This window comes from Leuresthes tenuis, unplaced genomic scaffold (genome assembly GCF_036924035.1).
Source record: "Leuresthes tenuis unplaced genomic scaffold, fLeuTen1.0.hap1 SCAF_6, whole genome shotgun sequence".
Lineage (NCBI taxonomy): Eukaryota > Metazoa > Chordata > Actinopteri > Atheriniformes > Atherinopsidae > Leuresthes > Leuresthes tenuis.
The window spans coordinates 1199056-1321229 of record NW_027325360.1 but is presented as its reverse complement, the minus strand read 5'-3'; the positions used below and the strand labels follow the sequence as shown (position 1 = coordinate 1321229).

At 47.4% G+C, this 122174-nt stretch overlaps 9 protein-coding genes and 1 non-coding gene across 14 annotated transcripts; 4 read left to right on the top strand and 6 right to left on the bottom strand.

The window, feature by feature from the left end:
- Positions 1-6482: 6482 nt before the first annotated feature.
- On the top strand, positions 6483-6868 carry LOC140309042 (histone H4). The gene has a single exon (XM_072386877.1). It carries the CDS (start codon positions 6511-6513, stop codon positions 6820-6822), a length of 312 nt encoding a protein of 103 aa, XP_072242978.1. The 5' UTR covers positions 6483-6510; the 3' UTR covers positions 6823-6868.
- A 765-nt stretch (positions 6869-7633) lies between these two features.
- trnag-ucc (transfer RNA glycine (anticodon UCC)) lies at positions 7634-7705 on the bottom strand. The gene has a single exon. It is a non-coding gene; the product is annotated as a tRNA-Gly (tRNA).
- A 910-nt stretch (positions 7706-8615) lies between these two features.
- On the bottom strand, positions 8616-9396 carry LOC140309041 (histone H1-like). Its single transcript, XM_072386876.1, has one exon. The coding sequence runs from the start codon at positions 9343-9345 to the stop codon at positions 8725-8727; it is 621 nt and encodes a 206-aa protein (XP_072242977.1). The 5' UTR covers positions 9346-9396; the 3' UTR covers positions 8616-8724.
- Positions 9397-11806: 2410 nt separating this feature from the next.
- On the bottom strand, positions 11807-12388 carry LOC140309329 (histone H2B 1/2). Its single transcript, XM_072387157.1, has one exon. The coding sequence runs from the start codon at positions 12322-12324 to the stop codon at positions 11950-11952; it is 375 nt and encodes a 124-aa protein (XP_072243258.1). The 5' UTR covers positions 12325-12388; the 3' UTR covers positions 11807-11949.
- Positions 12389-13616: 1228 nt separating this feature from the next.
- On the bottom strand, positions 13617-14039 carry LOC140309328 (histone H3). Its single transcript, XM_072387156.1, has one exon. The coding sequence runs from the start codon at positions 14029-14031 to the stop codon at positions 13621-13623; it is 411 nt and encodes a 136-aa protein (XP_072243257.1). The 5' UTR covers positions 14032-14039; the 3' UTR covers positions 13617-13620.
- Positions 14040-15941: 1902 nt separating this feature from the next.
- On the bottom strand, positions 15942-16410 carry LOC140309040 (histone H2B 1/2). The gene has a single exon (XM_072386875.1). It carries the CDS (start codon positions 16378-16380, stop codon positions 16006-16008), a length of 375 nt encoding a protein of 124 aa, XP_072242976.1. The 5' UTR covers positions 16381-16410; the 3' UTR covers positions 15942-16005.
- Positions 16411-17488: 1078 nt separating this feature from the next.
- Positions 17489-17892, bottom strand: LOC140309039 (histone H4). Its single transcript, XM_072386874.1, has one exon. The coding sequence runs from the start codon at positions 17862-17864 to the stop codon at positions 17553-17555; it is 312 nt and encodes a 103-aa protein (XP_072242975.1). The 5' UTR covers positions 17865-17892; the 3' UTR covers positions 17489-17552.
- A 4107-nt stretch (positions 17893-21999) lies between these two features.
- On the top strand, positions 22000-64264 carry adam9a (ADAM metallopeptidase domain 9a). 2 transcript variants are annotated; one of them, XM_072387136.1, is made up of 25 exons: positions 22000-22438; positions 27302-27402; positions 34725-34783; positions 39060-39138; positions 40926-41002; positions 42365-42557; positions 42741-42806; positions 45703-45774; positions 45941-46110; positions 48450-48531; positions 48640-48773; positions 48848-49019; positions 49369-49461; positions 49573-49677; positions 49752-49842; positions 50907-51012; positions 51823-52006; positions 52078-52158; positions 52233-52338; positions 52422-52569; positions 53545-53635; positions 55125-55154; positions 58680-58738; positions 58820-61243; positions 61338-64264. In XM_072387136.1, the coding sequence occupies exons 1-24, from the start codon at positions 22342-22344 to the stop codon at positions 58887-58889; spliced, it is 2466 nt and encodes an 821-aa protein (XP_072243237.1). In that variant the 5' UTR covers positions 22000-22341; the 3' UTR covers positions 58890-61243; positions 61338-64264. The 2 variants fall into 2 exon arrangements, with proteins under 2 accessions (XP_072243237.1, XP_072243238.1); XM_072387137.1 differs by lacking the exon at positions 55125-55154.
- A 1050-nt stretch (positions 64265-65314) lies between these two features.
- Positions 65315-99363, top strand: ogdha (oxoglutarate dehydrogenase a). Of its 2 annotated transcripts, none has more exons than XM_072387131.1 (23): positions 65315-65416; positions 68230-68605; positions 76731-76922; positions 78397-78499; positions 84997-85112; positions 85883-86037; positions 86115-86261; positions 88805-88895; positions 90201-90380; positions 90698-90826; positions 90904-91083; positions 93042-93194; positions 93387-93489; positions 93569-93697; positions 93786-93936; positions 94622-94749; positions 94832-95010; positions 96698-96769; positions 96844-96969; positions 97146-97218; positions 97296-97459; positions 97634-97788; positions 97873-99363. In XM_072387131.1, the coding sequence occupies exons 2-23, from the start codon at positions 68366-68368 to the stop codon at positions 97991-97993; spliced, it is 3087 nt and encodes a 1028-aa protein (XP_072243232.1). In that variant the 5' UTR covers positions 65315-65416; positions 68230-68365; the 3' UTR covers positions 97994-99363. The 2 variants fall into 2 exon arrangements, with proteins under 2 accessions (XP_072243232.1, XP_072243233.1); XM_072387132.1 differs by lacking the exon at positions 78397-78499 and adding an exon at positions 77987-78080.
- A 2844-nt stretch (positions 99364-102207) lies between these two features.
- LOC140309308 (zinc finger MIZ domain-containing protein 2-like) lies at positions 102208-121931 on the top strand. Of its 3 annotated transcripts, none has more exons than XM_072387134.1 (21): positions 102208-102511; positions 107394-107488; positions 108436-108550; positions 108638-108846; positions 109034-109193; positions 109512-109754; positions 109834-109987; positions 110976-111094; positions 111207-111296; positions 112031-112217; positions 112297-112438; positions 113237-113315; positions 113681-113812; positions 115559-115664; positions 115819-115976; positions 116054-116121; positions 118001-118069; positions 118318-118577; positions 119341-119513; positions 119599-119766; positions 120955-121931. In XM_072387134.1, the coding sequence occupies exons 2-21, from the start codon at positions 107427-107429 to the stop codon at positions 121060-121062; spliced, it is 2802 nt and encodes a 933-aa protein (XP_072243235.1). In that variant the 5' UTR covers positions 102208-102511; positions 107394-107426; the 3' UTR covers positions 121063-121931. The 3 variants fall into 3 exon arrangements, with proteins under 3 accessions (XP_072243235.1, XP_072243234.1, XP_072243236.1); XM_072387133.1 differs by having other exon boundaries at positions 111204-111296; XM_072387135.1 differs by having other exon boundaries at positions 102209-102511; positions 107394-107476; positions 111204-111296.
- Positions 121932-122174: the final 243 nt, after the last annotated feature.

The following is a 122174-nucleotide window of genomic DNA, read 5'->3' as shown; positions in this document are numbered from 1 at the left end:
TGAAGAACAAGACAGTAATGAGAATGTGTTGGACCAGTCTGGTTCTGAAGACAATGAGATCCAGGAGAACCTGTTGGACCAGTCTGGTTCTGGAGAGAATGTGAGCCAGGAGAACCTGTTGGACCAGTCTGGTTCTGAAGAAAATGTGAGCCATCAACATCTAATGGACCAGTCTGGTTCTGAAGACAATAACATCCAAAAGAACCTATTGGACCAGTCTGGTTCTGAAGAAAAGGGTAACCATCAACTACTAATGGAACTTTCTGGTTCTGAAGAAACTAGGATTGAGAAGAACCTGTTGGACCAGTCTGGTTCTGAAGACAATAACATCCTGGAGAACCTGTTGGACCAGTCTGGTTCTGGAGAAAAGGATAACCATCAAGCTCTAATGGACAAGCCTGGTTCTGAAGACACAAAGATCCAGGAGAACCTGTTGGACCAGTCTGGTTCTGAAGACAATGAGATCCAGGAGAACCTGTCGGACCAGTCTGGTTCTGAAGACAATAGGATTGAGAAGAACCTGTTGGACCAGTCTGGTTCTGGAGAGAATGTGAGCCAGGAGAACCTGTTGGACCAGTCTGGTTCTGAAGACAATAAGATCCTGGAGAACCTGTTGGACCAGTCTGGTTCTGAAGACAATAAGATCCTGGAGAACCTGTTGGACCAGTCTGGTTCTGGAGACAATAAGATCCAGGAGAACCTGTTGGACCAGTCTGGTTCTGAAGACAATAGGATTGAGAAGAACCTGTTGGACCAGTCTGGTTCTGAAGACAATAAGATCCTGGAGAACCTGTTGGACCAGTCTGGTTCTGGAGACAATAAGATCCAGGAGAACCTGTTGGACCAGTCTGGTTCTGGAGACAATAAGATCCAGGAGAACCTGTTGGACCAGTCTGGTTCTGAAGACAATAAGATCCTGGAGAACCTATTGGACCAGTCTGGTTCTGGAGACAATAAGATCCAGGAGAACCTGTTGGACCAGTCTGGTTCTGAAGACAATAAGATCCAGGAGAACCTGTTGGACCAGTCTGGTTCTGGAGAGGAGGACAGACTAAATAGAACCTACCACTCAGAGGTGGACTCGAACCTCAACCCTCCGCTTCAGTCCAACTCGAGCTTCAGAGCAGAAACCTCCAGAATCAGCGCCGATCCGTGTGATGGAAACTGTGGCTTAGAGCTGGAGGACAGCGGGGACGAGGTTCTGGAGGTTCTGAAGCAGCAGCTGCTGTCTCAGCTCCAGATGAGCGGCAGCTTCAACGTCTACAAGTCTCTGTCTGAGAGTCACAACATCAGCAGATGCCAGGCATCAGGCATGGAGGACTCCACAAAGAAATCCACGAAGAAGAGGAGACCAGCAGCAATTCATGAGGTAGAAGAAGAAGAGCTGCAGCTGAATAGGAAGCTTCACTTCCTGCTCCAGGTGCCCCAAACCTCCACTCCTAAATCTGCGCCCTCTGGTTCTTCCCATCACCGGTTATGGATAAGTGCCAGAGGAAACTCGCACTGGTCCCACCTCCAGTCCATCGTCAAGGATGACCTTCAGGATTTGGTGGAGCACGAAGATGAGGCCGAACCTTTATTCAGGGAGGAAGAAAACACTCCGGAGCTGCAGGTGGGTCAGAGATTAGTCAGCCGATTAAATCTGTGGAAGTGATTTTACAGACATGTTGGGTGAACTTTACATCGCAGCTCGGTAAAAAGATGGTAATAGTGTGGTAATAATATAGAAATAAACAGGTAATAACCAGGTAATACCATGTTATTACTAAAGTAACAAGGTGAAATGAAAAGGTTTAGCACGTGGTGGCTACGCTAGCTAGCTTCACGTTGCGTATGATGAAAGCATGTTGGGGCGAGTCCTCCCCGAACCCATACTGATTGCATTGTAAAAACTGACTTTACATTAGAGTCAATGGGAGCAGTCGGGCGATTTTCAACCTGACTGAAATCGCCACAAAGGGGCGGAACCTCATGGAACACGGCCTTGCTCTGATTGGACAGTGACATACAGAGTATGTAAATGTAAATAAAACCAGAACAGAACTTTAATTTGCAAATCCATTTCAACCTGAAGTCAATTGAATGCACAACAAAGACGATATCTAATGTTCAAACCTGTAAACTTTATTGTTCTTTGCAAATATTCCCTCATTTTGAATGTGACAGGTTCCATAAAAGCTGGGACAGGAGCAACAAAAGACTGAGGAATGCTCAAAAAAAAATCCCTGTTTGGAGAATTTCACGACTGAACAGGTACGAACAGGTTTTGGAGCAATGCTGCCATCCAAGCAGCGTCTTTTTCAGGGCCGTCCCTACTTATTTCAGCAAGACAATGCCAGGCTACTCTGCGTGGCTTCGTAGTAAAGAGTGTCGGTACGAGACTGTTGTGCCTGCAGTTCAGGCCTGTCTTCTTCTGAATGTGCACACAAGGGAACAGTTTATCAGTTTGAGCATTAAATATCTTGTCTTTGTCGCATATTCAACTGAAAACAGGTTGAAAAGGATTTGCAAATGATTGTATTCTGTTTTTATTTACATTTAACACAATATCCAACTTCATTGGAATCAGGATTGTTTCCATGTAACAACAATGAATCGGGACTGTAAAGACTTTCTGTTTTACTTCATGGCAGCTTTTGTTGTTTGAGTTGTAACTAACTGCTGAGTGAACTCTTTGCAATCTAAAGACAGGTGCTGGAAGGTTTTTTAAGTCCAGTAATTTAAATTTAAACCTGTTTTGTTTTATCAGGTGAGACACAACAGGCAAAAACACCACATGGGCTTGTCTTTTTGAGTTTGAAAACATGTTCTGGTGTTTCCTGCAGATGCAGCTGGCAGAAAGCACAGAACCAACCGACCTGAAACAACCGCCTGACACTAACAGCAGAGAGATGTCACATGAGAAGACTCCAGAACCGAGTCCTTCACATCCACGGTCGGACAACCTGTCACCTGTTGTGGTGGGTTTGGACCAGTCTGGTTCTGGAGAGGACACCCAGCAGAATCTGAGTAGCAGGGTTGCTGATCTGGCTGCAGATGTGTCTCCTCAGCAGGACTCAGAGTCTGCAGATGTTACCGCAGCTGACGGAGCAGGCATCTCTTTTAGAGAGTTAGTGGATGAAACCTCTCCAGCTGACATGTCCTCCATATATGACCGAAGCCTGCTGTATGTCACAGCTGATGACAGCAGCCATCTACGAAATGGAACCTCCCACTCTGAGATGGACCTGGATTTCATGCCACACCTGGAGAGCAAAAGACTTTCTGTCGTGCAACAGTCCAACTCAAGCATCAAAGCAGAAGCCTCCAGCGAGAGTGCTGAGCTCGAACTGTTTGATGGAAACTTTAACGGTAGCAGGCACGATGTTCTGGAGGATGCTGAGACTGAAGAAGAGGAGCAGGAGCTGCTGTTTCAGCTTCAGATGAGCGGCAGCTTTGACGTCTACAAGTCTCTGTCTGAGAGTCTGCACAGACACAACATCAGCAGCTGCCGGGCATCAGGCATGGAGGAGTCCATGGAGGAATCCAGGAATGGGTCCAGGAATGAGTCCATGGAGGAGTCCAGGAATGGGTCCAGGAATGAGTCCATGGAGGAGTCCAGGAATGGGTTCAGGAATGGGTCCAGGAATGGGTCCAGGAATGGGTCCATGAATGAGTCCAGGAATGGGTCCAGGAATGGGTCTAGGAATGGGTCCAGGAATGAGTCCAGGAATGAGTCCATGAATGAGTCCAGGAATGGGTCCAGTAATGAGTCCAGGAATGAGTCCAGGAATGAGTCCAGGAATGAGTCCAGGAATGGGTCCAGGAATGGGTCCAGGAATGAGTCCAGGAATGAGTCCAGGAATGAGTCCAGGAATGAGTCCACAAGGGAGAGGAGATCAGCAGTGATTCATGACAGTGAACAAGAAGAGGAAGAGCAGTTGAATAAGACACTTGACAGCTTGCTCCAGGTGTTTGGAGCCTCTACATCCAACTTTGCACCCTCTGGTTCTTCACCTCACTGGTCCAGGATAAGTGTTGGAGGAAACACCTCTTTGGTCTCACGCCAGTCCCTCCTCCAGTGCATCACCGGCGATGTAGAGGAGGAAAATGATGACAAAGACAACTTTTCAGAGATGAACTTTGAGGCAGAGAAGGAAGAAAAGGGGAAGAAAGGGGAGGAGCACCCAGAAGATGTCTGGGATAACTCAGTAGAGGACAAGAGGAGGAAGACGAGGGGGAAGACAAGAAGGAGAACGACAAAGGTGATTGGACTGCAGTGGAAGAGGAAGGTGGGGAGACAACTGAGGCGGAGCAGCAGGAGGATCACTCAGAATCAGATTCATCATATTCAGAATAACTCAGCTCAGGACTTCAGCCTTGGATCGACAGCCAAGCCTGAGCTGGCCTCTGGTGAAACAGTGGAAGAGTGCAGCGCCGGAGTCGGGTTGAGCGTCCAGTCTGAGAACTACGACTCGCTGGTCAGAAGAGGGAAGGAGTGCTACAGCCAGGCCAAGCTGCGTGACGCCCTGGACTTCTTCCTGAGAGCCATCGACATCAAACCAGGAGATCCTGAAATCCAGTTCATGACCATCCAGCTGTACCGGCAGCTGAGTCAGCAGGGAAGCCTCTAGGGTCAGAGCTCACGGGGGGCTGTGCCCCTACTGAGATGGCCAACATGAAATATTAACATCCCTACTAAATTACATATTTCACTACATTGTATTTACAGTTTTTATTCTAGTTATGTTGATGTTGTGGTTTTAAATTTGTTATTGTTTCCATTTTGTAAGATTTTATGTTAACAATTTTTCGAAAAAAATGATTAAGTCATTATTTTCCACACCTGCCGTTTGCTACTGAGATTCATAGGGGAGCTGAAGCCTTTTCCAAATACCATCAGGCATCGCAGAGCAAATAGATGAGTAAATAAAACCCACATCTGAAAGGTTAGACGTATATGATGATGTCACAACTTATATTCAGGTTTTCTCCTCTGACTTCCTGCTGTGGCCTCACTCTTACATCACTCATTTACAGCTCTCCTTTCTGTTTTTGTTGTGCTGTTGGAGCGTTGCTGCATAGTTCTACTCGTCTGTAACTGTCCTAATGCATTGGTTGGATGTGGTATTTCTGCCTGTGTTTGGAGAAGAAAATAACTCAATGTCTGTAACTTCTGCCAGAGCATGAATCCACAGAGGGATGCGTGCCCCACTGTTTACAGACTGGCTATTATTTTTCATTCATTAATGAAATAGTTAATTAATCAAAATAAAGCAGAATAATGAGGTCTTAGCTAATTGAAGCAGGTAAACATGAAAGCAGAAATTAGGCTTGTTGGATATTGTCTTTGTTTGTATTTTTTAAAACTTTATTTTACTTATTCCTTTTTTTTTTTGTTTGGACTGATGTAAATGTAAATGTACTTTATTTATATAGCCCTTTACAACAATCCATTTCGGTGTACCAAGCAATAAAATACAGCAAAAAAGGATAAGATAAGATAAAAGTGTTACCATACTACTGGGTATTAAAAGCCATCTGAAATAAGTAGGATTTTAGCCCTGATTTAAAGTGGCCCAGGTCAGAAATAAGACACATCTCGGGGGGGAGCTTATTCCAGAGCCTGGGGGCAGCAGCAGAAAAGGCTCAGTCACCCTAGGGCTTGTATTTGGACCTGAACACTTCCAGAAAAAGTTGATTTGTTGACCTCAGAGCTCTGCCAGGGTTACAGTTAAAAGCTCAGATAAATACGATGGGGTGAGGCTGTTAAGAGCTTTAAAAACAAACTTTAAAAGTTTAAAATCAATGCATCTGCATCATTTAACATTTCAATAAACAGTCACATTTCATGCTTTTTATTAATTTTCCGTTATTCATTCATGCTGTTATTCTTTATGAAATTTAAGTGTATCTAACTTTTAAAAGGGCTTTTTTTTATTATCAAAGTGTCATGAAAATAAAGAGAATGGTACAATCCCATCTTTTGGCTCATATTCTGTACGCCTTTAATCGTTTTCATCTGTGAGTTCATCTGATTATTTTTGTGTGCTGCTTTGATGATGTTGATAAACATTTAGATGATTTATGAAATGCAAGACATATGGAGGCCTTAGTAGGATTAAGCCAATAAAGAAACTGGGCGGAGGACATGAGTCATGCAGGAGGAGCTTCCGCCCACCGAATCTGGCGCAAATTGCCCTCCTTTACGTCCGCAGATCAGATCTAACTACTGAGTGAATACTAAATTCCTGTTTGTTTACATCGGTTATTGTTTCCAGTCAGAAATAAAATAACTAATATATAATAACTATATAAAACAACTCATCTAAAGTATATTAAAGTAATTTATAAAGTCACAAACTTGGACAGTTACAGTCAGATTAAACTGTTGGAGGAGCCGTTGAGTTTGGCCCCGCCCACCGAATCTGGCGCCAACTGTCCTCCTTTACGTCCGCAGCTCGGATCTAAATACTGAGTGTCTGTAACTCAGACTCATGTTGAACTTTGAGATCAGCAGAATCAGTCACAATGAGCGGCAGAGGAAAGGGAGGAAAAGGACTCGGTAAAGGAGGCGCAAAGCGGCACCGGAAGGTTCTCCGTGATAACATCCAGGGAATCACCAAACCCGCCATCCGCCGCCTGGCCCGCCGCGGCGGAGTCAAGCGTATCTCTGGCCTCATCTACGAGGAGACTCGCGGGGTGCTCAAGGTCTTCCTGGAGAACGTTATCCGTGACGCAGTAACCTACACCGAGCACGCCAAGAGGAAGACGGTCACCGCCATGGACGTGGTGTACGCGCTCAAGAGGCAGGGCCGCACTCTGTACGGCTTCGGAGGTTAAACTGCTGCTGGGACACATCACCTCAGACACAACGGCTCTTTTCAGAGCCCCCCCACCTCATCTGAAGAGCTCTGATTCAATGTTGCTTCTTACATGTGCTCAATATGAACCAAAAATAATGACTGTAAATATCCCACCAAACCCACAGTTTACCGACCACATCAAGATAAGCTGCAAGTCAGAATTATCTGAATGGAAGGTGATGGTACAGATGGCTTCGAATCTGTATTTCCATGCCGTGTCATTGAACCGTGGGTTAGAAGTATGTTTGAATATGAAACGAGTTTGAATATGAGCGAGTTTGCTCAAATGTGTGGCGAGCACATTTTTCACTGCCTGTGAAAGTGTCGGGTATGCAACAATTAGCTGGATGCATTTATGCATTCTGTCTGTCCACAGTACGGTAATGCATCACCGCAGGAGTCGGGAACCTTTTTGGCTGAGAGAGCCATGAAAGCCACATTTTTTGAAAAATTTCCGCGGGAGCCATATATTTCTTTTATATATTTATATATTTCTTATATATATTCATATATTTCCACCAACGAGATGGTAAATCTCCAAGAACGTCCTGGGCCTGTTCATGTTCATAAAAACAACGCTAGAAGCTAACCGGCTACATGTTTTAACATGGAAATAAACATCTAATTTACTTTAATATTGTTAGCTCAGGCAACCATAAAGTTGACCACCCGAATGACATCACTTCATCAAGATGCTCGCCACACATTTGAGCAAAAAAGCGCCTGATATAGAATGAAATGACTTAAGCATGAAAACGTTTCGTATTTTCTGCAGGGAAAATAAATGCTGCGTTGGCCGGGAATCGAACCCGGGTCAACTGCTTGGAAGGCAGCTATGCTCACCACTATACCACCAACGCTGTGGATCAAAACATCTGGCCCATCTGCAGTGAGACCGACAGGTAAGTGCATAGTTTCATCACCAGAGTCTGATTATTCGATCACGCTGAATCGATCTAACGCGTCAGTGGACACTCCTGCTGTCTTTTTGCACTGATTCCTGTTTAATGTGAGCAGTTTTCAGCAGGGGGGGGGGGATGCTGCAGCAGCTGTATGAAAACTCAGAGGTGGATCATGAAGTTACTAAACTTAAAACTCTTGTAAAAAGCATCATATGGATGGATGTGTATAAATGAAAGAATAAAGCAGAGGATGGTGCTCAGTCCTGTAACTATTACACCCCCCCATATTAAAGGAAATGAAGAGGAAATAAAGAGGAAATAAAGCCACAGATATTTCTGTAGGACACCAACTTAAAATGGCGTCAGGGAGCTTTTACTGGTGTTTGGGTGTTAAAATGTGTTTAGTGTCAGACAGCGCCCCCTGCTGGAGGGAAGCATGAACTCGCAGAAGAAGAATTGGAAGTCATCTGATGCGTTCACGGTAACCAAGAAAAAAAATAAAAAATAAAAATAAACCAAAACAATCTAATTCTTTCTCCTGAAAGCAGATACATTATTTAATGAAGTCGTTTTAATTTTTAACCGTTTCCTGTAGTTTATTTAAAGGTTATTATTTTAAAGCTAATTTTCTGCTTCTCAATGAACACTGAGCCTGTGAGGCAGCTGCTGCTTGTTTCTTCTTCGTATTCTGTGTTTCATGGATAAATGTGTTTATTTTAGTCTTTAATGTGTGTGTGAACCATCCAGGGAGTGAAAGTGAGGCTAATGATGAATAATATAGTTTGTGGATCAGATTTAGAGTTTAAGAGTATGAAAGCAGCAGTAATAATATGTGAAGTGAAAGAAGCTGTGAGGGGATGAGATGTTAGTTTGAGGTGAATGTTGGTTGTTGGGGGGTAAAGGAGGAGTGAGCTCTTTATGGGAGGCTGTGGGGGCTCTTAGAAGAGCCTTTGTTCGGTGTGGGATGAAGGAGCCGTTTACTTCTTGGCCTTCTTGGCTGCGGGCTTCTTGGCGGCAGGTTTCTTGGCTGCGGGCTTCTTGGCCGGAGCCGCTTTGGGCTTCTTAGCGGCGGGCTTCTTGGGGCTCTTCTTGGCTGCTGCGGGCTTTTTGGCGGCGGCGGCTTTCTTGGCCGGAGCCTTCTTGGGGGACTTCTTGGCTGCTGCGGGTTTCTTGGCGGCGGGCTTCTTGGCCGCGGTGGTCTTCTTGGCGGCGGCGGGCTTCTTGGCTTTAACGGGAGCCTTCTTCTTCGCCACCACCGCCTTCTTGGCTGGTTTGGCGGCTTTGGGCTCCTTCTTGGCCAGCTTGAAGGAGCCGGAGGCCCCCGTGCCCTTGGTCTGGCTCAGGGTTCCTATGGTGACCAGCTTGGTGACGGCGGTGTTGATCCGTTTGTTGGACTTGGTGACGTCGACGCCGTTCCCGGCCAGCGCCTTCTTGAGCGCCGCCAGAGACATGCCCTTGCGCTCCTTGGACTCGGCCACGGCGGCCACGATGAGCTTGGGGAGGCTGGGTCCGTCCTTGGTGGCCCGGGGAGCGGGCTTCTTCTTCGGGGCTTTGGCCGGGGCTTTAGCCGGCGCGGCTGCTGGAGCTTCCTCTGCCATGTTTGTGTGTCGCTGTTCGTCTGAACGTCTCGAGCTCAAAGCAGGAGGCGGGACTTATAACGCGCATGAGAACCGTGGAGAGGCAACGCGCTCCGCCGCTCTGCCGCCGCCTCTAATGGGGACACACTTGTGTTTTCTCCGCAGCCTTTTCCACACTAAATCCCCCCAAAGCCAACGTTTTCCAACACAAGTGTGGCCGCAGCAGGAAGGAAACCCTCGGCCCTCCACACTGAGCTCATGTTCGGCTTCCAGGACTTTTTCTCTCGGTTCCAGGAGGCTTCAAACCGCTCCGATACTCGGTCACTTGGAGCGGCTCGCAGCGAGTTTTCTCCACATTTCGGCTCCTAGAATATCTCAAACCTCTTTGTATGGAACATAAGAGCTTTGTTCCCGTCAGCAGAGACATCTGTGGACAGAGTTGAGATGAAACGGTGGATCTGTTGTGGTTTGTTGGCTTGTAACGGAGGAAGTTTTAGCTGGAAGTAAACACACGGACGCTGCCGCTGCTCGGGCGGATATTCCTGTCACAGATGATCCTCAGGAACAGACTTCCTGTCTCCTCTAAACACAGATTAATCAACAACTGCAGCTTAAACACAGCAGTTAGTCACCATCAGGCTGAAGATGGCAAATAAAAGTGTATTTCTTTGTGATAAAGTGAAATGAAAGAACAAATTCATTACTTAATGCAGTTACATAAACATAAATGGGATCTATCAAATAATGGTATTATTTTAACATATGTGATTGTATTTATATGTAACTGTAACTGTGTGTTGAGTTCACAGTTGGGGTTAATGTAAATGAGGGCAATCATCCCTTTAATTAAAGGAACATGTGATGATGACCTTATAAAAGGTGGCTGCCTTCGCTCTGTTGTTAAAATCGGAGATCAGACTGAGATGGATGCTTTGAAATGTAAAATATCTCGATGTAAAAAGGCATCGACGTCCACGTTAAGAGAGGAGTTAAGTTCCTCGGTGTCTGGATGGAAAGAAAAGAGCTAAACAAGTGTGAGAAATGGGAATTCATTGATTATAAATCTGACTAAAAGCTAAACGGTTCCTCAGCTCTTGACTCCAGTCGCTGTATTCGCTCAACAGAAAACTATATTGATCTAAAATAAATTATGATCCAAACATCTTGGATCGGTGGTAATAAATCTGTAAATGCAGAAGATGATAAAGAATATTAATGAAGACGTAATCAGTGAAAAGCTGTGAGACACAGTGTGGCTGATCTCTGTGAACAGGGCTGTGACTCAGTGGATTAAATAAGTTTAACTGGAACAAGAACCAGAATCTCCTGCTGGAACCGTAGAGATGAAGGAACAAATTGATTCAATTATACAGCAGTAATATGTAGAATTACACAAAATCTGTTTAAATAGTTATTAGAAAAATTCTCTCAAAATTAGGCTCAGAGTCGCTGGATTAACACAAAACATTTATTTCTTGCAAGAAAGAGACAAGTCGGCACAACCTGTCAGGAAGCTGCTCAGAGTTGCCAACAAAATGGTGCTCCAGCTATTTATGTTATTTATGTTTGCTGACCACACAATGTTATGTTATGTTACTCGCCATTTAATGTCATGGGAAGACGAGTTCAGACAGTCAAAACACTTTTGCTTGGTACATAGTATTATGAGAACAAAAAGACAGGAGGACCCCCCCCCCCCTCAGTTTCTGTACCAACGCTCACTTTTGAGGGTTCCTCCTATATGTGTCTCAACCTTTTGCTGCTCTTTGGGAGAGGAAAGCAACACCGTGTTTTAGCCTGTTAACTTGCTAGCTTAAACTTATTGTGTAGCACGCTAACATATTTCTGTGATTTAATTTGTGGAGGAGCTCAAGTTAAACACGAAAGACTGGATGTTTTTTTACACCTTTTGTCAGAATGAACAGAAAGATATCCTGGTCTGGGCCTGTTCATGTTCATAAAAACAACGCTAGAAGCTAACCGGCTACATGTTTTAACATGGAAATAAACTAATTTAATTTGGTTTAATATTGTTACTGATCTCAGGAGAAAAACTAGAATTAAAGAACTTCAGTTTAAATGTGTACACATTTAAACTGAAGTTTATTTTGTATCTTGCTAAATAACTGAAGGAATAAGAAACCTGGGTAATATGAGTTTTAGTGCAGAAACAAATAACAAATGTTAGTTTTTGTTGGTCATCGACACTGAAACATAATTTTTGATCAAAAACATTGTTCCTGAACCTAGAAGGAAAATAAGTATAAATAAAGGGTCTAAATGAGGGGACCGTGTGATTTATGGTAGAGAGTAAGTGTAAAAAGCAGCTTGTGACGTTGCTTCAGCAGAAATGTCAGTTTGGCGGAAACATGGCGGCACAGAGAACAGTTTTACTGGCAGAAGTAGGATCTTATAATGAGATGAGTAACTGCAGCTACACTGTTAATGATTTCTAAATGAATGAATGTAGTTATTGTTCCAGTTAAATGAACAGGATGCAGCCAGTTTCGGCTTCCTAACCCCTGAGATAATGATGTGTAATCAGAGCAGGACGCTGAGCTCTCAGGGCCGGGTGGTGGCTCTTAGAAGAGCCGTTGGGTTGTTGCTTTAGCAGCTGGGAGCTGTTTACTTGGAGCTGGTGTACTTGGTGACGGCCTTGGTGCCCTCGGACACGGCGTGCTTGGCCAGCTCACCGGGCAGCAGGAGGCGCACGGCGGTCTGGATCTCCCTGGAGGTGATAGTGGAGCGCTTGTTGTAGTGAGCCAGGCGGGAAGCCTCGGCGGCGATGCGCTCAAAGATGTCGTTGACGAAGGAGTTCATGATGCTCATGGCCTTGGAGGAGATGCCGGTGTCGGGGTGGACCTGCTTCAGCACCTTGTAGACGTAGATGGCGTAGCTCTCCTTCCTGGTCTTTCTCCTCTTCTTGCCGCCCTTGCCGGCGGTCTTGGTCACGGCTTTCTTGGAGCCCTTCTTGGGGGCAGACTTGGCGGGTTCAGGCATCTTTCTTCTCCGGTTGTTTCCAGCAAAGAATGAGCTGCTGCCGGCAGAGAGACTCTTCTTATCCAGACTGTATGGAAATCTCACTGCGCTGTCCCCCGGCTGTGATTGGCTGAGCCAGAGCTGAGGGGAGGGGCGCGTTTCCATGGTAACTGCCTTTGTTCTGCTGCGGTCTGGAAACAGTTTGAGTTCAGAGGGAAGAAACCGAGAAGCAGAGGAAGAGAAAGAGGAGAAATCCCTCAGATGTGGCTCAACAATATCAACAAAACTGACACTAACGATAAATAAGAGTAAAATTAACCGTCACATCTAGTGAAAACATCATTTTATCGTAGTTTAAAACAAATATTTGCGCAGAGGAAGATTAATAAAACTGATTTCTGAGTATATTTTATCTTCACATGTGACCTTTTCTTTTATATTGCTAAGCTGGAAAAGCTTTTGACTCAGTTTAGTCTACACTGATATCATCTCAGTAGTTACTACAAAAACTACAAAGTTTACTGATCCAATTGGCCTATTACTCACCTGTAATAATAATGCAATATCAATGATAATTTGCTTTATTGTTCCAACAAGGAGAAATAACCGACTCTCCAAGTTTCACAATGTGGGACAGAAAGAGGAGAAGTTGGTGTGGAAACTCATCTTAAATTAACTAAACTTCTTATAAACCTTTTTTATAAGGTCTATAACATGTTGATCACCAGATTGTTGAGGTGTTTATGGATTAAAGCTGTTTTTATCCAGCAGATCATCAGTAAAATCAGACATGTTGAGCTCCACCTGCATCATATCATCTTTATTAATATAAATAATCATAAGAAAGCTCATTATTTCATCACCCAAACCTCTAACAATTTGAATAACTTTACACCCATGTCTATTATTCAGGGACTTAAAGCCTTCGCTCACTCATTTACTCCCAGAAGAAGGAACTGAGATGAAAAAAGGATTCATGTTCACTGATATTTTATCCTGAAACTAACTGAAAAACACTCCGATTGGAGGCTTTTTTTTAAAAAAATAAAAAAAGGTTGGATGATTTGATCAGTCAGTTTGGTGGAAAAGCCTCATAAATACCTAATTGATGAGAATTATTGATTAAAGCCACATTATGTATTCAAAGACAATGAATGGTGCAACATTGATAGTATTCAAACAGAACTGCAGCTACTTTATAGTAACTGACAGAAATGTGTTATTAATATTCAGTTTAACGGAGGATGAAGCTCTCAGGGGGGGTTGTGGGGCCCTTAAAAGAGCCGTTGTGTTGCTATAACCCGGTGGGGGGGCAGCCTAAGCCCTCTCCCCGCGGATGCGGCGGGCCAGCTGGATGTCTTTGGGCATGATGGTGACCCTCTTGGCGTGGATGGCGCACAGGTTGGTGTCCTCGAACAGGCCGACCAGGTAGGCCTCGCTGGCCTCCTGCAGAGCCATGACGGCGGAGCTCTGGAAGCGCAGGTCGGTCTTGAAGTCCTGAGCGATCTCTCGGACCAGCCGCTGGAAGGGCAGCTTGCGGATCAGCAGCTCGGTGGACTTCTGGTAGCGGCGGATCTCCCTCAGAGCCACGGTACCGGGCCTGTAGCGGTGAGGCTTCTTCACGCCGCCGGTGGCCGGGGCGCTCTTGCGGGCAGCCTTGGTGGCCAGCTGCTTCCTGGGAGCTTTGCCTCCGGTGGATTTACGGGCTGTCTGCTTGGTTCTTGCCATCGTTTCTGTGTCAACACGCACAAGAAAGCCTGAGAGAGAGCGAACAGTGTGAGGGTGAGAGGAGAGCCGCTGCTCTTAAACTGTGGCCCCGGCGGGGAACCGGTGACGCTGCTGCGGACCTCCGGCTCCTGATTGGAGAGCGGCTCCTCCTGGAGCTCAGCCCCGCCTCGAGGAGCCAGCTCCCGCCTGAAAGCGCGCTGCTTATTGGCGCAAAGCGCTTTGAAAAAGTCCCTGAAAGGGAGCGCGGCCCGCCCTCTGCGGCTCTGCTGGAGGCCTCTTCCCTGGTTGGTGGGCAGGAAGCGGCCCGCCCTCTGCGGCTCTGCAGAACAAAGAGACTCAAACAACCGAGTTTATGGATCATTTATAAACATCTAAACAGACCAATACTGTGTGATGGGTAATCAATTGATCTGATTAGTGGAAACAGACACATTAGCTGATGTTGGATGGATGTGAATAATACAAACCTCAGATGGTTTTATGGTGGAAACTTGTTTAATCATCATGTTTAGGTTTATTCATGTTGATCATGAAAATGTAACTTCAATTTAAAGCAGAACTTTATCAGGAAATACTCATGAATAAAAAAATAAACTAAACTTGACTGAACTTTGTTGAATTTAATAAAGCTAAATCATCCATCCATCCATTTTCTATATAAACTTAAAGGGTAGTTTATGCTTCTCCGTCATTTCGACGTAGCTCCGCCACCAGGTTGATCCGAGCCCAACTCTTTTATCCGAAGCTTTTCCAAAGTTCTCTCAAATTAGTCTTGAAGGAGAGATCTTACGGAGTTATGACTCGGGTTTATCACATTTGATAAGATTATTCCGGCCGCTGCTGTTGGAACGGCTCATTGATGTGGCACCCAGTAATTATTTTAATTAACTTACTTTAATGTGACTAAACCCTTATATCCCAGTATTGCTGTATACAGAACAATTATCCAATATTGTAAATTATAACTTTCATTCAGGCAGTATATTGTTAGAACACCATAGACAGGATACTAAACTCACTTTATGACACGTTTAATGCTGAGAATTCAGTAAAAAAAAAAAACCAAAACACTAAAGATATAAATCCACAGGTCCAGCAATAAACCAAACTCAAGTTATGTTTATATTTATTTAAGCTTAAAACATCAAAAAGACATCGGTGAATTGTAGAAATAAGTTTAAAATGCAGGTAAAGTTGATGCTGATGTCAGTAAAGTTCATTTTGGCTGATTCACTTTAAATCTTTAAAAGCTTTTCACATCCAGCCAACATACATTCAGGCTTTATAATCCCTCAGATAATGATGTCCTGGTCTGGGCCTGATTATGTTCATAAAAACAACGCTAGAAGCTAACCGGCTACATGTTTTAACATGGAAGTAAACAAAATCATTTAATTTACTTAAATATGGTTACTGATCTCGGAAGAAAAACTAGAATTAAAAACCAAGAATTGTAAACATTTGAACTGAAGTTTATTTTGTATCTCGGTAAATAACTGAAGGAATAAGAAACATGGATAATGTGAGTTTAGTGCAGAAACAAATAAGAAATGTTAGCTTTTGTTGGTCAGCGACACTGAAACTAAAGTCACTTTTGATGAAAAACATTGTTCCTGAGCTCAGAAGGAAAATAAGTATAAATAAAGGGTCTAAATTAGAGGAATGTTTGATTTACGGTGTAAAAAGCAGCTTGTGACGTTGCTTCAGCAGAAATGTCAGTTTGAGGGAAACATGGCAGCACAGAGAATAGTTTTACTGGCAGAAGTAGGATATTATAATGTAGCTACCCTGTTAATGATTTCTAAATGAATGAAATTAGTTATTGTTCCAGTTAAATGAACAGTATGCAGTCAGTTTCGGCTTCCTAACCCCTGAGGTAATGATGTGTAATCAGAGCAGGACGCTGAGCTCTCAGGGCCGGGTGGTGGCTCTTAGAAGAGCCGTTGGGTTGTTGCTTTAGCAGCTGGGAGCTGTTTACTTGGAGCTGGTGTACTTGGTGACGGCCTTGGTGCCCTCGGACACGGCGTGCTTGGCCAGCTCACCGGGCAGCAGGAGGCGCACGGCGGTCTGGATCTCCCTGGAGGTGATGGTGGAGCGCTTGTTGTAGTGAGCCAGGCGGGAAGCCTCGGCGGCGATGCGCTCAAAGATGTCGTTGACGAAGGAGTTCATGATGCTCATGGCCTTGGAGGAGATGCCGGTGTCGGGGTGGACCTGCTTCAGCACCTTGTAGACGTAGATGGCGTAGCTCTCCTTCCTGGTCTTTCTCCTCTTCTTGCCGCCCTTGCCGGCGGTCTTGGTCACGGCTTTCTTGGAGCCCTTCTTGGGGGCAGACTTGGCGGGTTCAGGCATCTTTCTTCTCCGGTTGTTTCCAGCAAAGAATGATCTGCTGCCGGCAGAGAGACTCTTCTTATCCAGACTGTATGGAAATCCCACTGCGCTGTCCCCCGGCTGTGATTGGCTGAGCCTGTTAGGGGCGGAGCTTTAATAACGGTCTGTTTGACGTAACATGAAATAGAAACAACTCAGATTCTCTTTCAAATCTGAGCTATATTGGATTAAAACTACTTTTTATGCCAAGTGAAATAATGAGATCATAACACAGCTTTTTAGCTTAAGATGTTCACTTTGATTCATGTTCAGGCTCATTGGTAATTTTAAATATGACGGCCGTTATAGTAACATAATTTTGTTGTATTGATCAGTTCCCCAAATCAGCCCCATTTACTTAGCTGGAACTTTGCCACATATCAATCAATCAACATTTATTTATATAGCACCTTACAACAACCAGAGATTTACTAAAGTGCTTCACATTTCCAGAAATACATTTAAAGTATTACATATAACACAAGACAACAACAACAAAAAGGTGAGCCACAGCTTCAGTGAAAAGCCTGTTTAAATAAATACGTTTTTAATCTGGCTTTGATCAGTCGTACGTAGATCAGTATTCAGTAAGATCTGTCACCCCACTGCTGACACCTGGACTAGCAGAGCTCTGCCAGGTTGGTAAAGCCGGGGTTTCACTTATGTGGGGGGGGTGCAAGGCCATTAACCGCGTGGAAAACAAAGTTTTAAATTGGATCCTAAATGTTGCAGGTAGCCAGCAGAGGGAGTAAAGTACAGGTGTTGGTTAGGAGCCCGGCAGCAGCATTTTGTACCAGTTGTTAGACAGATGTTTGGCTGAGTCTGATGTACAGAGTCCTGCAGTAACCTTGAGCTGACAAAGGTGTGGACGGCTGTTTCCAGGTCACAAATCTAGATATTGGTTCTGGGTGAATGAATCATGGCTGCAATTGTTTGTGATCTTTAAGCGCTTTGAGATGAATTCTGGGTCATTTAGGTTGTTATATTTTATATTCATGTTTAATGCTAGAATTTCAGCTGTTGGAAACAGTGATTTTCTAGCACATCCCAGGTTACTTCGGCAGAACTAAAAATTTAAGTTCAGAGCTCTTCAGATGAGGTGGGGGGCTCTGAAAAGAGCCGTTGTGTCTGAGGTGATGTGTCCCAGCAGCAGTTTAACCTCCGAAGCCGTACAGAGTGCGGCCCTGCCTCTTGAGCGCGTACACCACGTCCATGGCGGTGACCGTCTTCCTCTTGGCGTGCTCGGTGTAGGTCACTGCGTCACGGATGACGTTCTCCAGGAAGACCTTGAGCACCCCGCGGGTCTCCTCGTAGATGAGGCCGGAGATACGCTTGACTCCGCCGCGGCGGGCCAGGCGGCGGATGGCGGGTTTGGTGATTCCCTGGATGTTATCACGGAGAACTTTCCGGTGCCGCTTTGCGCCTCCTTTACCGAGTCCTTTTCCTCCCTTTCCTCTGCCGCTCATTGTAACTGATTCTGCTGATCTCAAAGTTCAACATGAGTCTGAGTTACAGACACTCAGTATTTAGATCCGAGCTGCGGACGTAAAGGAGGACAGTTGGCGCCAGATTCGGTGGGCGGGGCCAATCTCAACGGCTCCTCCAACAATTTAATCTGACTGTAACTGTTTGTGACTTTATAAATGACTTTAATATACTTTAGATGAGTGCAGTTATTTTATTTCTGACTCTAGGAACAATAATCGATGTAAACAAACATAAATATGTATTTTTTTTGTTCTGTGGAACAAACCCTGATGTAACAGAAGACAATTAATCAAAGTCTCCATGACTGAACTGCATCTTTATGCCGTAAATGTTTGATTATTTGTCTCTTTTGAAAGTAAACTATATTATTCTCCCCCCAAACCGTCTGAAACACTCCGGGTGTTACCGAGACTGAATAAAGATAAAGAAAACTAAAGATAATTAATTTTCCTGTTCATCTAAATCTTTGACTGTAGTTGTGACTAATTATCCGAGTCCAATTTAAAAACAGAACTAATTAATTCACATTTTAAACAGGTTTTTGGTTAAACTTTAAATAGGAGATGCTCAGAAATATAATTTAGTTTGTTTCTGCTCCTGGATTCCAGTTTTTTCTCTGATCGCTGAGATCCATTTGTCCCGTTTCTCTTTAACTTTGCGGAGTTTATTCAAAGATAAACCGGAATTGTTTCTGAATCTGTTCAGTCCACAGCTCCGCAGATCTTTGCCATTTCCGACGAGTTTGAAGTGGTTTCACTTCTTCTTTGAGGGATATTTCGGTAGTTAGCATCTGTGGAGCTGCATTACCGCCCCCTGCTGGAATGAAACTGACCTACACCCAGAATAACGCACATTGCTGTTGTTCAGGTTACAATCGCCTGTTTTTTACTCTTTTATTATTTCTCCTGCTCTTTATTCTGTTGACTTTCTTTAAGTCTAAATCTTTTGAAATATTATCCAAAGTCAAAGACTTCTTCCGCCAAAGTCTTCCCTTTGACTGTGTAGAGGTTTATTCTATTTACCAGAAACAACTAATTCATGAATTGTTCAGTTTAATACACGGAAATTAAAACTTTTAGTACAACGTACAACTTAATGTCCAGAAGCTGTTTAAAATGAGGGATAATAAATACTAAAACTGTTTTATATGAACTGATTTCTTTTTCTTCTTCTGTGGTGATTTTATATTTAAATCAGAGGTTAAAGATGTAGTGGATTTCTTTTTGCTGGAGCAGGTTTAGGTGTGATATGAGCTGTAACTCCAACCTGAGGTAACAATAAGATATTTAAAAGCTGTCTGATCATCTATCAGCAAGCTGTAAAAGCTCTAAGAGACAATTAGTTTCCCTCCATTACAGCCAAAAACTGACACAATCTTTCAAACTATGAACTCTTTCTTTGTCTCAAGCTTCAACTTGTTCTCTTCCAAAATTGACCATATGGTCTAATATCCTCCTTTTCCAGTCACTTTTTTTTAAGGATTTTGAGTTTGTGTCTTCGGCCCAAATCATTGATTTTCTCCCACACGAGGAAAACGAACGATTCCAACCTTAATTTTTATTTTTATTTCCTGTCAGTCAGTCTGAACTCATCATGTTTCCTGTTCAGCTTCATTTAGTCTGTGAACAAACATCATTTCTACACCTCAGACCTGCAGCAGCCCATAAAGTCAGTGAACCTTTTCCCACTTTGTTTCCTTCTGCCAACACTTAAAGCCGTTCTGACTCTGAGGAAACCAGGTGATGCAGAGTTCCAGCTGTTATTTTGTCCCATTCCTCCTTAAACAGGTCTTAAGGTGTGCAGCAGTGCGGGGGGGTGGTTGTTTCTCTGCTGGGGACAGGTCAGGACTGCAGGCAGCCAGTCCAGCACCCGTACCTCTTCTTCCTCAGCCAGGCCTTTGGAATGTGGCAGAATGTGGTTTTCCATGGTCTGCTTGAACAATGCTGGGACGTCCCAGGAAAAGATGTGGCCTTGAAGGCAGCATATGTTGCTGTAAAATCTCAGGGAACTTTTCTGCATTAATGCTGCCGTCACAGAAGTGGAAATGAGCTTTGCCGTTTTAAACACATTTGAGGACAAACCGGAACAATCAGAGAGAGAATAAATTATCCAAAGTAAAATTAAGTGAATGAAAAATTTTAAGATTTAAAAAAAAAAACTGAAATCATAATTTAAAGTAACTGGTTTAAAAATCTAAAAGTAAAAAGAAAGAAAGAAATCATCCTTCTTTTCCAGAGGAGCGTTTGATTAGGCCGTCAGAACCTCCCGAACCTCAAAGGGAGGCGTTAGGTTTGCTTCCCAGGAGCGTGCTGGAAGCTGCGCCTGCGCAGTTGCAGTTTGCTCCCCAGTTTTGGATTAGTTTCGTCATGTGAACAGAAACAAACTGACTTCCGGTGTAGCTGATCTGACTTCTAAATAAGAGCTCAGATTTAATTATTTAGTTCGTTATCTGTTTTAAACATAATTTGCATAGTAGTTTTTTTTTAATTATGATTTACATGAAATAATAATAATTATTTATCATGTTTTCTTTCTGTTTGGTGACAACGTTTTGTTTAAATTTTCTGATATTTTGGCATAAAACGTTTTTCAAATGAATTCAGATGCTTTTTTTGTAAATTCAATCAGTTTTCAAAATCTTTTCTGACTTTGTTTCTTAGACAAAACATTTTTATTATAAACCAAGTTCATTCTTAATGCAAAGGATGGATAGCTTTAATAAACTGAACTACTTTGTTCCAGTTTCTGTGAGTAAAGCAACACAAACACATCTTTTACAAAGTGATGCTTCTTATATTCGCTCTTTTCAATCATTACTAACAAACTTTTACTCATTCATGTTGTTAACTATGATTTTGTGCTTCTTGCACTTTATCCTCAAACATTTAATTTAAAAACTGATTTTCCTTTTATGTTTTCATCTCATTGGGTGAAATTCGTTTGGTTGGCTGATCCGACACCACCAAACACACGTTTAACAGCGTTTAATAGACGTTCGGCGGCCTTCTGGACCCCGCAGACGGTGAATTTTGTCCTTTGTCTATGCATTTATTATAATTATTATGTATTTATATATTGTTATTTATATGTGTACAAACATAGGTGTACAATTTTTGATGCTCTTTTATTTTAACGGCTCTTTTCTTGAGTGGAAAGGAGTAACTTGTGCCCTAACCCTCGAGTCACGCCTGTTATCTTGAAAACCATAGAAGAAGTCATGTGACCACATATTTTTGAAGCGGCATCCATTTCACTCATCCTGGCTTGAGAGGCGAGAACATTTGAGTTCAAAAAGCAATTTTTTGCCCTCAAAAGTAACATTTCTATGATCAAGGTTTTTGATTGCTCAGTTTGAACAATTTTAGACGACTTTGAAAACAGTTCAAACATGTTGTTGTGCTTTAGTAAGCTACAACATGAGTCGATACAGTTAGCATGAGTCGATACAGTTAGCATGAGTCGATACAGTTAGCATGAGTCGAAACAGTTAGCATGAGTCGAAACAGTTAGCATGAGTCGAAACAGTTAGCATGAGTCTATACAATGAGCATGAATCTATACAATGAGCATGAGTCGATACAGTTAGCATGAGTCGATACAGTTAGCATGAGTCGAAACAGTTAGCATGAGTCGAAACAGTTAGCATGAGTCGATAAAGTTAGCATGAGTCGAAACAGTTAGCATGAGTCGAAACAGTTAGCATGAGTCTATACAATGAGCATGAATCTATACAGTTAGCATGAGTCGATACAGTTAGCATGAGTCGATACAGTTAGCATGAGTCGAAACAGTTAGCATGAGTCGAAACAGTTAGCATGAGTCGATACAGTTAGCATGAGTCGAAACAGTTAGCATGAGTCGAAACAGTTAGCATGAGTCGAAACAGTTAGCATGAGTCAGCTCAAAACAGCTGGGGGGGGGGGTTTCCAAAATGATGGGTCTGATATATATATATTACTTTATTGTATTTTATTGTTGGAAATTGTATTCTTACATTTGATCACTAAAAGTATTTTTTTCATGCTGCAGAAAAAGCTTGTTGTTGATTCTCTTTATGTTTCTGCTCTTATTTTGAAGGAATACACCGGAAGTATAAGTTATTCCTGCGCCTTGACGAGTTCAGATCCAAGGAGAGAAAGATCTGCCGCTGACGGAGAGGACAGACTTTACTTCAGTGGGACTCAGTCCAACAAACATCCGCCGTGACTTCGTGTCGGAACCGACGTGAAACAGCCGCGGGAGACATTTTGGATCCGGCAGGTCGCTGCTGTCGGTGGATCATCAGCTGGGACGGGCAGGAATGGCTCGGCCGAAGAAGAAAAGCTCCTCTGGGTGTTTAGCGTGAGGCTCAGAGGGGGGAGAGGGCTGGACGGAACATTACAAACTGCAGAGAAGAGGAAGAAACGGAGGAAGAGGAGGACAGAGCTGACATTTAATAAAACAAAGAAGAAGAAGATGGGCCGGAGAGTGGATCTGCTGGAGGTCTGCGGGCTGCTGCTGCTGCTGCTGCTGCTGCTGCTGAGCGGAAACTGTGACTGCAGAGGTGAGGAAGGTGAGGAGGAGGAGGAGGGGGGAGGCTGCTGGGTCAGAAACACGAACAGAGCCGGTTCGGCTCATTTAATGCTAATAAAATAAAAACAGTTAACTAAGTTAACAGTTAACTAAGCAAAGAAACCAACAGAGTAACTGAAACTTCTCTCTGATCCTGAGCTGTACGAGGCGACTGTGGAGAGAAAAAACTCCCTTTAACAGGAAGAAACCTCCATCAGAACCAGAACCAGGAAGAAACCTCCATCAGAACCAGGAAGAAACCTCCATCAGAACCAGGAAGAAACCTCCATCAGAACCAGAACCAGGAAGAAACCTCCATCAGAACCAGAACCAGGAAGAAACCTCCATCAGAACCAGAACCAGGAAGAAACCTCCATCAGAACCAGAACCAGGAAGAAACCTCCATCAGAACCAGAACCAGGAAGGGTCCATCTGCCTGGACCAGCTGGGGCTGAGAGGACAGGAAAGAGGGGACAACAAGCAGCGTAACACCAGGCCAGAGACACCTGCTGAGAGAGAGAAACACAAGTTAATGACAGCAATGATGTCATCTGTACATGGAGGGAGGAGAGGTGCATCATGGGAGCTCCCCCAGCAGGCTGGGCCTATAGCAGCAGAACATGGAGGGAGGAGAGGTGCATCATGGGAGCTCCCCCAGCAGGCTGGGCCTATAGCAGCAGAACTATGGGATGTTTCAGGCTCACCTGAGCCATCAATTCATTATGTTCTGCTCTGAGATTCAAGCCCTGGTGCTGTCTGTTGGTGCTGTGGCAGCTGTTCATGTTGTTGTTTGTTTGTTTGTTTGTTTGTTTGTGTTTATGGTGAAATGAGCCTGAACAGTAATCAATGCAGCCATTGATCAGCTGTGTTTCCTCCTCTGATTTCCTCTCCGTGGGTCAGGAACTCTGAAATGTCCTTCTTGAGCGCAGTTTTAATCTGTTTCAGTATGAATGAGGTTTACAGATTTAACAGGTCAAATTCCACCTTAAATCTTTGTGCTGTTTGCAGCTAAAACTCACAGAAGAAGAACGACTCACTTTGATTCTGTCAAACACCGAGAGTCCGGTTTGATTTCAGGTTCCTGCTCCATCTTTGTTCCACCTGAGCTCACAGATCTGGGTTCTGACCCAAAGAAGGAGGTCGTGGATACAAGCGGCTGAAATGAGTTTCCTTCAGAGGGGGGCGGGGCTCAGCCTTAGAGAAAGGGGGAGGAGCTTCATAATCCAGGGGAGGGGCTCCACCGTCTGGGGGGAGGAGCTCCACCATATAGGGAGGAGCTCCATCGTCCAGGGGGAGGAGCTCCACCATATGGGGAGGGGCTCTACCATCCGGGGGGGAGGAGCTTCACCATATAGGGAGGAGCTCCACCATATGGGGAGGGGCTCTACCATCTGGGGGGGAGGAGCTCCACCGTCCGGGTGGAGCTCGGAGTCGAGCCGCTGCTCCTCCACATAGGAAGGTCTCAGCTGAGGTGGTTCCTCTGTTAGGATGCCTCCTGGGAGGAGGCCCCGGGTCAGAACCAGAACCAGATTATATATCCCATCTGACCTGGGGGCGCCTCAGGACCCCCCAGAAGGAGCTGGAGGGGGGTGTCTGTTTAACTCGTGGAGCTGTTGGTTCTGACCCGACCTCAGATCAGACTGATGGTTTCAGTCAGACGAACATATTTCCATGTTTGATAAAAGTCTGGTTTTGACCCAGAACCTGTTGGCTTTCAGCCGAACGTTTCAGCTCAGAGGAAGTTGACTCGGACAGAACCTCCCACCCCTCCAGAGTCTGAGCACATTTACAGGAAGCAGCAGCTGGATCAGAACGCCCTGAAGCATGACTCACCCAGTGGAGAACAGAAACTTTCTGCTTTTCCTCCAGCTGGATCCTTCCTGTGTTTAACTTTCACACAGCTGTGAGGCGGGATCCAGCTGGCCTGTTTTAATTCATTTATTCAGAGCTTCGTTTATTCAGAGCTTCATTTATTCAGAGCTTCATTTATTCAGAGCTTCATTTATTCAGAGCTTCTTTCCTTCAGAGCTTCCTTCCTTCCTTCCTTCCTTCAGAGCTTCCTTCCTTCCTTCCTTCCTTCAGAGCTTCTTTCCTTCAGAGCTTCCTTCCTTCCTTCCTTCAGAGCTTCTTTCCTTCAGAGCTTCCTTCCTTCCTTCCTTCCTTCAGAGCTTCCTTCCTTCCTTCCTTCCTTCAGAGCTTCTTTCCTTCAGAGCTTCCTTCCTTCCTTCCTTCAGAGCTTCTTTCCTTCAGAGCTTGCTTCCTTCCTTCCTTCCTTCCTTCAGAGCTTCCTTCAGAGCTTCCTTCAGAGCTTCCTTCCTTCAGAGCTTCCTTCAGAGCTTCCTTCCTTCCTTCCTTCAGAGCTTCCTTCCTTCCTTCCTTCAGAGCTTCCTTCCTTCATTCCTTCCTTCCTTCAGAGCTTCCTTCCTTCCTTCCTTCAGAGCTTCCTCCCTTCAGAGTTTCCTTCCTTCAGAGCTTCCTTCCTTCAGAGCTTCCTTCCTTCCTTCAGAGCTTCCTCCCTTCAGAGTTTCGTTCCTTCCTTCCTTCCTTCCTTCAGAGCTTCCTTCCTTCAGAGTTTCCTTCCTTCAGAGCTTCCTTCCTTCAGAGCTTCCTTCCTTCCTTCAGAGCTTCCTTCCTTCCTTCCTTCAGAGCTTCCTTCCTTCAGAGCTTCTTTCCTTCAGAGCTTCCTTCCTTCCTTCCTTCAGAACTTCCTTCCTTCAGAGCTTCGTCTTCAAACCCACAGGATTCAGGAGTTCTGTGCGTTCTTCTTCTCTTCTTCTCATGAAGTAGAGGTAACGATAGCAGAAGCTGTGCTGCCTTGTTGTTTCAGAGAGACGAGGCTTTCTCCTGCACCTTCCACAGCAGCCTTCCTCCTTCAGTCTGGTTCTGTCTCAGTGAACGAATCAGAGGGTCTCTGGATGTTTTCCACCCACTGCTTCTGGGTTTTGTTCAATAAATAATGAGTCTGTGAGATAACCTGAGGAGGGAGGACATTTCCACGGTTTGTGTCCTTTCTTTTTCACCCATTATGTCTGAGAGTCTCAAAGATTTGCTGAAGACCTGTTGGCTCTAATCTTTGGGGAAGTCTCTGCTTCCCAAACTCTGGACTGAAACCGACAGAAATCTGAGATGTTTGGCTGATGAGGAATCAAACCGCCGACCTTTCAGCAGCTAAACCGGCAGGAATGTGAACACAAAGACGTTACGTAACGGCTGAGCGAGTTCACGGAGGAGCGGCCCGTCGTTATCTGTCGAGCCAAAGTTTAAACCTTTAATGAGCTGAATGTGGGGCTCGAAGTGTCTCTTTCTCCTGAAACAACAGCAGGTCGAGGGCGAGAGGCGGTCATGCGGCTGTTTGGCTGCAGGCGGGATGGCAGGCCGGAGAGGTCGTTAAGCGTCGCCATGGTTACAGATTAACACGCCCACGCACTCGGGTTGGTGACCACGTTGTCTGTTGTGAGCAGATGGAGCCCAACGATGTGCTCTCAGGCGTCATTTGTTGTCTTTTCTCTTTAAACAGTTTTATTCTTTCATGTTTCATTCATCTAAAAGGATTTCTTTATTCACGGGTTTAACGTCCCGGGAGGAGATTAAGGAGCTCTGCAGTTCCTTTAACTTATGACTGAAATAAAAGGATCTGCTCTTCAGGATGAGGGGAAAAACCCATTCAGAACCTGCCTGAGAATATTCACATTTTTAAGTTTCTTGTATTTTTACAATAATCTCTGAGAGTTGTTTTGTAAATTAATGATAAACTGCAAAGAGGAGCTGCCCACAGACAGTTCTGCTGCTTTAAAGGCACCAGTTTGACCCACAAACAGAAAACTGAAGGTTATGAAGGTTTCTGTCATGCAGTAGATCTGAAATACAAACGTTTTATTTAGAAAACTGAACCAAAAGTAGAACCTGAAGCAGCATCACTCAGTAAAAGCTGTTCTGGAGCCAGAGAAAGACAGAAAGTTTATAGAATCTACAGCAACAGCTTCTGGAGCTTCTCCAAGCAGCAGGTTACCTGCTGACAGGTGAGGGTGTCAGGATTGGGTATAAAAGCAGCTTCCACCAAAGGTTCAGCCTCTCCAACAAGGATGGGTCGTGGCTCACCGCTTTGGGCCAAACTCCATCAGAGAATCATCAATAAGTTCAGGAAATATTCCTCAGAGTCAGACTGTAAAGAGCTTTGGTCTTTCAGCATCTACAGAGCAGGATATTGGGAACAGATTCAGGGAGTCTGGGGAAGTCTCAGTGTGGAAAGGCCAAGGACAGAAAGCCCTGCTGGATGAGCTCGGAGCCCTCAGGCAGCACTGCAGGAGAAACCGTCAGGCCACCATGATCCATACAGCCACATGGGCTCAGGAGGAGCTGGGAAAAGCATTTCCACTCAACACAGTCCACGGCTGCATCCAGAAATGTGAGCTGAAGCTGCATCACACCAGGAGGAAGCCATATATCAGCTCTGAGCAGAACCACGGCCCAGTTCTCTGGACTCCAGCTCATCTCAGAGGGACAGAAAGACAGTGGACACGTGTTCTGTGGGCAGATGAGTCCACGTTTCAGCTGCTTCTGGGAAAAACTGCTGAGAAAGAGCATCCAGCTGTTCTCAGCTGCCTGCCTGCAGTCCACATCTGTCTCCTGCTGCAGATGTTGGAGCAACAGCAGCCAGGGACTGCTGAGCAGCTGGAATCTGGGATTCCTGTGAAAAACTCAGTTCCCAAAGCAACTTAAATGTGTTTCTCCTTGTTTTTATCGGCACCTTTTATTTATTTACTGAGATAATCAAGTTTGAGAATTTATTAAACTCAAAAGTAGCAGCCGTGAAGCCGCTGAATTTTCTTCTATCGGTTTGACTGATGATTGTTTTCTCCTGCAGACTCTCAGCAGACCGAGCACCTCTCCTCATACCAGCTGACCGTCCCCCAGCCAATAGGAGGCAGGCTGAGGAGGGACACGGATGGAAGGCCGCCCAATCAGGTACTGAGACGCTACAGCTGTGTGTGTTTGCCTGTTTCTGCAGGTAACACAAAAAGAGTTCTGATCGGGTCAGATTGTTGTGATCGGGAAGCTTTCAGAGTTCTAAACGGGTCAGATTGTTGTGATCGGGTCAGATTGTTGTGATCGGGAAGCTTTCAGAGTTCTAAACGGGTCAGATTGTTGTGATCGGGAAGCTTTCAGAGTTCTAAACGGGTCAGATTGTTGTGATCGGGAAGCTTTCAGAGTTCTAATCGGGTCAGATTGTTGTGATCGGGAAGCTTTCAGAGTTCTAATCGGGTCAGATTGTTGTGATCAGGAAGCTTTCAGAGTTCTAAACGGGTCAGATTGTTGTGATCGGGAAGCTTTCAGAGTTCTAAACGGGTCAGATTGTTGTGATCGGGAAGCTTTCAGAGTTCTAATCGGGTCAGATTGATGTGATCGGGAAGCTTTCAGAGTTCTAAACGGGTCAGATTGTTGTGATCGGGAAGCTTTCAGAGTTCTAAACGGGTCAGATTGTTGTGATCGGGAAGCTTTCAGAGTTCTAACCGGGTCAGATTGTTGTGATCGGGTCAGATTGTTGTGATCGGGAAGCTTTCAGAGTTCTAAACGGGTCAGATTGTTGTGATCGGGAAGCTTTCAGAGTTCTAATCGGGTCAGATTGTTGTGATCGGGAAGCTTTCAGAGTTCTAAACGGGTGAGATTGTTGTGATCGGGAAGCTTTCAGAGTTCTAAACGGGTCAGATTGTTGTGATCGGGAAGCTTTCAGAGTTCTAAACGGGTCAGATTGTTGTGATCGGGAAGCTTTCAGAGTTCTAAACGGGTCAGATTGTTGTGATCGGGTCAGATTGTTGTGATCGGGTCAGATTGTTGTGATCGGGAAGCTTTCAGAGTTCTAAACGGGTCAGATTGTTGTGATCGGGTCAGATTGTTGTGATCGGGTCAGATTGTTGTGATCGGGAAGCTTTCAGAGTTCTAAACGGGTCAGATTGTTGTGATCGGGAAGCTTTCAGAGTTCTAATCGGGTCAGATTGTTGTGATCGGGTCAGATTGTTGTGATCGGGAAGCTTTCAGAGTTCTAACCGGGTCAGATTGTTGTGATCGGGTCAGATTGTTGTGATCGGGAAGCTTTCAGAGTTCTAAACGGGTGAGATTGTTGTGATCGGGAAGCTTTCAGAGTTCTAAACGGGTCAGATTGTTGTGATCGGGAAGCTTTCAGAGTTCTAATCGGGTCAGATTGTTGTGATCGGGTCAGATTGTTGTGATCGGGAAGCTTTCAGAGTTCTAAACGGGTCAGATTGATGTGATCGGGAAGCTTTCAGAGTTCTAAACGGGTCAGATTGTTGTGATCGGGAAGCTTTCAGAGTTCTAAACGGGTCAGATTGTTGTGATCGGGAAGCTTTCAGAGTTCTAACCGGGTCAGATTGTTGTGATCGGGTCAGATTGTTGTGATCGGGAAGCTTTCAGAGTTCTAAACGGGTCAGATTGTTGTGATCAGGAAGCTTTCAGAGTTCTGATCGGGTCAGATTGTTGTGATCGGGAAGCTTTCAGAGTTCTAAACGGGTCAGATTGATGTGATCGGGAAGCTTTCAGAGTTCTAAACGGGTCAGATTGATGTGATCGGGTCAGATTGTTGTGATCGGGAAGCTTTCAGAGTTCTAAACGGGTCAGAAGTTTGTGATCGGGAAGCTTTCAGAGTTCTAAACGGGTCAGATTGTTGTGATCGGGAAGCTTTCAGAGTTCTAAACGGGTCAGATTGTTGTGATCGGGAAGCTTTCAGAGTTCTAAACGGGTCAGATTGTTGTGATCGGGAAGCTTTCAGAGTTCTAAACGGGTCAAATTGATGTGATCGGGACGCTTTCAGAGTTCTAAACGGGTCAGATTGATGTGATCGGGAAGCTTTCAGAGTTCTAATCGGGTCAGATTGATGTGATCGGGAAGCTTTCAGAGTTCTAATCGGGTCAGATTGTTGTGATCGGGAAGCTTTCAGAGTTCTAATCGGGTCAGATTGTTGTGATCGGGAAGCTTTCAGAGTTCTAATCGGGTCAGATTGTTGTGATCGGGAAGCTTTCAGAGTTCTAAACGGGTCAGATTGTTGTGATCGGGAAGCTTTCAGAGTTCTAATCGGGTCAGATTGATGTGATCGGGAAGCTTTCAGAGTTCTAACCGGGTCAGATTGTTGTGATCGGGAAGCTTTCAGAGTTCTAATCGGGTCAGATTGTTGTGATCGGGAAGCTTTCAGAGTTCTAATCGGGTCAGATTGATGTGATCGGGAAGCTTTCAGAGTTCTAAACGGGTCAGATTGATGTGATCGGGAAGCTTTCAGAGTTCTAATCGGGTCAGATTGATGTGATCGGGAAGCTTTCAGAGTTCTAAACGGGTCAGATTGTTGTGATCGGGAAGCTTTCAGAGTTCTAATCGGGTCAGATTGATGTGATCGGGAAGCTTTCAGAGTTCTAATCGGGTCAGATTGATGTGATCGGGAAGCTTTCAGAGTTCTAAACGGGTCAGATTGATGTGATCGGGAAGCTTTCAGAGTTCTAAACGGGTCAGATTGTTGTGATCCGGAAGCTTTCAGAGTTCTAAACGGGTCAGATTGATGTGATTGGGAAGCTTTCAGAGTTCTAAACGGGTCAGATTGTTGTGATCGGGAAGCTTTCAGAGTTCTAAATGGGTCAGATTGATGTGATCGGGAAGCTTTCAGAGTTCTAATCGGGTCAGATTGTTGTGATCCGGAAGCTTTCAGAGTTCTAAATGGGTCAGATTGTTGTGATCCGGAAGCTTTCAGAGTTCTAACCGGGTCAGATTGTTGTGATCCGGAAGCTTTCAGAGTTCTAAATGGGTCAGATTGATGTGATCGGGAAGCTTTCAGAGTTCTGATCGGGTCAGATTGTTGAGATCGGGACGCTTTCAGAGTTCTAAACGGGTCAGATTGATGTGATCGGGAAGCTTTCAGAGTTCTAATCGGGTCAGATTGATGTGATCGGGAAGCTTTCAGAGTTCTAATCGGGTCAGATTGTTGTGATCGGGAAGCTTTCAGAGTTCTAATCGGGTCAGATTGATGTGATCGGGAAGCTTTCAGAGTTCTAAATGGGTCAGATTGATGTGATGGGGAAGCTTTCAGAGTTCTAACCGGGTCAGATTGTTGTGATCGGGAAGCTTTCAGAGTTCTAAACGGGTCAGATTGTTGTGATCGGGAAGCTTTCAGAGTTCTAAACGGGTCAGAAGTTTGTGATCGGGAAGCTTTCAGAGTTCTAAACGGGTCAGAAGTTTGTGATCGGGAAGCTTTCAGAGTTCTAATCGGGTCAGATTGTTGTGATCGGGACGCTTTCAGAGCTCTAACCGGGTCAGATTGTTGTGATCGGGAAGCTTTCAGAGTTCTAATCGGGTCAGATTGATGTGATCGGGAAGCTTTCAGAGTTCTGATCGGGTCAGATTGTTGAGATCGGGAAGCTTTCAGAGTTCTAAACGGGTCAGATTGATGTGATCGGGACGCTTTCAGAGCTCTAACCGGGTCAGATTGATGTGATCGGGAAGCTTTCAGAGTTCTAAACGGGTCAGATTGATGTGATCGGGAAGCTTTCAGAGTTCTAAACGGGTCAGATTGATGTGATCGGGAAGCTTTCAGAGTTCTAATCGGGTCAGATTGTTGTGATCGGGACGCTTTCAGAGCTCTAACCGGGTCAGATTGATGTGATCGGGAAGCTTTCAGAGTTCTAAACGGGTCAGATTGATGTGATCGGGAAGCTTTCAGAGTTCTAATCGGGTCAGATTGTTGTGATGGGGAAGCTTTCAGAGTTCTAAACGGGTCAGATTGTTGTGATGGGGAAGCTTTCAGAGTTCTAATCGGGTCAGATTGTTGTGATCGGGAAGCTTTCAGAGTTCTAAATGGGTCAGATTGATGTGATCGGGAAGCTTTCAGAGTTCTAAACGGGTCAGATTGATGTGATCGGGACGCTTTCAGAGCTCTAACCGGGTCAGATTGATGTGATCGGGAAGCTTTCAGAGTTCTAAACGGGTCAGATTGTTGTGATCGGGAAGCTTTCAGAGTTCTAAACGGGTCAGATTGATGTGATCGGGAAGCTTTCAGAGTTCTAATCGGGTCAGATTGTTGTGATCGGGACGCTTTCAGAGCTCTAACCGGGTCAGATTGATGTGATCGGGAAGCTTTCAGAGTTCTAAACGGGTCAGATTGATGTGATCGGGAAGCTTTCAGAGTTCTAATCGGGTCAGATTGTTGTGATGGGGAAGCTTTCAGAGTTCTAAACGGGTCAGATTGTTGTGATGGGGAAGCTTTCAGAGTTCTAATCGGGTCAGATTGTTGTGATCGGGAAGCTTTCAGAGTTCTAAATGGGTCAGATTGATGTGATCGGGAAGCTTTCAGAGTTCTAAATGGGTCAGATTGATGTGATCGGGAAGCTTTCAGAGTTCTGAACGGGTCAGAAGTTTGTGATCAGGAAGCTTTCAGAGTTCTAAACGGGTCAGATTGTTGTGATCGGGAAGCTTTCAGAGTTCTAAATGGGTCAGATTGATGTGATCGGGAAGCTTTCAGAGTTCTAAATGGGTCAGATTGATGTGATGGGGAAGCTTTCAGAGTTCTAAATGGGTCAGATTGATGTGATCGGGAAGCTTTCAGAGTTCTAATCGGGTCAGATTGTTGTGATCGGGAAGCTTTCAGAGTTCTAATCGGGTCAGATTGTTGTGATCGGGAAGCTTTCAGAGTTCTAACCGGGTCAGATTGTTGTGATCGGGAAGCTTTCAGAGTTCTAAACGGGTCAGATTGTTGTGATCGGGACGCTTTCAGAGCTCTAACCGGGTCAGATTGTTGAGATCGGGAAGCTTTCAGAGTTCTAAACGGGTCAGATTGATGTGATCGGGACGCTTTCAGAGCTCTAACCGGGTCAGATTGATGTGATCGGGAAGCTTTCAGAGTTCTAAACGGGTCAGATTGATGTGATTGGGAAGCTTTCAGAGTTCTAAACGGGTCAGATTGATGTGATCGGGACGCTTTCAGAGCTCTAACCGGGTCAGATTGATGTGATCGGGAAGCTTTCAGAGTTCTAAACGGGTCAGATTGATGTGAACAGAAGAAGTTTTACTTCTTTGATGCCGGAGTTAAGCTTGAGTTCAGGGGCTACAGTTGATTTCAGAACCCTGAGATCGCCTCAGTTTCCTTGGTAACACAGGAGTCTGAACCAGGTCCCCCAAACGGGTCAGAACCGGGCAGGACAGATGGGCCTCTGAGTCCTGCAGAGTTAGAGGAGAGAGGAGCTGGTGCTGGTGATGAGGAAGATGATGAAGGCCTGTGCTGACTCACCTGCAGCACACACACCGCAGCTGTCTGCATGTGTGTGTTAATTACAAACCTGCTGAGAGCTGCAGATCACACGCAGAGGTGGAAAATCTGCCAGGTGAGTCAGGTGACCTTCAGTTCTTGGCTCATTCTTCCTCCCTGCCAGCAGCAGATCAGTCGGTTCCGCCTCAGAAGTCAAACTTTTAGGCATTTTAAATGGATCAGAGCTGCAGATTGGATCGTCCTGCACCTCCAGGTGAAGAGGAGCTGCCGAAGGAGTCCCTGTTGAAGGAGTCCCTGTTGAAGGAGTCCCTACCGAAGGAGTCCCTGCCGAAGGAGTCCCTGCCGAAGGAGTCCCTACCGAAGGAGTCTCTACCGAAGGAGTCTCTACCGAAGGAGTCCCTGCCGAAGGAGTCTCTACCGAAGGAGTCTCTACCGAAGGAGTCCCTGCCGAAGGAGTCCCTGCCGAAGGAGTCCCTACCGAAGGAGTCCCTACCGAAGGAGTCTCTACCGAAGGAGTCTCTACCGAAGGAGTCCCTGCCGAAGGAGTCTCTACCGAAGGAGTCTCTACCGAAGGAGTCCCTGCCGAAGGAGTCCCTGCCGAAGGAGTCCCTACCGAAGGAGTCCCTACCGAAGGAGTCCCTGCCGAAGGAGTCCCTGCCGAAGGAGTCCCTACCGAAGGAGTCCCTGCCGAAGGAGTCCCTGCCGAAGGAGTCCCTACCGAAGGAGTCCCTGCCGAAGGAGTCCCTACCGAAGGAGTCCCTGCCGAAGGAGTCCCTGCCGAAGGAGTCCCTGCCGAAGGAGTCCCTGCCGAAGGAGTCCCTACCGAAGGAGCTGCTGAGGGAGCCTACTGAAGGAGTCCCTGCCGAAGGAGTCCCTGCCGAAGGAGTCCCTACCGAAGGAGTCCCTGCCGAAGGAGTCCCTGCCGAAGGAGTCCCTACCGAAGGAGTCCCTACCGAAGGAGTCCCTGCCGAAGGAGTCCCTGCCGAAGGAGTCCCTACCGAAGGAGTCCCTACCGAAGGAGTCCCTACCGAAGGAGTCCCTGCCGAAGGAGTCCCTGCCGAAGGAGTCCCTGCCGAAGGAGTCCCTGCCGAGGGAGTCCCTACTGAAGGAGTCCCTACTGAAGGAGCTCCTGAAGGAGTCCCTACTGAAGGAGTCCCTACCGAAGGAGCTGCTGAAGGAGTCCCTGCAGAGCTCCAAGTGCACCAAAGGGTTCCAGTTGGAAGCTGCTGATTCCAGCTGCAGAGGGGAGGGAGGGCGGGAAGATTAATGTATTGAATAAATTTAAGCCACTGTGATTGGTTAATGATTATGGATGTCACCTTGTGTCAGTCCAATGAATGAGTTGTGAACTTTAAACTCTGCCGAAGTGGAACTTGTCAGTAAAGGAAAATGTCGGGAAAGAAACCAGAAAGTGGAGCTCAAACACGAAAAACTACACAGTCTGTGCGTAACAGCCTACGTGGATGTTCTTTATTTTTCTACATTTGCTCCCTGTGGCCCTTCAGACCGTTCTGTGCATTAAAGGTGCTGCATTGGGGTCACGCCGGGTCAAATGTCGCGGGAGTCGGCGGCTAAAAAATACACTGCGTGATCGGGATGTATCCTAGCAACAGGATGTTAATAAATGATGTGGAAAGAAGCTCAAAGAAGGTCTTTACAGCACAAAGCAATGAAAGTGTGACATTTGGTTTCTCAGTTGTCCATAAATCTCTTTATTAACAGCCTTTAAAGTGACTGTACAGAGATATGTCGAGCTGTGAAAGTTTCTTTGACATTTAAAGTATGTTTTGTTACAGTCAAAGTTCTGCTGCAGGGATTCCTGAAGCATTATTTTATGTTTTATAAGAATATATCCCCGGTGGCGTGGTTAGAAAGTGGTTATTAGCCCCGGGGCCACGGTGCTTTAATGCTCCCAGGAGCAGGAAGAAGGGATTTTACACAATAAAGAAGCTTTGAAGTTGTCCCAGGCAGCATTTCAGAGACGTGAATCATCGTTTTCTGCTTTTCTTTAATCCAACTGTGCCTGCAGGTGTCTTACATCATCAGGGTGGATGGAGACGATCGCCTCGTTCACCTGGAGAGAAACGAGTGAGTTCTGTGATGTCATCATTTGCACATTCCTGTAAATTTCTTTAAATGAAACACGTAAACTGGATGGTTTCATTCAACTGTTTTACACTTTAGTTCTGATTATTCAGTCTGTATCTCAGATATTATTATAATAATAGAATAATTATAATAATATCTGAGATACAGAGAAACAGAATATATGTTTATTTCTCTGCTAATCTGTAGAGATTAAAGCTTCCTTCCATATCTCACTCACTTGTCTGAACGGCACGATCCAGGACATCCTATCCTTACCAGGCGGTAACGATCAGCTTTTCCATGGTGGGAACGCTCAGTTTGAGGCGGATCGGAGCGTTTTGCTTTAGATGCAGCCGAGGCGGGACTCTGTCTGAGCTCATAGAGACAAAACGGGTCAAATAAACACATTGGGTCCAGTGTTTTCAGATTGTTGTATCTGCGCTCTGCCTGTTTACGTCACCATCTCTGATAGGAAGAAGGAAGGCTGAGGAACACTCATCAGGAGGCCTGAAACTCTTCTTTAGGTCATACAAATATAAAAGTTCCTCCTTTCTGCTGGAGGTCGTTTCTTCTTTTAAATGATCCAGATTTATGAGTCTTATCGATGATCTGCTGGAGAGTTCTGATCGTGTCTCTGTTCGCGGGTTTATTTCTGGGAGTCTGTGGAGAGAAAAAACTCCCTTTTAACAGGAAGAAACCTCCATCAGAACCAGAACCAGGAAGGGTCCATCTGCCTGGACCAGCTGGGGCTGAGAGGACAGGAAAGAGGGGACAACAAGCAGCGTAACACCAGGCCAGAGACACCTGCTGAGAGAGAGAAACACAAGTTAATGACAGCAATGATGTCATCTGTACATGGAGGGAGGAGAGGTGCATCATGGGAGCTCCCCCAGCAGGCTGGGCCTATAGCAGCAGAACTATGGGATGTTTCAGGCTCACCTGAGCCATCCCTAACTATAAGCTTTATCAGAAAGGAAAGTTTCAGCCTGATCTTAAAGGTAGAGAGGGTGTCTGCTTCCTGAAGCCAAACTGGCAGCTGGTTCCACAGAGAGGGGCCTGATAACTGAAGGCTCTGCCTCCCATTCTGCTTTTAGGGGCCTGATAACTGAAGGCTCTGCCTCCCATTCTGCTTTTAGGGGCCTGATAACTGAAGGCTCTGCCTCCCATTCTGCTTTTAGGGGCCTGATAACTGAAGGCTCTGCCTCCCATTCTGCTTTTAGGGGCCTGATAACTGAAGGCTCTGCCTCCCATTCTGCTTTTAGGGGCCTGATAACTGAAGGCTCTGCCTCCCATTCAGCTTTTAGGGGCCTGATAACTGAAGGCTCTGCCTCCCATTCAGCTTTTAGGGGCCTGATAACTGAAGGCTCTGCCTCCCATTCTGCTTTTAGGGGCCTGATAACTGAAGGCTCTGCCTCCCATTCAGCTTTTAGGGGCCTGATAACTGAAGGCTCTGCCTCCCATTCAGCTTTTAGGGGTCTGATAACTGAAGGCTCTGCCTCCCATTCTGCTTTTAGGGGCCTGATAACTGAAGGCTCTGCCTCCCATTCTGCTTTTAGGGGCCTGATAACTGAAGGCTCTGCCTCCCATTCTGCTTTTAGGGGCCTGATAACTGAAGGCTCTGCCTCCCATTCTGCTTTTAGGGGCCTGATAACTGAAGGCTCTGCCTCCCATTCTGCTTTTAGGGGCCTGATAACTGAAGGCTCTGCCTCCCATTCTGCTTTTAGAAACTCTGGGAACCACAAGGAAACCTGCAGCCTGAGAGCAAAGTGCTCTGTTGGGGAAATATCCAACTGTGAGATCTTTAAGATGTGATGGAGCTCGGTCATTAAGAGCTTTATATGTGAGGAGAAGAAGCTTAAATTCTATTCTGAATCTAACAGGGAGCCAATGAAGAGAAGCTACTCGGTTAGCTTCTGTGCAGTGGTGAGATCTGCTCCCAGCCTGCGCTGTGGTCCCTTACCTCGGTTCTTTGTGCATCCAGAGTAAGAGTTTAGTTCTCCAAAAGAAACGCAGAGAGCAGCCTCATTAGCAGGTGAGCCGCTCCTGGATGAAGGCGGCCATCTTGTAGCTTCTCAGTTGCTAATGTTAGCTCATCGTTATCAAAGGTGTTAGTGAAAATCTCCTGCATTAAAAGAGCTGAATTCATGACGTTCTGCTCTGAAATTCAAGCCCTGGTGCTGTCTGTTGGTGCTGTGGCAGCTGTTCATGTGGCTGATGTTGTTTGTTTGTTTGTTTGTTTCTGTTTGTGGTGAAATGAGCCTGAACAGTAATCAATGCAGCCATTGATCAGCTGTGTTTCCTCCTCTGATTTCCTCTCCGTGGGTCAGGAACTCTGAAATGTCCTTCTTGAGCGCAGTTTTAATCTGTTTCAGTATGAATGAGGTTTACAGATTTAACAGGTCAAATTCCACCTTAAATCTTTGTGCTGTTTGCAGCTAAAACTCACAGAAGAAGAACGACTCACTTTGATTCTGTCAAACACCGAGAAAACCCTGAAAAGTTTTTCTTCATCAATAACATCTTTAGCGTTTCTTTGGTGTAAAACACTTGTTTGCTTTGTGTTTAACTAACTGATTTATCCTGGATCAGATGCAGCAAACGGGCCCAAACTATGAAACTACCGCCGCCGTGCTTCAGAGTTGCGTTTAAAGTTCTTATTTCAGTCTGACTTGTTGTTCTGTCTCTTCGTTTTAGATGTTTGGAAACTCTGTGGTTTCAGGTTTTGCCATATTTCCGTGATCTGACTGATTTGATGTTCTCAGGCGGTTTGTTTCCACTTCCTGTCTGCAGACAGATCTGAGCTACTTTCTGCAGCTCTGTGCGTTAAACTCCAACCTAAACTCTAACCTTCCAGTTAGTCATTTCATCTCTTGCGATATGAATGAACCAAATAAAGATAAAGATTTTGTAAGTCTCACATATTTCCTGCTCGCTTAGCGGATCATTTCTCCTACATGTTCTATAACTGGCTCCTCTAAAGCCTTTAGAGCCTCTGATTAAACATCTCCACCAACTTTATACAAACACTCACCCAACTTCAATGACTTCAGTCCAAACTGTGAAGATATTCTGAGCTTTTTGGCTCCTGCAAGAGCAAGAAAACCTGGATCCAGAGCTCAGTTCATCAGAACTCTGGCTGCAGCATTTTGGATCAGCTGGAGGCTTTTCAGAGAATATGTGGGACAGAACAATAATAAGGAATTACAGTAGTTCAGTCCTGAAGGAACAGATGCATGGAGCAGCTTCTCTGCATCACCCTGAGACAGGATGGTCCTGATTTTAATGATATTACGAAGGTGAAAGAAGGCAGAAACCTGTTTTATATGTGAGTCAAAGTCAAATAACTCCAAGGTTCCTCACTGTAGGACCAGAAGCCAAGGAAATACCATCCAGAGTAACTATATAACTAGACAATTTCTCCCTGAAGCGCTCAGGTCCAAAGAGAACAACTTCAGTTTTGTCTGAATTTAAAAGCAGACAGTTCTGAGTCATCCAGGTCTTTATGTCTTTAAGACAGGCTTGTAGTCTGACCAACCTGTAGGTTTCATCTGGTTTCATAGATAAGTACAGCTGAGTATCATCAGCATAACAATGGAACTTTATGCCATGCTGTCTGATAATGTTACCTAATGGAAGCATGTATAAAGTAAAAAGAATCGGTCCAAGCACAGAACCCTGAGGAACTCCATGACTTACTCTGGTGTGTGAGGAAGATTCTTCATTTACAAGAACAAACTGGAATCTATCAGATAAATATGACTTAAACCAGCCTAATGCAGTTCCTTTTAATCCCAAAAACATGTTCAAGTCTCTGTAACAAGGCTCTTTTTTCCTCTTTGGTTCCCCCTGCAGGGACCAAACACCATGTTATAAGAACTAAGCTCCTTGTTTGTACGGCCAGACGCATGAATGTGTTGCAGAGGCCACGCAAAGCAACAATAAAGTCAAACAGTTTGGTGCAGGGCAGGAAACCAAAGAACTGGTGTCAGTTTCAGGCTGATGGGCCTCAAAACAAGTCCGAAGCAGAGAGTTCACAAACTTCTCCAGGGTTAGTGAAGTCATTTCACAGCTTTGTGCTTCTGTTATTTCCTCAGGTACAGAATTGCCGAACAAAGAATAACCATGGAACTTCATGCCATGCTGTCTGATAATGTTACCTAATGGAAGCATGTACAAAGTAAAAAGAATCGGTCCAAGCACAGAACCCTGAGGAACTCCATGACTTGTTTCTGTGTTGGTGATTTTTGACCCTTTACCGACCTGCTGCTGTTTTCAGGCTGCTGCTGCCTGCAGACTTCACCGTGTTCACCTACAGTCGGAACGGATCCCTGGTCTCATCCCGACCACCTGTCCAGGTAAAACACACTCTGAGTTTTACGAGCCTCAAACTTTATGGACTTTTGATTTGAAGATGCTTTCAGGGGCGGGTCTCGACCCATTAACTCCCCTTTATGAGGCATCAGAGGGTTTAAAATCACAGATTTAAAGACATATGAGCTAAAATCCTTCTTTAACTGTTAACTGAACTGATGTTCTAACTGAACGATGAACCCTCGTACCCCTGAAGGTAAACTCAGGACAGATGGGTGGATTGTTTTTACACATTTTAGTCTTTTTAAAACCTTTAAGATGAACAAAACATTCACGATGACTTTGACTCTGGGTTTGGTCGCCTGAATTCTCTGTTCTGGTTCTCTTCTCCGCTGTCAGACAGCTTTGTTTCCTGATCCGTTTTGTCCTGTGGTGGGCCTCAGGGTTCTGTTCTGGGCCCGGTTCTGTTTTTACCACATGGACACATTTCGTTGGACGGTTGCTGATTATTCTGGCTTATTATTCTGGATTGTTCTGGCTCTTCATCTTTGGCTCAGTCAAAGTCAGAGATGAGTCGTGTCTTTGGACCGCTTACAGAAGGTCCAAAATGCTTCCGACTCGCTCCTCTGAGTGGCCTCGTGTGGCCGCTGGTTCCCCATAAAGTTCAGACTTCAGTTTAAGGTCATTTACATGATTAAAATGAATTATATTAACAAGGAGAAATGGACGATGAGCTCAGAAAATTTAAATGACTTTATTTCTTCCTGTTTTTTCTACCTTTTGCTTTGAACCAATCAGGTTTGAGCATGAGCCGCTTCTTCTTTTAGGGAAACTATTTAATCGACTAAACTTTCCACTAAAATCACAACAAATGAGAAACAACGTAAGTAACTGAAGGTCTGAAGTGAAACTGTTTATCAGGTCGTCGTTCGTCTCGGCTGTAAAATGTTGGAAGAAGTCGGTTAACAGAAGAGTGAAACCGTTTGGTTTATTAAAACAAGCTTTTTCCCAGCCAGTGAGGCATGATGGGAGTTCCCTCAGAGTCTGTTTGGTCGATACTTCCTGTCTGCTGACCTGCTGCCCCCCCCCTCCTCTGTGAGTTCATCTGGAATGTGAAGAATAATTAAAGGTGGAGACTCAGCTGTTTTACAGTAATCCTTTCAGGGTGAGCAGAATAGTGTGTGAACCCTGCAGCTGGTGCAGAAACTAAATGTTTGCTCATAAAACAGCTCAGAGTTTTATCTGTCAGGACGTTTAGGAATAAGCAGGTGACAGAACTCAGTCTCCTTTGGTGTTCGGCTCAGTTTCTGACAGATAAACGGCCTCTTCCTGAGGATCTGAAGCTCGTCTGGTGATAAAAGCTCCGAAAAGCAACTTGAAGGAAGGTCATGACCTGCTTTAAAATGGTCCGACTTCCTGGTTCTCGGATGTTGAACAGTTAAAAGTACGAGTTCGGCTTCTGTCCGGGGTCGAGTGTCTCCCCCCGGGACCCTTTTCAGCCCTCGGGCCTCTGGTTTCCCACCAGTGTTTGAGCTGCATGAACATGGAAACTGGAGAGGAGGAAATGACTCTGAGTCATGGGAGAAAAATGATGAGTCGAAGTTCTTCTGAAGCCTTCTTTCCACACACAGACGTAGAGGAAGTGTGTTTCCAGTCAGCTGATTGCTTCCAGGCACTGCAGAGCGCTCTCAATCAGGTCCTCAGACAGAGAGGCGGGGCTCAGAGGGTAAACTGAGCCTTTGTTTGAGTTTGTGTTTAATATCAGAGCTTCACGGCTTCAGGGGGAGCTCCCCCTGCTGGTGTCACCAGGTATCACCTCTCTGTGTTACAGAACCACTGTCACTATCAGGGCTTCGTTCAGGACATGGAGGGCTCCGCGGTGGCAATGAGCATCTGCAACGGTCTCAGGTAAGAAACACACACATTTCAGAGGGACTCAGAGTCCTGATCAATAGTTCTGCAGCTTTCTGGAACCTTTAAAGTGTCCTGATCAACAGTTCTGCAGCTTTCTGAGACCTTTAAAGTGTCCTGATCAATAGTTCTGCAGCTTTCTGAAACCTTTAAAGTGTCCTGATCAACAGTTCTGCAGCTTTCTGGAACCTTTAAAGTGTCCTGATCAATAGTTCTGCAGCTTTCTGAAACCTTTAAAGTGTCCTGATCAACAGTTCTGCAGCTTTCTGAAACCTTTAAAGTGTCCTGATCAACAGTTCTGCAGCTTTCTGAAACCTTTAAAGTGTCCTGATCAACAGTTCTGCAGCTTTCTGAAACCTTTAAAGTGTCCTGATCAACAGTTCTGCAGCTTTCTGGAACCTTTAAAGTGTCCTGATCAATAGTTCTGCAGCTTTCTGAAACCTTTAAAGTGTCCTGATCAATAGTTCTGCAGCTTTCTGAAACCTTTAAAGTGTCCTGATCAATAGTTCTGCAGCTTTCTGAAACCTTTAAAGTGTCCTGATCAACAGTTCTGCAGCTTTCTGAAACCTTTAAAGTGTCCTGATCAACAGTTCTGCAGCTTTCTGAAACCTTTAAAGTGTCCTGATCAACAGTTCTGCAGCTTTCTGAAACCTTTAAAGTGTCCTGATCAACAGTTCTGCAGCTTTCTGAAACCTTTAAAGTGTCCTGATCAACAGTTCTGCAGCTTTCTGAAACCTTTAAAGTGTCCTGATCAACAGTTCTGCAGCTTTCTGTAACCTTTAAAGTGTCCTGATCAACAGTTCTGCAGCTTTCTGAAACCTTTAAAGTGTCCTGATCAACAGTTCTGCAGCTTTCTGAAACCTTTAAAGTGTCCTTGACTTTTGTCAAGGACGTTCCTGTTTATATTCCCATCACAGATGGTCTCTGTGTGTCCGCCCTGCATGAAGCCTCAGTAATTAATGTGATGTGCACACAAACAGGATTAATTAAAGTTTATTTCATCCCTGCTGAATCTCTCACCTGAAGCTGCCCTTTCAAGGGTAATTTTACCCAAATTAATGGAATAATAAAGTCTGACGGATGAGCTGGGACACGTTTCAGTTCAGATTAACTGCCAAAAACATCATGTTGAGTATCTCTGAGGGAGGTTTGGGTCTCCTAAATATCTGAGAGAGTTAAATATCTGAGAGTTAAATATCTGAGAGAATTAAATATCTGAGAGTTAAATATCTGTTTTATTTAAATATCTGTGAGTTAAATATATGTGAGTTAAATATCTGAGAGTTAAATATCCGGGATGTCTCACTCTGACTGAAAAACAGCAGCTCATTTCATCTTTTTCTGTCTTTGTTTTCTCAGAGGAGTGTTACATCTCACTCACGACAGCTATGGGATCGAGCCGTTGGACTCCGATCCCGATCAGCACCTGGTGTACCGCCTACAGGATGTGACATCACAGCCCAGAGGCTGCGGAACGCCTCACGAGCACAGCAACGCCACGGAGCATGCTCAGTACAGGCCGGAGGAAATCCACCACAGACAGCACAGCAGGGTGCGTTTACTACACTTGTTTAGTGATGTCACAGTGACTCACAGCCAGGTTTGAATACCAACCCGATGCCATTTCACAGCTGTTGTCTGAGCTGTGCATGTGCAGGGTTTTTACAGCAGTGCTGTTACACCCCACATCTGCAGGGGGAGCCAAAGAGCTCAGTCGCTTGTTTCTGTGTTCCAGATGAAGCGGGCGGTCCTCCATAAGACTCACTACGTGGAGCTGCTGCTGGTGGTCGACAACGAGAGGGTGAGACGCGCCCCGATGGACGCTCTGACGGGCGCTCTGACGGACGCTCTGACGGGCGCTCTGACGGACGCTCTGACGGACGCTCTGACGGACGCTCTGACGGACGCTCTGACAAACGCTCTGACGGACGGTCTGACGGACGGTCTGACGGGCGCTCTGACGGGCGCTCTGACGGGCGCTCTGACGGACGCTCTGACAAACGCTCTGACGGACGCTCTGACGGACGCTCTGACGGACGCTCTGACGGACGCTCTGACAAACGCTCTGACGGACGCTCTGACGGACGCTCTGACAGACGCTCCGACGGACGCTCTGACGGACGCTCTGACGGGCGCTCTGACGGACGCTCTGACGGACGCTCTGACGGACGCTCTGACAAACGCTCTGACGGACGCTCTGACAGACGCTCTGACGGACGCTCTGACGGACGCTCTGACGGACGCTCTGACGGGCGCTCTGACGGACGCTCTGACGGACGCTCTGACGGGCGCTCTGACGGGCGCTCTGACGGACGCTCTGACGGACGCTCTGACAAACGCTCTGACGGACGCTCTGACGGACGCTCTGACGGGCGCTCTGACGGACGCTCTGACGGACGCTCTGACGGACGCTCTGACGGACGCTCTGACGGGCGCTCTGACGGACGCTCTGACGGGCGCTCTGACGGACGCTCTGACGGGCGCTCTGACGGACGCTCTGACGGACGCTCTGACAAACGCTCTGACGGACGCTCTGACGGACGCTCTGACGGACGCTCTGACGGGCGCTCTGACGGACGCTCTGACGGACGCTCTGACGGACGCTCTGACGGACGCTCTGACGGACGCTCTGACGGACGCTCTGACGGACGCTCTGACGGGCGCTCTGACGGACGCTCTGACGGACGCTCTGACAAACGCTCTGACGGACGCTCTGACAGACGCTCTGACGGGCGCTCTGACAGACGCTCTGACGGACGCTCTGACGGGCGCTCTGACGGACGCTCTGACAAACGCTCTGACGGACGCTCTGACGGACGCTCTGACGGACGCTCTGACGGGCGCTCTGACGGACGCTCTGACAAACGCTCTGACGGACGCTCTGACGGACGCTCTGACAAACGCTCTGACGGACGCTCTGACAAACGCTCTGACGGACGCTCTGACGGACGCTCTGACGGACGCTCTGACGGACGCTCTGACAAACGCTCTGACGGACGCTCTGACGGACGCTCTGACAAACGCTCTGACGGACGCTCTGACGGACGCTCTGACAAACGCTCTGACGGACGCTCTGACGGACGCTCTGACGGACGCTCTGACGGACGCTCTGACAAACGCTCTGACGGACGCTCTGACGGACGCTCTGACGGACGCTCTGACGGGCGCTCTGACGGACGCTCTGACGGACGCTCTGACGGGCGCTCTGACAAACGCTCTGACGGACGCTCTGACGGACGCTCTGACAAACGCTCTGACAAACGCTCTGACGGACGCTCTGACGGACGCTCTGACGGGCGCTCTGACGGACGCTCTGACAAACGCTCTGACGGACGCTCTGACAAACGCTCTGACGGACGCTCTGACGGGCGCTCTGACGGACGCTCTGACAAACGCTCTGACGGACGCTCTGACGGACGCTCTGACAAACGCTCTGACGGGCGCTCTGACGGGCGCTTTGACGGGCGCTCTGACAGACGCTCTGACGGACGCTCTGACGGACGCTCTGACGGGCGCTCTGACAAACGCTCTGACGGACGCTCTGACAAACGCTCTGACGGACGCTCTGACGGACGCTCTGACGGACGCTCTGACAAACGCTCTGACGGACGCTCTGACAAACGCTCTGACGGGCGCTCTGACGGGCGCTCTGACGGGCGCTCTGACGGACGCTCTGACGGACGCTCTGACGGGCGCTCTGACGGACGCTCTGACGGACGCTCTGACAAACGCTCTGACGGACGCTCTGACAGACGCTCTGACGGGCGCTCTGACAGACGCTCTGACGGACGCTCTGACAAACGCTCTGACGGACGCTCTGACGGACGCTCTGACAAACGCTCTGACGGACGCTCTGACAAACGCTCTGACGGGCGCTCTGACGGGCGCTCTGACGGGCGCTCTGACGGACGCTCTGACGGACGCTCTGACGGGCGCTCTGACGGACGCTCTGACGGACGCTCTGACAAACGCTCTGACGGACGCTCCGACGGACGCTCCGACGGGCGCTCTGACGGGCGCTCTGACGGACGCTCTGACGGGCGCTCTGACGGACGCTCTGACAAACGCTCTGACGGACGCTCTGACAAACGCTCTGACGGACGCTCTGACGGGCGCTCTGACGGGCGCTCTGACGGACGCTCTGACAAACGCTCTGACGGACGCTCTGACGGACGCTCTGACGGACGCTCTGACGGACGCTCTGACGGACGCTCTGACGGACGCTCTGACGGACGCTCTGACAAACGCTCTGACGGACGCTCTGACGGACGCTCTGACGGACGCTCTGACGGACGCTCTGACGGACGCTCTGACGGACGCTCTGACGGGCGCTCTGACGGACGCTCTGACGGACGCTCTGACAAACGCTCTGACAAACGCTCTGACGGACGCTCTGACGGGCGCTCTGACGGGCGCTCTGACGGACGCTCTGACAAACGCTCTGACGGACGCTCTGACGGACGCTCTGACGGACGCTCTGACGGACGCTCTGACGGACGCTCTGACGGACGCTCTGACAAACGCTCTGACGGACGCTCTGACGGACGCTCTGACGGACGCTCTGACGGACGCTCTGACGGGCGCTCTGACGGGCGCTCCGACGGACGCTCTGACGGACGCTCTGACGGACGCTCTGACTGTGTTTGTGGTTCCTGCTCAGAGGAAAACTCTGACATCATGTTTCTTTCTGCCTTCAGTATAATTACATGAACAGGAATGAGACCGCAGTGCGGGAGGAGATGGTTCATCTGGCCAACTTCATAGACAGTGTGAGCACACGCACTCACGTGCACGCACTCACGTGCACGCACTCACGTGCACGCACTCACGTGCACGCACACGTGCACACACGTGCACACCACTGTTGATCCTCCGCCCTGAGGGGAAACCGTCTGAAGCTGTTCGGCTGATTTTATCACCCTGGTGTTTGTGCAGATCTACATGCAGCTGAACGTTCGGGTGGTTCTGGTCGGTCTGGAGATCTGGACCCACCAGAACCCGATCAGCACCGACGGAGGAGCGGGAGAAGTGCTGAGTCGCTTCACGCAGTGGAGGGAGAAAGACCTCGTTTCCCGCCGCCGCCATGACTCGGCACAACTCGTCCTGTGAGAACGCAAACAAACGCACTCAGTGGGTTTCAGGCTCAGTGAAGAGATTCAGGTTCATATCAGACTGCTGTATCCAACGGATTTAGTTTGTCTTAGGAACTGAGTCACAAAGAGGATCAGTTCCAGCTCTCAGGGCCTGAACTTCAGAGCAGGGAAATGGAAGCATCTGAGAAATAACTCCTCATGGTTTATTTACTGATTTATTTCTTCCTTTAGCAGCAGCTAACGCTAACAGCTTAGCTAATGAAGATGACATACACCAACTTCTAAGGAGTTATTGCTGTTCCTTTCTGAAAGATGAACATTATTGTTCCCACATTACTTTGTTAACTGAAGCTAACGCTAACAGCTTAGCTAATGAAGATGACGTACACCAACTTCTAAGGAGTTATTGCTGTTCCTTTCTGAAAGATGAACATTATTGTTCCCACATTACTTTGCTAACTGAAGCTAACGCTAATAGCTTACCTAATGAAGATGACGTACACCAACTTCTAAGGAGTTACTGCTGTTCCTTTCTGAAAGATGAACATTATTGTTCCCACATTACTTTGTTAGCTGAAGCTAACGCTAACAGCTAAGCTAATGAAGATGACGTACACCAACTTCTAAGGAGTTACTGCTGCTCCTTCCTGAAAGATGAACATTATTGTTCCCACATTACTTTGTTAGCTGAAGCTTTCTAGCTGAACGGTTCCGTTCTGTAACTCAGACAACCTGCAGCTGTGTTTAAGGTGTGTTTCCAACACAACACCGGTCCTCTCCTCACTCTCGCTGTGTTAACGTTACATTATCGGCATGTTTCTGATAAAGATGGAGGTCTCCAGGTACAATTGTTTAATGAGGTTAATATATCCAAAATGTTTAAACGCAGTAATTAACGGTTCACATGCATTACTACGAGTTTCCAGCTAACTTACAGCTAACTGCTTACTTACAGCTAGCTGCTAACTTACTGCTAACTGCTAGCTTACAGCTAACTGCTGACTTACAGCCAACTGCTAGCTTACAGCTAACTGCTAACTTACAGCTAACTGCTGACTTACAGCTAACTGCTAACTTACAGCTAACTGCTAACTTACAGCTAACTGCTGACTTACAGCTAACTGCTAACTTACAGCTAACTTACAGCTAGCTGCTAACTTACAGCTAACTTACAGCTAGCTGCTAACTTACAGCTAGCTGCTAACTTACAGCTAACTGCTAACTTACAGCTAGCTGCTAACTTACAGCTAGCTGCTAACTTACAGCTAACTGCTAACTTACAGCTAACTTACAGCTAGCTGCTAACTTACAGCTAACTGCTAACTTACAGCTAACTGCTGACTTACAGCTAACTGCTAACTTACAGCTAACTTACAGCTAGCTGCTAACTTACAGCTAGCTGCTAACTTACAGCTAGCTGCTAACTTACAGCTAACTGCTAACTTACAGCTAACTTACAGCTAGCTGCTAACTTACAGCTAACTGCTAACTTACAGCTAACTGCTAGCTTACAGCTAACTGCTAACTTACAGCTAACTGCTGACTTACAGCTAACTGCTAACTTACAACTAGCTGCTAACTTACAGCTAACTGCTAACTTACAGCTAACTGCTGACTTACAGCTAACTGCTAACTTACAGCTAACTGCTAACTTACAGCTAACTGCTAACTTACAGCTAACTGCTGACTTACAGCTAACTTACAGCTAGCTGCTAACTTACAGCTAACTTACAGCTAGCTGCTAACTTACAGCTAGCTGCTAACTTACAGCTAACTGCTAACTTACAGCTAGCTGCTAACTTACAGCTAGCTGCTAACTTACAGCTAACTGCTAACTTACAGCTAACTTACAGCTAGCTGCTAACTTACAGCTAACTGCTAACTTACAGCTAACTGCTAACTTACAGCTAACTGCTGACTTACAGCTAACTGCTAACTTACAGCTAACTTACAGCTAGCTGCTAACTTACAGCTAGCTGCTAACTTACAGCTAACTGCTAACTTACAGCTAACTTACAGCTAGCTGCTAACTTACAGCTAACTGCTAACTTACAGCTAACTGCTAGCTTACAGCTAACTGCTAACTTACAGCTAACTGCTGACTTACAGCTAACTGCTAACTTACAACTAGCTGCTAACTTACAGCTAACTGCTAACTTACAGCTAACTGCTGACTTACAGCTAACTGCTAACTTACAACTAGCTGCTAACTTACAGCTAACTGCTAACTTACAGCTAACTGCTAACTTACAGCTAACTGCTAGCTTACAGCTAACTGCTAACTTCCAATGTTCCTCATTAATGATGCAATGACAGTCATAATGATGATGATGATGATGGGGTCCTTGCAGGAAGAAGAGTTTTGGGGGAACAGCAGGGATGGCGTTCGTGTCCACAGTCTGCTCCAGAAGTCACGGAGGAGGCATCAACGCGGTACGCTGCTCACCTGTTGTACCTGACATATGTAAACAATCATGATAAAAAACAAAGAAGAAGAAGAATCGACTTCATTCCTTTCATGAACTCTTCTTCTTCTCTCAGTTCACCAACAACAACATCCCGTCGTTCGCCTCCATCGTGGCTCATGAGCTCGGGCACAACCTCGGGATGAACCACGACGACGGGCGCTCTTGCACATGCCCCGCCCCCGCCTGCATCATGAACTCCGGCGCCACGTAAGACCCGCCCGTCACACCGTGCACCTGCAGCATGTTGACGCCCACTCATGCGTCCATCCTTTCCTCTGCAGAGGATCCAGAAACTTCAGCAGCTGCAGCGCCGACGACTTTGAGAAGATGATCCTGTCGACGGGAGGGACGTGTCTCCTGAACGTCCCCCGGCCCGATGAGGCCTACAGCGCCCCCTACTGTGGAAACAGGCTGGTGGACGTCGGGGAGGAGTGCGACTGCGGGTCAGAGAAGGTTCGAGCCTGCATTTACTGTAACATGCTGCTTTAAAAACAGGAGGTTCGATACCTCTGAGTCACTGTTATTTAGCTAAAAAGTCTTAAAAAAAGCCAGATTCTCAGCAGGTTCTGCATTAATGTGGATCTTATGTAAGCTGCAGTGGGTTTCCTGCGGGTTTACAGGGGTCCTTAGTTCCTCTTAAACATTTCAGTATCTGAGGGTTTTTATTTTGATCGTGTAACATGTTTAAATGACTTCCTGTGAGTGTCAGAAGGCGTAATGTGATAAATCACCACCAAAGCCTCTTGTTTTGATGTGTTTCTCGTGTATATTTCATCAAACTGAGGCTCTTTGTGCTGTTTAGGAGTGCGAGGAGGACCCGTGCTGTGAGTTTCAGACCTGCAAGCTGAAGTCTGGAGCCCAGTGTGCGTACGGCGAGTGCTGCTACAACTGTCAGGTGAACACAACCCGCTGCTAACTTACAGCTACCTGCTAACTGCTGCGTTACGGGACGAAACTCAGAGGCTCAGAGACACAAAAAGCTGATTTCTGTTGTTTGTGTGTTCAGTACCTGCCAGGAGGAACAGTGTGCCGGTCCAGTACAGACGAGTGTGACCTGGCAGAGTTCTGTAATGGCTCCTCGTCCCTCTGCCAGAGTGACGTCTTCATCCAGGTGAGACCTGGGATATGGTACCTGAAGCACACCTGTCTGTCTGCACTTGAACCTGACGGCTGTCTGTGTTTCAGAACGGGCAGCCGTGCCGGAACCAGCAGGCCTACTGTTATAATGGGAAGTGTCGGCACCACGACAGCCAGTGTCAGACCATATTCGGATCCAGTATGTACCACCACCTGCTCTTATATTCCGAGTCCATTCCTTTAAGCCCCGCCCCCTGAATAAAACGGGCTGAAAGCCCCACATTAACACCAGATAGTTTTATCTGAATTATTCCTGAATTAAAGTGTCTTCATGTTCCAAATGTTCCAGTAAACTGAAGAATGAAATAAAACGCTGTATCAGTGATGCCGTTAGCTCACAGCTAACAGGAAGTGTTTGGTTGTCAGCTCATGCAGCTAACAGGAAGTGTTTGGCCGTTAGCTCGTGCAGCTAACAGGAAGTGTTTGGCCGTTAGCTCGTGCAGCTAACAGGAAGTGTTTGGCCTTTAGCTCGTGCAGCTAACAGGAAGTGTTTGGCCGTTAGCTCATGCAGCTAACAGGAAGTGTTTGGCCGTTAGCTCGTGCAGCTAACAGGAAGTGTTTGGCCTTTAGCTCGTGCAGCTAACAGGAAGTGTTTGGCCGTTAGCTCATGCAGCTAACAGGAAGTGTTTGGCCTTTAGCTCATGCAGCTAACAGGAAGTGTTTGGCCATTAGCTCGTGCAGCTAACAGGAAGTGTTTGGCCGTTAGCTCGTGCAGCTAACAGGAAGTGTTTGGCCGTTAGCTCGTGCAGCTAACAGGAAGTGTTTGGCCATTAGCTCGTGCAGCTAACAGGAACAGTGTTTTTTTATGTGGATAAAATGACAGAAAAACATGAAAAAGATCAGAAGTTGGAACAGCTTTGTTCATTGTTGGGTTCATGAGTTCAGAAAAGGAAAGGAAAGGAAAAAATTAAATAAAAACGGGGAAATGTGTTCAGAATCCAATGTGATGTCATCAGTGATGTCACCACATGTAAATTAGGTGATTGAATTTACTATTTTCATTAACTTTGGGTCCTGAGTGTGACCAGTATTTCCAGTATTTCCAGTTTCATTTTATCTTTAACTGTTTAACTGCAGCGTGTTAAATCTGGATGTTAAATTGTGAAGTTTTCTTTTTAAAAACCTGTGTTTAAACGGTTTAATTTCTCATTCTCCATCTACTTCTGCTCCTTTTCTTCATGATCTCCTCTTCACCCTCTTCAGAGGCGAAGGCAGCTCCTGAAATCTGTTTCAAAGACGTCAACAGTAAAGGAGATCGCTTCGGCAACTGTGGCTATCAGAACTGGGGCTACAAGAAGTGTGAGAGCAGGTAGCTGAATATTTATGCTTTTCTTCAGGTGGTGTGTTCAGACAAAACCGAAGTAAACATTCGCCTGCTGTCGCTCCCGCAGGTTCAGCCGTTTGAGTATTTTAGCAGCATTTTATAACAAGGGACTGGAAGGCATGGGCGGGGCTCTGAAACAAGCTAATAAGTGAGGCGCTAACCTCCATTAAACAGCTCCTAGTGCTGGCCCACCTACAGGCCAACATAATGTTATTAATTATCATTTCTACAGGTAATCTTATGTAGACACAGATCTCAAGAGATACCCGTTTCAAACCTACAATTTACCAAATTTGTTCACATCAGCATAGTCTTCCATACAGTTCATTCAGTGTTTAAAGGTGACATATTACACCCTTTTTAGAGGGATGATTCGGAGGTAATGAATAGAAAAAAGGGAGATAAAGGGAAATAATGCAGGAATAACAGTCCTCCATAGCTCCTCAGGCTGTTTTAGAGGCACCAGTTAGCCTAGCATGCATGTTGTTGGACGTTGGAGGAAGCTGGAGAACCGATACGTGCACGGAGGGAACATGAAGAACCCAGCTTAGAGGCGACGGTGCGAGCATTGATTTAAACTGGTCGACATGAGCAACTGATGAATAAATAAACATTTTTTAGACTTTTTATGATGAAAGAATATTTATTTTGTGACCGTTTTGTCCTGCAGTTGCAGCTCTGTGCCAGCAGGGGGTGCTGCAGCGCTCCCTGAGCACTCTGAGTCCGTTTTTAAATCACATTGATGAGTGTTTGCATCCTCCTGAGTTTAATGATGAGTGGCGGCTGTCTCCATAGAAACGCTCTGTGCGGGAAGCTGCAGTGCTCCAACGTTCAGACGGTGACCGTCTTCGGCATCGAGCCGTCCATCATCAGCACGCCGATCGGCGGCGCCAAATGTTATGGCGTGGACTTCATGCTGGGCTCAGACGTCCCCGACCCGGGAATGGTGAACGAAGGGACCAAGTGTGGCGACAACAAGGTGAGGAGGAGGACAGGTGAGGAGGGGGAGGGACTGATGATGGAGCCTGATTCTTCCTCTGTGGTGTTCAGGTGTGCATGAACTTTGAGTGCCGCAGCGCTGATGTTTTGACCTACGACTGTGACGTGGATAAGAAATGCCACGGACACGGGGTAAGACCCGCCTCCCGCCACCTGTTTCTCAGGTGTGTCACATGACCCCTGACTGAGCCGTCTGTCTCTCCCAGGTGTGCAACAGTAACAGGAACTGCCACTGTAAGGACGGCTGGGCGCCGCCGTTCTGCGAGCTCTCGGGTTACGGAGGCAGCGTGGACAGCGGACCCACCTGGAACGGTACGTCACCTGGCGCCCTCAGAGCCACCTGAGGTGCATCGAGTATCCAGTGTGAGGTTGATGACTCTGCCTGTCGTCCTCAGATAAGGACACGTCTCTCAGGGACGGCCTGCTCGTCTTCTTCTTCCTCGTCCTTCCTCTGCTCGCCCTGGGTGCCTTCGTCTTCCTGCGCAGGAACGAGCTGCTGCGCCGTCTCGGGATGAGCCGCAGGAAGAGGTCGCAAGGATACCAGTGAGTGTGAACACGCCCAAACACGGCGACATGCAACGCAAACGCACCTTCATCACCGCACCTGTGTTGCCCCGCCCCCTCAATAAGTTAATTTGTTCATAACGGAGGAACATCTTATCGAACAATTTAAATCCATTCAGTTTAATTCAATAAAACTTTATTAATCCCTGAAGGTAAATTACATCTTAAATATTATTAAAGATCAGCTGCTGTTACAGATAACAAAATAAAATATAAATCAGCTGAAGTGTAGCAGAGAGGAAGGTAGGAACCTTCAGAGGTCTCCATCAGTGGGTTGGGCTGTTGTTTCTGTAGCTTAGCAACAACTCAGCTGATGATGTCACACACAGCGTCTGCAGGTAACTCAGGTGAACTCTCAGCAGACAACATGGACAGAAACTCACAGCCAGCAGTTCAACATCTGGGCTGCAGAGACGCTCCAGGATTCCACCATCTGTTGTTAACCAGCTCTGTGATCCTCCTCCTTTACTGTTAGCGCTCTGTCTGCAGTCTCTGTCTGCCCGGATAGTCTTAAAGCTGAGCAGAGAGCTGTTAGAGTTGTTCCTGCAGCCAGGTCCAGGATTCCTCCATCTGTTGTTAACCAGCTCTGTGATCCTCCTCCTTTACTGTTAGCGCTCTGTCTGCAGTCTCTGTCTGCCCGGATAGTCTTAAAGCTGAGCAGAGAGCTGTTAGAGTTGTTCCTGCAGCCAGGATTCCACCATCTGTTGTTAACCAGCTCTGTGATCCTCCTCCTTTACTGTTAGCGCTCTGTCTGCAGTCTCTGTCTGCCCGGATAGTCTTAAAGCTGAGCAGAGAGCTGTTAGAGTTGTTCCTGCAGCCAGGTCCAGGATTCCTCCATCTGTTGTTAACCAGCTCTGTGATCCTCCTCCTTTACTGTTAGCGCTCTGTCTGCAGTCTCTGTCTGCCCGGATAGTGTTGGTGGGGGGTTCACTTTCTTTATCTGAATGTCTTCAGGGCTGACGGCGCAGCTTCAGCCAATCCTAGCAGAGAACCGCCTCCTAAAGCACAGCCTCCAGCCGTTGGCCGCGGCATCATCGGTGACGGGGTGAGTACCTCCTGCCTTTGTTTTAGGATGAGTTTTTTTTAAAAAAAGCTCTTTTCTCTCCTGACGCACCAACCAGCAAACTCCATGATTCAGCTGTTTTACTTTAGCTGAAAATGGCTTTTCTGGAATGTTCTGATTTTGCCAACTTTATGTGATCAGTGCAGCTGCCTGAACCAGAAAATTAAGGATTGCTTGCATTACCTCTGAAAAAGGTTCTCATCTTGTTATGGTCCTGAATCTCCAGAACCTGAGTAGTTTCTCACCAAATCAATGACTCGTTCGTTTTCACATGTTTGGCATCAACTGGGAACAAAGTTCTGATTCTGGTGATGATGGAGCTGCTCAAAACATAAGTCTGATGAAACTCTGCAGCTGGAAGATCAATCAACTGTGTCCCCCCCAGTTCAAGAAGGTTCTCCCAGTTCAAGAAGGTTCTCCCAGTTCAAGAAGGTTCTCCCAGTTCCAGAAGGTTCTCCCAGTTCAAGAATGTTCTCCCAGTTCAAGAATGTTCTCCCAGTTCAAGAAGGTTCGCTCAGTTCCAGAAGGTTCGCCCAGTTCCAGAAGGTTCTCCCAGTTCAAGAAGGTTCTCCCAGTTCAAGAAGGTTCTCCCAGTTCCAGAACGTTCTCCCAGTTCCAGAACGTTCTCACAATTCAAGAAGGTTCTCCCAGTTCAAGAAGGTTCTCCCAGTTCCAGAACGTTCTCACAATTCAAGAACGTTCTCCCAGTTCCAGAACGTTCTCACAATTCAAGAACGTTCTCCCAGTTCAAGAACGTTCTCCCAGTTCAAGAACGTTCTCCCAGTTCCAGAACGTTCTCCCAGTTCCAGAACGTTCTCACAGTTCCAAAACGTTCTCACAGTTCCAGAACGTTCTCCCAGTTCCAGAACGTTCTCCCAGTTCCAAAACGTTCTCCCAGTTCCAGAACGTTCTCCCAGTTCCAGAACGTTCTAACAATTCAAGTATACCATTATAATTTAAGAATATTTTCTCCATTAAATGTGTGCTTACAGTAAATCCAGCGGTTTGCAGGTGAGTTCGATAACTCCTGCGGCACCTGAAGGGAACACGGTGCTGTTAAGACAAATGGAAAACAAAGTGTTAAACCTGTGATCCTGCTGATGAAGCTCTCCCAGTTAGCTACACCATAGATTAACTTTAGTCTTTTTATTGATCCCCTAACAAGCTCACAGATTCTTCTTTAGTTGACCTGAGACGCCTCAGAGTGATTTATTGATTAACAGCCTCATCTGAACTAATCAGCTGATTAGTTGATCTGCAGATCAGCTGATCGGGTAACAGATTACTGCCCACCTGTCCTCATTCAATCGGCTCCTCGGGGAATCCAGCAGCTGAACAGCAAACTGATTGATTGGCTGATTAAGTTGAGTGGAGACTGATGAGCTCATCAATAGGTTTGTGTCAGTGTTGAAGCTTTTCAGTTGGAACCATTGAAATGAATTAACAGGCTGTGCTTTCTCCACATGTGAAGCGTCACGCTCAGCTGCTGCCGCCACAGGAGGTAAAGCACCTCCAGCGCCACCTGCTGTCAGCTCTGCTGCTGCCTTTAACTTTCACTCTGCTGCCTTTAACTTCCACTCTGCTGCCTTTAACTTCCACTCTGCTGCCTTTAACTTTCACTCTGCTGCCTTTAACTTTCACTCTGCTGCCTTTAACTTTCACTCTGCTGCCGCCTTTAACTTTCACTCTGCTGCCTTTAACTTTCACTCTGCTGCCGCCTTTAACTTTCACTCTGCTGCTGCCTTTAACTTCCACTCTGCTGCCGCCTTTAACTTTCACTCTGCTGCTGCCTTTAACTTCCACTCTGCCGCCTTTAACTTTCACTCTGCTGCCGCCTTTAACTTTCACTCTGCTGCCGCCTTTAACTTCCACTCTGCTGCCGCCTTTAACTTTCACTCTGCTGCCGCCTTTAACTTCCACTCTGCTGCCGCCTTTAACTTTCACTCTGCTGCCTTTAACTTTCACTCTGCTGCCGCCTTTAACTTCCACTCTGCTGCCGCCTTTAACTTTCACTCTGCTGCCGCCTTTAACTTTCACTCTGCTGCCTTTAACTTCCACTCTGCTGCCGCCTTTAACTTCCACTCTGCTGCCGCCTTTAACTTCCACTCTGCTGCCGCCTTTAACTTTCACTCTGCTGCTGCCTTTAACTTTCACTCTGCTGCCGCCTTTAACTTTCACTCTGCTGCCGCCTTTAACTTTCACTCTGCTGCCGCCTTTAACTTTCACTCTGCTGCCGCCTTTAACTTTCACTCTGCTGCCTTTAACTTCCACTCTGCTGCCGCCTTTAACTTCCACTCTGCTGCCGCCTTTAACTTTCACTCTGCTGCCTTTAACTTCCACTCTGCTGCCGCCTTTAACTTCCACTCTGCTGCCGCCTTTAACTTCCACTCTGCTGCCGCCTTTAACTTTCACTCTGCTGCCGCCTTTAACTTTCACTCTGCTGCCGCCTTTAACTTTCACTCTGCTGCCGCCTTTAACTTTCACTCTGCTGCCTTTAACTTTCACTCTGCTGCCTTTAACTTCCACTCTGCTGCCGCCTTTAACTTCCACTCTGCTGCCGCCTTTAACTTTCACTCTGCTGCCTTTAACTTCCACTCTGCTGCCGCCTTTAACTTCCACTCTGCTGCCGCCTTTAACTTCCACTCTGCTGCCGCCTTTAACTTCCACTCTGCTGCCGCCTTTAACTTTCACTATGCTGCCGCCTTTAACTTTCACTCTGCTGCCTTTAACTTTCACTCTGCTGCCGCCTTTAACTTCCACTCTGCTGCCGCCTTTAACTTTCACTCTGCTGCCGCCTTTAACTTTCACTCTGCTGCCTTTAACTTTCACTCTGCTGCCGCCTTTAACTTCCACTCTGCTGCCGCCTTTAACTTTCACTCTGCTGCCGCCTTTAACTTTCACTCTGCTGCCGCCTTTAACTTTCACTCTGCTGCCGCCTTTAACTTTCACTATGCTGCCGCCTTTAACTTTCACTCTGCCGCCTTTAACTTCCACTCTGCTGCCGCCTTTAACTTCCACTCTGCTGCCGCCTTTAACTTCCACTCTGCTGCCGCCTTTAACTTTCACTCTGCTGCCGCCTTTAACTTTCACTCTGCTGCCGCCTTTAACTTCCACTCTGCTGCCGCCTTTAACTTTCACTCTGCTGCCGCCTTTAACTTTCACTCTGCTGCCGCCTTTAACTTCCACTCTGCCGCCTTTAACTTCCACTCTGCTGCCGCCTTTAACTTTCACTCTGCTGCCGCCTTTAACTTTCACTCTGCTGCCGCCTTTAACTTTCACTCTGCTGCCGCCTTTAACTTTCACTCTGCTGCCGCCTTTAACTTTCACTCTGCTGCCGCCTTTAACTTTCACTCTGCTGCCTTTAACTTTCACTCTGCTGCCGCCTTTAACTTTCACTCTGCTGCCGCCTTTAACTTTCACTCTGCTGCCTTTAACTTTCACTCTGCCGCCTTTAACTTTCACTCTGCTGCCTTTAACTTTCACTCTGCCGCCTTTAACTTCCACTCTGCTGCCGCCTTTAACTTCCACTCTGCTGCCGCCTTTAACTTCCACTCTGCTGCCGCCTTTAACTTTCACTCTGCTGCCGCCTTTAACTTTCACTCTGCTGCCGCCTTTAACTTTCACTCTGCTGCCGCCTTTAACTTCCACTCTGCTGCCGCCTTTAACTTTCACTCTGCCGCCTTTAACTTTCACTCTGCCGCCTTTAACTTCCACTCTGCTGCCGCCTTTAACTTCCACTCTGCTGCTGCCTTTAACTTCCACTCTGCTGCTGCCTTTAACTTTCACTCTGCTGCTGCCTTTAACTTTCACTCTGCCGCCTTTAACTTCCACTCTGCTGCCGCCTTTAACTTTCACTCTGCTGCTGCCTTTAACTTTCACTCTGCCGCCTTTAACTTTCACTCTGCCGCCTTTAACTTCCACTCTGCTGCCGCCTTTAACTTCCACTCTGCTGCCGCCTTTAACTTTCACTCTGCTGCTGCCTTTAACTTTCACTCTGCCGCCTTTAACTTTCACTCTGCTGCCGCCTTTAACTTTCACTCTGCTGCCGCCTTTAACTTCCACTCTGCCGCCTTTAACTTCCACTCTGCTGCCTTTAACTTTCACTCTGCTGCCGCCTTTAACTTTCACTCTGCTGCCGCCTTTAACTTTCACTCTGCTGCCGCCTTTAACTTTCACTCTGCTGCCGCCTTTAACTTTCACTCTGCTGCCGCCTTTAACTTTCACTCTGCTGCCGCCTTTAACTTTCACTCTGCTGCCTTTAACTTCCACTCTGCTGCTGCCTTTAACTTCCACTCTGCTGCTGCCTTTAACTTTCACTCTGCTGCTGCCTTTAACTTTCACTCTGCCGCCTTTAACTTCCACTCTGCCGCTGCCTTTAACTTTCACTCTGCTGCTGCCTTTAACTTTCACTCTGCCGCTGCCTTTAACTTCCACTCTGCTGCCTTTAACTTTCACTCTGCTGCCTTTAACTTTCACTCTGCTGCCTTTAACTTTCACTCGGCTGCTTTCTCAATCACAAACACTTGTGTCGTCCCACGATGGTGGAATGACCTACCGAGCGCTACCAGAACAGGGGCGTCCCTGTCTATCTTCAAGAAGCTCCTGAAAACCCAGCTCTTCAGAGAGCATCTCCTATCCCAGCACTTACCTTGTACTTCCCTCCCCCCTCTATCTCTGCACTTTATCTTTCTGCACTTCCTTCTATGCCTGCACCCTATCTCTACTCTGTCCCCTCTGACAGAGTCGGACTCCTGGGTTCCTTCTATGGAGCTTATTGTTAGCTTATTGTTAGCTTATTGTTAGCTTTTTATATAGCTGTTATATCTTCATTTGTAAGTCGCTTTGGATAAAAGCGTCTGATACATACATAAATATGAACATAAATGGAATGAATGAATGGATAAATGAATGGATGGATGGGTGAATGGGATGAATAGATGGATAAATGATTTTACTGAACAGCTGAAATGAGTGAATAAAACCGAAGCCGCTTCAATCGGACCCATTTAACTTCCTGTGTTTTCAGGTGGTGGAGACCAGCAGGACGGCCCCCTCCTTCGCTGCCAGGCCTCCTCCTCCTCCTCTGTAAGAATATCAACTTTAAAAACCGCTTACTTTACTTTACTGAACTTTCACTGGAGAACAAACGCTTTTTGTCTTCTTCAGAAAACCGAAACCTTCTGCTGCGTCACAGCCTCTGGTGCCTCAAAGACCCGCCCCTCCTCCACCTGTTTAACCAGCTCCACCTGGACGACACCCTCCTCCTCGTTCTTCTGCCTCTCAGTGGAACTGGACTCAGAGGATAACAGGAACACAGCAGAAGTGAACTGAAGCAGCTGCTCTGCTTTCTGTCTCCAAAGGTTTAGTCTGAAGACTGAACTGAACTCTCAGGTGATCTCACCTGTAACCAAACCAGCCAATCAGATCAGAGAAATCAGTTATCATTAACCCGCCCGTCACTTACTTAAAACTTCGTGTTAGCTGTTTAGCTAACAAACGTTTTTACAAACTCTGAGCAGAGCAAACATGAGCAAATATAATAATAATAAATCTGAAAAGAAGCTAAGGAAAGAAAAGGGTCGAATCTGCTCGTGTTCTGCTTTACTTTAGAGGAAATTTGCTTTTTTAAGCTCTGAATACGAGTCTTTTCAGCAGCTTTAGGTTCATCCCGTCTGAAACAAGCCGCTCCTGTCTCTTTAAGAGCCCCCCCTCCCTGAAAGGCCACTGTCTTCTGATTGGCTAACTTCTGGAAGCCAGATAAACATGGGGCTGAGTATCGTTTATTCTCTGGAGACATGATCAGAACTGAGCTAAACGAGCATCGTGATTTCTTTCTTAGATTTTCCTACAGAAACGTATGAGGTCTGAGGAGGTGTTGATTGCCAATATTTTTAGGTACTTATTAGACTTACAGGGACCATAAACCGAAAACTCAAAAACATCCGTCTTTGTGATCAAAGTCTTATTTCATCAACTGAAAACTATGAAAAATTGTATATAGTATAATTGTATTTTTTTGTACCTCACAAAGGCACAATTCGTACTGTTAACTCCAAATTTTCCTGTTTTTCACAAGCTGTTCAGGCTTCCAAACGCTGACCAATCAGAGGACAGAGGGCTTTTTTTGGGGGGGGGGGGTCTTAGAGAGACAGCAGCCTCTGTTTCAGACTAAATGAACTAAGGAGTTGCATTAAAGACCAGTTTGAGACTAATCAGAATATTTTGAAGTTAATCTTGTGGTTTCCCAGAATGGAAATATGCAGCTGACTCCTGATTGGTTGATCCAACTTCCTGTTTGAAACAGAGAGGAACGGGGAGTAGTGATAGGCTGAACTGTAACAAGCGTAAAGGCAGCATAGCCTCGTTCTGATTGGCTGGTTAACTCTCACAGGGGGCGGAGTTTGCACCCGGTCACTTCTTTCTTTCTGTCCCTGAATAAAAGGGCCGTCTGGTTGCACCCCCGCTCTGCTCTGCACTGTCATAGGAATGTAACGCACCCAGCAGCTGTGTGGGGTGCGTTTGGTGCGCCCCACCCGGCTCTCCAGCTTTCCCAGAACTGTAGAATCCAGTATGCAACAGCACCGAAGTGCAGGGCTTCTCCGGGTTTAGGTTTCTGTACTCAGACGTCAGCCGCTCCGTCTCATGGAAACGCTCTGGGATCGGGTCGGACTCTCAGCGGGTCTCATGGAGACGCTCTGGAATCGGGTCGGACTCTCAGCAGGTCTCATGGAGACGCTCTGGGATCGGGTCGGACTCTCAGGGGGTCGGACGCTCTGGGATCGGGTCGGACTCTCAGCGGGTCGGACTCTCAGCAGGTCTCATGGAGACGCTCTGGGATCGGGTCGGACTCTCAGCGGGTCTCATGGAGACGCTCTGGAATCGGGTCGGACTCTCAGCAGGTCTCATGGAGACGCTCTGGGATCGGGTCGGACTCTCAGGGGGTCGGACGCTCTGGGATCGGGTCGGACTCTCAGCGGGTCGGACTCTCAGCAGGTCTCATGGAGACGCTCTGGGATCGGGTCGGACTCTCAGCGGGTCTCATGGAAACGCTCTGGGATCGGGTCGGACTCTCAGCGGGTCTCATGGAGACGCTCTGGAATCGGGTCGGACTCTCAGCGGGTCTCATGGAGACGCTCTGGGATCGGGTCGGACTCTCAGCAGGTCTCATGGAGACACTCTGGGATCGGGTCGGACTCTCAGGGGGTCGGACGCTCTGGGATCGGGTCGGACTCTCAGCAGGTCTCATGGAGACGCTCTGGGATCGGGTCGGACTCTCAGCAGGTCTCATGGAGACGCTCTGGGATCGGGTCGGACTCTCAGCAGGTCTCATGGAGACGCTCTGGGATCGGGTCGGACTCTCAGCGGGTCTCATGGAAACGCTCTGGGATCGGGTCGGACTCTCAGCGGGTCGGACTCTCAGCGGGTCGGACTCTCAGCGGGTCTCAGGGAGACGCTCTGGGATCGGGTCGGACTCTCAGCGGGTCGGACGCTCTGGGATCGGGTCGGACTCTCAGCGGGTCTCATGGAGACGCTCTGGGATCGGGTCGGACTCTCAGCGGGTCTCATGGAGACGTTCTGCTCTGGGATCGGGTCGGACTCTCAGCGGGTCGGACGCTCTGGGATCGGGTCGGACTCTCAGCGGGTCTCATGGAGACGCTCTGGGATCGGGTCGGACTCTCAGCAGGTCGGACTCTCAGCGGGTCTCATTCAAACCAGGGATTTTTACTTCAGCAGGAACCCAAAGAGCTGCACTGCGATGAAGCGGGATCTGCACTGTGTTCCTCCTGCTTTACCTTCTTTTATTCGCTCTTTGGGGTGTTTCTTCGCACAGAAGCATGAGGAATCTTCTCTGAGGGATAACTTTGTGCCATTGTTTGTGCCAATGAATCCGTGTTTGGTCCTGAATGATGTTCCTGTGGAGCCGACTGACTCGGACTGACTCAGACTGGGTCAGACTGACTCGGACTGGGTCAGACTGACTCGGACTGACTCGGGCTGACTCGGGCTGACCCGGGCTGACTCGGACTGGGTCAGACTGACTCGGACTGACTCGGACTGGGTCAGACTGACTCGGACTGACTCGGGCTGACTCGGACTGACTCGGGCTGACCCGGGCTGACTCGGACTGGGTCAGACTGACTCGGACTGACTCGTACTGACTCGGACTGGGTCAGACTGACTCGGGCTGACTCGGGCTGACCCGGACTGACTCGGACTGACTCGGACTGGGTCAGACTGACTCGGGCTGACTCGGACTGACTCGGGCTGACTCGGACTGACTCGGACTGGGTCAGACTGACTCGGGCTGACTCGGACTGACTCGGGCTGACTCGGACTGACTCGGGCTGACTCGGGCTGACCCGGACTGACCCGGGCTGACTCGGACTGACCCGGACTGACCCGGACTGACTCGGACTGGCTCGGACTGACTCGGGCTGACTCGGACAGACTCGGACTGACCCGGACTGACCCGGACTGACCCGGACTGACCCGGACTGACTCGGACTGGGTCGGGCTGACTCGGACTGACTCGGGCTGACTCGGACTGACTCGGGCTGACTCGGGCTGACCCGGACTGACCCGGGCTGACTCGGACTGACCCGGACTGACCCGGACTGACTCGGACTGGCTCGGACTGACTCGGGCTGACTCGGACTGACTCGGACAGACTCGGACTGACCCGGACTGACTCGGACTGGGTCAGACTGACTCGGACTGGCTCGGGCTGACTCGGACTGACTCGGGCTGACTCGGACTGACTCGGGCTGACTCGGACTGACTCGGACTGACTCGGGCTGACCCGGGCTGGCTCGGACTGACTCGGACAGACTCGGACTGACTCGGACAGGGTCAGACTGACTCGGACTGGGTCAGACTGACCCGGACTGACTCGGACTGACTCGGGCTGACTCGGACTGACTCGGGCTGGGTCAGACTGACTCGGACTGACTCGGGCTGACTCGGACTGACTCGGGCTGGGTCAGACTGACTCGGACTGACTCGGACTGACCCGGACTGACTCGGACTGACTCGGGCTGACTCGGACTGACTCGGGCTGGGTCAGACTGACTCGGACTGACTCGGGCTGACTCGGACTGACTCGGACTGACCCGGACTGACCCGGACTGACTCGGACTGACTCGGGCTGACTCGGACAGACTCGGACTGACCCGGACTGACTCGGACTGACTCGGACTGACCCGGACTGACTCGGAGATGTGAGCTGCAGATCTCACGCTGGGACTCAAACCAACACGAGCCAAAGCGCCACACCTGGATTCATCCACCACTGAAAATAGTCCCTGTTGTTTTAAAGTCAAAATAACCAGATTTTAATACTTTATTTCCATCCTCTTTTCAGCCTAAAACTAATTATTTTTATAGCTTTAGTCTGCAGTCACTAAAATTCCCCTCGCTGATATAAAAGTAACACTGGAGAAGTTTGTGAACCCTAACTTCTGACTTATTTGGAGGAACCTTGTTTTATAAATGGCTCGGAAAGTTTGTGAACCTTAAAACGATGTGCTTCTGACTCTTTTTGATGTAAATTGACGTTTGTTTTCCACTTTTCTGAGCCTGAACACCTGAAATGGGTTCACCTGAGGCCGGATTCACCTCATTTTAACACCTGGACCAGAGAATTTATTATGTCCTGATACATAAAACCTTACAACTGAATACTTTAAGGCTTTTTACATTGATTTTAATGGTTCCGACTGTAGATCTTTAGTGGGCTGAAGCTGAGAAAGAGGAAAAGCTCTGACTCACAGTGTTGGTTTGAGTCCAAACGAGAGATTTGTTGTAAAAAAGCTGGTACAAAAGCCCAGACTGGTCCTTAAATGTGTTTCTGAACCGAACATCTGGATCTTTCTGTGGTAGTTAAGGACCCCAGAACCCTAGAGATGGGATTTAAAGCCCTGACTTTAGTCTTCAGGCAGAGAGAGTCCCCTGAAGCCAATGGTGGAGAATAACTAAGTACATTAAACTACTTTATTATTTTCTGTTGATTAATATTTACTCAAACGTGGCAGTGTAATGAACAGAATAAGATATTAAGCAGAGTTTAAAGTATATGGGTGTTATGGGCCGACGATCAGGACTGCCCTCAGTTTTCGGTTGAGCACATTTAGATGAAAGTATTTCAGAGACTGAACCTGCTGGTTTAAAGTGGCTGCAGCGGCCTGAGAGGTCAAACTCAGGGCAAAAGAACCTGTGTAAAACGTATTGGGTGGATTTTCAATACCAATAAATGATTTTTAATAGGAAGTTTCTGCCGATGTAATTGTGTGTCTGTACTGATCTGGAAGGTTTCACCTGTTTTTGTTTGAACTGTTTTGTGCCGTTTCAAACATTCGATGATGTTACTCTGACCTGTGGGAGCTGAGCACACGAAGCTTCTGCTGTGACGCACACACTTTCAGGTTGTTATGGCAACCGTAAAGATGCAGAGCCCAAACTTATGCTGCGTTCAGGTGCTGCTTGGTGTAAAAAAAATAAAACCTGAAAGTAAAAAATGTGGGTGTCTCCTCAGCTTCACACAATAATTTAATAAAGTTTATTCAAACTGATTGTGTTTGTTTGCAGAATCAATAAAGGTACACAGAATTAATATCTCACAGGCTCGTTGTTCTCTGAATTTTAAGATCTGAGCAGGATTTTAAACTTTCAGTGTCTTTGATCTTCTCTTTTTTACAGGTTTTTGTGTCCTGTTGTTCCTTAAATATTAAATGTTTGGGCTGGTGCAGGTGAGGGCGGGGCCTGGGCGTTACTGAATTATGTGGATTAAGTCATCCATCCATCTTCTGTACCCGCTTAATCCGTTGGTTGGGTAGCGGGGGGGCTGGAGCCTATCCCAGCAGTCACTGGGCGAGAGGCGGGGTCACCCTGGACAGGTCGCCATCACAGGGCCACACAGAGACAAACAACCACTCACACTCACTCCTGAGGACAGTTTAGAGACGCCAGTTAACCTGACAGCATGTTTCTGGATGGTGGGAGGAAGCTGGAGAACCGGGACAGAACCCACGCATATAACATGCAGCCTCCACACAGACAGAACCAGCTGGGAGTTGAACCTGGACCTCTGCTGTGAGGCGACAGTGCTGCTCATTATGATTTGCTCTGAGTATATGTAATTTTGATGAACAATATTTAAAATTTCATCATTAAATATAAACGTTTACGTCATAGTCATTTGTAATTCAGTATTTCCTAACAGATAATTTTAACTGAAGGTTCAGGAGGAATATATTATGATATAAATATAATTATTATATTTTTATTTTTTTATTTTGTTCTATTGCAAATTAGCTACAGAAAGCTTTCTATTATACGCTTGACTTTATTGTAGATGCTGATTAATTAATAAATACTAATAAAAAAGTATTAATTTGTTAATTATTCATGTAAATGTCGTGTAAACAATATAAATTAATACAAAAATGTAAACATTAATGGGACAATATCTATGATTCTGCTGTCTGCAACTGTTTTACTGTAGACTGAGAAAAATTTACATTATTGTTAACTATTATTGTTTTTACTACTACTACTATTATTATTAATAATAATAATAATAATAACAACAAATAGCTTGAAAAAAAGTTTATTCCTGAAACCCCGCCCCGCTTTCTGTACGTCATGACGTCAGGGCTGGCCTGGGCTCCACGCTCCGCTCCCCCAGAGCTGTCATCATTTTACCGGGAGAGGCGAAGGGCAACTGGGATACCGGCCGAGAGTGGAGCCGCTGGGACGCTTCTGGAGGTCAGTAACCGGGTCTGTTAGACCGACATGAAGCCCGACTGTGTTCGAGTTGACGGTGTGTTGACAGAGGTTCGGTTTTTGGATTAATTTAAAGTTACGTCCGGAGGAATGTGACAAACACAAAACCTGCTAGCATGCTATGCTAGCCTCGTGCGAGCTAACAGCCTGTTCAAACTGACGTTATGAGAGCGAGGTCACCTGTAGTTGACCTGTTGGTCCTCTGCTGGGGCAAATGTTCACCCTAACTCTGGGGTTTGCTACCAAACAGCCAGATACCTTAATGCAGTTAGCAACGGTTTGACTACCAGTCGAACGTACAGTTATTATAAGCAATACCAAGAAGCTAGTCGGCTAATTACATAACCTGATGCGTTAGCCCTCCAGCTAATCATATTGCCGGTTAATATTGAAGAACAAGGCGTCTAGTTAAACCTCGCACGCTTGTTTTTACCATTTAACATTGCCGCGGGGGATCATTTTACAGTGTTTTGGTAAACCAGGCAGTAATTTTCGGGAACTCATGACTCGTGAAAGGACAAACTGAAAAACAGGCCTGTTGGCCAATAGGAGAGCTTGAAATCCTATTTCCGGGCGGGATGTCTTCAAGGCAGCCAATCAGGAGGGTCGGTGGGCAGGTGATGGGCGGGTCCGGGCTGGGCTCAGGGGAAGGAGAATGGAGGCAGCAGACAGGGAGTGGAGCCCCAACAAGGTCAAAACACCGAGAGAAACTCCGGCTGAGGGGAGACACGGACCGGAAGCTCCCCCGAGCTAACGCCCCGGGAAGAACCGGGTCACATTTGTGGTGTTGGGACCGAACTGTTGTGAAGGGTTTCTGAACTCGTGGAGGCTGTTTCTCACACAGCAGAGCGTGAAAAACAGCTGTTCCCTTAAAACACAGTCCTGTTCCGTAAAGTCTCACCCAGCAGGGGTACAAAATGAAGCCCAAACACTGCTTAAACTCCTGCTACGGTTCTGATGGGCTTACCTTTCACATGCTGCACCGGGAGTGTAACTGTAGGGGGAAACTAAGTAAGCTATTAAATAAAGTACATTTAAAAAAGTACATGTAGTCCAGAAGAGATCACTGATGCTTATTAGATGCTTATGAACCAATCAGTGGACGGTTAACTTGACCTTCCAGCAGGATTGAGCCGTTTAATTGGAAATCAGGAGTTTGGTTGCAGTGAAACTGCCACAATAAGGCGTTTTTACATTAGCAGCCACATTATTCCGTGCTGACTCCGGTCTAATCCTGACTCAGATGAGACTGTCCACAGGCGTAAAGTGCAGCTGTCTGTAACCGGCTGCTCACATGTGCACAAGCTGCCTTTTGTGTGCTGCTTTGTGTCGACAACAGCAGAAAACATCATAACTCAGGAGTGTTTGTCTGCCCTGTCACACACAGAGGGTTTAAACCACGGCCTTCTCTAATGGCAGATACAGCTGTGCTGTTACAGGCTCTGTGTTTCCAGTGAGCAGGTAAACACTGAGGTGTCAGCTTGGAGTGACTCAGTCCCTGTTCAGGGGCCCGATGGAGGCTCTGAACTGTTCAGAATAGTTAGTTCTGGGTATTTGTGAGACAACTCTGGAGATCAGATTGAGTTTCAAATGAAAGCCGTGGGGATATCCGATATGTGCTGCACAGACTGGTGCTGCACAGTTACTGTTACTGGTCAGCAGGTGTCCGTTACACCTGTTTCATGGTAGAAATGAGTCGATGGACTGTTAGTTTTCCACGTTTTCCCTTCATATCACCAGCGGATGAGTCTGATACGCCAGCAGGGATGCACAGATAAAAAGCTCCAACCATCAGGTGTTAAAGGACTGGATTCAGAAAAAGAACAAAAAAGTTTAATAGCTGTTGGAGCAAAAAAATAATTAACAGCTGGGATGCGCTGCAGATTAAATGGAAAACTCATTCTTTCTTTATTTTAAAGCTCTGGGAAGGTTCTTCAGGTGATTAAAACTCATTCTTTCTTTATTTTAAAGCTCTGGGAATGTTCTTCAGGTGATTAAAACTCATTCTTTCTTTATTTTAAAGCTCTGGAAATGTTCTTCAGGTGATTAAAACTCATTCTTTCTTTATTTTAAAGCTCTGGAAATGTTCTTCAGGTGATTAAAACTCATTCTTTCTTTATTTTAAAGCTCTGGGAAGGTTCTTCAGGTGATTAAAACTCATTATTTCTTTATTTTAAAGCTCTGGGAATGTTCTTCAGGTGATTAAAACTCATTCTTTCTTTATTTTAAAGCTCTGGGAATGTTCTTCAGGTGATTAAAACTCATTCTTTCTTTATTTTAAAGCTCTGGGAATGTTCTTCAGGTGATTAAAACTCACTATTTCTTTATTTTAAAGCTCTGGGAAAGTTCTTCAGGTGATTAAAACTCATTATTTCTTTATTTTAAAGCTCTGGGAAGGTTCTTCAGGTGATTAAAACTCATTATTTCTTTATTTTAAAGCTCTGGGAATGTTCTTCAGGTGATTAAAACTCATTATTTCTTTATTTTAAAGCTCTGGGAATGTTCTTCACCTGTTTTTCTTTATTTTAAACGGGCAGCTCAGAACTTGGGTAAGAGAGAAACGTGACTCACTGGTTTTTCGTGTTTTATTGTTCTTGGTCACGTAGTTTTAACTGCTTTATAAATGAAGCTGACACAGTCTGGGAAAGAAGGTTTTCTTTGATGATAAATGTCACCTGAACCTGACGAGCTTCATGATCAGGAAGGTTTTGAGCTGATTCTGACTTCCTGTCAGATCTGAAAGAAATAGGCAGCACTTCTTTTGGTTTAACGCCGTGTTTCTCTTCCTCTCTCAGTGGACGTTTGATTCAGCCCTTCCTGTCCTGGGACCGACCCGGGTGGAGCTTACTTTCCTACCATTGCTGAGAGGTTGAGGACGTCCGGCCCGTCGGACTGACCGCCGCTGTGCGTGTGATACTTTAAGGACTGCTCATGCATCGTTTACGGACTTGTGCGGCGCGGTTGCGTCCGCTTACCGCCTCGCAGGCGGCTCAGACTGTCGGCCAGCAGCGGCCAATCACAGTTGCCTCCTCAGGCGGCACAAGGACGTTTCAGCCAATCAGGTGCTACTCTGCACCTGTGGCCTCGGAGCCGTTTCTGAATGGGACGAGCTCGAACTATGTGGAGGAGATGTACTACGCCTGGTTGGAGAACCCCAAGAGTGTTCACAAGGTAAGAAGGTGGAGCTCCCAGCAGGTGTGGGGGGCGGAGCCAAGGTGCAACATCATTACATAATGTCTGGGACAGATTAATCCTCCAGCCCCCCCCTCCTAATGTCTGGGACAGAGTCCCATCTCTCTCTGAGCCCCCCCTCTGCTCCTCAGACTGATTAAAGTCACATTCAGACTTTAAGGTAAAGTCATTTTCCTCCATCTCAGCTCCATCAGGTGGACATTAAACCCTTTTTATCCACAGTCCTCAGCTCCATCAGGTGTGTTCCAGGTGTGTGTGTGGTTCCTCAGGTGTGTTCCAGGTGTGTGTGTGGTTCCTCAGGTGTGTTCCAGGTGTGTGTGTGGTTCCTCAGGTGTGTTCCAGGTGTGTTCCAGGTGTGTGTGTGTGGTTCCTCGGGTGTGTTCCAGGTGTATGTGGTTCCTCAGGTGTGTGTGTGGTTCCTCAGGTGTGTTCCAGGTGTGTGTGTGGTTCCTCAGGTGTGTTCCAGGTGTGTGTGTGTGGTTCCTCAGGTGTGTGTGTGGTTCCTCAGGTGTGTTCCAGGTGTGTGTGGTTCCTCAGGTGTGTGTGTGGTTCCTCGGGTGTGTATCAGGTGTGTGTGTGGTTCCTCAGGTGTATTTCAGGTGTGTGTGTGGTTCCTCAGGTGTATTTCAGGTGTGTGTGGTTCCTCAGGTGTGTGTGTGTGGTTCCTCAGGTGTGTTCCAGGTGTGTGTGGTTCCTCGGGTGTGTTCCAGGTGTGTGTGGTTCCTCAGGTGTGTGTGTGGTTCCTCGGGTGTGTTTCAGGTGTGTGTGTGGTTCCTCAGGTGTATTTCAGGTGTGTGTGTGGTTCCGCAGGTGTGTTTCAGGTGTGTGTGTGGTTCCTCAGGTGTGTTCCAGGTTTGTGTGGTTCCTCAGGTGTGTTCCAGGTGTGTGTGTGGTTCCTCAGGTGTGTTCCAGGTGTGTGTGTGTGGTTCCTCAGGTGTGTGTGTGGTTCCTCAGGTGTGTTTCAGGTGTGTGTGTGGTTCCTCAGGTGTGTTCCAGGTTTGTGTGGTTCCTCAGGTGTGTTCCAGGTGTGTGTGTGGTTCCTCAGGTGTGTTCCAGGTGTGTGTGTGTGGTTCCTCAGGTGTGTGTGTGGTTCCTCAGGTGTGTTTCAGGTGTGTTCCAGGTGTGTGTGTGGTTCCTCAGGTGTGTTCCAGGTTTTTGTGTGGTTCTTCAGGTGTGTTCCAGGTGTGTGTGTGGTTCCTGAGGTGTGTTTCAGGTGTGTTCCAGGTGTGTGTGTGGTTCCTGAGGTGTGTTTCAGGTGTGTTCCAGGTGTGTGTGTGGTTCCTGAGGTGTGTTTCAGGTGTGTTCCAGGTGTGTGTGTGGTTCCTCAGGTGTGTTCCAGGTTTTTGTGTGGTTCTTCAGGTGTGTTCCAGGTGTGTGTGTGGTTCCTGAGGTGTGTTTCAGGTGTGTTCCAGGTGTGTGTGTGGTTCCTGAGGTGTGTTTCAGGTGTGTTCCAGGTGTGTGTGTGGTTCCTGAGGTGTGTTTCAGGTGTGTTCCAGGTGTGTGTGTGGTTCCTCAGGTGTGTTTCAGGTGTGTGTGTGGTTCCTCAGGTGTGTTTCAGGTGTGTGTGTGGTTCCTCAGGTGTGTTTCAGGTGTGTTCCAGGTGTGTGTGTGTGATTCCTCAGGTGTGTTCCAGGTTTTTGTGTGGTTCTTCGGGTGTTCCAGGTGTGTGTGTGGTTCCTCAGGTGTGTGTGTGGTTCCTCAGGTGTGTGTGTGGTTCCTCAGGTGTGTGGTTCCTCAAGTGTTTTCCAGGTGTGTGGTTCCCCAGGTGTGTGTGCTGTTCCTCGGGTGTGTTCCAGGTGTGTGTGTGGTTCCTCAGGTGTGTTCCAGGTGTGTGTGTGGTTCCTCAGGTGTGTTTCAGGTGTGTGTGTGTGTGGTTCCTCAGGTGTGTTTCAGGTGTGTTCCAGGTGTGTGTGTGTGTGGTTCCTCAGGTGTGTGTACTGTTCCTCAGGTGTGTTTCAGGTGTGTTCCAGGTGTGTGTGTGGTTCCTCAGGTGTGTTTCAGGTGTGTTCCAGGTGTGTGTGTGGTTCCTCAGGTGTGTTTCAGGTGTGTTCCAGGTGTGTGTGTGGTTCCTGAGGTGTGTTTCAGGTGTGTGTGTGGTTCCTCAGGTGTGTTTCAGGTGTGTGTGTGTGGTTCCTCAGGTGTGTTCCAGGTTTTTGTGTGGTTCTTCGGGTGTTCCAGGTGTGTGTGTGGTTCCTCAAGTGTGTTTCAGGTGTGTGTGTGGTTCCTCAGGTGTGTGTGTGGTTCCTCAGGTGTGTGGTTCCCCAGGTGTGTGTGCTGTTCCTCGGGTGTGTTCCAGGTGTGTGTGTGGTTCCTCAGCTGTGTTCCACGTGTGTGTGTGGTTCCTCAGGTGTGTTTCAGGTGTGTGTGTGTGTGGTTCCTCAGGTGTGTTTCAGGTGTGTTCCAGGTGTGTGTGTGTGTGGTTCCTCAGGTGTGTTTCAGGTGTGTTTCAGGTGGTTCCTCAGGTGTGTGTGTGTGTGGTTCCTCAGGTGTGTGTGCTGTTCCTCAGGTGTGTTTCAGGTGTGTTCCAGGTGTGTGTGTGGTTCCTCAGGTGTGTTCCAGGTGTGTGTGTGGTTCCTCAGGTGTGTGGTTCCTCAAGTGTTTTCCAGGTGTGTGGTTCCCCAGGTGTGTGTGCTGTTCCTCGGGTGTGTTCCAGGTGTGTGTGTGGTTCCTCAGCTGTGTTCCACGTGTGTGTGTGGTTCCTCAGGTGTGTTTCAGGTGTGTGTGTGGTTCCTCAGCTGTGTTCCACGTGTGTGTGTGGTTCCTCAGGTGTGTTTCAGGTGTGTGTGTGTGTGGTTCCTCAGGTGTGTTTCAGGTGTGTTCCAGGTGTGTGTGTGTGTGGTTCCTCAGGTGTGTTTCAGGTGTGTTTCAGGTGGTTCCTCAGGTGTGTTCCAGGTGTGTGTGTGTGTGGTTCCTCAGGTGTGTGTGCTGTTCCTCAGGTGTGTTTCAGGTGTGTTCCAGGTGTGTGTGTGGTTCCTCAGGTGTGTTCCAGGTGTGTGTGTGGTTCCTCAGGTGTGTTCCAGGTGTGTGTGTGTGGTTCCTCAGGTGTGTGTGTGGTTCCTCAGGTGTGTTTCAGGTGGTTCCTCAGGTGTGTTTCAGGTGTGTTCCAGGTGTATGTGTGGTTCCTCAGGTGTGTGTGTGGTTCCTCAGGTGTGTTTCAGGTGGTTCCTCAGGTGTGTTTCAGGTGTGTTCCAGGTGTGTGTGTGGTTCCTCAGGTGTGTGTGCTGTTCCTCAGGTGTGTTTCAGGTGTGTTCCAGGTGTGTGTGTGGTTCCTCAAGTGTGTTTCGGGTGTATTCCAGGTGTGTGTGTGGTTCTTCAGGTGTATTCCAGGTGTGTGTGTGGTTCCTCAGGTGTGTTTCAGGTGGTTCCTCAGGTGTGTTTCAGGTGTGTTCCAGGTGTGTGTGTGGTTCCTCAGGTGTGTGTGCTGTTCCTCAGGTGTGTTTCAGGTGTGTTCCAGGTGTGTGTGTGGTTCCTCAAGTGTGTTTCGGGTGTATTCCAGGTGTGTGTGTGGTTCTTCAGGTGTATTCCAGGTGTGTGTGTGGTTCCTCAGGTGTGTGTGTGGTTCCTCAAGTGTTTTCCAGGTGTGTGGTTCCCCAGGTGTGTGTGCTGTTCCTCGGGTGTGTTCCAGGTGTGTGTGTGGTTCCTCAGCTGTGTTCCACGTGTGTGTGTGGTTCCTCAGGTGTGTTTCAGGTGTGTGTGTGTGTGGTTCCTCAGGTGTGTTTCAGGTGTGTTCCAGGTGTGTGTGTGTGTGGTTCCTCAGGTGTGTTTCAGGTGTGTTTCAGGTGGTTCCTCAGGTGTGTTCCAGGTGTGTGTGTGTGTGGTTCCTCAGGTGTGTGTGCTGTTCCTCAGGTGTGTTTCAGGTGTGTTCCAGGTGTGTGTGTGGTTCCTCAGGTGTGTTCCAGGTGTGTGTGTGGTTCCTCAGGTGTGTTCCAGGTGTGTGTGTGTGGTTCCTCAGGTGTGTGTGTGGTTCCTCAGGTGTGTGTGTGGTTCCTCAGGTGTGTTTCAGGTGGTTCCTCAGGTGTGTTTCAGGTGTGTTCCAGGTGTATGTGTGGTTCCTCAGGTGTGTTTCAGGTGGTTCCTCAGGTGTGTTTCAGGTGGTTCCTCAGGTGTGTTTCAGGTGTGTTTCAGGTGTGTGTGCTGTTCCTCAGGTGTGTTTCAGGTGTGTTCCAGGTGTGTGTGTGGTTCCTCAAGTGTGTTTCGGGTGTATTCCAGGTGTGTGTTTGGACCTGAGCTTTTCTTCTTCTTCTTCAGCCACGCTGACGCTCGCTCAGCTTTCCCACCTCAGCATGCTGCAGTTTTTCAGCCTGTTTTCAGGATAAAAGCATTGATTTCTGTCTTCTTATGTGACTCATAAACCAGCTGCTGCCTTTAACAGGAGGGTTTAAACTGCGGGTTTATTTTACCGCTCGCTCTGACTTCAGCTGTGTGCTTTCGTCTCAGAGTGGCAGGTTTCCTCCTCAGTGGCCTTTACGCTCTGCCAGCAGCTGTATCTGAGCTTCACGCCTGTGATTTTTAACCACTCAGGGTTCATGTTCTGAACAAACACGACTCTCCACCCGTCAGCAGCAGCTTCAGCAGCTTCTGGACCGAACAGTCGCTGTCAGGTCGTCTGGATTTGGGTTTAAAACGTTCCTCCACTCTTTAAGTTTGGCATCGTTCCCTAAAGAGAGCCAATAAAACGAATTAAAGTGAAGAAAAAGCAGCGCGACCACAAAGAAAAGAGACTTGGACATAAAAGTGAAACTCTGAGAATACTTTCAAATGATTTCATATAAACAGGCTGAAGGCATTTAAATATTCCCATGTATGGAATTATTATGTTATCTCGTGATAAGGAATGAACTGTTAGCTTAGCTTAGCAGCCTCTCGTCTGCTGGCCGGCAGCCTGTAGACGACCTGAGGTGAAAGTTATCGGCCGGCTGCAGCTGTCACAGACGCCTGAACACATCATCTCTGGGTGTCTGTGACAGCTGCAGCCAATAAATAAGAACAAATAAGAAATAATAAATGGAAGCCGTTCATCGCAGCTCATCGGTTCAAATCAACACATCATCAATGAATCCGTTATCACCAGAAAACGGAGAAATAAGTTGTTTTCACGAGATAAAATGAAGTAAAAACTCCACGGCCGGCTTCTGTATGGAAGACTAAAACTGCCTAAAACTTAAATAAGTTTATGTGATGAGAAATGCTGCTAAAAACAGAAGCTTTTTAATTAAATTAAATTAAATTCAGAGCATCTCAGAGAAGAAGCAGGAATAAAGTAAAGTTTCTTTGTGTTTAAATGATTCAAACCTGTAGAAAACAGCCGGTTCTGGTTGATGTTGGACTGATTCTTCCGGGTTTTTGGTCCTTTTTAAGCTCATATTTACCGTCTTATTCCATTTTATCGGTGGCTTTTGTGTGTTTTACTGTCTCTCATTGGGCTTTTTGGACCGTGAAGTTGTGCCTGGGTGTGCGAGAGTTCTTTGGGCCGACGGCCCGTCTGTATTAGTTACGTTCAGAACCGCCTCCGGAGGCCTGAACACAGCTGATCTGAGGCGTAAAGGACAGTCGGCTAAGAATAGCTCCCACAGGCCGGGTCACATGACAGACCTGAGAGCGAAGGCCAGCGCACTCGCCTTAAACCAGAACCAGAACATTAACCCGGGTCGGGATTAGATTCAGCCGGATTAATGTTGGCACTCGGTCCTAAAACTGAAAGTTAAAATGTTTCCAGAGGCTCGGATGTGCAGCCTGAGCCACAGTGAGGATTAAAACTAAAAGTGTCTGAGATAATCTACAAACACCAGCATGACCCACTTTGTTGGGCAACAGAACCTGCAGCAGAACCTGCAGCAGATTCACTCATCAGTCTGAGAAGAACCTGTTGAGATCTGCCACGGTCGATCACTTCAGATGTGACGATCAAAGAATAAAACCTGAAATATACCGACACAAATATGTGTAAATGGCTGAAAAAGTTCATTAAATGATGAGTTCATGTATAAATGGGGAGAAAATACATTATGAATGAATGTTTATGATGGAATCTAAAAGAAATAAATAACAAACCAACTGAAATTAGAACAAAAATGTATTTAAAGTCACGTTCAGTAAGATTATTTTAGCATAAATTAGTTTTCCTGCATTAGACCCGATCTGAACCCATTTATTTAGCCTTTTGTACGTATTTCAGACTGTGGCGGTGCTCCCTGCCGGCGCCACAGCGAGCGTGTGCAGGTCGCTGAGGTGTCGGGTTACGTGTCCTCTGGTTGTGTAACCGGCGGCCTGACCTCTTATTAGCAGAGCGAGCTGCAGAACGCAGCTTTCACATTTCATTCAGAGGATCTGACGTGCACACTCACCTGGAAGGTTTCACACTGTTAATGCAGCCCCTCTGGCTTAATCGCCCTTAATCGGGTAATCTGCAGGTTGGTTAAAAGTCTTAAAGCTGCCTGATGAGATGTTTAAAGACTGAAAACCAGAGTCTTCCTTCACCGCTCACAGATAATCCCACTCATACAGATCAGATGTTTAATCCTTCTGCAGATAAAACCAAGAACAACCCTCCTGTGTCCTCCAGGAGGTCGTCACAGCGCCGTCTCACCTGCTGTCATCTCACCTGCTGTCATGTGACCTGCTGTCATGTGACCCCTTTAAACACCTTTAACAGGTGCTTTTAAGACAGAAAACTTCTCATTTTAACAACCAGGTTTCAAATGTCTGCAGCTTCAAAACAGTCGGAGATAAAGTGAAATACTGAGTGTGACCCAATGTCTAAGAAGGTGGTAAATTGAATCACCTAATTTGCATGTGGTGACATCACTGATGACATCACTGTGGCGACGCCTTGGATTTCCTTTTGTGAATCCATGTACAGAACTATGAAGCTGTGGCTCCTGTGATGATAACTTTGGATCATCGTGAGGGTGTGAGCGTGGAAAATGAATCGGGAAGTGTCTATATTAGCTAAGCTGTTAGCGTTAGCTGTTAGCGTTAGCTGCTGCTAAAGGAAGAAATAAATCAGTAAATAAACCATGAGGAGTTATTTCATTAGCTAAGCTGTTAGCGTTAGCTGCTGCTAAAGGAAGAAATAAATCCGTAAATAAACCATGAGGAGTTATTTCATTAGCTAAGCTGTTAGCGTTAGCTGCTGCTAAAGGAAGAAATAAATCAGTAAATAAACCATGAGGAGTTATTTCATTAGCTAAGCTGTTAGCGTTAGCTGCTGCTAAAGGGAGAAATAAATCAGTAAATAAACCATGAGGAGTTATTTCTCAGATGCTTCCATTTCCCTGCTCTGAAGTTCAGGCTCTGAGAGTTGGAACTGATCCTCTTTGTGGCTCAGTTCCTTCAGTCCAGCGTTGAACTGAGCAGAGGGTTTGGTGCTGATGTAAAGTTGTGTGTCGTCGGCATAGCAACCGAGACCATGGGAGCAAATGATTCGTCCAAGAGGCAGCATGTATATGGTGAAGAGAAGGGGGCCCAACACCGAACCCTGCGGAACGCCATGGCTGATGGTAGCTGTGGTGGAGCGGGAGTCGTTGGGTGAGATGTATTGTTGTCGGTTTGATAGATAGGAGTGGAACCAGAGAAGTGCTGTGCCAGATAGTCCAGTGAACTCAGAGAGACGCTTCAGGAGGATGGAGTGAGAGACTGTGTCAAAAGCTGCTGAGAGGTCCAGGAGGATGAGGATGGTAATGTGGCCGTTGTCTGCAGCAGTAAGGAGGTCGTTGGTGATTTTGACAAAAGCTGAGAGTCTCAGTGCTGTGGTGAAGCCAGACTGTAACGGTTCAAAGAGCTCATGGTGGAACATATGCTGCTGGAGTGGAGCCGCCAAGATCTTACTTAGGAAAGGAAGGTTGCAGATGGGGTGATAGTTGTTTGGAAAATCAGAACGGCTCGTTAAATGAGGAACTTTCACACAAAGGGGAACTAAATGAATACCAGGGTTGTGTTTCTGGGGAGTTTTACACCTGCTGGTGGCTTCAGACGCCCTGATATCTGCTCCCAGGAGCAGGAAGAAGGAGTTTTACATGAAATGGAAGCTTTAAAGTTTAGAAGAGCCACAAACATCCTCATCTTTCCTGTCTAATCTTACCTCCCTCCTCTTCCTCTCCTCCAGTCCTGGGACGTGTTTTTCCGAAATGCCAACGCCGGAGCTCCTCCCGGCGCCGCCTACCAGTCTCCTCTGGGTCTGTCTGCGGCGTCGGGCCTCGCCGGCCCTCAGCTGTCATCGCTGGTCGGAGCTCAACCCAACGTGGAGAAGCTGGTGGAGGATCACCTGGCTGTGCAGTCGCTCATCAGGGCCTATCAGGTACAAACGCCACCAAAACTCTTCATGTGCTGCAGAGGGATGATAAAAGCTTAGCTTCAGGCTTCCATCCCCTGATCCTCATCTGCAGAACATCTGTCCAGGTCTTCTAAATGATGGAGAACCTCAGTGAGGTTGAATAGAAGTGCGATCTGAGACCTTCTGTTGACATAATTGAACTGTTTTTGGTCTCCTTTATGTGGATGAACTCATTCTGAAACAGTCTAATGAAGGTTCCTTAAAAGCAACACCAGATAAGATGCAGTATTTAAGGTGTGAGTGTAACACCGCTGTCTGTGTGAACCCTGCACATGCACAGCCGTGCACGGGTTTGTTCTCCTGTTGCAGAGCGTATAACAGCACAGTCATTAAAGGCTGAATGGAGACAGAACCGGTCCAACAGAACCTTTACAGCTTCATTTTAAACTGCATCTGAGCCTAAATTTAATTTAAACCTATAAGTTAAACCATCCATAAGTTCTCCTGATGTAAAGGTCTGAAACTTCCTAAAAACCACCTGAAAAGATGCGTCTTTATGTAATAAACGATGTTTTTATGATTTGATTCCAGATTGCGTCACTGACCTTCTGCAGACTGTGTCAGACACTAAAGGGCTTTATTAAAGGGTCATTCTGGTTTATTTCAGCACACTGAAACTGTTGCTTCTCTCTCTGAAGCTTTACAACAGAGGTGAACGCTTTATGTGGCTGAAGTAAAGCAGAATATCCTTTAAAACTTTAGATCATATATGTTAAAGTCCGGTCCTCGGGGGCCGCTGTCCTGCAGGTTTTAGATGTTTCCCTGCTTCAACTCACCTGATTCAGATTAAATGGATCCCTTCTAAAGATTGTTAAGTTCTGCAGCAGCTGCTAATGATGCATTGATCTGATTCAGGTGAAGCAGGAAACACCTAAAACCTGCCGGACAGCGGCCCTCCAGGACCGGAGTTTGACCTCCCTGCTTTAGATGCACCCTGAGCAGCAGGGATGGGTCTCGGCCGGCTCCAGAGGGCCCAGAGGGCCGCTGTGCTGAGTGTTGTGATAACTCTGTGCTGGGTGTGCGTTTAGGTGATGGGACATCACAATGCCCATCTGGATCCTCTGGGAATCAGCTGTGTGAATTTTGATGATGCTCCGGTCAATACCGGCTTCCAGGACGTCGGTGAGGACACCAGAACTGAACCAACACACAAACACGATGTTAATGTTGCTTCTCCCTCCCACCCACCCACCCACCCTCCTCCTCTCTTCTTCTTCTTCTTCTCTCCTTCCTTTTTATGTCAAATCTCTGCCTTTCCTCTGGTCTTCCTCTCTTCTTGGACTAAATCCCATTTCAATCCATCCCTCCACTTTGCTTCTCACCTGCTCGGCTTTTCACCTCCTCCTCCCTCTCCTTCATTTCCCTCTGTCCTCCTCACCCCTCCATCCCCTCCTCCTATCCCCTGGTGGGCTCTGTACTGTTGTCCCCTCCCCTGTAGATACGAGGGCACCATGTGGCCCAGTTGGACCCCCTCGGCATCATGGACGCTGATCTGGACTCGTGTGTCCCCACCGATATTATCACCTCCTCCGACAAGCTGGGTGAGGAGCTCCACCCCTCAGAAAACTGCCTCCGCCTCTTTTTCCTCCCCCCACTCTGCCTGGCAGTCCAACTGCTTCTGAAAGTCAGCAGCTGAGAAGTTTGTTTTTCTGTGAAAGGTTGAGGACTTTCTTTATCTACAGCCCCCCCCCCCCCCTCCCCATAAAGTCTGGGACAGAGTCCCATCTCTCTCTGAGCCCCCCCTCTGCTCCTCAGACTGATTAAAGTCTGAATGTGACTTTAATCAGTCTCCAAACCTTACGGGGGCTGGATGTGTTGAGTGGATTAAATTAAATCTTCTCAAACGTTCTCATATACGATCAAAGTTTCTGCATTTTTTTTTCTAATTAAGACTTTCCTGCTCGTCTAAACTCTCGTATATGAAGAATGTTTCTGAAACCTTCTTGTGTTGAGAAATTAACCCATTCGTAGTTCATAGGAACATCCAGATAATCGTCTCAGAAACGCTTTTTGTGTCCCCAAATGTTTGTGAAAGCTAGAACCGTCCCTTAAAGTGTAGCTGAAGCCTTCTCACTGCGTCTCCATGAGATGCTCGGGTAGATTTGGCCTGTTCTAGAGCTTAGATTCCTTTTTTGACCAAAGAGGTTCTGGCGCTGGTTCCCAAGTGAATGACGATTGTTTGAATGTGTCCAAATGCAGGAAACTGTAGCTACAAAACAACCTTCTTTTCACCGACTCGGCAAGACTTGGAAAAGCAGTGAATCGTAGAAATAAAACCGTCCCATCTCCGCATGACCCTGTGGGAAAGTGCCACATCGATGAAAGTCTGCATTCGTATAGATTAGCAGTCAGAGGACTCGCCTGGTTCATTTAACCCAGACTTTAGAAATAAAGAAATCTCTTAAGTTCCTCTTTGAGAATCACCTTCTCAAATCTGCTGTGTCTGACCCTGCTGGAGGCATATCTTCTATAGTTTGAACAACAGTCCTTTAAACACGTTTTTAATAGTACTGGATGCTCAGCCAACTTGATTATCCTGCAGGAGTTTACTCACTCTGAGAGTTTCTGGATCTTTGTCTTAGACTTTAAGAAATTACGGTTCCTGGAACTTCTGATGTCTGATCTGTCTTAATCAGGATCAGCTTTATTGGTTCTTTGTTCAAGCATAAAACAGTAAACATGTTTATATTAGAGCTGTCAGTCGATTAAAATATTTAATCGCGATTAATCTATAGATTGTCCGTAGTTAACTCGTGATTAATCTCAAACTTTTAAACTTCTAAACTTTTAAATGCGCCTTAAATAGATCTTTTTTACTACTCTGGCAGCAGACAAATATCCGGGTATCTTGCTAACCACTGATATTAAAGACTGGACGTACTCCGGTGATGACTCGGTTCACAGTAACGGCAGATATCTTTGGACCCGTCGAGAGAAACTTCTGGCAGGTTTTTAAGATGAACTTGCCATTCAAAAAGACCATTTTCTTTATCCAATTTAGCCATTTTGCATCCATAACATTAGGCTAATATCACTTCCTGATTTGTCAAACTACGGATTTATAGATCGTGCCCCATGTTCCTTTTGGAGGAATTTCCATTAAATTGTTATTAACCTGTTAATTTTGACAGCCCTGATTTATAAATATGTACAAAATAATGAAGAGAAAGTAAATTAAAAGTGAGCCGAATGCAGCATTAACTGTTTTTACATCAAACAGTGTATATGACAGAGGAGTGGATGATATCCACATAATTCTGACCTGTTATTGATAGAAATATTCCTCAGATATAGCACATCAGGAGCTGGTTGTACCTGCTGTACCCGTTGGCCACTAACTGCTCGTCTGTCTGCTGTCAGAAATAAAAAGCTGTGATTCAGACTCTGACCCCAGAACTGTGGTCCTAGTTTAACAGATTCAGACAGATTATTGAGCCCAGACTCTCTGGTACGTATGTTAAGTTTGTCGTGAGCCAGCTTTCCCAGGAATTAGTCCCGTCCCGCTGTAGAGAAGGTGACTTTGTGTAGAATGGCTTCCTGTTTGGGGAAACCCTCGCTGTTGTGGTGACGCTTCTGTATCGAGGACTGTTTGACCTCAGCATGGTGTTACCTGCATCTCTCTCTCTCCGGCACCGAAATCAGAACCTTTCTGAACCAGACGTTTGTGGACAAATGAAACGGTGCTGGAGACGAAGAGATGGCGAGACGCCGGCTGCTAGCTGTAGACGGTGGTGTTGTACGGTGGGTTAAACAGGGCGGAGGTCTCTAATGCTGTCTGGGTGTCTCTCCCCTTCACTGCCCCCTGCTGGTGACCGTCCAGACGTGGCCTTGTTCAAGGAGAGGCTGAGATTCCTAACGGTAGGAGGTACGAGAAGCAGCCCTGCTGTGTTTAGTTTAGTGCCGTAGTGTTCAGGTAACCTCTGCCGGAGCTCCGGACGCACATCCTGCCGACTGCAGGCTCAGAGCCGGTCCAGAAGATGGCGGTTTCTCGCCCGGAGCTTCGGTAGAAGTCGCCGTGCTGTAGAGGGAGGATGAAGTGGAATATTTCATCAATGTTTTTACAGAAGATCAGTTTCATCTCCACAAAACTAGTTTTAGTTGAGATTTAAAATCAGATTTTTGTGTGAAAAGTTTAATTTTGTTGGAACAGTTTCAGGATGTTTTCTTGTTTTCTGCAACAGGTTGATCTTAAAGTGTCGGTCACATTGTTTGTTGGGCGGAACCAATTCATCGAGTTCCTCGTTTAACTCCCACCAACGAGTTCTGCTCAGCGGTCGCCTTGTTTCACTTCGACAGTTTGTCGCACAACGTGCTGCGTTTGCAGCAGCTTGATTTTATGGAGAAAACAACGAGGAGCAAAATCAGAGAAAAAGACATTTCAAAGAAGAGAAAAGAAAAAATACTGGACAGTGTGTCCATTGTAAAAGCCAGTTAGCTTAGCATGATAGCACAACGTCAATGCTACAGCATCTCAGCAGAAAGCAGCCAGTTCACACATCGAGTCCACTGAGCGGAACAAACACAAGGGAACATTTCATGTTAGCATTTTAATGGAAATCAGTCGGCTTGTTAGCTGAGAAGGAAGCTAACAGAAAACAGAAGAAAGCTAGCAGAGAACAGAGGGAAACTAGCAGAGAATAGAAGGAAGCTAGCAGAGAACAAAAGGAAGCTAGCAGAGAACAGAAGGAAGCTAGCAAAGAACAGAAGGGAGCTAGCAGAGAACAGAAGGAAGCTAGCAGAGAACAGAAGGAAGCTAGCAAAGAACAGAAGGAAGCTAGCAGAGAACAGAAGGAAGCTAGCAGAGACCAGAAGGAAGCTAGCAGAGACCAGAAGGAAGCTAGCAGAGACCAGAAGGAAGCTAGCAGAGAACAGAAGGAAGCTAGCAAAGAACAGAAGGAAGCTAGCAGAGAACAGAAGGAAGCTAGCAGAGAATAGAAGGAAGCTAGCAGAGAACAAAAGGAAGCTAGCAGAGAACAGAAGGAAGCTAGCAAAGAACAGAAGGAAGCTAGCAGAGAACAGAAGGAAGCTAGCAGAGAACAGAAGGAAGCTAGCAAAGAACAGAAGGAAGCTAGCAGAGAACAGAAGGAAGCTAGCAGAGACCAGAAGGAAGCTAGCAGAGAACAGAAGGAAGCTAGCAGAGAACAGAAGGAAGCTAGCAGGGAGCAGAAGGAAACTAGCAGAGAGCAGAAGGAAACTAGCAGAGAGCAGAAGGAAACTAGCAGAGAACAGAAGGAAGCTAGCAGAGAACAGAAGGAAGCTAGCAGAGACCAGAAGGAAGCTAGCAGAGAACAGAAGGAAGCTAGCAGAGAACAGAAGGAAGCTAGCAGGGAGCAGAAGGAAACTAGCAGAGAGCAGAAGGAAACTAGCAGAGAGCAGAAGGAAACTAGCAGAGAGCAGAAGGAAGCTAGCAGAGAACAGAAGGAAGCTAGTGGAGAACGGAAGGACGCTAGCGGAAGCACACCATCATATGGTCCTTAATGTGCTTCTGCCCATCAGAGAGTTTCAGCCTGTAAGCCAGTGGTTCCCAAAGTGGGGGAACAGTTGCAGGGGCCACGCAGGTGGCACTGCTAGCATAACATGGACAAGTTTCTGATAGGGCTCCCATGTAAACGCGAAGCAGAGGATAAAGCATTGCCAAATGTGCTGCCAAAGCAATTTCCTTCCATGACAAAGAAAGGAAGATATGATGACTCGTATCTCGCCTTTGGTTTTAACTGTAGACCGCAGTGGGTTGTCTTAAAGCGCTAGCTTGTGACAGCTTAAAGCAGAACAAGTTAAGATGCCACTTGGAGACAAAACATCCAGAACACAAAGACAAACAGGTTGAGTTTGAGCAAAAATGTTCTTGTGTACCAAAGGGGGCCCAGCAGAGAAAGTTTGGGAACCACTGCTGGAAGCTTTTAATGTGAACTAATATTCTGAGTCCCATCAAAGTCCAACCAGAGTAAAATCAGCTCATTTTATCAGACGTGTTGCATCTGTAACATCAGAGGCTGCTGGTTAACTGCTGTTATTCTGAGTCACTGTCTGATAACAGACAATAAAACAGGAAATAAGAGGCTTTATTAGGATTTCAGCTGCATTAAAACAGCAGGAGAGAAGCTAACAGATGCTAACACAGCTGGATGTTAGCCACAGAGCCAACAGCTGCTGTTCTATGATCCTGTTACCAATATCAGGAGGATGGATGGATTCTGTTCATGTCAGCCAGAAATAACTGAGGCTAAAGGCTGGTTCATGATGTAATAGTTTTAAATAGTTCTTATTGTGAAAATATTTTTTATCTGATTAATCAGCTGAAGGATCGTTAGCTGCAGCTAACGAGCCTGAACCTGGTTCTGATGCCAGTTAAGTAAGACCTGGACTGCGTTCACATGTTCATGGTTTCCTCGTGTGTCTTACACCTGTTCTGAGCTCCCAGAGTTCAACACTGCGGGAGAAGCTAAATGGAGCCGACCACGAGAGGCAAATCCTGAGGTTCTTTACGGTCTGATTCGCTTGAAAGTCGGTCAAAAAGTGAGCATTTGTTTATCTGGAAGGATTTAAAACCTCTCTGAGCCTCACGAAACCTTTTAAGGTTGTTGCCACAGAACTCAAAAGAAGGAGCTTATTCTGCTGCAGCTTCCAGTGGTTTTTGGATTGTTTAACGCAGACTTCAGTCTGAGCTCTGCTCTGGTTTCAGAATCAGGCAGCACATCGTTCTTCTTCTACTGTTCTTCTTCTTCTACTGTTCCCATCCCCTCGGCTCCAGGCGGTTCACAGCAGCTTTTTGGTGTCATCACGGCCGTATTTCCCCCAGAACGGCCCTCATTTTTGGGATGCCCCCAGAGAGAAAACCCCCCTCTGCCTCCTGCCTCCATCTGCCGCCCTCCTCCATAACATCTCCCATAACTGCCCATAACAGAGTCTGACGCCCCGCAGTAACTTATTAAGCTCCTCGCCGCCGCTGGCAGTAACTCAGCGCTGCTCATTCTGTGCTCAAGAGATGCTCTTTAATTTCCTCTGATTCAGATTTGAATCCATCCTCTCACACCAGTTCTGACAAACACACGAAGAAGAAATGAGTTTTAACGGTTTGAATGATTTATTTATTCTATTTCACAGCTTTCAGAGAGCATGTCTGAAGGCTTTAAACGCCCTAAAAGTTGATATTCGGTTGATTTAAGAGAGAAATGACATCCTAAACATGTGAATAGATAACACACGTGTCACAGGTTAGTTTTAAGGCTCATGTTGCTCATTATTATTAATAATAACTCGGCAGTATCCGGCTCCTAAAATATCTCCAGTGTAAAAGATTCAGATCAGTGTTTCAGTCACTCAGCAGGTTCTGGGCTGAAGAAACTAAACTTTCATGCTGCTGCTTGACTTTAAACAGGCTTCATGGTCGAATTAAAGACTTTAGTTCACATTAAGGCAGTTTTATCTGCAGTTTTATCTGCAGTTTTATCTGCCTTAAGGCAGTTTTATCTGCAGTTTTATCTGCCTTAAGGCAGTTTTATCTGCAGTTTTATTTGCATTAAGGCAGTTTTATCTGCAGTTTTATTTGCATTAAGGCAGTTTTATCTGCAGTTTTATTTGCATTAAGGCAGTTTTATCTGCAGTTTTATTTGCATTAAGGCAGTTTTATCTGCAGTTTTATTTGCATTAAGGCAGTTTTATCTGCAGTTTTATTTGCATTAAGGCAGTTTTATTTGCCTTAATGACTCATCGTTTCAAAGAGAGAGCCTTCAGAGTTTCAGTTTGGCTCTGAAACGTCTCTCTGACATAAACTTCTGGTTTAAACCGGTTCACGTCCAGTTTGATGCGTCAGCAGCTCCTCGGCTCTGATCAGCAGCGTGTTTCTGCCCCCCCCCCTCTGCCTACATGATTCATCGATGCTTATTTCCTGTTTCCACTCACACATGATTCATGTTTCATTACTGTGTCCGTCCGTCTTTTCTTTGTCCTGCGACCTTTCCTCACCTCCTTCCCTGTTTTGCTTCTTCCTCCTTGTCCACCCCTCCTCCTGTGCTGCGGTGCATCATGGGACTTGTAGGCTTCTACGGCCTGGATGAGTCGGACCTGGACAAGGTGTTCCGGCTGCCGACGACCACCTTCATCGGAGGGGCTGAGAGCGTGCTGCCGCTGAAGGAGATCATCCGCCGCCTGGAGGTAAACGACAGACCAGTTTGTGTTTTAACAGTTTCATAGTCATTAGTTTTATTATTTTCAAGCTAATCGGGTGTCATCAGGCCTTAAAACTTCATTTAATTTCAGTTTTTGTCCCCATCTGGAAAACAAATGTAAGAAAATCTGTGAAAAACACGTCAGAGAAACGGTTTAAAAGTTTCCTGCAGGAGATCCTGAAATATCTGTGAGACTAAACCTGAAAAGGACAGTGGGAGAAGCAAAAATGTCCAGGTCCCTGACTGCAGGGAGGGTCGACTGTCGATGCTGGAGACTGAAGGTCGAGGCCAGACTGAGGCTGCAGTTTGGCTTCCACTGGGAATGTTTTTCACATCAGGGGGCTGGTGGAGGACTTCTTCTTCTTCTTCCCCTTCTTCTTCTTCTTCCCTTTCTCCTTCTTTTTCTTCTTCTTCTTGCTTTGTTCAGGGGTTTGAAGCTTCTATCTCCATCTTTGTTCACAGCCCTAAAGAAGCTAATTTTATGGTGTTTTATTTAGCTTTCGAAGCAGAGACTGAAAACTCAAATCAATCATCAATAAATCTGGAAACGAACCCATTGATCAGCCAGCTGAGCTCTTTCTGTTTCCTGTTCTTGTGTCTCAGAGGCTGACGAGTTTTAGCTTTCTGACGGACCAAAGTCCAACTGTTCTGATCTCGAGTTAAACGTGTGTGTGTGTCTGTGTGTGTGTGTGTGTGTGTGTGTGTGTGTGCGTACGTGCACGTGTGTGTGTTTACGTGCACGTGTGTGTGTCTCAGATGGCGTACTGTCAGCACATCGGTGTGGAGTTCATGTTCATCAACGACCTGGAGCAGTGTCAGTGGATCAGGCAGAAGTTTGAGACTCCCGGGGTGATGCAGTTCACTCTGGAGGAGAAGAGGACGCTGCTGGCCCGCATGGTGCGCTCCACCAGGTACGCCCCACCTGTCGGACGCCGCCTCGGGTCCAAGCGGCGCCGGCGCTCGCTAATCTGAGCGTGTTTGTGTTCAGGTTTGAGGAGTTCCTGCAGAAGAAGTGGTCTGCAGAGAAGCGCTTCGGCCTGGAGGGCTGCGAGTCTCTGATCCCGGCTCTGAAAACCATGATCGATAAGTCGTCCGAGAACGGCGTGGAGAACGTCATCATGGGCATGCCTCACAGGTAACGCTGCCTCACGGGTAACGCTGCCTCACGGGTAACGCTGCCTCACGAGTAACGCTGCCTCACAGGTGGTAACGCTGCCTCACAGGTAACGCTGCCTCACAGGTAACGCTGCCTCACGGGTAACGCTGCCTCACGGGTAACGCTGCCTCACAGGTGGTAACGCTGCCTCACGGGTAACGCTGCCTCACGGGTAACGCTGCCTCACAGGTGGTAACGCTGCCTCACGGGTAACGCTGCCTCACAGGTAACGCTGCCTCACGGGTAACGCTGCCTCACAGGTAACGCTGCCTCACGGGTAACGCTGCCTCACAGGTAACGCTGCCTCACGGGTAACGCTGCCTCACGGGTAACGCTGCCTCACGGGTAACGCTGCCTCACAGGTGGTAACGCTGCCTCACGGGTAACGCTGCCTCACGGGTAACGCTGCCTCACAGGTGGTAACGCTGCCTCACAGGTAACGCTGCCTCACGGGTAACGCTGCCTCACGGGTAACGCTGCCTCACAGGTGGTAACGCTGCCTCACGGGTAACGCTGCCTCACGGGTAACGCTGCCTCACAGGTGGTAACGCTGCCTCACGGGTAACGCTGCCTCACGGGTAACGCTGCCTCACAGGTGGTAACGCTGCCTCACAGGTAACGCTGCCTCACGGGTAACGCTGCCTCACGGGTAACGCTGCCTCACGGGTAACGCTGCCTCACAGGTAACGCTGCCTCACAGGTGGTAACGCTGCCTCACGGGTAACGCTGCCTCACAGGTAACGCTGCCTCACGGGTAACGCTGCCTCACAGGTAACGCTGCCTCACAGGTAACGCTGCCTCACGGGTAACGCTGCCTCACGGGTAACGCTGCCTCACGGGTAACGCTGCCTCACAGGTAACGCTGCCTCACAGGTAACGCTGCCTCACAGGTGGTAACGCTGCCTCACGGGTAACGCTGCCTCACAGGTAACGCTGCCTCACGGGTAACGCTGCCTCACGGGTAACGCTGCCTCACAGGTAACGCTGCCTCACAGGTAACGCTGCCTCACGGGTAACGCTGCCTCACAGGTAACGCTGCCTCACGAGTAACGCTGCCTCACGGGTAACGCTGCCTCACAGGTAACGCTGCCTCACGGGTAACGCTGCCTCACGGGTAACGCTGCCTCACAGGTAACGCTGCCTCACGGGTAACGCTGCCTCACAGGTAACGCTGCCTCACGGGTAACGCTGCCTCACAGGTAACGCTGCCTCACGAGTAACGCTGCCTCACGGGTAACGCTGCCTCACGGGTGACGCTGCCTCACAGGTAACGCTGCCTCACGGGTAACGCTGCCTCACAGGTAACGCTGCCTCACAGGTAACGCTGCCTCACAGGTGGTAACGCTGCCTCACAGGTAACGCTGCCTCACAGGTAACGCTGCCTCACGGGTAACGCTGCCTCACAGGTAACGCTGCCTCACAGGTAACGCTGCCTCACAGGTGGTAACGCTGCCTCACAGGTAACGCTGCCTCACAGGTAACGCTGCCTCACGGGTAACGCTGCCTCACAGGTAACGCTGCCTCACGGGTAACGCTGCCTCACAGGTAACGCTGCCTCACAGGTAACGCTGCCTCACGGGTAACGCTGCCTCACAGGTAACGCTGCCTCACAGGTGGTAACGCTGCCTCACAGGTAACGCTGCCTCACAGGTAACGCTGCCTCACAGGTGGTAACGCTGCCTCACGGGTAACGCTGCCTCACAGGTAACGCTGCCTCACGGGTAACGCTGCCTCACAGGTAACGCTGCCTCACGGGTGACGCTGCCTCACGGGTAACGCTGCCTCTCGGGTAACGCTGCCTCACGGGTAACGCTGCCTCACAGGTAACGCTGCCTCACAGGTAACGCTGCCTCACAGGTAACGCTGCCTCACAGGTAACGCTGCCTCTCGGGTAACGCTGCCTCACGGGTAACGCTGCCTCACAGGTAACGCTGCCTCACAGGTAACGCTGCCTCACGGGTAACGCTGCCTCACAGGTAACGCTGCCTCACAGGTGGTAACGCTGCCTCACAGGTAACGCTGCCTCACAGGTAACGCTGCCTCACAGGTAACGCTGCCTCACGGGTAACGCTGCCTCACAGGTAACGCTGCCTCACGGGTAACGCTGCCTCACGGGTAACGCTGCCTCACGGGTAACGCTGCCTCACGGGTAACGCTGCCTCACGGGTAACGCTGCCTCTCGGGTAACGCTGCCTCACGGGTGACGCTGCCTCACGGGTAACGCTGCCTCACGGGTAACGCTGCCTCACAGGTGGTCACGTTTATCCCAGGTACGATGGACTCAAAGTGAAAAATAAATGATAAATAAACAGATCGATAAGAAGACTTCAGTCCTCCGTATTAAACCTTTATTCATCAGGAACAAACTCATTATTTGTAACCACAAACAAGCAAATAAATAAATGAAAAGAAAGAATTTTGATATTTCTTTTGTCTCCTAGCTTTGATATTTCTTTGTGGTGTTGCTGTTTGGTAAAAACTGAGCGAACTGAAGGTTTAACGGGAAACTTTCTGCTTTTCAGGGGTCGACTGAACGTTTTGGCCAATGTGATCCGTAAAGAGCTGGAACAGATCTTCTGCCAGTTCGACTCCAAGCTGGAAGCTGCTGATGAGGTACTTCAACCTCCCCAGGAAATATCCACGTCCCACGATGTTTATCATGACATTTTCTGCTGATTTTAGTGGAGAAAATGTCCTTTTTTTATGTTTGCATCTTCAGTTTTAGCCTTTTAACAAAACTTTATCTTAATTTCAGTTAAACTTGGTGCAAACAATCCCCTCCAGACACACTTTGGAACCAATAAACCCAACCGTGACAGATTTAGTCCATGTAAAATGTTGCTTTCAGGGTTCCTGCTGCTGCTGCGTTTCATTTACCTCAGCAGCCTGATCAGGGCTGAACCGATTCATCGAATCGATGGAATAATCAATGACCTGAATGATCGTTCGCTGCCGTTTTTTTGCTTCATTCTTTCTGTCCGTCTGATATGTTGATGTCTCATCAGAAATACCAGTTTCCCCTTTATAATATGTACTCATATATACTAATATATACCGATTTATACTAATTTATAACGATTTATGCTAATATATAACGATTTAGACTAATTTATAACGATTTTTGCATATATATACCAATTTATGCTGATCTATACTGATATATACACTAATATATAATGATTCATACTAATATATAACGATATATGCTAATAGATACTGATACGCATATACCAATATATACACTAATATATAATTATTAATACTAATATATACCGATTTAGACTAATTTATACTAATATATACCGATTTATACTAATATAAAGTCAGCATAGACGTGTTTAAACTTCCATAGTTTGTTATCTATATATATTTATGCTAATATATATATGTGTATATATATATATATTAGCATAAATCGTTATATATCAGTATATATACCGTTTTATATATATATAACGACACATATACTGATATATACTGATATAAAGTCAGCATAGACGTGTTTAAACTTCCACAGTTTGTTACTGTTCACCTTTATTTAAAAAGCTCCAAATCACAACAAATGTTATCTCACTTCAAAGAAAGCCAGTTACAATCATAATATAAAAAATTAAATTGATTTAAATCCAAATCGGTCCAGTTTACACAAAGTTAATTTAACAGGAAACCATTGAAACTTTACTTTGATTCGGTCTCCTGTCGAACCAACAGTTAACTCTGATACTTCTGGTTGAAATACAGTTATATAAAGAATAAACATACTTAATCCATCCTTTACATGGTTTTTCTAGACAAAAATGCCAAATATTAAGTTATTATTATGAAATATGAGTAATTATTCGGTTCCAAGTTATTTTCTGTTGAGTTTAACTGAAATATTCCAGCAGCTGTGAGACGGACTCTGGCTCTCCTCCTCAGGGCTCCGGGGACGTGAAGTACCACCTGGGGATGTACCATCGCCGCATCAACCGTGTGACGGACAGGAACATCACCCTGTCTCTGGTGGCCAACCCGTCTCACCTGGAGGCCGTGGACCCGGTGGTTCAGGGGAAGACCAAAGCTGAGCAGTTCTACTGCGGCGACAACGACGGGAACAGAGTGAGTCCAGGAAGTATCCACGTCCCTCACCGAAGTTAATGTCAGATCAGGGCTGAAGTCAAAGGTTTCTTCAGTTTTAAAAGTGTTCCTGAAATCCACTGTTTTTACAGAGAATCTGTCAGTTAAAGCTGCTTTTTAGGTTTTATTCGTTTATTTTTATTGTTAAAATGAAATAACGAAACCAAACATGAGGAAAATAATCCTAACAAATAACTTCACATGTTCTAAAGGGAGCAGGAAGACTTATTTAATCCCAACCCTTCTGGTTTAGTCAGGAATAACAACAACTTTGACTTCCTGTTACATCATAAATCCAGGTGATGTCCATCCTGCTCCACGGAGACGCAGCCTTCGCAGGTCAGGGGATCGTCTACGAGACGTTCCACCTGTCTGACCTGCCGTCCTACACCACGCACGGCACCATCCACGTGGTCGTCAACAACCAGGTAACGCAGACAGCGGCAGGCGGGGCCCGGCTTCCAACGAAAGGGTCGGGTGTGAAACTTCCTGTTTCTGTGCGCAGATCGGCTTCACCACAGATCCCCGCATGGCGCGCTCCTCTCCGTACCCCACCGACGTCGCCCGAGTCGTCAACGCTCCCATCTTCCACGTCAACGCCGACGACCCCGAAGCCGTCATCTACGTCTGCAAGGTGGCCGCCGAGTGGAGAGCCACGTTCCACAAGGACGTGGTGGTCGACCTGGTGAGACTAAATGTTTGATTTGACCTCTTTCATTAAACTTTCTGAGCAGGTGAATCTGAGAATAAAACCAGTTTCCAGGAGAAGTTTTCTAAACTGTCGTTAGTTAGTTTGAACCTTTTATTTAACAGGTTTAACAGCACCCTTATCACACGGCCTCAGGCCCTAATAACACGACCTCGGGCCCTTATCACACGGCCTCGGGCCCTAATAACACGGCCTCAGGCCCTTATCACACGGCCTCAGGCCCTTATCACACGGCCTCGGGCCCTTATCACACGGCCTCTGGCTCTTATCACACGGCCTCAGGCCCTAATAACACGACCTCGGGCCCTTATCACACGGCCTCAGGCCCTTATCACACGGCCTCAGGCCCTTATCACACGGCCTCAGGCCCTTATCACACGGCCTCTGGCTCTTATCACACGGCCACAGGCCCTTATCACACGGCCTCAGGCCCTTATCACACGGCCTCAGGCCCTTATCACACGGCCTCTGGCTCTTATCACACGGCCTCAGGCCCTAATAACACGACCTCGGGCCCTTATCACACGGCCTCAGGCCCTTATCACACGGCCACAGGCCCTTATCACACGGCCTCGGGCCCTTATCACACGACCTCGGGCCCTTATCACACGACCTCGGGCCCTTATCACACTGCCTCAGGCCCTTATCACACTGCCTCAGGCCCTTATCACACGGCCTCAGGCCCTAATAACACGACCTCGGGCCCTTATCACACGGCCTCAGGCCCTTATCACACGGCCACAGGCCCTTATCACACGGCCTCGGGCCCTTATCACACGACCTCGGGCCCTTATCACACGACCTCGGGCCCTTATCACACGGCCTCGGGCCCTTATCACACGGCCTCAGGCCCTTATCACACGGCCTCTGGCCCTTATCACACGGCCTCAGGCCCTTATCGCACGGCCTCTGGCCCTTATCACACGGCCTCAGGCCCTTAACACACGGCCTCTGGCCCTTATCGCACGGCCTCAGGCCCTTATCGCACGGCCTCGGGCCCTTATCACACGGCCTCTGGCCCTTATCACACGGCCTCAGGCCCTTAACACACGGCCTCTGGCCCTTATCGCACGGCCTCAGGCCCTTATCGCACGGCCTCAGGCCCTTAACACACGGCCTCTGGCCCTTATCGCACGGCCTCAGGCCCTTATCGCACGGCCTCGGGCCCTTATCACACGGCCTCTGGCCCTTATCACACGGCCTCAGGCCCTTAACACACGGCCTCTGGCCCTTATCGCACGGCCTCAGGCCCTTATCGCACGGCCTCTGGCCCTTATCACACGGCCTCAGGCCCTTAACACACGGCCTCTGGCCCTTATCGCACGGCCTCAGGCCCTTAACACACGGCCTCAGGCCCTTATCACACGGCCTCTGGCCCTTATCACACGGCCTCAGGCCCTTATCACACGGCCTCGGGCCCTTATCGCACGGCCTCAGGCCCTTATCGCACGGCCTCTGGCCCTTATCACACGGCCTCGGGCCCTTAACACACGGCCTCAGGCCCTTATCACACGGCCTCTGGCCCTTATCACACGGCCTCAGGCCCTTATCACACGGCCTTAAAGAGGGAGCAGATCTATCAATAAAGGCCCCAGAACTGACCCCCGTGGGACACCGTAGGAAAGAATCATAATCATCTGTATGTGTTGAATAAAGGTTCAAACTCATCAAGTCTTGTTACATTTAGGGAAGTTGAACTTTCCTGGAAACTGAAGTTGAGTTTTTAGGTGTAAATATAAATGTACACTTTGCTCAATCTGTTCAAAGACAGTTTTTTTGTTTCTAAAATCTGTTCTGAGATCACTTGAAAATGTTTTCTTCACATATTAAATCGATTTCGATCCAGCAGAGCTGCTTGAGGTTGTTAGCTCCACAGATCAGAGGTTCTGCTGGTGTAACTGCAGAACTAACAGTGAACCTTCACCTGTGTGCAGGTGTCTTACCGCCGGATGGGTCACAACGAGATGGATGAGCCGATGTTCACTCAGCCTCTGATGTACAAACAGATCAAGAAGCAGAAGCCGGTTCTGCAGAAATATGCTGAGAAGCTGATCGCAGAGGGAGCTGTGAGCAGGCAGGAGTACGAGGTAAAACCCTGTTAGCGAAGCCGGTATAACCACAGAAGAAGAAAGACCTGGAGAGAACGAGTCCTGAAACACCTGGAAGTGTGTCAGATGGAAGGAAGATGAGACGAAACGTTGAATAAACCCATGAAAGCAGAAGGCCCTAAAGATGTAAAGGCCTCAGATAACATCTCATGAGTGTGTTCCTGTCCGCAGGAGGAGATCGCAAAGTACGATAAGATCTGCGAGGAGGCGCACGCTCGCTCCAAAGACGAGAAGATCCTCCACATCAAGCACTGGCTGGACTCCCCGTGGCCCGGTGAGAAGGCGTCTGTTTGGGTTTGATAGAAGGAGCCTGAGTCCACTTCTGTTCTCACACGTTTCTGGCTGCTGTTCAGGTTTTTTCACTCTGGACGGACAGCCGAAGTCGATGAGCTGCCCGTCCACCGGCCTGACCGAGGAGAACCTGAACCACATCGGACAGATGGCGTCCTCGGTCCCCGTGGAGGACTTCACCATCCACGGAGGTCAGAGCCCCGCCTCCGTTGGATCCAGCCTTAAGCTGGAGCTCGGGGAATAAATGGGGAGAAGTGACGCCGTGTTTTGTTGAACCAGGTCTGAGTCGGATCCTGAAGGGCCGAGCGGAGATGGTCCGGAACCGGATGGTGGACTGGGCTCTGGGAGAGTACATGGCCTTCGGATCGCTGCTGAAGGAGGGAATCCACGTCAGACTGTCGGGACAGGATGTGGAGAGGGGAACGTTCAGGTAAACTGGGTTTATCGCCTGATCCAGAAGGGGTTCCCACCAGCTTCAGGATGTCCTCTTAGGTCTAACCGGGGTTCACACCAAAAGCATCGTGAGCGGCCAGATCTGGGTTCAAATCCCCTGCATGAAAGGTATTACCTCCAGTAGGGGTCCTTAGGCAAGACCCCCTTACCCTACCTGCCTACCTGTAAGTCGCTTTGGATAAAAGCGTCTGCTAAATGCATAAAGATAAGCTGGCGTTTTGAGCTTCAAGAGTTGAAAGGCTCAACTTTATGCAAATGAGCAGTGACGCCACGCAACGACAGCCAATTAGGGCCGATCTGGATTCCGAAGGTGGAAAAAAGGCGAAAAAAAGTGGGGGAAAAGCGGAAAAAGGCAGAGCACAAACACAAAGAAACACAAAGAAGGCCCAGAGTAGGATCCATGGTGAAAGAGGGAACCGATGTATGGATGGATTATTATATATATCTGCTAGTTGCTATACATATAAGCCCCGCCCCTTTGGCGGCAGAAGAAGTAGAAGCGGCGGGCCGCTCACGACGCTTTTGGTGTGAGCCCCGGTTAGTTTTACATCGTGTGATCGGACTTTAGCCTCACGCCCAAACTGTCGGTGAAACGTTTAGAAACTGAAGCTGCGTCACATTCAACGAGCTAAATGTTTCCACCCTCTGCCGTTGTGTCACAGCCACCGGCACCACGTCCTCCACGACCAGAACGTGGACAAGAGGACCTGCATCCCCATGAACCACATGTCTCCGGACCAGGCGCCGTACACCGTGTGCAACAGCTCGCTGTCCGAGTACGGCGTCCTCGGTCAGTCCGCCGCTTCCCCCGCAGGTGTTTCCGGGCCGCCGCAGGTGACACGTTCAGCTGATTTCCGTCTCTGTCTCTTCAGGCTTCGAGCTGGGCTTCGCCATGGCGAGCCCCAACGCTCTGATCCTGTGGGAGGCGCAGTTCGGCGACTTCCACAACACGGCGCAGTGCATCATCGACCAGTTCATCTGCCCCGGCCAGGCCAAGTGGGTCAGACAGAACGGCATCGTGCTGCTGCTGCCGCACGGCATGGAGGGCATGGTGCGCGCACACACACACACACATGCACGTACACGTGCACGCTCACAAACACACACGCACACACACACCAGGGTTCCCACGGGGTCTTAAAAAGTCTTAAAAGCATTGAATTTGGAAATAATACCTTAAAAAGACTTGAAAACGTCTTGAATTTTTATATATGCAAGTTGTTAATGTGCCTGAAGCAGCTAACGTTAGCCAGCTAGCTGTTAATGTGCCTGAAGCAGCTAACGTTAGCCAGATAGCTGTTAATGTGCCTGAAGCAGCTAACGTTAGCCAGATAGCTGTTAATGTGCCTGAAGCAGCTAACGTTAGGCAGCGAGCTGTTAATGTGCCTGAAGCAGCTAACGTTAGCCAGCGAGCTGTTAATGTGCCTGAAACAGCTAACGTTAGCCAGCTAGCTGTTAATGTGCCTGAAACAGCTAACGTTAGCCAGCGAGCTGTTAATGTGCCTGAAGCAGCTAACGTTAAACAGCGAGCTGTTAATGTGCCTGAAGCAGCTAACGTTTGCCAGCGAGCTGTTAATGTGCCTGAAACAGCTAACATTAGCCAGCTAGCTGTTAATGTGCCTGAAGCAGCTAACGTTAGCCAGCTAGCTGTTAATGTGCCTGAAGCAGCTAACATTAGCTAGCGAGCTGTTAATGTGCCTGAAGCAGCTAACGTTAGCCAGCTAGCTGTTAATGTGCCTGAAGCAGCTAACATTAGCTAGCGAGCTGTTAATGTGCCTGAAGCAGCTAACGTTAGCCAGCTAGCTGTTAATGTGCCTGAAGCAGCTAACATTAGCTAGCGAGCTGTTAATGTGCCTGAAGCAGCTAACGTTAGCCAGCGAGCTGTTAATGTGCCTGAAGCAGCTAACGTTAGCCAGCGAGCTGTTAATGTGCCTGAAGCAGCTAACATTAGCTAGCGAGCTGTTAATGTGCCTGAAGCAGCTAACGTTAGCCAGCTAGCTGTTAATGTGCCTGAAGCAGCTAACATTAGCTAGCGAGCTGTTAATGTGCCTGAAGCAGCTAACATTAGCTAGCAAGCTGTTAATGTGCCTGAAGCAGCTAACGTTAGCCAGCTAGCTGTTAATGTGCCTGAAGCAGCTAACATTAGCTAGCGAGCTGCTAATGTGCCTGAAGCAGCTAACGTTAGCCAGCGAGCTGTTAATGTGCCTGAAGCAGCTAACGTTAGCCAGCTAGCTGCTAATGTGCCTGAAGCAGCTAACATTAGCCAGCGAGCTGTTATTGTGCCTGAAGCAGCTAACATTAGCCAGCTAGCTGCTAATGTGCCTGAAGCAGCTAACATTAGCCAGCTAGCTGCTAATGTGCCTGAAGCAGCTAATATTAGCCAGCGAGCTGTTATTGTGCCTGAAGCAGCTAACATTAGCCAGCTAGCTGCTAGCACTACAGCTCCCCCAGCTACGACCGTAACCAGAGTGGATCTGCGCTCAGTTTTTGGGCCCAGACCAACAATGAAAGTTTGAACTGATCTGTTAGTCAAACTTTTGTCCTGCTGAAACTTTTTTTTGTCCACATTTTAAATAAATGAACAAATTAAAAAAATAATTTTTTGATGGTAAGTTTTTATATAAATGGTCTTAAAAAGACTTGCAGAACCCTGTAGGAACCCTGCACACACAGACACAGTCTTTGCTTTCAGCTTCTATTTGTTTGATCCTCTAACTGTTGTCTGATCCGATCTTCAGGGTCCAGAACATTCTTCTGCTCGCCCGGAGAGGTTCCTGCAGATGTGCAACGACGACCCAGATGTTATGCCTGTAAGCCACACACACACAGTAACAGCCATGGCAACAGGGCGGGGGTGCGTTCTGACCCTGTTTGTGTCTCTCAGAACATCACCGAGGACTTTGGGGTCCATCAGCTCTACGACTGCAACTGGATCGTTGTGAACTGTTCGAATCCTGCAAACTACTTCCACGTTATGAGGAGGCAGATCCTGCTGCCGTTCAGGAAGCCGGTAAGACACGCACAGGACTGTCCAATCCTCTCTAAACCAGTCAGACGCTGCTTTCCGGGCGCTACGACTGAGTTCTGAACTGTTCTGTGAACCAGAACTGGAACAGAAAGCATGATTCTGACCCAACATGGCCGACCGACCGTTTCTATTCCTCTGACTTCCTGTTTGTGTTGCAGCTGATCGTCTTCACCCCCAAGTCTCTGCTGCGCCTCCCGGAGGCCAGATCCAGCTTCGATGAGATGCTGCCCGGTAAGAGCATGGCGGCCGTTTGGTCTGTCCGGTGTGTGGAGGCGGGGCTTCTCCGTCTGACGCTCCTCTCTCTGCAGGAACTCACTTCCAGAGGTTGATCCCAGACGGCGGGCCGGCGGCCGAGCAGCCGCAGGAGGTGAAGCGCGTGATCTTCTGCACCGGAAAGGTTTACTACGAGCTGGTCAAAGAGAGGAAGAACAGAGGCCTGGAGGGAACCGTGGCCATCTCTCGCATCGAGCAGGTACGCCCACCTGCAGTCATGTGACTGCGTTCTGCACATGCTCAGTGCGGCTCTGGCAGGCAGCGTTTCACCCTGCCACACATGGGCAGTTTGTGATGATTCATGGTCGGTTAGAAGAGAATTATGGCGCTCCCCGCCTTCCGTAACGATAACGGCGTTCCTCTCTCCCCGCAGCTCTCCCCGTTCCCCTTCGACCAGGTGAAGGCGGAGACTGAGCGCTTCTGCAACGCCGACCTGGTCTGGTGTCAGGAGGAGCACAAGAACCAGGGTTACTACGACTACGTGAAGCCTCGCATGAGGACCACCACCAACAGATCCAAGCCCGTCTGGTGAGCCTCCTCCCCGGCATCCTCAGGTGTGGCCCGTGCTCAGGCTGACCTCTGACCCCTGACCCCTCCCTCTCTGTGTCTCAGGTACGCCGGCAGAGGACCGGCTGCAGCTCCTGCGACAGGAAACAAGAACACTCACCTGATGGAGCTGCGGCGCTTCCTGGACACCGCCTTCGATCTGGATGCGTTCAAAGATGAGCAGTAAACCCTGCAGCAGCTGGAACAGACGCTCACCTGGACACACACACACACACACACACACACACACACACACACACACACACACACACCTGGAGAGCTGGACCACTGGTCTCCTGACTCCCTCATCTTTCAAACCGGCCATGTTTTTCAGATGTTTCCCCTCCTGGAGACTCGCTGACACCATAGCAACATCAGCTGATTTCAGCTGAGTTTTAAATTTAAAACACAGAGAATCAGAACCAGTAGTTCAGCAGCTCCAGGCTCAACTTCACAGCCGACTGTCCTCAGCACGTTGCTCCATGTCAGGACTCAAAAGATTTACTCATTGAAAGCTGAAAGAATCGTCGTCGTGAAGGAAAAAGTTTGTAAAATCTGTTCTCCAGAAACGCTGAAACAGCTGCTTAGTCGAACCTTAAATTAGCACAAATTTGAATGAAGTCTGGTGCAAAGAAAATGATCCGAGCAGCAGAAGCATGTTTGTGGCAACATGAGGAGGTTTGTGGTGGAGTCGAGCCTGAAACTGATCAGTGATGACACGCACACGCTTTCATCCGTCCACACGCACACGCACACACACACGCACACACACATGCACACACACATGCACACGCACACTCAAGCCGACACTCCGGAGAAAATTATTACAAACAGAGTGACGCCTCCCGTTTCTTTAACTCCTCTTTAGTCTACCTTCATCATCACCATCGTCACTCCCTGACACTCAGACATAGGATCAGTTCTTCTTCTTCTTCTTCTTCTTCTTCTTCTTTGCTCCCAAATGTCCTGAAAAGCTGCAGAAAGCGTTTTATTTCAGCTTTTAAAAACCGCTCGTTAGCATTTTTAGCGCTCCCCATTGAAAAGCGATGGGAGCTCAGCTAGCAGGAGCATCAGTCAAAGATGGCAGGTGGAGGTGTTTCTTTTCTTTTCGTTGGTTATTTTTTGCCTTTGAAGGCGCGTTCGCTCGCTGAGAAAAGTCGATAATTAGCAACAACTAGCACTGCGATTTTATTGTCTTTTTATTTTGTTTTCATGGGTACATGGGTAATAAATCAGGACAGTTCTGCACCGTTTGGCATCCCTGAACGACCACACGCACTGCTGATGAATCATTTTAACCCCTCGGCTCCCTGCCCCCCCCCCGGCGAGCGTTCATCTCGTGCCAAAATGCGTCGCAGCGTCTCACCTTTTTAATTTTCTTTCGTTTCTTTGGGGTGTCGCAGCTGAACTGCGGACAGAAATTCAAAGAAACGACGGCAGAGGAGGAAGTTCTGGGCTTCTGTGAGACAAAGAAAATCATTTATTTATTTTCATATTAGCGGATTGAAGTCTTCATTACTTTGCTTCATTCAATAAATAAAATCTGTATGTACTGAAGAGCTGCTGCCTCCGTCTCTTCCCTGTGTCCCGATTCACTCGATTCATTCAGATTCCCTGACTTTAATCCTCCTGCAGGTGGGAATATTTCACTCATGATGTTATTAACTGATTAAAGTCGATCAGTGGACAGAAAGTTAGTTTTATTTAAAAGAAACTTTATTTCTTTGAACCCAAAATTATTTAAAACTTCAGTTTAAATGTAATTAGATTGAAAATAAACAGAAGAATTAAAAGATTTACAAACTGATATTAGCACAATATTCTTTTTTTTCTATCTTAAATGATTTACATTTTAAATGTTAATTATTGTATTTATTTGGTTTATTTTCCCTCTTTTTTAGCTGCTTGAACTAAAACAGGAACCAAACCTTTTTTATTCTTTTGTAATTTACATGAAAGATGAATCTGTAAATTATTATCAACCAATATTCAGCTTGTTGGCTAAAAGGGAAAAAACTGATGGCAGAAGCTGATGTTTATCTGTTATTTCATCGATTTTTGACCTGAAACAGACGGAATTAACCTGCAGTTTCACCAAATCTCCAGCAGGTGGCAAAGTGACGAAGTTTTAACGATCAGAAGCTGAAAAGTGATCAATTAAAATTACTTTTTTCACGAGGCACCTTTTCAAAGCAGATTGATAAGGAAAAGATCACAAATTGGGATATAGAAGGCAGAATGATTTAAATAAAAGTAAAATATTAAAAACTATCAAAAAAGATTTAAAAATTTTAAATGTTCTGCCAGAAACTCGGGTCGGCAGAAATAAACTCTGCGAAACTAAATAAAATATACGTGTAAATGAGTTAAAATACCAAGTTTTAGACATTAAAACCTCATTAAAGGAGACAGAACTGGTCCAACAGAACATTTACAGCCCAACATTTCTGCCTCTAATAGATAAAAAACTTCATTTAACTAAAACATTTTCTATTTTTTCTGAATTTACGCTTAAACTTTTAACATTATTTGAAATGTTTTATATATTATATCATGAAATTATTAAATTATATTTCCTTATTATATATTTTCTGTGGCATGTTTGACATTCCATACAGAAAGCAGCTAAAAAGTCATTAAACAAATTAAGATTAAAAGGTAAATTAAGTCAGAAAATGGGGGAAATAGATTAAAAATATGACATTAGTGGAAAGAAATGAAGAAATGTGAAAAATTAAATATTTCTTCATTTATTTTAATGTAAATATCAGTTTTTAATTTCCTCATTTAGAATATTAACTTCTGCAGTTTAGTTCTAATCTGACAGATTTCAGTTGTATTAAATCATCTTTAAACGGGTGTTTGAGTCTGATCCAGATGTTCACAGCTGGTTTTTTACATCACATAAACCCCTGAAATGTTCAGTTTCACACATCTGAGAAACGGCAGTTCTGATCAAATAAATCTGGAGTTTGATCAATAAAATGTAACAGGATGAAGAATCTCTGCCACCTGCAGGTCAAACTAACCTCTTCTGATGAGCCGACCAGCAGGAGAACCTATGAAACACACCTTTTGTTACATATTTTGCCCTTTTTTAATAATGTTCTGAGTTTTTTGGGGGGTGTTTCAGTCACCCAGAATATTTATCTGTTAAATAGAAGTTTTGTGTAGCATCTCTTATGCGTTTTCTTGTTTTCCTACTTTATGAAACAGCTTGTTGAACATCGTCCCAGAGCGCCGGCTCCATATTTACTGTCAGAGGTTTCATGTTTCTGATAAAGATGGAGGTCTCCAGGTACAACTGTTTAATGAGGTTAATAAATCCAAAATGTTTAAACGCAGTAATTAACGGTTCACATGCATTACTACGAGTTACTCTATGCACATCTCCAGCTTGGTCCATCACTGTTGATGAGAAAGCATCGTTTGCTAGCATCTGCTGCTAACTCACAGCTAACTGCTAACTCACAGCTAACTGCTAACTCACAGTTAACTGCTAACTTACAGTTAACTGCTAACTCACAGCTAACTGCTAACTCACAGTTAACTGCTAACTTACAGCTAACTGCTAACTTACAGCTAACTGCTAACTTACAACTAACTGCTAACTTACAGCTAACTGCTAACCTGTTTCCCTCTGGGATCAATAGAGTAACTATCTAACTACCTGCTGACCTCACAGGAGTGAAAACAGATAAAGAAACAAACCAACAGGTGTTTAGACCAAAGTCTGTCTCAATAAGACCTCAGAAAATGGTTTTAAATTTAAAAAACAACTCAGAAATGGACACATTTAACACTTTAGATCTCATTAGTTTATGTATTCTGAGATATATTTTGTGGTAAGGCTGTAAGGATGTGAACGTATGAAATAAAAGTTAATAAAGGTTCTGACATTGCAGTCACAGGTTCCCGTTCCACCAGAACTTGGTTTGAAGCAGCATCCAACTGGTTTAGATGTTTTGGAGCTACTTGGTGTTAATCCTGAGATAATCACTCACTGATTAGTTTCCTCAGGCTGCACAGATCAATAGAGCTGCGTGTCACTGGCATACAGGTGGAGATGTATCCCAGGTTTCTGCATGATGTTGCCCAAAGGAAACATTAAGTGGACAGAAATGGGCCCAGTTCAGAACCCTGTGGAACCCCAGAACTGACTCTGGTTTCATTTACATGTACAAACCCATAGAACTGACTTAAATCAGGTTTAGACTTTTCTGTATTATTCCTAAAACAAAATTAAAGTATGAATTTGCGTTATTTATATCTGCTTAAATATTCAGTTCATTTTAAAATCTCTCAGGACTTTCTCAACGTGTCAGATTTCCAGTGAAGGTGTCTGAGCAGTGATGCAGTGGAAACACACTGACGTCGCTGTGTTGAACTCCTCTCTGTAGTTAACCCCCTTTGTTCCGGTTTATCCTGACTGATTCAATGTGAACCCTCCCGGACCTGCGGCGGATGGTGTCTCCTCTTCAGGCCGGAGCAGCAGACGCATAGACCGACCCGGCTGGGCGTGAATTTCGGCCTCAGAACAGGATTTTTATTGGGGTATTTTCTGGATCTTTGCGGCGTCTCTGGACCAAGGTTGTGGGACCGTGATCGCACCGCGTGCGCTCGGTTTCTTGATGCCGCGGAGGCCCCGAGGAGCTCAGACTGCGGAGCCCCGGAGCAGGGCTCGGACACCGGGGAAGTAGAGGAGGTAGGTCGGCTGTGGAACAACGACACCACTCCGCCTGTGTGTGTGAGAGAGAGCTCTGATAATCTTTATGTCTTCATCAGCGGATGTTTGTCGCTACTGAAAGCACACCTGGGCTTCTCGGTGACGATTTAATTGTGGCGAACATCAGGTGTTTTGTGTTTGAGAAAGAAGCTAGCTGCTGCTAGCCTCATAGCATTCTATTGTCACCGCTAGCCAGGCTAACGTGCTAGCTGCGGAGGAGCTTTGTAGGTCTGCTGGGATTTTAGCCTTGGTCTTCAGATTAAACACATCAGAGGTTTGTTGTGTCTCCTTTCGGTCGATTGAACGGCGCCGTTTCGTGGATAATTCCCTGCTGTTTTGACTCTGTTGACTCTTATTGTCTCGTTAGCATGCTAATGCTAGCCAGCGATGCTACAGCCGCTGTGAGCGTTGAGCTGCCTGTTAGCGGGTTAGCTGTTAGCATTAGCTTCCCCCGCAGGTTGCAACACCAAAAGGACTCAAAATGTCTCCTGTGACTGGCGTCCTTCCGTCAAACGGAGACGGGTGGAGGGAAGCAGGACCGACACCACCCGGGCGAAAATGGCTTTTAGCCATTATTAACCGTAATGTTAGCAGGTGCGTGCGTGTACGGCGTGCACGCGTCTGCTGGGTCGGCAGTTTGGAGCTGAAACCAGTTTGAACCTTTATTTCCACGGTTTTTACTTGATGGGTTTCAACATGTTCCCGCCTCAGTTCTTCAGGGTAAAATACTTATGTAGTTTTACATATTTTGTCCAGTTGTTAACAGCACACCTGATTGTTGATATTAAACAGCTGTTGACTGGAAACATTTGAAATGACAGCAGAAATAAGCAGAAGAAGATGAGCTCTGTGGAGCAGCCCTGATCCAGCCAAAGGAGAAGCTGCTCCATCACCTGTACAACCCTCACCTGTGCCCACGGGGTCTGGGTGGAGGCCCAAAGAGAGGAGAAGATAACGGTTGGATGTTTCCTGTCTGTCAAACTGTGTTTTCTTTGCTGTTTTTCATAGATGCAGCTAAAGAAATGGGAACAAATGATGTGTCTTTGTGACAAAGTGCCTAAAGATCCAGTTTAAAATGGCTTCTTTGCTAAGTTGTCTGTTCTGTGTCGACACAACACTGGTTCATCCCTTGAGTTAGGAGCCTTTTTCCTGCCTGAAGGGTTCAAAGGTCAGAGTTAAGTGGCTGAACAAAGAAAAAACACTGAAAATGTTCAGGAACAAGGACTGAAGAGGAGGGAAAAAGCAGAAAATGTCCAAAGAAAAACTGTGAAAGAGCTTCAGAAAGCTGCAGAACTATTGATCAGGACACTTTAAAGGTTTCAGAAAGCTGCAGAACTATTGATCAGGACACTTTAAAGACTCCGGATCAGGACTGGAAGTCTTAGTTGGTCTGTTGTGTGAAGTTAAAAAGGAGGGAAGAGGAGTTGTTTCCAGAGGAAACTCTTTACAGTGAAGGTGAATCAGGATGCTGTGGTTGGGTTTTCAGGATGTAGACGGTGTCACATCCAGCTGAGTGTGAAGCAGCTCCTCCAGATCCGAGCCGTGGTTCTGAACCTCCGGGTCGGGCTGAGTCTCAGTACCTCTGGACCTTAGAGAGGAACATCGTGTCTGTTTCTGACTGATTTATATCAGGAGATGAAGCAGAATAAATGTTCTGATTCGGATCAGTTTCTGCTGATGCTTCATTAAACTCGGGTTATTCCCCCCCCATCAGAACACTTTGCAGAGAAACGGGTCCAGTTAAAGTCCAGCTCAGGCCCCGGTTCTGATTCTACGGGAGGAGAACCGAGTGATTCAGAGGCAGGAAGTGATCAGACACGTTCAGCCTTTTCCAGCTGGTATTGATCGTAACTGCAGGTTTTCCTCGGTGGATCAGAACCTTTGGTCTGAACCGGTCTGAGACTCAGTGAAACTGACAGCAGGTACAGCAGGTGGTGACATGACTCAGGTGTCTGAACCGGTCTGAGACTTTCCTGGTTCTAGACCAGAACACTGGACTAATATGGTCGTATTTCCTGGTTCTAGACCTGAGATCTGGACTAATATGGTCGTATTTCCTGGTTCTAGACCTGAGATCTGGACTAATATGGTCGTATTTCCTGGTTCTAGACCAGAACACTGGACTAATATGGTCGTATTTCCTGGTTCTAGACCTGAGATCTGGACTAATATGGTCGTATTTCCTGGTTCTAGACCTGAGATCTGGACTAATATGGTCGTATTTCCTGGTTCTAGACCTGAGATCTGGACTAATATGGTCGTATTTCCTGGTTCTAGACCTGAGATCTGGACTAATATGGTCGTATTTCCTGGTTCTAGACCAGAACACTGGACTAATAAGGTCGTATTTCCTGGTTCTAGACCTGAGATCTGGACTAATATGGTCGTATTTCCTGGTTCTAGACCTGAGATCTGGACTAATATGGTCATATTTCCTGGTTCTAGACCTGAGATCTGGACTAATATGGTCGTATTTCCTGGTTCTAGACCTGAGATCTGGACTAATATGGTCGTATTTCCTGGTTCTAGACCTGAGATCTGGACTAATATGGTCGTATTTCCTGGTTCTAGACCAGAACACTGGACTAATATGGTCGTATTTCCTGGTTCTAGACCTGAGATCTGGACTAATATGGTCGTATTTCCTGGTTCTAGACCTGAGCACCGGACTAATATGGTCGTATTTCCTGGTTCTAGACCAGAACACTGGACTAATATGGTCGTATTTCCTGGTTCTGGATGTCCTGCAGCTGTCTTACGGCCCGTTTAGAGCCCAGAGAGCAGCCGTTACAGTCCAACCTGCTGGAGACAAACGCATGGATTAGTCTGGTTTAGACACTATTCCTTTGATGTTTTTTAGATGGTAAAAAGCTGCTGATGTTACTGATTTAATGTGGCTGTTAAAGTTCAGGTCTTAGATTTCTAACTTGATTATTAGGTTTTAGAGAGAGAGTCTCAGAGTGACTGAAAACACTTTCCCTTTGTTTCTGTGTGCCACAGACAATGATTCCAGTTTTGTCTGAGTTTAGCCGGAGAAAATAGTTCTGCCTCCACACTGATCTGTTCGATGCAGCGACCCAATGTATCTACAGGCCCGTGTTCTCCTGCTGTCAGTGACACGTAGATCTGAGTGTCATCTGCATAGCTGTGGTACATATCATAGCTGCGTATTAGCTGGCCTAATGGGAGCATGTACAGATTGAACTGTAGGGGTCCCAGGATAGACCCCTGGGGAACCCCACAGGTCAAAGCTATTTGGTCTGAGACAGTTACCAATTTCAACAAAATACTTCCTGTCCTTGGAATAGGACTGGAACCAGTTTAAAGCACTTCCAGAGATTCCCACCCAGTCCTCTAACCTCTGTAATAAGATCTCATGGAAACTGAGTCACAGGCAGCGCTCAGGTCCAGCAGAACTGAGACTGCATTATCTGTTCAGGTGGATATCGTTTCTCACCTTGATCAGAGTGTCTCAGTGCTGTGGGGGGGGGCTGACTGGAAAGCATCAGAAGCTTTGTTAAACAGGAGAAAGTCAGAAAGCTGTTGGTATACTACTTTTTCTAGGATTTTGCCTAAGAATGGCAGGTTTAATACGGACCAGTAGCTGTTCAGTGCTGTGGCATCAGGGCTGCTTTTCTTTAGACTGTTTCAGCTCCAGGTGGGAAATGTTCAGCTCGGGTTTGTGCAGTTTGTTGGTGAATCTGAACCTTTAAATGCTGCTTTCAGTTGGTTTAATGTGAGTTTTTCATGTTTAATGACCTCAGTTTGGGTCAAAGGTTGTTAAAAGATGAGAAACTGGTTCCAGATCAGCTGTAACTCTTCTTTATGACCTCTGTTTAGAGCAGTTTGGTTTCACCCAGAATCCCTCCAGCAGTCCGGGTGGAGCTCCCATGATCCCTCAGTAACTCTGGGTGCTTTAATAAAGGAAAAGAAGGTCGTTTTCCTGGAAATATTCACAGAAATGAGGTCTGGATCAGGACTGTTGGACCCTAATGTGGAGTTCTGGTCAGACGGGCTCGGCTGTGACTCGGGTTTCTGTCATGTGGGCGTGTTTAACGACTCACTGACTTCCAGGAACCAGTTCGTCACCTCCGGTTTAAGCTGGTTTCCTCCCTTTGAGGGTTTGTCCTGGGACCGGTTTGTCCTGGGACCGGTTCCCTGCCGAAGGCTGCAGGTGGTTTGTTGTTTTCATGAAGGCGATCTGTTCAGCTGGTGACCTTTAGGTGACCAATCGGAGGTCGATAATCATAATAATTACCATTAAATGTGCATCATAGCATGTACATGTAGCCACAATCCACAGTTCAGTTTCAGTTAAACTGGCCACAGGAAACTCAGCGGGTTAGGAGCAGGTTAAACTAGTTTAGGTGGTTTGTCTCAGACTCAGAGCGGGTGTGGTGGCAGCAGCTCGTTGCTGAGTCAGTAAAATTTATTTCACACGTCATAAACAACAGAAAACCTGAAGATAAACCAAAGCTCAGCTTCTGTTATCCATTTTCTACGCCTGCTTCATCCAGGTTCTGGTGCTTGGGGGGTGGAGTCTGTCCCGGCTGAGCGGCCTTCATTGATTCATCAGTTTACAGAAATGTGTTACATGTGCTTCTTCTCCTCTGAATGTTTGCTGCCATCATTTTGTTTCCTTCAGATTAATTCTAGCTCACCTGGGAACTGTAGTTTTATTCGCTATAAAGGTGCAAGGCATTGTGGGTAATGTGTTTTTTAGTGATCCCACAGAAGATAAAGGTGCCTGCTTCACTAACATGTCAACATTTTGGTTGGTGGCTCATTTCTTACTGGCAGCAGGGGCTGATGGGAAATGTAGTCTAACTGCTGATTAACTCAGGAACCGTCTGTCTGTTAGGAGTCTGTGTGATTGGACCCGGTTCTGTCGACCATGAACCCTCTGAACCAGATGAAGGCTGGACTGGCCAACAACCCTCACAGGTACACGCACAGGTACACGTGCGCACGCACACACACACACACACAACAACCACAGAGACACTGATTATTATCGTTGTTATGTGCCGATTGTATCAGACCGACGGTTTCAGGGAAATTCTTCCTTAAAGCGAAAAGAAAAAACAGTGTCAAGGTTACAAAGTTCCTGCCGTGTTTTCCCAGTTAGGCTCCAACTAATAATATATTTACAGTCAGACTCTCATCGGCTGTGTTGGAGCTATTCAGGTGAACAAACCTAACGCACCTCTCCAGGTGCGCGCACCTAACGCACCTCTCCAGGTGCTCGGACCTAACGCACCTCTCCAGGTGAACGCACCTGACGCACCTCTCCAGGTGCACCCACCTAACGCACCTCTCCAGGTGCACACACCTGACGCACCTCTCCAGGTGAACGCACCTGACGCACCTCTCCAGGTGAACGCACCTGACGCACCTCTCCAGGTGAACCCACCTAACGCACCTCTCCAGGTGAACACACCTGACGCACCTCTCCAGGTGAACGCACCTGACGCACCTCTCCAGGTGAACGCACCTGACGCACCTCTCCAGGTGAACCCACCTAACGCACCTCTCCAGGTGAACCCACCTAACGCACCTCTCCAGGTGCACACACCTAACGCACCTCTCCAGGTGAACGCACCTGACGCACCTCTCCAGGTGAACACACCTAACGCACCTCTCCAGGTGAACGCACCTAACGCACCTCTCCAGGTGAACGCACCTAACGCACCTCTCCAGGTGCACGAACCTAACGCACCTCTCCAGGTGAACACACCTAACGCACCTCTCCAGGTGAACGCACCTCTCCAGGTTGATTGTTTGGATCTGAACATAATAAAACTATATTTTACTGTAAGTTGTTTTTGTTTGAGTCTGAAGTGATGATGATGATGATGATGATGATGATGATGATGATGATGATGATGACGGTTTGTCTGCAGTGACGGTTCGTACCCCTACGACCCCTCCAGCTGGCAGCAGCCCACCAATCAGCCGACAGGGTCCCTGTCTGTGGTCACCACGGTTTGGGGCGTGACCAATCCCTCGGCCAGCCAGGTGTGACATCACCACACAGGACACGTGAAAACGATCTGGCGCTTTCCTTTCTCTTTGTAACCTTTGAGGTGTTTTTCTGCCGCTCAGGGCCTGGGTGGGGGGGTGATGGGGCCCGGGGCCAACCCAGGTGGGGGCCCCATGATGCAGGGTCCCGGCGGACCGGGGATGGCGGGCGGGCCCGGAGGCTACATGGGCCAGTCGGGCTACGGCGAGCCCAGCAAAGGCTACATGAACCAGGGCATGTACGGCCGGACGAGCGGGGGCTACGGCGGAGGCCCGGGGGGCTACACAGGAAGGTGGGTGTGGGTAACCAGCGTTCCACGCAGTTTAACCCGTTAAAAAGCGCCGAAGCGTTGGTCTGAAGCTGTTGGAAACATTTTTATCTCTGATATTTAAGAGTATTTTCCTAAAATTACATTAATTTCTGCTCGGAAAACCAGCTGAAATGTTGACCTTTGACCTTTGACCTCCGCCTGTCTCCAGTTACCCGTCGAACCCCGGAGGCTCCAGAGGCTCCACTGACTTCACTCAGGCCGCAGCCGCCGCCGCCGTTGCTGCTGCCGCTGCCACGGCAACCGCCACCGCCACGGCAACCGTAGCCGCCATCCAGGAGAAGCAAAACCAGGAGATGAACTACGGACAGGTGAGCAGCGGACGGCGCCCCCTGCTGGAGGAGTAGCTTTAGTCGCCTCATTTACATGTGATGACATCACTGATGACATCAGTGATGACATCACTGATGACGTCACTGATGACATCACTGATGACGTCACTGATGACATCACTGATGACATTTAGAGCATGAAGACACCTTGATTCATGGGTCTGTTACCTGCTGGTAGAGACTGCCTGTTTTCTGCAGGGGGCGGGGCTTATTTCACAGCTTTACGATGTGGTCACATGATCGCCGTGATGTCACTGACCCACGACTGGACCGTTAATGTTGACTGTTGTGTCTCAGATGGGGGGTCCAGCCTACAGCAACCAGTTCATGGCCCATTCGGGCCCCCGCGGCCCCTCTGGGATGGCTCCTGGAGGCATGGGCCCTGGTCCCGGCCCCACCAGGGGCCCACCCTCGATGGGCCCCATGTACGCAGCAGGCGGCGTCCCCCAGAGGGTCCCCCAGCATCCAAACTACGGCCCGGGACCCCAGCAGGGGCACCTGAGGCCCCAGCAGGGCCTGAAACGGCCCTACAGCTCAGAGGTGAGGCCCCACATCAGCCCAGATGTTTGCGTCACTCGGGTGCCGCTCGCCACACGCTTAGTTTCTCCGTCCTTCTCAGTCCTTCCAGGGAATGTCTCAGCAGTACGGCGTCCCCGTCGGTTCCGGCGTCATGCCCGGCCACGGAGGAGGCGGCGGCGCCATGCCGGGCTCGGGGGGAGGCGGCCACGCCGGGCCCGGCCCGTACGGCGGCCCCAACATGCAGTACCACCCAGGTAGGACGCCGGTTTCAAAGCGTGTTTGGGGGGGAAACGTGGGTCACATGACCCGTGACACGCTGTCAGAACACGTGACGTTAGTTTGAGTTCAGGAACAACAGAAATGATCAGAACTGGGGCCAAAATACCTTTTCCATCCCAAACATTAACGACTGATGGCATCGTGGACGCCGTCGCTGCAGTTCCTCTCACGGCCACTAGGGGGCGATTCTGCCTCAATGAAATCTGCAAAGTGACTTTTTCACTGATGGAAAAAATGTTTTGATTGTTTTTGCTGTGAAATAATTTCCTTTTTGGGGTAAATGAAGTAAATCAATGAAGAAACGTGCTTTTAGCCACGTTTTAGCGTCCCGCCGGTCAGATTTTAAGGAGGCTGACACAGATCTGATGCACCAGGAGACGTTTGAGTCGTTCGGCCACATCACAGCGAGTCCAAAGTTTACAGTTTGATTTGAAAACCAACTAAGAAACATCAGATAATCCGGATTTGTGAGGCCCTGATGAGGCACTGATGAGGCACATTCTGCCATTTTTTCCCAAGTTGACCCAGTTTCCAGACTTTGTGTCCAGCTTCCAGCAGCAATGAACCCAACCTGAGCTCAGACTAACTCACCAGGCTGGAAAATCCATCACAGCAGAACTTTCCTCCTCTGAGCTTCTCCTAAAATCTGCTGCTTTGTTTTTCTGGTTTGTGTTGCGTTCGCTGACAGATTAAAAATCCGAATTTCCTGCTTTTAATTAGAGAAAACAACTGAAGTAGCTGTGAATCATTTTTCTTTTTGTTGATAACGAAGCAAAAGCTAAAACCAAAAGAGTTTAAATTTCCCAATTCTGGGTTCTTTAAATTTTATTCATTATTTATCTAATTATTCTTTAAAAAAGTAAATAAATGGAACTTCTTTTAGAAGCTTTACTATATATTTATATGTATATCACACTATTTGTTCTGTTTTTAAATCTCACTTTTTATTTTATTTCCAACCAGGTCCTGGTGGACCAGGCCCCGCCCCCCTGCGCTCTGGCTCCTCCCCCTCCTATCAGAGCCATAAGATGCCCCTCCCACAGTACTCCCCCTCCGGCCCCCCCAACGCTCAGTACTACAAGGTGAATAAAAGACTAATTAAAGTGTTAAATGAATGATTTTATAAATTGATACGATATTATTGATTGTAGCCGTAGATCAATGAGATTAATTAACTGTAACTTTTCTCAGCAGGACCAGTTTAATGGTCAGGGTGGAGGTTTGAACTCTTTGCCAACAGGGGGCGCTGGTGGTGTCTACAACTCCTTCAACCAGCCGTCGGGTGTAAGATGAACTTCATTTAATTAACTTTTATTAACTTTAATTAACTTTTGTTAACTTTAATTAACTTTAAAAAGTTAATAAAGACGTCAGTTTAACAGAAATATTATGAATTTAACACCAGAAACGAGCTTCAGTCACATTTCTGCCTTTTTTTCTGGGGACTCTTCTGGATTCGTTTGGATTTTCTTAGTCTTGTAAAGAAATGTTTGAGCATGTTTCTTTACTTCCTTATGAGGACATTTTACTTGCTTTATGAGGCCTTTTTTTTTCAGCTTTATCAGGACATTTCTTTCGGTTTTATGAGGCCATTTTACCTGATTCATGAGGCCATTTTACCTGATTCATGAGGCCATTTTACCTGATTCATGAGGCCATTTTACCTGATTTATGAGGACATTTTTATCTCCTTTATGAGGACATTTTATTTGCTTTATGAGGCCTTTTTTCAGCTTTATCAGGACATTTCTTTCGGTTTTATGAGGCCATTTTACCTGATTTATGAGGACGTTTTACCTGATTTATGAGGACATTTTACCTGATTTATGAGGACATTTTACCTGATTTATGAGGCCATTTTACCTGATTTATGAGGACATTTTACCTGATTTATGAGGCCATTTCTTTCTGTCTTGTTTCGACATTTCTACATAATAGAAATCTTCCTATATTTTAAATCCATTTATCTGTTCATATGATGGCAGAAATTTAACACCGAGGCATCTTTACTTTCTTAGCCTGGACGGGGGTTGCCGGGTTATCCATCATCCCCGGTGCCTGGAAACCCGACCCCTCCCATCACCCCCAGCAGCTCCATGGCGCCGCCCTACATGTCGCCCGGCAACGACGTGAAGCCGATGCCTTCTTCCTTCCTGCCGGACATCAAGCCCAACATGGCCAGTCTGGCCCCTCCCCCGCCCTCAGGTACACTCAGACACTCTCAGGTGAAGGTCAGCAGGAGGGAAAATGTTCCTCGTGGGTCCTGACGACTTCCTGTCCACAGGTAACCCGAGCGACGACCTGCGGCTGACGTTCCCGGTGAGAGACGGCGTGGTCCTGGAGCCCTTCAGATTAGAGCACAACCTGGCGGTCAGCAACCACGCCTTCCAGCTGAAGGAGTCGGTCTACAAAACGCTCATAATGAGGTGAGAACACGCCGAACTGAGCCGAGTTTTCACCAAAACTCTCCGATCGCATCATTTTATCTGTCATGACCATAGTTTTAACCCTGAAACAGTTTAAATTTAATCTGAAATAGTTTATTTCTGTATTAGTTTTATTAAAGATAATTTATTACTCACATGAGTTGGAAAATTACTGTTTTTATTCAAATATTTTAGGACTGAAACTGCCAGACTTAGAAATATATAAATGATAAATGCGGTTAAAATTAGATGAAAATAAATGTGTTTTTCAGATTTCTGCTTTAATTTCAAACTAATTTCACTTAATCTTGTTGCTTTTATTTATTTTTCCACAGTTTTAAGTTTTCTTTGTTATTTTAATTGAATATATTTAATTTCTTTGTTTTTATTTGTTTGATTACTTTCCTTTATTGATCTATTAACTTCTGTTATTTCCAGGTTTAAATTTCTTTATGCATTTCTGCTTCATTATGCAAATTAGGAGGCGGAGTTTCAGTTGAATAACAAATTAAATTTAATTAAAAAAAGCCACATTAACACATATTTAACATTATCATCTTATAAACTCATTTATTTAACCCTTTTCCATACGTTTGGATTATGGCAGTTTCGGTGCTCCATAGCTCAGGTTCTTTAAAAGCTTCCTGTTTTCTGTAAATGAGCCACTGGATATAATTTTATGTTCTGTTTTACGCTGCATTTGTTGACTTTACTTTCAGTTTATTTTTACATTTCCGGCCTCAGAATGAGATTAAAATGCATGAAGAGCAGAGCTTTAATGTCGGTTTCTGTCTGCAGACCCGACCTGGAGCTTCAGTTCAAGTGTTACCACCACGAGGATCGACAGATGAACACCAACTGGCCCGCCTCCGTCCAGGTCTGAGCTCCTCCTCCTTGTTGTTGTTTACAGATCGATCAGCTGATTGATTGGAGGCTGTTCTGATATATATATTTCACTCTAAGGTTGTAAATATCGTCTGTTCCTCAGCAGGTGTCTAATGCTGAAGTCGCCTTTACTCTCTGCATCATGTGATCCGCCTTCAGGACTTTTACTTTGAAATTCCCCCGATCAATAACTCGTCTGATCAATAACTCGTATCTGAACAGAACTCAAAGTGCTGCATTTTGATATGAATCAATCAGTCAGTTTGATCTGTTTTTGCCTGATCAATAACGCCTTTAGAAATGAAGCAAAGCGAGGTGCCTGAAGGTGTCTGACGTTAAGCTCCGCCCCTCCTGCAGGTGAGCGTGAACGCGACTCCTCTCACCATCGAGCGCGGCGACAACAAAACCTCCCACAAACCTCTGTACCTGAAGCAGGTCTGTCAGCCGGGGAGGAACACGATCCAGATCACCGTCACCGCCTGCTGCTGCGTAAGAACAGACACACACACACACATGCACGAACACGTGCACGAACACGTGCACACACACATATGTACACACACACATGCACACACACACACACACACACACGTGCACGAACACGTGCACACACATGCACACGAACACGTGCACGAACACGTGCACACACACATATGTACACACACACATGCACACACACGAACACGTGCACGAACACGTGCACACACTCGTTCATGGAAAACTTCTGTAAGACGAGGTTTAAGAAACAAGATAATCGCACTAAATAAGGACACATTTAGGAAGAAAACATCTACAGAACCATCAGATGGTGGAGCTCCTCCCCCCAGATGGTGGAGCTCCTCCCCCCAGATGGTGGAGCTCCTCCCCCCAGATGGTGGAGCTCCTCCCCCCAGATGGTGGAGCTCCTCCCCTCTGATGGTGGAGCTCCTCCCCCCAGATGGTGGAGCTCCTCCCCTCTGATGATGGTGGAGCTCCTCCCCTCTGATGGTGGAGCTCCTCCCCTCTGATGGTGGAGCTCCTCCCCTCTGATGATGGTGGAGCTCCTCCCCTCTGATGATGGTGGAGCTCCTCCCCTCTGATGATGGTGGAGCTCCTCCCCCTCTGATGGTGGAGCTCCTCCCCCTCAGATGGTGGTGGAGCTCCTCCCCTCTGATGGTGGAGCTCCTCCCCCTCAGATGGTGGTGGAGCTCCTCCCCTCTGATGGTGGAGCTCCTCCCCCTCAGATGGTGGTGGAGCTCCTCCCCTCTGATGATGGTGGAGCTCCTCCCCCTCTGATGGTGGAGCTCCTCCCCCCAGATGGTGGAGCTCCTCCCCCTCTGATGGTGGTGGAGCTCCTCCCCTCTGATGGTGGAGCTCCTCCCCTCTGATGGTGGAGCTCCTCCCCCTCTGATGGTGGAGCTCCTCCCCTCTGATGATGGTGGAGCTCCTCCCCTCTGATGATGGTGGAGCTCCTCCCCTCTGATGATGGTGGAGCTCCTCCCCTCTGATGATGGTGGAGCTCCTCCCCTCTGATGGTGGAGCTCCTCCCCTCTGATGGTGGAGCTCCTCCCCCTCTGATGGTGGAGCTCCTCCCCCCAGATGGTGGAGCTCCTCCCCCTCTGATGGTGGTGGAGCTCCTCCCCTCTGATGGTGGAGCTCCTCCCCTCTGATGGTGGAGCTCCTCCCCCTCTGATGGTGGAGCTCCTCCCCTCTGATGATGGTGGAGCTCCTCCCCTCTGATGATGGTGGAGCTCCTCCCCTCTGATGATGGTGGAGCTCCTCCCCTCTGATGATGGTGGAGCTCCTCCCCTCTGATGATGGTGGAGCTCCTCCCCTCTGATGATGGTGGAGCTCCTCCCCTCTGATGATGGTGGAGCTCCTCCCCTCTGATGATGGTGGAGCTCCTCCCCTCTGATGGTGGAGCTCCTCCCCTCTGATGGTGGAGCTCCTCCCCCTCTGATGGTGGAGCTCCTCCCCCTCTGATGGTGGAGCTCCTCCCCCTCTGATGGTGGAGCTCCTCCCCCTCAGATGGTGGAGCTCCTCCCCCTATCTCTCATGAGTTTCTCAGGAAACTCATTTCAGCCGCTTGCATTCTTTGGGTCACTCATCCCGATCCGGAGGTTCAGAACCTCAGATCTGGCAGAGCTGACTTTGATCCCGGCTGCTTCACTCTCACTCTGGACCTAACAAACAAAGCTGCTGTTCCCAGTCAGGATGAAGCTCCTCCTCCTCACTAACCCACCTGTCTGTCCTCAGTCTCACCTGTTCGTGCTGCAGCTGGTCCACCGCCCATCGGTCCGCTCGGTGCTGCAGGGTCTGATGAAGAAGAGGCTGCTGCCTGCAGAGCACTGCGTCACCAAGAGTGAGTTCCTCAAGGGGATGGTGACCTAAAGAGTCGCTAAGCTCCTCCCCCTCACTCTGAAAACAAACCAGGATGTGAAATGTTCCTCAGGTTTGTTCTCACTTCCTGTTGAACAGGAAGCTCTAAACCTCAGACTCTTCTTCTCTTGTCTCAGTAAAGAGGAACTTCAGCAGCGGGTCCATCCCCGGGACCCCCGGGTTGAACGGAGAGGACGGCGTGGAGCAGACGGCCATCAGGGTCTCCTTAAAATGTCCAATCACCTTTCGGCGCATCCAGCTGCCCGCCAGAGGCCACGACTGCAGACACATACAGGTGAGTCGGGCAGCCAATCACAGCAGGCTCCCAGCGTTCTGCTCCTCCCACAACAACGTCTGTGTTTGTGTCCACAGTGTTTCGATTTGGAGTCGTACCTGCAGCTCAACTGCGAGAGGGGAACATGGAGGTGTCCTGTGTGCAAGTAGGTCACATGACACACGAAACGCCTTCTTTCAGGCTAACGCAGCTCCAACAGGTCCTTTAAGGTGGAGGAAACGCAGCGGCTGAACCCCTGAAAGGCTTCAGGACGCTAGCAGAGGACAGAAGGAAGCTAGCTGAGGACAGAAGGAAGCTAGCAGAGAGCAGAAGGAAGCTAGCAGATGACAGAAGGAAGCTAGCAGATGACAGAAGGAAGCTAGCAGATGACAGAAGGAAGCTGGCAGATGACAGAAGGAAGCTAGCAGAGAACAGAAGGAAGCTAGCAGATGACAGAAGGAAGCTAGCAGATGACAGAAGGAAGCTAGCAGAGAACAGAAGGAAGCTAGCAGAGAACAGAAGGAAGCTAGCAGGGAACAGAAGGAAGCTAGCAGAGAACAGAAGGAAGCTAGCAGAGAACAGAAGGAAGCTAGCAGATGACAGAAGGAAGCTAGCAGAGAACAGAAGGAAGCTAGCAGATGACAGAAGGAAGCTAGCAGATGACAGAAGGAAGCTAGCAGATGACAGAAGGATGCTAGCAGCGAACGGAAGGAAGCTGGCAGATGACGGAAGGAAGCTGGCAGATGACAGAAGGAAGCTGGCAGATGACAGAAGGAAGCTGGCAGATGACAGAAGGAAGTTAGCAGAGAACAGAAGGAAGTTAGCAGAGAACAGACGGAAGCTAGGAGAGAACAGGAGGGAGCTAGCAGAGAACAGAAGGAAGCTAGCAGAGAACAGAAGGAAGCTAGCAGAGAACAGAAGGAGGCTAGCAGAGAGCAGAAGGAAGCTAGCAGAGAACGGAAGGAAGCTAGCAGAGAACAGAAGGAAGCTAGCAGAGAACAGAAGGAAACTAGCAGAGAACGGAACGAAACTTACAGAGAACAGAAGGACTCTGCCCATCTGAGCAGCTTCAGCTGTTAATGTGAACTAATATTCTGAGTCCCATCAAAGTCCAACCAGAGTAAAATCAGCTAATTTTATCAGACGTGTTGCATCTGTAACATCAGAGGCTGCTGGTTAACTGCTGTTATTCTGAGTTACTGTCTGACAATAAAACAGGAAATAAGAGGCTTTGTTAGGATTTCAGCTGCATTAAAACAGCATGAGAGAAGCTAACAGAAGCTAACACAGCTGGATGTTAGCCACAGAGCTAACAGCTACTGTTCTATGGTTCTGTTACCAATATCAGGAGGAGGGATGGATTCTGTTCATATCAGCCAGAAATAACTGAGGCTGAACCTGGTTCATGATATTTTTATTGTGAAAATGTTTCTGATCAGATTAATCGATGGAATAATCAATGACCTGAATGATCGTTAGCTGCAGCCTTCGTAGCATCAGGAGACACTTTGGTTCTGAACAAAAAGCTTCAGTCCAGTCAGAAATTAATGAGTTTAAAGGACAGAGTGGAACCAGAACCAGAGTAGTCTGGACCGAGCCTGCTGTGTGAGATCAGAACCAGAGTAGTCTGGACCGAGCCTGCTGTGTGAGATCAGAACCAGAGTAGTCTGGACCGAGCCTGCTGTGTGAGATCAGAACCAGAGCAGTCTGGACCGAGCCTGCTGTGTGAGATCAGAACCAGAGCAGTCTGGACCGAGCCTGCTGTGTGAGATCAGAACCAGAGCAGTCTGGACCGAGCCTGCTGTGTGAGATCAGAACCAGAGCAGTCTGGACCGAGCCTGCTGTGTGAGATCAGAACCAGAGTAGTCTGGACCGAGCCTGCTGTGTGAGATCAGAACCAGAGTAGTCTGGACCGAGCCTGCTGTGTGAGAACAGAACCAGAGTAGTCTGGACCGAGCCTGCTGTGTGAGATCAGAACCAGAGTAGTCTGGACCGAGCCTGCTGTGTTAGATCAGAACCAGACGGTGTGTACTGTGTGTTTGCAGTAAAACGGCGCTGCTGGAGGGACTGGAAGTGGACCAGTACATGCTGGGAATCCTCATCTACGTCCAAAAGTAAGAAACTTCATTTCTTCTTCTTCTGTTGTCGGGTAAAACGCGTTTTCTGCTCCTCGGCTTCAGAACTTTAGAGTTTGACAGTTCTTAACGAGACTTCTTCGACCGTCACATGTTCAGCTGTTTTATGCCGAAGTTTCACAGCCTCAGAAGTTTGTACGGCAGCCCAGGAGGGTCAAAGTAGCGTTTGAGCTTCTTTAAACGAGCAGAAAAGCTCAGTTTGGGTTCATCGTTCTCTTCTCGCTCAGCTCGGAGTACGAGGAGATCACCATCGACCCGGTCTGCAGCTGGAAGCCGGTTCCTGTGAAGCCCGACATCCACGTGAAGGAGGAGCCGGACGGTCCGGTTCTGAAGCGCTGCAGGACGCTGAGCCCGAGTCACATGGTGCTGCCCAGCGTCATGGAGATGATTGCATCGCTCGGCCCCGCCCCCTCCTCCTCCTCGCCGATGCCCTACTCCTCCCTGTCAGCAGGGGGCAGCGCCAACACGCCCGACTTCCCCGGATCAGGTGGGTCACGTGACCTGTGAGAAAAGTCGATTTATTCTTATAAAAAACGTTTTATTTTCCGTTTCTAATCACAAGAAAATTAATAATTAATAATCAATGAATATCTGTTATTTTCAGCTGTTATCATTTAAATCTTGATTTCCTTTATCAATTAAATAATTTTTTATTTGTCTTTAACTCTGATAAAAATATTTTTTACTATTTAATTTAATTAATTATTAGTAATAAAATGTTTTTAAACATTTTTTATTTATTTATTTAGTTTAAATGAAGCAGCAAAATAAGCTCATTGATAATTTATTATTAATAATAAAATACAGAATTCAATTAAAACTTAAAAACTTCCATAAAAAATGAGAAATGAAAGAATAAAAATACTAAAACTGTAGAATTTAATTTTATTGACAGTAATTTTTATAAAACTAATATTGTTTGAGCCATTTTTATAATTATTTTAAGTGAATTTGGTGAAATTCATTATATACCAAAGAGCAGAAATATTCGGTTTGATGGACGCTCTTTAAGCCCCGCCCCCCTGAATTAAATGTTCCAGTAAACTCATGAAGTTTTATGTACCTGTGAACATGTTCCACTCTTTTATCCATCCCTGGACGGGTCCATCTGGTTCTGTTCTGTTCTGTCCGTCTGGTTCCGGCCGCCCAGCAGGGGGCGCCACAGCCTCTGACCTTTGATGGTGAATCTCTCTCCAGGAGGAGGTCCAACCGATCGGACGTATTGATCACTGATCTGTCTCCTCTTTCAGCTCCTTCCTTTCCCGCTCCCTCGGCCTCCTTCTCGGACTTCGGTGGTCCCGGGACTCCCGGCGTTGGCGGGGACTTCTCCTCCCCCGGTCCTCCCCCTCTGTCCTACCAGCCCGAGCTCTCCAGCGCCCTCCTCACCCCCGATAAGCCCCACCCTCACCAGCTGGCTGCACAGGTACAGCGACGCGTCATCATCGGCAGTTCAGACTCGAGTCTTCATCAGCTCGCTAACCGACTCTTTCCTCCCTCCTTTCTCTCAGATGCCCGGCCGTCTGGACTCAACTTCCCATGGTGCACCTCTCTCTCAGCAGCAGTCGCAGGGTCTCCATGGCAGCCAGATGATGCAGCGTAACCAGAATCCCCGCCTCCAAGGAGACGGCTCCTTTGCTATGGGGGGGTCTGCAGATGTTCCAGAACCTTCTCTGGATGTGAGTAAAAACCAGGCCCAAAGTCCAGTGTGGGTTATCAGCAGGTTACATGTGATGAAGATGATGAGATGATTTAAGCCCCGCCCCCTGAATAAAGCAGGCTGAAAGTCCCTCATTAACATCAGATAACATGGTTGAGCTCCTCCCCCGCAGATGGTGGAGCTCCTCCCCCTTAGATGGTGGAGCTCCTCCCCCTCAGATGATGAGGGGGAGGAGCCTAAGTTTGATCTGAATTATCCCTGAATTAAAGTGTCTTCATGTTCAAAATGTTCAAGTGAACTGAAGAATTAAATAAAACGCTGTATCAGTGACGCCGTTAGCTCACAGCTAACAGGAAGTGTTTGGCCGTTAGCTCACAGCTAACAGGAAGTGTTTAGCCGTTAGCTCACAGCTAACAGGAAGTGTTTGGCCGTTAGCTCACAGCTAACAGGAAGTGTTTAGCCGTTAGCTCACAGCTAACAGGAAGTGTTTGGCCGTTAGCTCACAGCTAACAGGAAGTGTTTGGCCGTCAGCTCACAGCAGGAAGTGGAAATATGTTCAGAACCCAATGTGATGTCATCAGTGATGTCAGCGCATATAAATTAGGTGATTAAATTCATCTTCATAAACTTTGGGTCAGACTCAGTATTTTTCTCTTGAACCATTTTAATTAACCATTTGGAACCTGGTTAAAGTTTTCTTCCTCTTTCAGACGGGCTGTGAAACTGTTCTGTTAACCCGGTTCTGTTAACCCGGTTCTGATAACCCGGTTCTGTTAACCCGGTTCTGTTAACCCGGTTCTGTTATCCCGGTTCTGTTATCCCGGTTCTGTTAACCCGGTTCTGATAAACCGGTTCTGATAACCCAGTTCTGTTAACCCGGTTCTGTTATCCCGGTTCTGTTAACCCGGTTCTGATAAACTGGTTCTGATAACCCGGTTCTGTTATCCCGGTTCTGTTATCCCGGTTCTGTTAACCCGGTTCTGATAACCCGGTTCTGTTATCCCGGTTCTGTTAACCCGGTTCTGTTATCCCGGTTCTGATAACCCGGTTCTGATAACCAGGTTCTGTTATCCCGGTTCTGTTATCCCGGTTCTGATAACCCGGTTCTGATAACCAGGTTCTGTTATCCCGGTTCTGTTATCCCGGTTCTGATAACCCGGTTCTGTTAACCCGGTTCTGTTAACCCGGTTCTGATCCGTCTCTGCAGCTGCTCCCGGAGCTGACCAACCCGGACGAGCTGCTGTCGTACCTCGGCCCTCCGGACCACCCGAGCAACGCCAACGACGACCTGCTGTCCCTGTTTGAGAACAACTGAGCGGAGCGGGCAGACGCACCGCTGTGACACACAAACTGTTTCTCCGCTCGTCCGCCAACACCACGGCCGCTTCAACATGGCCGCCGCCCGCACAGGACGGAGCGGAGAGCAACTTTTAAATAGAAAATCCTCTTTGTGTGACTATGAACTCGATGGTAACTTTATTTTATTGATTTTTATCCTCTGAGTCTGTATTTTGACGCCCTTCATTCCCTGTCGGAGCGACGACGACGCCGCCGCCGCCGCTGCTGATGGCGGCGACCGCGGCTCCTTAAAGCCGGAGCGCCTCTGCTCCAGATGATTTTAGTGTACTGTACGAGGAGCTGAAGTTTTAAAGGAGCCGTAACATGAGACGTGACTTCCACTCAGCCACAGAGACGGAGCCCTCCGGTTCCTCCGAGTCCAAAACATGCCGATTAGAACCGTGTGGAACAGCTACTGCCATCTGGTGGTCAAAATGGAGATGGCGACCATCTCACAGTCCGTCCACCCACCATTTTCCACCAAACTGCACCTTTACGGGAGGTTAAATCCTCGTCTGAGTTTGTTCCTGAATGTCATGTGACCCAAACTCCAGGTGTGGTCACATGGTTTCTGCACATGTGGCTCAGTGGAACTCGCATCTGGATCTTTCTCAGATTTGAAGTTGTGCACGAGACACGAGGTTCCATCTTCGCCCTCCTCATCGTCATGATTCTGTATGTTGTGAAGTGACTGTCGAGTCCAGACTGTGGTGTCCTCATGTCCCCGAGGCCCGGTGGCTTCTGGGTAAAATAAGTGTTCACGGTGACTCTGTATGATTCAGTAACGATGACAATAACCTGAAAAATAAGAGCGATAACCTTTGTAATTTAATAAATGCACACGGGAAGACACACACACCGAGTCTGTGGTGATTTTACAGGTTCAGCCCAGATCAGTGGACAATGGAGCCAATCAGAACCAATCAGAACCATGTTCTCTGGAACTAACGGGTCATTAGAGCTGAATGGAAGAAGATCCACGAACATTTGGGAGAAACAGTCCTTAAACTTTAATTAACACACACACCGAGTCTGTGGTGATTTCATCACGTTTGTGAGATTTTAGCCCAGATCAGTTCATATTCAGCT

Bases quoted from the DNA above. Each gene is read 5' to 3' on its own strand.
- LOC140309042 (XM_072386877.1), top strand. From the start codon at position 6,511: ATGAGCGGCAGAGGAAAGGGAGGAAAAGGACTCGGTAAAGGAGGCGCA.
- LOC140309041 (XM_072386876.1), bottom strand. From the start codon at position 9,345: ATGGCAGAGGAAGCTCCAGCAGCCGCGCCGGCTAAAGCCCCGGCCAAA.
- LOC140309329 (XM_072387157.1), bottom strand. From the start codon at position 12,324: ATGCCTGAACCCGCCAAGTCTGCCCCCAAGAAGGGCTCCAAGAAAGCC.
- LOC140309328 (XM_072387156.1), bottom strand. From the start codon at position 14,031: ATGGCAAGAACCAAGCAGACAGCCCGTAAATCCACCGGAGGCAAAGCT.
- LOC140309040 (XM_072386875.1), bottom strand. From the start codon at position 16,380: ATGCCTGAACCCGCCAAGTCTGCCCCCAAGAAGGGCTCCAAGAAAGCC.
- LOC140309039 (XM_072386874.1), bottom strand. From the start codon at position 17,864: ATGAGCGGCAGAGGAAAGGGAGGAAAAGGACTCGGTAAAGGAGGCGCA.
- adam9a (XM_072387136.1), top strand. From the start codon at position 22,342: ATGGGCCGGAGAGTGGATCTGCTGGAGGTCTGCGGGCTGCTGCTGCTG. The intron at 49,020-49,368 runs GTTCGAGCCTGC...TGTGCTGTTTAG, and splicing joins GCGACTGCGGGTCAGAGAAG to GAGTGCGAGGAGGACCCGTG. The intron at 58,739-58,819 runs GTAAGAATATCA...TGTCTTCTTCAG, and splicing joins AGGCCTCCTCCTCCTCCTCT to AAAACCGAAACCTTCTGCTG.
- ogdha (XM_072387131.1), top strand. From the start codon at position 68,366: ATGCATCGTTTACGGACTTGTGCGGCGCGGTTGCGTCCGCTTACCGCC. The intron at 86,262-88,804 runs GTAACGCTGCCT...TCTGCTTTTCAG, and splicing joins ATCATGGGCATGCCTCACAG to GGGTCGACTGAACGTTTTGG. The intron at 97,219-97,295 runs GTAAGAGCATGG...CTCTCTCTGCAG, and splicing joins CTTCGATGAGATGCTGCCCG to GAACTCACTTCCAGAGGTTG.
- LOC140309308 (XM_072387133.1), top strand. From the start codon at position 107,427: ATGAACCCTCTGAACCAGATGAAGGCTGGACTGGCCAACAACCCTCAC. The intron at 109,988-110,975 runs GTAGGACGCCGG...ATTTCCAACCAG, and splicing joins CAACATGCAGTACCACCCAG to GTCCTGGTGGACCAGGCCCC. The intron at 111,095-111,203 runs GTGAATAAAAGA...AACTTTTCTCAG, and splicing joins CCAACGCTCAGTACTACAAG to CAGGACCAGTTTAATGGTCA.